At 43.4% G+C, this 119,615-nt stretch overlaps 6 protein-coding genes across 9 annotated transcripts; 1 reads left to right on the top strand and 5 right to left on the bottom strand.

Moving 5' to 3' along the window:
• Positions 1–4,473: 4,473 nt before the first annotated feature.
• Positions 4,474–37,721, bottom strand: ppfia3 (PTPRF interacting protein alpha 3). The gene is made up of 30 exons (XM_055223402.1): positions 37,297–37,721; positions 36,073–36,174; positions 33,853–34,092; positions 33,095–33,154; positions 32,771–32,899; positions 31,784–31,876; positions 31,053–31,105; positions 30,822–30,915; positions 30,339–30,473; positions 28,289–28,372; positions 27,615–27,746; positions 27,295–27,357; positions 26,767–26,846; positions 25,885–26,047; positions 23,710–23,900; positions 22,608–22,845; positions 21,951–22,078; positions 21,038–21,186; positions 20,814–20,913; positions 20,374–20,455; positions 19,994–20,194; positions 18,781–18,846; positions 17,062–17,088; positions 16,603–16,778; positions 16,290–16,387; positions 11,086–11,261; positions 8,400–8,468; positions 7,828–7,999; positions 5,219–5,272; positions 4,474–4,610 (listed from the first exon to the last, which is right to left on the bottom strand). The coding sequence occupies exons 1-29, from the start codon at positions 37,657–37,659 to the stop codon at positions 5,220–5,222; spliced, it is 3,717 nt and encodes a 1,238-aa protein (XP_055079377.1). The 5' UTR covers positions 37,660–37,721; the 3' UTR covers positions 4,474–4,610; position 5,219.
• Positions 37,722–42,201: 4,480 nt separating this feature from the next.
• Positions 42,202–54,177, bottom strand: nucb1 (nucleobindin 1). The gene is made up of 14 exons (XM_033970675.2): positions 54,096–54,177; positions 53,260–53,383; positions 52,687–52,794; positions 50,605–50,737; positions 49,425–49,528; positions 48,743–48,811; positions 48,543–48,659; positions 47,991–48,081; positions 47,197–47,255; positions 47,000–47,092; positions 45,747–45,836; positions 44,830–45,000; positions 44,378–44,492; positions 42,202–43,061 (listed from the first exon to the last, which is right to left on the bottom strand). The coding sequence occupies exons 2-14, from the start codon at positions 53,377–53,379 to the stop codon at positions 43,003–43,005; spliced, it is 1,329 nt and encodes a 442-aa protein (XP_033826566.1). The 5' UTR covers positions 53,380–53,383; positions 54,096–54,177; the 3' UTR covers positions 42,202–43,002.
• Positions 54,178–56,057: 1,880 nt separating this feature from the next.
• ccndx (cyclin Dx) lies at positions 56,058–59,874 on the bottom strand. The gene is made up of 4 exons (XM_033970901.1): positions 59,563–59,874; positions 58,336–58,551; positions 57,005–57,313; positions 56,058–56,210 (listed from the first exon to the last, which is right to left on the bottom strand). Exons 1-4 carry the CDS (start codon positions 59,872–59,874, stop codon positions 56,058–56,060), a joined length of 990 nt encoding a protein of 329 aa, XP_033826792.1.
• A 10,173-nt stretch (positions 59,875–70,047) lies between these two features.
• Positions 70,048–85,666, bottom strand: tbc1d17 (TBC1 domain family, member 17). Its single transcript, XM_033971717.2, has 17 exons — positions 85,543–85,666; positions 83,476–83,571; positions 82,632–82,709; positions 81,474–81,585; positions 80,909–81,092; positions 80,126–80,234; positions 79,702–79,869; positions 78,773–78,898; positions 78,246–78,349; positions 77,751–77,845; positions 77,347–77,463; positions 76,489–76,589; positions 76,270–76,369; positions 75,870–75,967; positions 73,444–73,560; positions 73,038–73,124; positions 70,048–72,537 (listed from the first exon to the last, which is right to left on the bottom strand). Exons 1-17 carry the CDS (start codon positions 85,567–85,569, stop codon positions 72,427–72,429), a joined length of 1,830 nt encoding a protein of 609 aa, XP_033827608.1. The 5' UTR covers positions 85,570–85,666; the 3' UTR covers positions 70,048–72,426.
• Positions 85,667–87,279: 1,613 nt separating this feature from the next.
• Positions 87,280–97,893, top strand: akt1s1 (AKT1 substrate 1 (proline-rich)). 4 transcript variants are annotated; one of them, XR_008648761.1, is made up of 8 exons: positions 87,280–87,430; positions 91,091–91,486; positions 92,380–92,500; positions 93,213–93,453; positions 93,848–93,931; positions 94,451–94,623; positions 95,130–96,328; positions 96,537–97,893. XR_008648761.1 is itself a non-coding variant. In XM_033971819.2 (7 exons), the coding sequence occupies exons 2-7, from the start codon at positions 91,242–91,244 to the stop codon at positions 95,265–95,267; spliced, it is 1,002 nt and encodes a 333-aa protein (XP_033827710.1). In that variant the 5' UTR covers positions 87,280–87,430; positions 91,091–91,241; the 3' UTR covers positions 95,268–97,893. The 4 variants fall into 4 exon arrangements, 1 of the variants encoding a protein (XP_033827710.1); XR_008648759.1 differs by having other exon boundaries at positions 87,310–87,430; positions 95,130–96,224; XR_008648760.1 differs by having other exon boundaries at positions 87,310–87,430; positions 95,130–96,458.
• A 3,993-nt stretch (positions 97,894–101,886) lies between these two features.
• Positions 101,887–116,333, bottom strand: zgc:195001 (uncharacterized protein LOC567531 homolog). Its single transcript, XM_033970894.1, has 7 exons — positions 116,273–116,333; positions 114,609–114,724; positions 113,126–113,201; positions 103,892–103,981; positions 103,376–103,515; positions 102,662–102,838; positions 101,887–102,120 (listed from the first exon to the last, which is right to left on the bottom strand). Exons 1-7 carry the CDS (start codon positions 116,331–116,333, stop codon positions 101,887–101,889), a joined length of 894 nt encoding a protein of 297 aa, XP_033826785.1.
• Between the last annotated feature and the right edge of the window lie 3,282 nt (positions 116,334–119,615).

The raw sequence follows: 119,615 nt of genomic DNA, 5'->3' as shown, positions 1-119,615 counted from the left end.
AACCCTCCATGGAGACAGTGCTTTGCCTATAATGTTCCACAGTATGACGTTAAATGTATATCCCCATGGAGAATTTTCTTATTTATAGATTGATACTTTGCAGTAACGTCACCCTGGGGGAGTTCCACATGTATCTCTACAGTTACCATGGTGACGCAATGCAAACAATACAAAATGGATTTAAACAGCACATTTTCAGGAGCCTGTGATCAATCCGAGCGTTCATGGTCCTGGTTAGGAGTTTGATTTTTAACAAAAATGTGTGAAAGACAAACTGGAAAAACTGTCAGCTAATGCTAGCTAGCTTGTGACTGTAATGTTATGTGAGAGGGACTTGTTTAACAGCACAAATCAGCTCACCTGTCAGTTCTTTCTGTCAGATTGTCTTAAAACAAAGCTCAGATTAAAGTATAATTTGTGTAACAGAGCTTCAGACAGAGCAGTGCCTCCAGTTAGCTTCACACTCCCAGGAAATGTGGATAACATCAGCTGCAAAGTATCAACTGGTGGCTTTCAGATTGTAAAATGTGATGATGTCGGACTCTCAGATGGGGTCAGGGGTCAGGCACAGTTATTATATTGATTACATTGTAGTTTGCCATGAAATATCCAAAAGGTGAATTCACAAATGTTGAACGTGATCATTTCTATCAGTGACTAGACCCAAGAACTCACTGTATTTCAACACAAAACTGCATTTGAACGATACTCATTTTAGCTGCCTCCATCTGTCTGAGGTTCATTAGGTTTTATACATAAGACTTTTGTTTATTTCATACCTTGACACTTTGGGCTACGCTCTTGTTCCTCTTCAGTGTCTCATGATGTTGCTGTGTCTAGTAAGCTGATTTAACCAGATTTTGGTGCTGTCTTGGACCAGTAAGACGACACCACCACCTGCATCCCAACTGCTTCAAGGCAAGGCAAGTTTATTTATATAGCACAAAATTAATACACAAAGTAATTCAAAGTGTTTTACAGAATAAGAAGGACATTAAACTGTATCCCAGAACTGTGTCCCAGGTGCGAGAGAGTTGGCACGCCCCCTCATCCCGATTTACAATCTGGTGGGTGCCTTTCTGGATCCCGATAGCCACTCCTGATCCAACGATAGGACTTGTTGGCCTCTATGACCTATGACCTCGGTGCGGTCCTATTCTGTGAGATGGTTTGCCTTCTCGTAGTGGCCTAATATCGTGCATTTAAGCTGTTCTTGGTGGTCTCGTCGCTTAGGGCCTCAGGTGCAAGTTTTGGTTGTTTAATTTTCAGATTTTTTTGACAAGCCCCTGACTAGATGCATCACGGAAACATCACGTGACACTTCTGTACATAAGGATCTAAAGAATAATGCCTGCATCTGTATTAAACATTATTGGCCTATAGATATGCGGGCGACCTCCAACAACTTGGAGGACGCAGAACAGCTGGCCCTAGACCGCCAGCGTTGGAAAAAACTGGTTCACCTGGTCGGCTCAACGCGTGGGGACGGGATGCCCCCCTCCCCTTTGCTGGAGCCTTAGATAGATAGAGATAGAGATGGCCTATAGAATGTTTTGATTTTATCCAAAACCCAGCAACAGACCCCGGGGAGGCATCAGACATGTTTTGTAGGAGGAGCTAAGGGGAGGGGCTTCAATGTAGGTGCTCAGTGAACATGTTAATATAGAGCAGGGCTGTCCAAACTACGGCCCAAGGGCCAAATGCGCCCCACAGACCAATTTTTGTTGGCCCTCATGCCTCCTCCTAAACTGGTTCAATTGATTCCGAAGTATTTTTTTTACTCCAAACTGAAGATATTCTACCACTCTAATCTGAATAACATTGCATTGTATAGTGACACAGACCTAAAAATAATCTTCCAAGTCTTATTAATGGTACAATGGTTCTGTCAAACCGGTGTTAAATGTACCATTTGACTCCCTGTATCAGCACTGGTTTGTAGCCCTCCGCTTCAAATATCTTTCAGTATGTGGCACTCAGTTTGGACACCCCTGATATAGAGCCTTTTAACAATACAAGGTTTGATTTGGTGTTTTAAATCAGTTTAATGCTAACTGCTAATGCTAACTGAAACTAAAATTAAGATAATACTGAAATTAAAATGAATCAGTGATGTTAAAATAGCACTACAATCTGAATGATTTTGCACAGAAAAACAATAGACTTGTCATTAGATGTATTTTCATAAAGTTGTTTTGTTCAGTTTTGAGATTTAGATTAGTTTAGCATTAGCACTGATACACAAACACCTACTTTTATACACACCAACGTTTCCTCCGATTAAGCACTTACATCATCGTAAAGGTCATAACCGTCTGTGATCCATCCGTAACTTGCTGTCTGCTATTTAAATATTAATTTATTTTAGCGAGAGATCCTCATAGAGAATGAATAAAGCAGGAAGAACGGCTCCGCTCCGTGAAAAGGGCAAATAGCTGAAATAAAATGAGAGGGGCGGAGTCATGATCCAGGAGGAACTCTTTAATTGGACATAACCACTGAGCGTTAGGTTTCCATGACGATGAAATCATGAGATCCGCGCAGACGTACAGCCGCAGCGTCATTAACATGTTTTTTTTTTTTTTTTACCTTTAAAACCAGTCCAACGAAAGAGCCAACTCAACGGTTACAGACAGTTATCCAACACACAACCTAAAGAAACGTTATCGTAAAAAATCAACAATACAACTGAAAAAAGTACACGTTTTACAAAGTGTCCCCGCCCCCTCCCGTTTACCGACGCCACCAACGATTTGCCAATGCAGTTTGTCACATGCAGCGTAAACACAGAGAAGACCCTTCAAATCTTCAACTTTTTTTTTTTTTTTTTTTACATATTTATATCTTTTGCCACGAAAATCCACAAAGTCCGGCTTCACTTATGGCTTGTGTGCAATTTAAGCGACCACCGAGACAAGAGGAGCATGTTTGTCTCACTGCAAAGTCTGTCTCCCTCTCACCAGGAGGTTGTGGGTTAGACTCCTGATCTCTGAGTGGAGTTTGCATATCAATCCTGTATTAATGTCCTGTCTCCTCCCTCTCACCATGAGGTTGTAGGTTAGACTCCCGATCTCTCTGAGTGGAGTTTGCATATCAAGCCTGTGTTAATGTCCTGTCTCCTCCCTCTCACCATGAGGTTGTGGGTTAGACTCCTAATCTCTCTTAACCAAAGAATCCCATGCATTTCAGAACATGTTTGTAGAGGTGTAAACTACAGGTATAACAACATTCATTTATAAAAAGATAGGATATTTAGTTCCTTTACGATTTAATAACTGTGCCAACTCAAATTGCTATTTCGATATACTGTAGTGCAACCTTAACCCAGACACAGGCAGAACATGCAAACTCCACACAGATGTCATTGTGTTCCTGTATTATGTTCAAACCTAACTGTCCTCACTTCCAGGTTTATTACTTGTACTACACAGCTGTGGTCTATCGGACAATAAACCGGCACACCCGTCCGCCGCACCCGCCCGCCTTGCCCGCCGCACCCTTTCATCCGCACAGAAACCGGACCCTTTTAAAACCAGATCTGGAGTCGGCTTTCGTATCTAAACTGGACAAAAGCCGGTCTCCCTGTGATGTGGGCCAGGCAAGATCCATTCAAAAAGAAATTTACGACTTTACTTCAACCAATTTGTGCCGAAGTTTCAAACAAAAGAGACACAGGCTTTTGTCGTCCAAAGCGGCGGGTTCGGTTTCCACTGGCAGGTTTTATTCACGAGTCCACCATAAAACTTTGAGGTGAGATCGTATTGTGTACAAGACACAAATGTGGACTAAAAAGCGGGGAACTCCTGTGCTCTGATAAACTGGCTTTGTTACAGGTCTAACTCTGTTCTAATGTGAGGAAATGTCCCGCAATGGGGCTTTAACCTGCTCTAGTGTAGTGTTCTCTTCAGAGACTGCCCTGGAAATGTGTTTTGTTTCATTCACACATTGCAGTAATCCTGAATATTTAGTCTATCTCCCTCTGTACAGCTCACAGGACTCTGTTTCACCTTGCGATGTCACCGGGTGGTCACTCAGTAGATCCACGTGACTCTATCCTCTACATCCTCTGTACCATATATTCACTATCCCTCCTCTGTAACATATGTTCAATGTCCTCCTTTGTACCATATATTCCTCCTCCCTCCTCTGTACCATATATTCACTGTCCTTTATTTTTTTTTTACATATTTTAACAGTATTGTGATGATTTTGCAGTGAGACAGACCTTTTACACAGAATTTCTCCATTATTTAAAATGACTTGAATTCAGAATTTGAACTTAATTTAGACTAGTTTAGGTTTATTTAGCTTGTAGGACCAGATTTGTACTAGTTTTAAGATATTTTTTCAATATTTTGTTCCTTTTGTAAACATTTTTGTGAATAACACATTTCTTCATCAATGGAAGAAACTTTGAAGTAACATTAAAACCAGTCAGACAGATCAATGAGAATTCGTGTCCTTTTAACCGTTTAAATCACTCCTCGAACAGTCCCGGTTGGTCCCGGTGGTGGTCTCCTCAGTGCTGCCCCCTGTGGTCTGTCCTGTTATTGCAGAATGGTCATTGCTTTTCGTTTTGATCCGTGGACGAGTAAGAGGGTCCTAGTGCCCTGAGAGAGAGAGGGAGTTTACACAAGTTAAGATAAACCAGCATTCAAACACAAGAACATGGATGACTTTTTAACTGGTAGCTTGTTAAATCAGCCATATTGTGCTTGTGTCTGCTTTTTTTAAATTATAATCCACACCAGTGGATCATTATGTTAAAATTTGCACATTTTAAATGACAATATTCATCTAAAACAACTTAATAAAAAAAGTCAGCTGACTTCCGTATTAGAAAACTGTGGTGTCCAAAAGGAGCTCATTATCATACTAGCGAGCAGCCATTTCTTTTCATTTGTGCAAAACTAACTACGCAACGCTGCCAAATTCTGTTTCTATTCTATGGCTGTTCTTGAACTGTGCGCTGCAACACAGTGGAATTTCCCCATTTTGGGGGATCAATATTAATGTGTAAAATGTAAACAAATAACTGATGAGTAAACTAATATGTTACAATTAAATTATGATCTGAAAATAGGCGCTATATGGGAAAAATGCTTTCTGGGCAGGGGGGATTTTTTCGTTGCAGTACCAATGAGTGGCCACTAGTCTGACTCGAGACAGCTCTAAGCAGAAATACTCTCCAGTTATTTTAATAGATCCATGGTCTCACCTCAGCAGGAGTAGGTCCTCACAGACGCTGCCTCCACACGAGATCCAGAGGTTGCTAAAAACACAGAAAAACACAACAATGTCATAAGGCCTAGAAACTGGAGGTGAAGAAGAGGAGGTGGAGAGACTGAGGAAGCCCATGTCTATGCTGCTGCAGTGGAGTTAGGAAAAGTAGTCATCAATTGAATTTTAATCAAGATTGAGATTCAGTCATTTCTATTAGTCAGAAATCAGCTTTGGTCTTATGCTATGCAAAATTGACTCTTGTGAGCTTTAATCCATGTTATAATGTTGTCATTTCCTCAAAAACATACCTGGAGTTGTGTTTTGTTTCATTCACACATGGGAGGATGTATCTCAGGGTCTTGTTCACGAGGAAAGGCTGGAGCATGAGATTGACAGGTGGACCGATGCAGTATCTGCATTGATGCAGTCACTGTATCGGACTGTTGTGGTGAAGAAGAAGCTGAACTATTTTTCAGTCAATCTATGTTCCTACCCTCACCCATGGTCATGAGCTTTGAATAATGACCAAAAGGACAAGATAGCAAATATAAACCACCGAAATTTGTTTCCACCACAGCGTGGCCCTTAGAGATAAGGTGAGGAGCTCAGTCACACGGGAGGAGCTTGGAGTAGAGCCACTGAAGTGGCTCGGGCATCTGTTCAGGATGCTTCCTGGGCGCTTCCCTAGGGAGGTGCTCCGGGCATGTCCCACTGGTAGGAGGCCCCAGGGAAGACCCAGGACACGCTAGAGAGACTATGTCTCTCGGCTGGCCTGGGAACGCCTCAGGATCCTCCCGGAAAAGCTGGACGAAGTGTGTGTGCAGAGGTCTAGGCCTCCTTGTTGAAACTGCTGCCTCCGCAACCGGGCTCCGGATAAAGTGGAAGAAATGTTTGAGTAACCCTATTAGTTTGACTAGATCTCCAAAGCTCAAAATGTTCTGTTGTACCTTGTGATGTCATGAATTGTTTTTTTTTGTTAACAGCTACCTTTTACCTTTAGTTCAGTAGAGACAGGAAATTTCAGGGCTGAATGGATACAAGTGATTCTAGTGAAGGTGTATGAAGTTTAAAAACACAGTGGAGCACTTCCTGTATTATTACATGAAATCACAAGGAGGAACAGAGTGTTGAGAGAAGAACTCAGCCTAAATATGCAGGGTTTGTGTGTTAAACATGAGTGAATGAAACAAAACACAACTCCAGGTCTTTTTGTAATGAGGAAACAACATTAGAACATAGATCAGATAATAGAGTAATATGGGCCCTTCAATGGTTTGGAGCAGATGTAAAACTTTAAATGTGATTGGTTGAGAGGCAGATGTAGCTGACTGTGACTGGTTGACAAACAGGTGACATTGGGAAGAGCAAAGAGGAAATACAGACTTCCTGGAGGGCGTTTAACAGAACTACACAGAAAAACAAAATCTCCAACTCCAAATCTCCAACTCTCCTCTGGTTGCACGAGAGGTATTTAGATAATGGTCTTTCTCAGCTTTGAAGCACCTGGTGGCCCTCGTTAAACAGACCAAAGAGGAAGCAACAAATTCCTCCAGCTAAACTGACAAAGGAATATACACAAACAAGATGGGAGCAGACAGGGACAGAGAGGGGCAGGCAGGAGCAGAACCAGAGAAGCAGACAGGGCCAGAGCCAGGAGCAGAGCTGGGGGAGCAGGCAGGAGCAGACAGAAGCAGACATGAGCAAAGCCAGCGGACAAGACAGGAGCAGACAGGAGCAGACATGAGCAAAGCCAGGGGAGAAAACAGGAGCAGACCCAGGGGAGAAGACAGGAGCAGATATGAGCAGAGCCAAAGGAGCAGACAGAAGCAGAGCTGGAGGAATAGGGCTCTGTTCCTCTAGTCCTGCTCCTGTATGGAGCAGACAGGAGAAGAGCCATGGTAGAGCTTCTGAGAGGGTCACAGGAGCAGAGGATGCAGAGGAGAAGGTCAGATGGAGCAGAGGAGAGGGTCAGATGGAGCAGAGGATGCAGAGCAGAGGCTCAAATGTTCTCCTCATTCCTCAGATTCCGAGGCTAGTTCTCAGGAGTCTTGTCTGAACAGAAACTGCCTGGAGGCTGAACCTGACTCAGCTGAGCCTGAGTTACCTGAGCCTGAGTCAGTGTCTGAGGAGCAAAGCTATTTAAGAGTTTACAAGAGGTCACGTTTACGGAGGATTCTATGATTATTTTCAGATGTGACACTTTGCAGAGATGCAGATAGAGGTTATAAATAAGAGCAGATATTCTCCTGTTTTACTGGACTGTTGGTCAACCATTCAGTTTTACATCTACAACAAATAAACATGACTTTACAGTGACAGTGTGATGAGTGTTTTGCCTTTAAAAGCCCCAGATTCCCTACCTGCCGCACATGTGAACTAACTGGATATAAATATTGGCTATTGGATAAAAATTGCTTCTGACACATTTTTAGAGTCCTGTCCATCACAATGATGGACTGGAATTATCTCTAAAATTTCCACCTACTCTGTGAAAAACAACTTTATATATTGTTAAAAAGCATACCAGGTTCAGCATTCAAGTAAAACTACACATCTGGGTCCTTCTCCACATCCGGTTCTAGTCAGGGGGATCTAAGCACTCACCGTCGCTGACCTTCCTCAGGGTCACTGAGGGCGTGGCAAGGGGCGTGGCCAAGGCAGAGGCTCTGAAGTTCGCCGGCAGCGTCTCGGCTGAATCAGACGTGACACCACGAAGGTCCTTCTCCCTGAACATCTTCCTCCAGGACGGAGAGCGTGTGAAGGTTTTTGCCCCATCCTGGGAGAGGCAGAGAGGAGAGGGTCAGAGTATGGACAAGGGGTTAACAAGAGGCTAAACCCAGGACTGAACCAGGGCTACACTAGGACTGAACCAGGACTGAACCAGGACTGAACCAGGACTGAACCAGGACTGAACCAGGACTGAACCAGGACTGAACCAGGACTGAACCAGGACTAAACCAGGACTGAACCAGGACTGAACCAGGACTGAACAAGGACTAAACCAGGGCTACACTACGATTAAACCAAGACTAACCCAGGACTGAACCAGAACTAAACCAGGACTGAACCAGGACTAAACCAGGACTAAACCAGGGCTACACCAGGACTAAACCAGGGCTACACCAGGGATAAACCAGAGGTAAACCAGATCTGCTCTGCATGCAGAGAGCTGTTACCTCATCGGGCCGCCTCTCTGTTCCCATAGAGATGAGAGAGTTATACTCCTGCTCCAGAACCTGGCGAGCCTGAGGAGAGAGAAAGAGAGAGAAAGAGATGGAAGAAAGACAGAGAGAAAGAGAGAGCACAAAGTTCAACATCTTCTCTGTAAGCATCATAGACTGTGCGTGCGTGTGTGTGTGTGTGCGCGCGTGTATATATATATCTCCAAATAGGAAATGAGCATGGGTGTGAAATGGTTTCTTCGAGCTCTGGTTGCAATTCACTTTCTTCTTAAAAACCGTGGCCCCTCTCTCTGTAACTGCTGTTGTGAGCCTTGTCATTTTGTACCTAAATCAAGATATGAACATACCAATCCGGAGCCTGCTTTCCCTGAGGGTGCTACTGCTAACCAGCGTTGTAAGCAGGAGGCAGTGTGTACCTTCAACAACCTCGCTCCTGATTAGCTCTTTAGTTTTATGCTCAGATTTCAAAATATGGTCCCTGGTTGCTGATTATCCGCTATAAGCTTCATTTGGCTGCACAAATAAATCAAGGTGAAATGAATCTTTAGCAGTAGCTTCACAAACAGGTGAGTGTTATCAAAGGACCTTAAGCCATAATATTAATATGACAAGTTTGTGGAGCTGATCCCAAAAAAATAATAATCCTCTGGTTCAGCTACCTGACTATTTTGTTTGGCCATTTCTGTGACATTGATCCTTTGCAGCTGATGTCATCAGCATTCCCTGGGGCTGTGATGCTAACTGCAGGCACTGCTGTCAAATGTTCTGTTAGACTTTAATCTGAGCTTTGACTGAAAACAATTAGACCAGAAAGACCTGACTGAGCTGGAGCTACAACGGGTGAGCTCATTTTCCCTCTCAAATAACATTACAGATCACAGGCTCCTGAAAATATGGTGTTTAAATCCATTTTGTATTTTTTCTTGAGTTTTCAGACAATCTTAAAACTTTTTGGCAGTGTTTGCTAATTTGTGCAATGTGTAACTATTGAATATTTCACCACAGAAATACATGTAGAGCACCCCCAGCGTGATGTCACTGTAGTCAAGTATCAACAGACCCCTGTCCTCAATCTGAAATGAAGACATCAGCTTGTAGAAAGTGAAAGAGACTCATACTCCTCCAGCCCCTCCTCTCTCTGATCAGGGGGCTGTGGTGTTTCAGGACTTTGCACAGTGTTCCACATGTGGCTCTGGTCAGAGGAGATACTTTGATGGTCAGGACTCAGGAGGAGGTCAGAGAGAGCTGTGAAACGACAGGTCAGAAAGCTGCGACTGCTTCAACCATCAATGCACAGCTCATAGGCTTCACAGTCAACCATGAGATGAAGATGATCTTAAAGAGGATGTATTATGCAAAATCAACTTTTTGTAGCTTTCTACCATGTTATATTCTCTCATCAAAAACATGTCTGAAGAGGTTTTAGATGCCATCCATGCATGTTTGAGTAATCTAGCAATCTCTAACAGGTCCTATTCAAACCCTCCTTATGATTATTCTGCCCAAGTCTCTGCCCACAAGTCTACGTCACCCATGCTTCCACATGACAATTCTCCATAAATATACAAAAACATGACACAAAACTGTACACAGCAACTTGACAAACTTGATGTGATGTGCAGTAGTTTCATTAGTGAGATGCACGTTGACTGAGTTGTGATAGAGTGCGTGTCAAAAGTGTGTCAAAAATGGAAAATCTAAATATATTATGTGTTAACATTTAATACCCCATAGAAGTAAAATAGCCCCTCTTTAAAACAAGATGTATCTGTGTTATGTAATTGACAAAAGTGAATAACTCAGTATTTTTATCCTGATGATGATATTTCAGTTCAGTTATTTTTGGACAATCACAGACTTTGGGAAATGAACCCCAGACCCGGTGGCCTAGTTTTTGTTGTCTGTCTCAGATGATTCACACCAGGTCAAGTGACAGAAACATGAGTTAACTTTAGCCCGAGGAGCTAACACCTCTCTAATCCATTGGTGTGTTTTGGTTGTTCATAGTTGGCCTCAGTTGGGTAGCCTGAGGAACTAACCCTTTACTCTGCGTGCAACTAATGGAAGTATCTGTGAAACCAAGATGGGTTTATTTGGGTTATTTTCAATGGCCTGTGCTCATTGGCATCAGAACTAACTTTTAGGCACTTTGAGGATTTAAAAATTCTAAAATGTATATGTTGTAAAAATAGAGAAGAATCCAACAAACCTTGACCTTCGTAAACCTGTGGATGGCCTGTCAGAACACAGCCAGTTTGAATGCTTAAAAAAATGCATTGTGCTGTATGGGAGAATCTTTTCTGGACCCAAGCTCCTGGGAGCTGCAGAGGGGACAAAGGGGAGGTGTCTTATCCAGTTCTCAGTAAAGATCCATGATGTAGCTCAATAATTCCACCAAGTTTTGGTGACAATGACAGCAGCTACTACGCTTTCACGTTCTAGAAATTGATTATGTCATCAGATGTCATTTCAGATGGATGGTCTATATAACTCTGTGGGAGATTAGCACTAGCCTTACCTGTATGTTCTAGTTTTGTTTTTAGTTTTAGCCTGTAGCATTAGCACTAGCCTTACCTGTGTGTTCTAGTTTTGTTTTTAGTTTTAGCCTGTAGCATTAGCACTAGCCTTACCTGTGTGTTCTGGTTGTGTTTGTAGCCTGTAGCATTAGCACTAGCCTTACCTGTGTGTTCTGGTTGGGGATCTGTAGCAGCAGGGCCAGGTCGGTGTAGTCAAACGTATCGTCCAGAGCAAGCAGCGCGCCGTGAACTCCACTCTCTCGCAGGTTGTCGGCGTACTCTTTTAATCCGATGGAGGTGACCCACAGCATCACGCGCTCGTTGGACCAAACCATCACATCTGAGGGGCATAACATCTGCGTTCAAATATTACATTTCTCTGGGGTATTAACTGTAACAGATAACATATTTAGATCACCATGTTACCTTTTATATTCTCCCAAGACAACGTATTAACATGTTTAATCGTTTCTGTTTAGTTTTTTTTTGCTCTCCACACTAAGTCACTCCCCCTTCAGAGCACTATCACAACAAAATCAGCGTGCATCCTGTTAATAAAACTACTGCACATCGCATCAGGTATGGATTTCTTTCTGAAAACATTGCAATTGGGACTAAATTTGATGATACTTCTTTGAGATTTACTAAGTCTGTCCATTCAAATTTTGCTTGAATTATGATTAAGACCAGACCAAGACTGAACTAAGACTAAACCAGGATGGAACCAATGCAAAACCAGTATTAAACCAAGACTAAACCAAGCCTAAACCAGGACTAAACAAGGACGGAATCAAGACTAAACTGGGACTAAACCAGGATTAAACCGGGACTGAACCAGGACTAAACAAGGACTAACCAAGGACTAAACCAGGTCTAAACATAGATTAAACTAGGACTGAACAGGACTAAAGCAGGGCTAAACCAGGATTTTGCTTGAATTACGATTAATCTTGCAGCTCTATCTCCAAAAGGATCCAGAGCTGCCATCTTTGTTTCATACACACCCCTAATCCTTCTCTTCCTCCTCACATTCCCTGTTTTGATAGTCACACAGACGTGAGTGTTGTTAGCCGTTAGCCTGTGTCACTAACAAATGTTGGACACTGCAGCTGCTGTGTTTTTTTTGTTTTTTTTTGGGGGGGGGGTCGTAAATCAGAAGTCTGATATCTACAGAAATGTACCAGAATTATGCAACACTGAATCCCATATCAGCTTTGATTAAACTGTTTTCATTGGAATGCTACGCTCACATGGAGATAATCACAACTGTGGTTAAATTTAAAATCTACAGACATGACAGAAGCTTCTTAGCAACTAATATCTAGCTATTAAAGCTGCACTATGAAACTTTTCTGTTGAAGGTTATGCTGCCTCTGTCTCCTTGGAGATGTGACTGCCTGGAATGTTTTTCAGTATGGCATTAAAGGGCCTGAACCCGATTTTTCCCATGTATTTGAGCAAAATGTGTCTCAACTCAGTACAGGTATACGGTATAAGCAGCTCTGGAGGTCAAAATGAGCCCACTGTGTACTGTCTGCATCTGATTATAAACTAAAGCTTTATTATCTGATAATCAGGAAGTGTACAGTTAGCATGCTAGTTGTTGTTGGCTTTACCTTGACAGCCAAACTCTGTTCTGGTCTCTGAGAGTTGTGAAAAGTGATTACAAACTGAATAATTAGGATGCTCTGAATGCATAACGTAAGTGAGGAGTAACTTTGGATATGTTTTTTCATGTTTTTTAAGAGTAAAACTAGTCAGGTTTAAAAATCAAGTTCAGCACCTTTTGACATATCTATCTCCATGGAGACAAGCGGATGACGTCACCAGACCAAGTCACATTAAGTAAGAATGCATGTTTTTTCAAGGAATTCTTTTAGCAGTTAAAAAAAGAAAAGAAACTAGCTGAATAAATGCAAAATACAGAAGCTTAATGCTATACTGCGGAACATTCCAGCCAAACAAATAGATCTGTCTTTTCAAAAATATACAGCTGGAGTTGTGTTCAATTTCACTCACACATTTCCGTAATCTAACAAATTTCCCTTCAGCAGCTGTTTTTAGCCCGATTTAAACTGCTCCACTCAAACAAACAGTACCATACTTTTACATCATTTTTAAAGATGAAAATACTGGTTAGTAATTACATCAGACTTAAAAATGTTCTCTCTCTTCAGTCTGGAGATGACACCAAAGTCCCCTTTCCAAATCCACAAATCTGAAAATTCCTGAAATTCCCGAAATTCCTGCATCTTTTATCCAAAGGATTTGATTTAGTGATTAGTGCAAACAGTTTAATTATACAGGAGAGGGATTTGTAACGCGAAACCAGGACTGAACCAGGACTGAACCAGGACTGAACCAGGACTGAACCAGGACCAAACCAGGACTAAACCGGGACTAAACCAAGACTTCAACCATACTGAACTAGGACTAAACCTGGACTAAATCCAGACTGAATCAGGACTAAACCAAGGCTAAACCAGGACTGAACCAGGACTTAGCAATGGCTAAACCAAGATTACACCAGGACTACACCAAGCATAAACCAGGACTAAAACCAGAACTAATCCAGGTTTGAACCAGGACTAAACAATGACTAAACCAGGATTAAGCTAGAACTGAACCAGGACTAAACCAGGACTAAACCAGGACTGAACCAGGACTGAACCAGGACTGAACCAGGACTGAACCAGGACTAAACGAGGACTACACCAAAACTACACCAGGACTACACCAAGACTAAACCTGGTCTAAACCAGGACTAATTCAGGACTGAACCGGGACAAAACTATAGGGCTAAACAAGGACTAAACCAAAAACAAAATCCCCTTTTTCGAATCCAGAGACTTGAAAATTCCCCAAATTCCCTTCAATTCAAAGGTTAATTGGTTTAATTAGACAGCAGAAGGATTTGTAACATGAACAAATGAATAATGATCAGCCTCGCAATGACAAGAACTCGCCTGGAGGTGTTACCCTGACGACTGTCTCCCTGAACCCAAATCTGCTACTCAAACACGCACGAACCAAACCAAACACAACTCCAGGGGGGTTTTGAACAAGGAGCTACATTAGGACAGGGTTAAAGCTCCACTGCGGGACATTTCATCACATTAAAACAGGGTTAAAGCCTCAATGTGTAAAACTTCCTCGCATTAGAACAGGATTACAGCCCCATAATCTGTTCTTCAAACTGTGTTTGAACAAAATGTTTCCAAATAGCAACACGTCTGGTGAAGTGGGTTGGGGTCAGGGTCAGGTTTACTGAAGTAGTAAAGATTCGCTGATTGTTACAAGTCGTTAGGTCGGTCAAGTAGATGCTGAAGTATCGTCTCATCCAGCACAGGACAGTTTGATCGTTCCACAGTGAGCCTTAGATCTTGAGAGAGGCCCACCTCTATCAAACAGGGCTCAGAGGTCAGGATTTTGAAGGAGGACATACCGTAAATTTCGGATTATAAGCCGCTACTTTTTTTCCACGCTTTGAACCCTGCGGCTTTTACAGCAGTGCGGCTTATATATGGAATTTTACTGGATAACGGCCCCTGGGGGGCGCTCTCTAGCTGTAAACGTAAAAGTGAGACAGACGTGGGGAAAGATTCTGCTCTGAAGAATTCACTAGTTTTGATTTTGAACGATCATTTTGCGCATCATGAAATGGATATGATGCAGTTTTTAAGATAAAGAAACAGAAAGGAAACAGAGCAGGGGTCGGCCTTTAACACGCAAAGAGCCATTTGGACCCACTTTCCACATAAAATAAAACACTGGGAGCCGCAAATACTTTTTGACATCTAAAATGAAGATAACACTGTATAATAACAATAATGTAACGGAATAATGTAGGTTTTACTTTCACGGACAAGCCTTCTACACGTGGCAGATAAATATGGCAAAAACAACTTAAGTGCATTAAAAAAATACAACTCACCAAACCGCTGCATCATGCATCGCGCTGATTATGTGATTATGTCTACTCCGCAGTTTCTTTAAAAAAACAACAACAAAAAAACTCGTAGCGTATCGTTTAATCCCAGGTGCTTATTCTCCATGTGCCAAAGCAGTTTTGAAGGTTTCATTGCCTTATTTGCTTTTCCCGTATGTTACGCAGAGCGGACTCTGTGCGTGAGAGTCACCTGCAGCGACAAACCCAGATTTTAAGTAGGCATTGTCTGTTAAATTTATCTTTCTTTTTCTTGGAGGTCGTAGTCTCCTCTTCTGGCTCCTCAGTTGTCCTTTTCCCCTTTGTTAAAAAGATCTCCAAAGACTTTTGTTTTGGCTCATTTTCACTCGCTTGTGGCTCTACTTTTGTGCGTCGTGTCTGATGTGTTATACGTGATACGTCACCGCGGAGACAAGAGCAGATAATATACTTGCTACTACATCAAATAGATTTCTGTGGCGATTTCCAGCAGGATTTTCATGATACATCTACGGACGAGCTTATTAGTGTGTCATTAGGGACGGGCCAAAGTTTCTCCTGACCCCTGTGCGCACAGCGTCTGAAAATCAGGGCTCTTTACGCAGGACTGTGAGCTGTGTCTGTGTCAGTTCCCAAGCCACGCAGAGCCGCAGTATAAGGCTGAAAGAGGCGCATACGGCTCCGGAGCCGCGAGTTGCCGACCCCTGAAATAGAGCCACTGCACGTGAGCTCGACATCAATGAATCCAACTTGGTCAATGTAAAAAGACGACAAAAGTTTTCAGAGGAAATAAAAGCAGATTTTCCGTGTTGGTGCAGCTTTATTTTCTAAACCTGCAGATGTGTTCATCCCGTGTTGTTGTCGTGTTGGTTCCAATTTTCAGGCACAGTTTAAAAAAAGCGTGTCGATGCACCGTCTTTCTGTGTAAATATCTCATGTTACAATATGAAAACCTGCGGCTTTTATTCAGGTGCGGCTTATATATGTACAAAATTGATTTTCTCTTCAAATTTAGCTGGTGCGGCTTATATCAAGGTGCGCTCTGTAGTCCGAAATTTACGGTAATGAATATTCGGAAATACTTGTATGTAATAATGACTTAGTATCATATAGTAGCATTTATAATTTTACATTTTTATATAAACAACAATCCATATTTCACATTTAGGAGCAGAAGAGAACATGGAACAGAGGAGCAGACACAGAAAAGGCTGGAGATGGGCCTCCTCCTGCTTGTTTCCATGAAGAATGTTCCAAAGTATGGTTTTAACTTTCGATCAATCAAACAGCTGATGTGCCACTCCCAGAAAGTTCCACAGTGTTGCTTTAACCACAACCCAGGATCAACATGTGCAGACTGACAGTTAAAGCTCCTGTTCTCCTGGTCAAACACTGATGTCCTGTCTCATGGTTATTGTTATGGTGGTTTCTGTGGTTACTCACCGTTGTTGACAGTGGCGCTCTCCTCCCTCCTTCGCTCCAGCTCTTTTCTGTCGTAGTTTAGGCGCTTCAGGCACATGATGCCGTAATGCATGCTGACCCTGCAGAGGTTAGAGATCACACAGGGGTCACATGGGGGTTAAATAGGGTCACAAATCGGAGACAGAGTTTTGATCTGAGCCCAAAGAGGATCTCAAGTGTTCACTAAGCTCCTACTTTCATTAAGCAGGTCTAAACCAGGACTAAACTAGGACTAAACCAGGTCTAAATCAGGACTATACCAGGACTATACCAGGTCTAAACCGGGTCTACACACCTGTGGAAGCTGTCGACCATCTTGAGCTGGCCCCTGAGCTCCTTCTTGGTCAGATGGTCCAACATTCGGGCGTCCACTAGAGACTCCATGAAGTAGGACCTGTACTGAGGCAGACCAAGACTCGGGAGCCACTCGTTTCCCACCCACTCGTGGTTCATGTCCCCGTACGCAAGGATCTACAAAGGATCAGACAAGAACATAGAACAGAGGAGAAACGAGAACATAGAACAGAGGAGAAACGAGAACATAGAACAGAGGAGAAGACAAGAACATGGAACAGAGGAGCAGACAAAAATGTAGAACAGAGGAGAGACAAGAACATAGAACAGAGGAGAAGACAAGAACATGAAACAGAGTAGGGCAGACGAGAACACAGAACAGAGGAGCAGATGAGAACATAGAACAGAAGAGACAAAACCTTCTCAAATCTGTGATAAATACTTTAAGTAAATATCTCACCTGGTCCCAGCTGAACTCCTTAAGCTCCTGCAGAGAGAGACAGAAGAGGAAGAGAAGAGGAAGAGGAGGGGTGTTGGTGAGGAGGGAGTAGGAGGAGGGGGGAGAGGAGAGGAGAGGAGGGGAGGAGGAGGAGGAAGAAGAAGAGTAGGAGAAGAAAATGGTGGAGGAGGAGGTGAGGAGCAGAGTGTGAGGGACACAGGAGTTAGTGACGGGATTTTAGTTTGAAACAACAACAAGAGACGCACTGCAAAAACACCTCTTAAACCAGGACTAAGCAAAAACTGAACCAACTGAACTACACGTGCAAAACTAGGTCCATACTAGGACTAAACCAAGTCTAAACAAGGACATAAAAGGAACTAAACTACAAATGCAAAACCACACCTTCAAAGCTAGGACTAAACCAGGACTGAACCAGAGCTAAACTAGGTATTAATTATGACTAAATCAGGTCTAAACAGAGTCAGGGCTCAACATGGACTACAGCAGGACTACAGCAGGACTACAGCAGGACTACAGCAGGACTACAGCAGGACTACAGCAGGACTATACCAGCCCTAAATATGGGGAATCAGCATTTCAGTTTTATGCTGCTAAAACCTGGAACAGTCTTCTTGAAGAGATAAGACAGGCCTCTACTTAAAGAATTTGTTTAAATCCGGGCTCAGACGGTTCCGTTTAGCTGTGCATATGACTGAAAAGTTTTTATTCTGCCTTTTCTCTTTTAATTTTCATTTTATTATGATTATTTATGTTTTTATTTGTCGTATTGTGATTTTAATGTCTTTCTTATTCTGTAAAGCACTTTGAATTACTTTGTGTACCAATTGTGCTATACAAATACCCTTGCCGCGCTTTAACCAGAACTAAACTAGATCTAAACCACGTCTAAACCAGGATTAAGGGTCCTATATTACACAGAATTGACTCTTGTGAGCTTTAATCCATATTATAATGCTGTTACCTCCTCAAAAACATACCTGGAGTTGTGTTTTGTTTTATTCACACATGTTTGAGTAACTCTTTATTATTAGACTGTCTACATTTCCCAAACTCAAAACACTCTGTCCTACTTTGTGATGTCATGAAGTTAACGGCTCCTTTTACCTTTATTTTAGTACATATTGATCCAAATGATTCTAGTGAAGGTGTATAGAATTTTAAAAAACACAATGAGCACATCCTGTATTACCACATGACATCACAAGTGTTTTCCGTTTTCAGCCTAAATATGCAGGGTTTGTGTGTTTAAACATGTGTGAATGAAACAAAACACAACTCCAGGTCTGTTTGTGATGAGGAAACATTAGAACAGAGATCAGAAAATAGCGGAATATGGAACCTTTGAACTATACTAAAAACTACACCTTCAGGTTTACTTTTGAACACTTTTCTACCATGACGACTGAGGGACTACATCGATTATGGATTCATACATTCATAAATAAACTGGACCTCCTAAAATCAAAATACATGTTCAGACTTTATGAAACTGCAGCAAATGGTGGTTTTTGCAGTGTAGGGACAGAAGCCTAAGACCACCACAGACACAGAAACACATGGAACCAGACAGAATCATGAGAATTCAAACCAGAGGAGCAGAAAGTAAAACAGGAGAGGAGGAGAGGGAGAAACAACACAAATGAGACCCAAACCAAATCATTCAAAACGATAAACAACAGAAAAATACATGTTTTCAATGAGAGGGGCGGGGCTTACGGGGGGCTTGGTGGCCGCGTTCAACGACTCCATCTCCGCGTGGGTCATCCAAACGTTACTGGTCGACTGGAGGAGAAAAAGAGAGAGAGAGAGAGGAGGGGGATAAGAGGGGAGAGAGATACATTAAAGCGGCCATATTGTGCAAAATCAACTTTTTACCATGTTATAGTTGTTTGTTTTGTCCCTTCACGAACATACCACAAGATTAGCAGGGAGTGGGTGCTTTGTAATGCTGTCAATTAAAACTGTTGCTACGCTGACTGATTGGTCTGTTATTAAATAAAAAAGCTAAATAAAAACACCAGGATCATGTAGAGTGGGTTAATATGAACATTTTAAGAGTAATGTGATGACAGCAGCAGAATCGCCCCCATGCTCACTTCCTCTTTGTAACAGGGCAACTAGCAGGTCATGGACTTATATGTAGAGTCTATGGGCAGTATGCTGTGGTTTGTGGTGCCCAGGAGGAGCTGACATAGCCGTAAACGTCCTCACAACAGTTTTTTAACGTGGATGTCAGCAGATTTGTTTCTTTTATTACATCGTTTTAGTTGAATATTGTGATTTAAAATGTGCAAATTATAATATAATGATCCACAGGTGTCAGAAATTATAACTACAGAGCACACACAAGCAGAATAGGGCTGATTTAATACAAAAACAAAACATTACGGAGTCTTTCTCTGTGGAGTTTGCATGTTCTCCCTGTGTCCCTGTGTAATCCTCCATCTTGGTACTTGGTAGGGGTTAATGGGGCAGACCCTGATCTCTTTATGAAGGGGTTTTCCACCGTCTGTATTATATTATCATTATTATGAATCTGGAGCTTATTAAAAGACTTTTGGATGAAACATTTGGGTCACGGTGACAGATGTTGAGTTAAAGAAAAGCAGACGCCTCTCTACAGTCTCAGAACATTTAAAGATCGATTTATCTTCATCCAAACAGATCCAGGTCAGAGTGGGATTAGAGAGGGTTTAGAATGGGTTTAGACCAGGTTTGGACCTAATCAAATCTTGGTTGCGATCTGGTTTCGTCACCTTCAGAACCAGTCCAGACCCTGACTCAGTCCTGGTTCAGTCCTGGTTTAGTTCTGGTTCATTCCTGGTTCGGTTCTGGTTTTGTCCTCTTTCGTTCTGTTTTTGTTCTGGTTCAGTCCTGGTCTAGTCCTATTTCAGTCCTGGTTTAGTCCTGGTTCAGTCCTGGTACTCACAGAGCCGGTGCTGGCTGGGGCAGAGGGGCTGGTCAGGGACACCATCTCTTGAATGGCGAGCCGCAGTTTAAGTCGGTGAAGTGGGTTACTGATGCCAATCTCCCTCTGAATCTCTGTGTCTGACAGGTTCGCCATGATCGCGCCGCTCTTTACGTTTGAGCGGCACGCTGCCACGTACCAGGCCGGCATGCCCACCCACAGCTGGCACAGAGGGGGCAGAAAGTGTAAGGGGACACAGAAGGGGCAGAGGGTACAGAGGAAAAACAGAGGAAACAGAGACAGAGATGTGAAGTTTAAACTAGCCCAAGAGTCTGGCAGGTCTGAGCTCTGTTAAATGACAGTTTGAATGTGACTTTAGAACAGGCCTCAGAGCTTCTCACCTCGAGCCACGACACCACGGTGGGCCCGTCCCATGAGGCGAAGGGCAGGCCCTGACGACACGCCTCCTCCAGCAGCTCATGTCTGTGTGAGAGAGGGAGAGAGGGAGAGGGGGATGTTAAGGAAAGAATATAGAGTGAGAGAGAGAGAGGAGGAGAGAGGGTGATTTGGAAAGAACACAGAGAGAGAGAGGGAGAGAGACGGAGAGAGAGGGGATGTTTAATAAAGAATACAGAGAAAGGGAGAGAGTGAGGAGAGAGGAGAGAGGGGGGGGTTACTAAAAATACAGAGAGAGTGAGAGAGGAGGGAGAGGTGATGTTTACTAAAGAATACAGAGAGAGTGAGAGTGAGAGAGCGAGAGAGAAAGAGAGAGAGAGAGAGAGAGCGCTTCTCCACTGTGGCATCTGGCTTCTGGCATATTTATTTATTATAAACAACTCACTTCTTCTTGTTGCGTCGGTCTTTATCGGCCGGCCCTAAAGTCCCAGTTTTACTCAGAGTCATGGAGTCTCCAGGGCCCAGGTCCTCAGAGGGCGTGGAGGCTGAGGGGAGAGAGAGAAAGCATATGAGAGGAGTGAGAGGAAGGGTTAATGTGAGAGAGAGTGAGAGTGTGTGTTAGCCTGCTGTATGTCTGCTTCTGTGTGTGTATATATATCTATATAAAACCTAAAGAGGCAGGCCCGTCTCGCCCCGGTTGCCCGAGTCGTCCTTTCTCTTTCTTTCCAAACAGTCGCCCGATGGAGGACTTGATGCTCTTCTTTTTCTTGTGCAGAGAGTCCTGACTGCTGTTAGTGCCACTGCCATCGGCCGAGAGACTGAGAGAGAGAAAGGAAGGAGAGAGAAAGGAAGGAGAGAAAGAGAGGGAGAGAGAGTGAATGAACTGGAGAAGATTCATATGTTTAAAGTCCTGTACCCATTGCAACCTTGCGCTGCTGTTGTGATTGGGCCCGGCGACCAGTGCTACAGACGAATCACTGCGCAGCGTTGTGGTTTGGGCGGAGTCAGAGTTGAAGCACCCAAACAAACCATAACAAAAATAGCAATGGATTTAACCAAAGTTTGATTTATCAACTTGTTCAGTCGTGACACTTCCACCAATCAGATTGAAATATTCATTATAATGGTTCCACCTCTTTGTTTCGACCAATCAGAATCAAGTCTTCATCATGACGTTACACTTTTCCCCGATCACTTTCAGCTAGAGCCGTTCCAGACTGAAAATATGTAGAGCTCAGAGTGCTTCAAATATCAGTCTGGGGTGAGCCAGGTTAGGACCAAACTATCATAAAATCATTCCTGTATAAAAAACACTGTAAAAACTGTGCACTAAATGCATTAATATTATGATCAATCTCAAACCCAAATGAATGCACAAGGATTTGAAGGTGTTTCTAAGGTTACAGGTATACTACGGAACTTTTCAGATAGAGGGTACCATTTGTTGTTGAGTTTGTTTGTGATCTGCGGAAGTCCCTAGGGTTGTCCAGCAGGGCAAAGTGAGAGTCATTCTGTGACAGTATTAGTAGTGGGTACAGAAGAGCTGAGCCTCTCCTTATAGGGTTTGTTTGTGATCTTTTACCTGCGGAAGTCCCGGGGGTCATCCAGCAGGGCCCCAGGGTGAGTGAGGGTCATTCGGTCCAAGCGCAGAGCTCGAGGAGTGGGAGGAGGAGTGGAGTCAAGCAGGGCCAGAGAGCGATCATCCTCCTTCTGAAGAAATATCACATTTTAATTATTTTTATTATTACAACATTCTTCACAGACAGGAGAGAATCAGACCAAATACTTTTACTATAACTACAGCTGCCAGTACCACTTCACTGTGTATGCAAATGTGCTGCTAGTACCAGTAGTATATCAAAGTATGAGGACAAAAAAAACAGAAACACTAACATTAGAGAAGAAATGTAGCATTACTCAATATAAGTACTTTAAAATGAAATTTAAATCTATAATAACTATAACAGCAGCTACTACTATCATTACAACTACCACTACTACTACTAATACTATTATTACCACTACTACTACCCCTACAACTACCAGCACCACTACCACTACTACTTCTACTATTTCTATTTGAAAACTGTGCCAGAATGAATTGCACTTTCAGTTTGTTTGAGATATATTGTGTATATTGTGTATTTTGTATATTCTGTGTATTTTGTGTATACATCTTCTCCAGACATATTTCCCATGAGTGCTCCAGAGCTCCAGAGAAAGAGGGGAGAATCTGTACCTGTCTGTCCGACTCACGCGCAGGTGAGTGGGGCAGCCGCGGCGTGGAGTGCCCTGAGCTGGGTGGAGAGGGCGATGCCAGGGTGGAGGAGGTGATGGAGGACGACATGTAGGCCCGCCCGGCCGCGTCTCTGCCCAGTGACGAGGGCCCGAGAGGGGGACTGTCCAGAGACACGCTCACCCTGCTCTGGATCTCCTCTGCACGGAGCTCCGTGTTCTCCTTCTCCTCCTGGATCAGTCTGAGGAGAGGGGGAGGAGAGAGGAGAGGAGAGAGGGAGGAGGAGAGAGGGAGGAGGAGAGAGGGATAGAGGGTGGTGGGAAAGGAGAGAGGGAGGAAGGGAGAGAGAGAGAGAGAGCAGAGGGGGAGTGAAGAGAGAAAAGAGAATGGGGAGGGAGAAAAGAAGAAAGAGGAGAAAGCAGGAGAGAAAGAGATGGAGGAAGGAATGTGGTGGAGTGGTGAGGAGGCAGTAGAGAGAGGGATGAAGGGTAAGTTAAGTGGAGAAAGAGAGAAAATAAGATGGAAGGAGAAAGAAAGGATGTGAGTGAGAGAAAGAGGGGGAGGAGGGGAGGGGAGTGAAAAAACGATAGAGGAGGGGGACTGGTTTAGTTACATGGCTTGACCTGCAGGTCCTGCTCTGGTCCTAGTCCTGGTTTAGAGAGATTCTGGTCCTGGTTCCAAATACAGCTTTGTTTTTAGTTCTGGACTGGTTCTGGTTCACATTTTGGCCATAATCCAGGTTCTGTATTCTCATTCTAGCCCCACTGTTTCAGTCTTGGTCTAGACCTGGTCTAGACCTATGTCCTATCCTGGTCTAGTCCCTCGTCCAGTCACGGTCTAGTAAGGCTCTAATCCTGGTCCAGTCCCAGTCTAGACCCTGTTCTAGTCCTGGTGTAGTCCTGGTCTAGTCCTGGTCTAGTCCTAGTCCTGGTCTAACCCTGGTCCAACCCTGGTCCAGTCCCAGTCTAGTAGTAGTTCTGATCTAGTCCTAGTCCTGGTCTAGTCCTGCTCTAATCCTGGTCTAACCCTGGTTCAGTCCCGGTCTAGTCCTAGTCCCAGTCCATTCTCGATCCAGTCCTCATCCCGGTCCAGTCCTGGTCCTCACTTGATCTCCTTGTTAATAGCTTCCAGTTGTTCTTGCAGCATTATAGCGAGTGTCTGGACGTCTGTCTGTCCACTCGGCGACAGAAGCTCAGAGCCAAAGAGCCCGTCTCCATCCTCTTCCTCATCGGAACAGCCCACCTCCACCCCGCGATCAAAGCCTGAGACCAGCAAGGCGCTGTCCCAGTCTGGGTACTGCACACAGAGAGAGCTGGAGTTATGGGGTGAACAAGAGACTCTGAATTAAAAGTGGATAGTTTTGTCACGATACTAAAATTTTAGATTCCATAGTGGTCCATGGGCATATACTTGCACTGATAAAGCTCAAGATCATTCTAAAGCTATTCAGGAAAGGTCCTGTCAGTGGGATTTTTTAGTATCGATACCACCTCAAATGAGGATCTAGTTTTGATACTAGTTTTAGTATCAATTAGTATCTGATTTTTGATACTTTGGACAGCCCTGATATCCAAAGAGGAGAATTTAAGATTAAATGTTTGAGAGGAGGAAAATTGCACTTGAAAAAAGATAAGAATTCTTGTCCAGTTCACAGTCATGAAAATATATTTTAATCAAATGTGAGTCAGATTTTGTTTTTAGATAAACACAGCATGTATTTTTGTTTATCATATTTTTTCCAGTTTGACCTTTTGGAGCTGTGCAACTGTCAAACTCAAAGTCAACTCATCTTAAAGAGAGGGTATTATTAAGATAGATTTTTTTAGCTTTCTCCTGCGTTGTTTCCTCATCAGAAGCATGCCTGAAAAGGTTTTACACGTCATCCGTGCACGTTTGAGTAATTTAGCGATCTCTCCCCAGCCCTATTCGAACCCTTCTTACAGTTAGCAGTAAGATTCTGTGCAAAGCTCCACCCACAGGTTTGTCACTCATGCTCCCACACGACAGTTCTCCATAAAAATATAAAATGAAACAAATGATACTGTCATGATGCGTATATTTCTGTGCCTGAACCTGGAGCTGGGCGGAACACTCGGCTCCTCCCGCGCGCACCTGTGTCCCATCAGGGTAATCATCACCTCCTGCCGTGGATAAGAGGAGCTGGGAGAAGACAGATCGTCTGCTTGTCTTCACCCTGTTCCCAGGGCCGTCTAGGGAAGGCACTCGGTGCCAGGTCATCCGCGTGTCCACATCCTGTCTCCTGCCCTGCTCCAGCTCCCGCACTCACAGCTCTGCTCCCGCCTGGCTTCCCCCACCTGGTATGGTACTGTTTCACCTTGTCTCCTGCACACTACGCCCCTGGACCTCACCCTGCACCCTGCTCCTTTCCCTGGCTTTGGTCTACTGGTCTTTTGCCTCTGAGGCCCACGTTCCCGGATCCCGGCTCGTCCTCTGCACCTCGCTCCGGCGCCGTACCGTGCGCTCCGCTCCTGGATCCTGCCCTGGACTCTGGCTCCTGTCCCCCGCTGGATTAATTATTGTTTGAACTGAATTTCACCATTTTGTAAATAAACAGTGTAAATCTGCCCCGAGTCTGCATGTCTTTGGTTCACCCAACCCCACCGGTTACGACAGATACAAAACTGTACACAGCCCAAAAGCAACGCATTAATATACTACAACATTCAGTTTGACAAGTCTCCCCTCCCTTTGCTCTCCGTGCTAAGTCACTCCCCCTTCAGAGCACTATCACCACACAATCAGCGTGCATCCCACTAAAGAAACATCAGGTTTGTCAAGTTGCTGTGTACAGTTTTAGTATATTTATGGAGCTTTGAACAGAATCTTACAGCTAACCATAAGAAGGGTTTTAATAGGGTCAAGGAGAGATCGATAGATTATTCTAAAACCAATATTTTACCATATTTTTGATGAGGGAACAATGTTATAACACGGCAGAAAGCTAAAAAAGGTTTCGAATAAAATCCCATTCTTAACGGACTAAATGGAGAGAGCAGGTAGGAAGCAGACAGCTGTAGATGTATGTGTTTATATACATCCAAGTCTCCATGGTAAAAGTATTGTTACTTTTTCTTTACTGGTAAAATCTTGTATTGTGTTCTGTTATTGTGTTATGTTATGGAGTTTTTTTCACTTTTTTTCTTTGATAATTCCATACATCTTGCGTCGTATATTTGAAGTCTTCTGTTTGTAGTAAAAATAAAGATAAAAATCAATGAATGAGAGGATGTGTCCAAACTTCTGGTTCCCAAACTCTGACCTTGGTGGCGTCATCGCGCGCTGAGCTCCATCTGGCCCGGTGACTGCGGCGCACAACCGGCCCGACCGTGGCGTGTCCAAACATGTCCAGATGAGAACCAGAGGGAAGAGAGCCTCCTCCGTGAGAGTACCTCAGCTCCAGAGCGCTACCGGGGAGGGAGCGACTAAAGAGAGGAGAGGAAGGGTTAATACTACTACAGCTAGAGGGAAGAAAGCCTCCTCCGTGAGACTACCTCAGCTCCAGAGTACTACAGGAGAGAGAGCGACTACAGGGAGAGGCAGGGAGGATCAGTACTACAGATACTACTACTACTACTACTACTACTACTACTACTACTACTACTACTACTACTACTACTACTACTACTACTACTACTACTACTACTACTACTACTACTACTACTACTACTACTACTACTACTACTACTACTACTACTACTACCAAAGCCTCCTCCGTGAGTCTACCTCAGCACCAGAGCACTATCGGGGAGGGAACGACTAAAGAGAAGAGAGAAGGGTTAATACTACAACTAGTTCTACTACTACTACATCCAGAGGGTGGAGTGCCTCCTCTGTGAGACTACCTCAGCTCCAACGTGCTACTGGGGACGGAGTGACTAAAGAGAGGAGAGATATCACAGATACTACTCTTTGTCGTTTGTCCCCTAATACTACTAAGACTACTACTATCAGAGAGAAAACAGCCTTCTCCATGAGAGCACCAGAGCTCCAGGGCACTACCAGGAAAGGACCAACTATAGGGAGGAGAGGGTCAATACTACAGATACTACCACTAGTACTACTCCTACACCAACCAGGGAAGGCTGAGGGAAGAGAGGCTCAATACTTCTACTTACAACTACTGCTACTACTTCTACAGTACCTGGAGTAGTTTCCTCCGGGCCGCGCTCTGAGTTGGTCCAGTTCGAGCTGGATTCGCTCCAGCTCCGCGATCAGCTGATCCTGAACAAACAACAAAACGTAAACATTTAACAAACAGCAGCAGAACAGTAGCTGTGTGTTAGGAGCTGCACAAACTAAGCTTTCAGGTGCCATGTTTCTAAACAACCATCAAACAAAAGAATACTCTAACTTGGACCACAGTGCTGTCTGTGCTGTGTGAATTTATATATTATACAACCGATAAAACAGTATAAGCTAAAGAGAGAGATCTTAATTTGAGAAATTAAATAGTAATACATTTGTTTTCTTATTTCATGCAAAAGAGTGAGAACGAAGAGCGTAGGAGGAGGAGAGGAGGAGCAGAGTCTGAGGAGGAGCAGAGGAGGAGGGGAGGATGAGCAGAGTCTAAGCACAGGAGGAGCAGAGTGTGAGGGGGAGCAGAGGAGGAGGGGAGGACTAGAGGAGGAGGAGAAGAGGATGAGAAGAGGAGGAGCAGAGGAGGACTTACCTTATTGGCTAACAGGTCGTCCTGTAGCTTCTTCATGTTGGACAGTTCCTCAGACAGAGCGTTCTGAAGAGGACATAAGGACAGATGAGTATCTGAACAGGTGTGAAACAGGTGAGTATTTGATCTGGTGTGAGGTGGGAGAGATTTAAAATTACACATCATCTTCATTCTGACCTGACACTTTAGCCCTGCCTTAACCCTAAAGCGTTTCATCAAACTCTAGAATGTGAACACAAATTATGAACAGGAGGGCTTCTTTGTCCCCTGGGATTTGACTTGAATCCATCTGGAGCAAAGTGTTTTAGAGTTGCAGTTCTGACCTTCTCCTCCAGGGCGGCCATCCTCTCCTTCAGGTGCAGCTGCAGACGCTCGTTTGACTCTGAGAGGAGTTTATCCACCGTGTCACTCAGACGTTTGTTATGTTCATCGTTCATTCTCTCCCTTTGCCGGGCCTGTGAGAAGAAAGGATGAGTGAGAACAGAGAGGAGGAGAGAAAGAAAAAGAAGAGGAGGAGTCAAAGGTTTGTTATGTTCATCGTTCATTCTTTCCCTCTGCTGGGCCTGTGAGAAGAAAGTATGAGTGAGAACAGAAAAGAGGGGAGAAGAGAGAGGAGGAGGAGGAGGAGGAAAAGAGGATGAGAGGAGGAGGCAGAGAGAGAGACAGGAAAAGAGGAAGGACAGAGAAAGGAGGAGGAGGAGGGAGGAGGTGTCAAAGGTTTTTATGTGTCCTCTGCATTTGACCCATCCTTCAGTGTCTCTGGGTTAAACCTGTCAGAAGCAGTGGGACCCATCTCCAGACCTTGAGCTAGTCTGGGTCAGGATGACTTGAAGCTGGAAGATCTGGGTTGATGGGAGAAACTGGAGGAAACCTACTCAACACACAGGGAGAACATGCAAACTCCACACAAACAAACCCAGGAGTCGAACCAGAGACCTCCTCGTTGTGACCTGTGAGTGCTACTTTATCACAGTGAACGTAGAGACATGGGACGTACCCTCTGAAGCTCCTGGTTCTTCTCCTCCAGTTGAGCCTCCATCTGACGCAGGCGCTCCTCAAAGTTCCCGTGTCTCTCCTCCGCCTAGAACACACGGATACAAGGAAACAAAGAGAGAGGAGATAAGGATGCAAGGACAGAAGGGGCGAGGAGAGAGGAGACAAGGGAACAAGGAGATAAGGAAACGAGGACAGAAGGAGAGAGGAGGCAAGGACAGAGGAGAGGATAGTGGAGACAAGGAGACAGGAAGAGTGGGGACAAAGAAAGAGAGGAGAGGAGACAAGGAGAGAGGGGGAGATGAGAAAGGAAACAAGGAGAGAAGAGAGGATGAGAGAGGAGAGAGGAGGGAGAAAACAACAAGAAAAAGAAAACATGTCATCCATATATTTTAGAACTTTTCTGTTCTACTTCCTTCCTGGTGTAAAACTATAACTTTTGTAACTACACATTTTATTCCTTAAAAAAAACACACACAAAAAAAATTCTAGAAAGATAAAAACCTGTCACTAGCACTTTAGGCTACAACTTAAAAGAAGGAAGTTTGTGGAGTTAATCCCCAAGAAATCATGAAAAGTTTCAACTAGGGATGGCGATTTCGATACTAAGGCTTAAAGTGCACATATCTTTTCTTAAAACAAAAATAACATAAGGCAAAACTGATCCAAATGTGTTAAATAGCTGCTGTTTAGCTCTCAAGTAACAACAGAACAGACACTTTCTTTGCAGACCATGACTTGTAAACAGTCTTATAACATCAGTGTATCTGTCCAACCAGGATATCGACTGTACACATGTTTGAAAGCCGATATCTGATCCAGGAAAATGTTCAGTATTGGCGTCGAGAGCTGATATCAGTATCAGATCTGGTAGAGTGTTGTGGTCTCGTATTTCTATGAATCGTGTAGTAAGCGTGTGTGTATATACGTGTGGCAGGTGTGGTGTGTATGTATGTGTAGAGTATGCATGTGTGTGTGTTTATGTGTATGTATGTATGGCGTGTGTGGACATGTCTTTCCTTCATTTTTTTAATCATTTGGCTCTGGATTTACACGAGTTTGATCCGGAGCCGAGCCTTTGAATCGAGACATTTCCTTTGGCTCAGGCTCAAACATGTGTGACTTTCTCTTTCCTCGTTCTGTTCTGAGCCCAGGTTCATTTATTCAGGTTTAACTGAGCCTGAAGTTCCCCAGACTCCACCTGTGTGCAGCCAGGCAGAACACTGTAACATGGAGGTGACCTGAGGGAGCGTGGAGGAGATGTAAAGGGTGAAGGAGCGGGGCAGAGAGTGGAGGACGTGATACAGAGCATGGAAGTTGTACAGAGGGCAGAGGAGGTGAAGGAGGTGGTGCAGCGAAAGGAGGAGGTGAAGGAGATGGTACGAAGGATAGAGGAAGTGGTACAGAGGGTGGAGGAGGTGTTACAGAGGGTGGAGAAGGAGGAGGAGGAGGTGCACTATGCAACTTTTTTGATGGGTGGTACACCACAGGCTTGTCTCCATGGGGATGTTACTGCTTAGACTAGAATGTTCCACAGTAAAGCATTAAACTCATGTATAAGACCAGCGGTTACAGATGATGGAGTGGATTTTGTTTTGGGTTTTGCAGTGTCGTTTTTCTGTTGTGAAAATGTGAAAACAGTGTGCAGATCTTGGCCTCCATTTTGTTGCCGTCTGGAGCTGGTTCATGTCATAGTACAGTTTATCACCTCAGCTCACACACGGTGCGTTCAGGGCCCACTCTCCAGGGATGTTTTTCAGTTCAGCGCAATATGGAACCTTTAATATCACACTTCCTATGTGTTTTTTTAATTACAGGTCAGACTGTGATTAATCTGTATATTTATGTTATTCTTATGTAATAACATGTTTTGGTGCGGGCTTTGTTGAGACCTGCTTTTGCTCAGTGCTGCCACCCTCTGAGCGAGCTGAGCCTCCACCTTGAGCAAAGTCTCTGCTCTCTGGACCCTTTGTGTTAGTATAATATGACATTAGTATAAAGTGATGGGGTGATGGTGTTAGTACTACACTAGTGTGCAAGTATAGAGTTCAGACCTTGCTCAGTGCTGCCACCCTCTGAGCGAGCTGTGCCTCCACCTCGGGCAGAGTCTCTGCTCTCTGGAGTGTTTGCTGAAGCTTCTGTTTGGCATCGTCCAGTCGCTCCTGCAGCTGACGGTTCTTCTCCTCGCTCTGAAGAACACAACAAAAACATAACTGCACAACTGGAGCTATGTCACATGTGAAGTCAGACCAGTGCTGTGAGGGTGCTGGCACCTGGAGGTCAGTCTCTCTCCAAACTAGAGCAGAGAGTGAAGGAGATCACAGATAAAATGTTTTCACTTTTTCTTCACTGATGCTTTAAGACAGGTTAAACTCTGTAGGCTGATATACATCTAATCAAGTTATATTCAAAGCATTATGCAGATGCTGCTTTTTACAGTGCTCTCCGTCTTATGAGGGTAAACTCACTGAAACATGTCAATTTTGTTTCTTTTAATAAACATCAATTATTTCTTAGTGTAGCTGCAGTTTCAATACCTGTCTGTAGAGGGAGTCCTTGCTAGCCAGCTCGTTCTCCAGCTTGTCTTTGATGTCGTGGAGAGATGTCGCCTCCCGCTGGGCGGCCAGGTACCTGCACCCGACACACAGGAGATCTCAGACAAGTGAAGGAAACTAAGACACTAAGAAAACGTTAGAAATACTGTGACGATTTGATAAATGTTTAAAATCAGTTTATGGAGTTAGTTTTTTTAAATTAGAATCCCAAACCTGCGCTCCAGAGTGGTGATACGCTCCTCCATGTCCTCCCTCTGACACAACGCCTGGAACAGAGAACACACTGAGACACGAACACACTATTCAAAACAATGTATTTGTTCTGTGAAATAAATTTCCATTTTTATTCCCTTACACATTTGTCATTTTAGTGAGATTTTCCATACTTCATTTGCACACAATACACTTATCTCTGACAGGACTATTAACCAATCAAAGACACATATCTTCTTTCAAAACAAAGATGGCAGCATTGATGCATAGACCCATATACTGCAGTTTAAATCCACAAAACACCAAAATATGCTGTTTTAGCAATGATGTCAATCAAAGCTGTTGCTAGTGCTAGTGGGATCGACCTCGGGAAAAGAAGGAAGCTGATTTGTCTATTATTAATGTTCATATGTTGATTTACGGGCACAATAGCAAAATAAAAATACAAGAATCATGTAGAGTGGGTTAATATGAACATGTTAGGACCAAAATGAGCCTGACAGCAGCAGTTACAGAGATTTGTTGTGATGACGTTTACAGTGATGTCAGCTCCCATTGGGCACGGCACAAGTCAGCAGACATGTTTATTTTATTAGGTTGTTTTAGATTAATATTGTGATTTAAAATGTGCAAATTATAACATAATGATCCGTACGTATCATAGAATAAAACTATAGAGCACACAAACACAATATGCTTGAAGTCCAGTAAACCCCCTGAATGTCTCTCACCTCTTTGACGTCTCGTTGCAGTTTCTGGTTGGCTTCTTCAGATCGAGCCAGTTCTCTGCGCGCCGATGTCAGCTGCTCCTCGATCTCTCCCACCTCAAAAACACACAATATTTTATAATTAAGAAATGTCATTTGGTTATATTTGGTTCTATTCTATCAGTCTAAACTAGAGTTGTCAAAAGTATCGAAAATTAGACATTAACTGATACTATCGAAACCTGATACTCATTTAAGCAGGTGTCAGTACAATAAAAGTCACATTCACAGGACAGAAATGAACCTTTCCTGAAAAGCTTTAGAATGATCTTAAAAAACACTCTTTCTTTAGACAATAGAATGTGATTTTCAATATTAAATGGTAGTACTTTCTTTAATATATTATATTATATATATATATATTAATATCTGTGTAATCCCTCAGTGGTCCAGGTAGGTTCCATAGTGGTCCATGGGCGTGTACTAGTCTATGTGTCTTATACTTGTTCCGATAAAGCTCAAGATCATTCTAAAGATATTCTGGAAAGGTTCACTTCTGTCCTCTGAATGGGACTTTTTTTAGTATCGATACTTGCGAACATTGAGGATCTAGTTTTGATGCTAGTTTTAGTATTGATTAGTATTAGAGTTTCGATACTTTCTACAACTTTTTCTTAGTTGAGTATGTTTTTAAATGTGATGTGTTATTGTGTTCATAGTGTGTTGTGTGTGTTTAGCATGTTGCAAGCATGTTGTGTGTTCTTAGCCTGTTGTGTATTGTAAGTGCGTTCATACTGTGTTGTGTGTTGTAAGCGTGTTCTTAGCGTGTTTATAGCATGTTGTAAGTGTGTTCTTAGCATGCTGTAACCATAATGGAAGCCTGTTGGCAGCGTGTTCTTGACATGTGCTTAGCATGTTTTAAGCATGTTCTAAATGTGTCCATAGCCTGTTCTAAGCATATTCTAAGCGTGTTGTAACCATGTTGTAAACGTGTTCTTAGCGTGTTGTTACCTGTCGACACATGAGGGCCAGTCGCTCCTTCAGCTGCCCGAGCTCTGACCTCTGCCTCTCTATCTCTCCCTCTCTCTGTCGCTCCATCTCTCCATCGTCCAGGAGGGAGGAGGGGCCATTTGGGAGGCGCTGGGACAACCACAGAGACAAATAAATAAATAAATAAACCGAAGTAAAACCTGGATCTGGGGGCAAAAACAGCTGCAGTCACATTGAACCGATGAACAAAGCTGAGTCCAGGCATGTACTAAGACTAGTGACTTTGACCCTTAACCTCTACTGTATTGGTAGCCCTAGTATTAAGGCCGAGTCTCATGGTCTCACCTCTTTCCCATTGTCCAGACCCTGCTGTCTGCGTTTGATCTGCTCCCGAAGAGTCACCACCTGAAAAAAAACACAAAAACCTCACTCAAAAATATGAACTTTTCTAAACTAAATTACTATATTTTTTATACATTTTTGACCAGAAAGCTGCAAATTTACCTAGTTTGCACTAAAATAGTCAAAGAAAAATGATTAGAAACAGATATTAAAACATCATATACACAGTTCAGTAAAAAGGATTTAGTGTTTAATTCACCTCAAAGAGGGGGTATTTTACTTCTGTGGGGTATTAACTGTACCCCATAACATCACAGATCACCATGTTTCCTTTTATTGTTTTGAAAATGCTATATTTGCCCAAAACAACGTACTAACATGTTTCATAAGTTTCACAATCAGCGTGCATCCTACTAATGAAACTACTACACATCACGTCACGTTTGTTAAGTTTCTATGTACTGTTTTGTATCATGTTTTTGTATATTTTTGGAGAACTGTCGTGTGGGAGCATAGGTGATGCCGGCTTGTAGGCAAAGCCTCGTACAGGCTGGTACTACCAACCATCAGGAGGGTGCGAATAGGGAAAGATTGCTAGATTACTCTTGCATGGATGAAATCCAAAACCTGTTCAGGAAGGTTTTAAATGAGGGAACAATGTTATAACAAGGGAGAAAGCTCCAAAAAAATCGATTTGGCATAATATCCCCTCTTTAAGTCAATTTTATGATAAAATCGAAGTATCTGAGATGAGCTCTTACCTCCTGAGATGAAGACTGCAGCTCCTCCTCCAGCGAGGCCACCCTCTCTAGCGCCACCCGCAGTCTCTCACGCACCTTCTCATCCAGAGCTTTGTGGTGCTCGAACAGGGACTTGAGTGCCTTCAGCACCTCCACCTCGCTGGACACCCCGGCTGGACTCTGGGCCTGTCTCTTTACCACCGTCATCCTCAGACTGCGCTCATGGCGAGAGACCAGGCACTCCAAGTGTTCTAAGAGAAGCTGAAGAGAGACAGAAACAGTACTGAGCCAGGACCGAGCCAGGACCGAGCCAGGACCAAGCCAGGACCAAGCCAGGACCGAGCCAGGACCGAGCCAGGACCGAGCCAGGACTGACCCAGGACTGACCCAGGACTGACCCAGGACTGAACCGGGACTGAACAAGGACTGACCAGGACTGATCCAGAACCGAGCCAGGATTGAACCAGGACCGAACCAGGACTGACCCAGGACTAAACCAAGACTGAACCAGGACCGAGCCAGGAATGAGCCAAGACCGGGCCAGGACTGAGCAAGGTCTGAACCAGTTCCAGGTGCTTCAGAACGATCTAGAGAGATTATATAGTGTTGGGCCCTGTAACCCTGTATTTGCTATATTTATATGGTGATGCGTTCACTTGTTCCCAGTGCACACCGCCTGTAGGAGTCCGTCAGAAGACATCGCTGTCTGCTGTGTGTGTCATCGCCCCCTGGAGGACACAGTACTGTCTCAGGAGTGTCTGATGTGTAAGTCTTGGTGAAAGGAGTGCTCTCATTGGTCAGGAGTTTATGTCCGAGGAACAGAGCATCATGGTCAATGAGAAACACAGTTTTCTCCCTCTTTTAATCTATTTCTGGACCATTCTGTGGATTTAAGCACAACTCACTCGATCGAGTCTCGTTTGGTACCAAATCAAATCCATGTTTGTGTTTGGACAGTGGGAACAGAGCTGAAGCTCATCGACGTTAGCAGTTATAGGAGCAAATTTGGAGCCATATCTGCATTTGGGATTCCAACTGCAAGTATCATAGAAACCAAAGAGCCAATCCAGAGGGAAGCTGTGGAGGGTAACACCCCTTCCTGTCCTGGTTTAGCAGAAGGCAGGTGCTTAGCAACGCTGTCAATCACACCTGTTGCTAATGCTAGTGGGAGCAACCTCTGGGAACGAAGGCGCCTAATTTGTCTAACTGAAGAACCAGCTCGGAAGAGCACCTAAAACATCTTCACTTCTATAACTTTATGTTCAATTAACAGATTTGACTTTTTCTTTTACTATGCCTGATGTCTTATTAATGTTCATATCTTGATTTACGGACAAAATGATTCAATTAAAACACCAGGATCATGTAGAGTGGGTTAATACAAGCATTTTAAGACCAACATGACGAGCCTGACAACAGTTACAGAAAGAGGGGCCACAGTTTTTCAATAGAAACTGAATTGAAGTCGATGGAGACGAAAGTGTGCCCATGCTCCCTTCCTAACACGGCAGCTAGCAAGTTAGCTATGTGCATTTATATATACAGTCTATGGTCATGAGCTAAAATCACTCTCGGCTGTTGATCGCATTCAGGCGTGTTTGGATTTTGGTTCAACTAAGACAAGACGCAGGGTGAAAGTGGGACGCTTAATTTGCAGATAGTGGACGGGTGCATACTGAGCTTTACCCTGGAGTTGTTCATATGGTGCTGCGTTTACTTACCCATGTGTTGATGTGTTCATATGTTGGTGTGTTCTCTTACTCATGCGTCGTTGTGTTCATATGGTGGTGTGTTCACTTACCCATGTGTCGATGTGTTCATACAGTGGTGCTTTCACTTACTCGTGCGTTGTTGTGTTCATATGTTGGTGCGTTCACTTACCCATGTGTTGATGTGTTCATATGGTGGTGTGTTCTCTTAATCGTGCATTGTTGTGTTCATACGGTGGTGCGTTCACTTACTCGTGCGTTGTTGTGTTCATACGGTGGTGGGTTCACTTACCCATGTGTTGATGTGTTCATATGGTGGTGTGTTCTCTTAATCGTGCATTGTTGTGTTCATACAGTGGTGCTTTCACTTACTCGTGCGTTGTTGTGTTCATACGGTGGTGGGTTCACTTACCCATGTGTTGATGTGTTCATACGGTGGTGTGTTCTCTTAATCGTGCGTTGTTGTGTTCATACGGTGGTGTGTTCTCTTAATCGTGCGTTGTTGTGTTCATACAGTGGTGCGTTCACTTACCCGTGTATTATTGCGCTCCGCCTTGAGCTCGGCGATCTCCTCCTCTCTTTCCAGAAGCTGCTCTCGACACAGGTTCAACTCTTTGGTCAGAACTGCAAACTCCTGCGCCGCCACAAGGGGGAGATAAAAACATCAGTGTTCAAATTCAACTCATTTTAGACTCTTTCTTCTGTTTGTTTCCATGGAAACGTTGTTCGGCCATAATATTCCACAGTATATCACAAAATGTATCTGTCTCCATAGAATGGCTTTAACTTTCTATTTTTATGGAATAATGCGGGCGATGTGCCACCTGCAGAAAATTACACAATGTCTTTTCTGTTTGTTTGAAAGATGCATGAGTTTAATGCCGCACTGTGGAACATTTCAGGTAAAGCAATAACATCTCCATGAGACAAGCAGGTGATTGTTACATAGTTTGTTGTCTCAGGTTGTCTCAGTTGGTGCAGTCTGTCGCCCACTAACCATATGGTTGTTTACATTTGACTCTGTGTCATAAACAGAAACATGAAAAAACTGTATCACCATCAGCCTGTTTTGGAGCTCCATGCTGTTTCGTTCTCTCTTCCTCTCTCACTCCCTCTCTCTCCCTCCCTCTTGTCTCTCTCTCTCACGCTCCCACACTCCCTCTTTACCCCCTCCTTCTCTGCTTCTCTTCCCTCTTTTTTCTCACCCTCTCTCATTCTGACCCTCTCTTCTTTCCTGCTCCTTCTCTTCTCTTTTCGCTCCCTCCATGTCTCTCGCTGTTCTTTTTTCCACCTTTCTCTATTTTGTCTCTCTCTCTCAACAGCTGAACTCAGTGAACCCATCATGTGAATTTAACTAGAACCAAATTTTATGACATTAACAGCCTCTCTCCTCCCTCTCTCCTCTCCCCTCCTATCCCCCCTCCTCCTCGTATTGACCTGGGGCACAGCGATGGACATCTGCCTCTGGAACCTCTCCTTCTCTCCCTCTCCTCCCCTCTCTCTACTCCTCTTCCTCCCCTTCTCTCCCTTTCCCTCCTCCCCTCCCATCCCTCTTTCCCCCTCCTCACCTGGGGCAGAGTGATGGACAGTTGCCTCTGCACGTTCTCCTCCTTGCTCCCTGGCCCCCCTCTCTTCCCTCCTCTCTTTTCCTCTCTCCATTCTTTCACCTTCTCTCCCCTCCCCTCTCCTCCTTCTCTCCCGCTCCCTCCTTCTCCTCCTCTCTTGCTCTTTCGTCTCCCCCCTTACCCTCCCTCACCTGGGGCAGAGCGATGGACAGTTGCCTCTGCAGACTCTCCTTTTCGTGGCCCAGCTCCCGTAGCCTGAGGTGGGCTGTGGACAGGCTCTCCTGCGTGTCCCTTAGACTCTCCAGGAGGCGCTCTCTCTCCGTCAGCATGTTGACCATCAGAGACTCCAGGTTCCCCGTGCTGCTTCCCTCTTCTCCTCCTCCCCCTCCTCCTCCTCCACCTCCACCACGCGGGTCCCGGCTGCCGTACCCGCCCGTCCCACCCAGCCCTCCTCCTCCACCCAGCCCGCCTGACCCTCCTCCCGCTGGGGAAGACTGGCCGCCCGCTCCCCCTCTACCGTCCTCCGAGATCGTGGGCATCACTTCACACATCATCTTTGCAGCATTTACTATCAGACAATCAACTTTAATAATAAAAAAAAATAGCAAAATATCTAAAAAGCAAGTGATTAAATTTGCTTTTAGATATTTATTCTTAAAAATCACGATTTAAATCTCTGTGCGCATGTTAAACTCGCCCAGGATCGCTAACATCTGAGAGAGACATTTGAAATCTGAACTGCTAAACTAATCCAAGAATCTCATGCATTTCAGAAGATGTTTGTAGAGGTCTAAACTACACGGTTAGCAGCTTTTACACAGAATAAGACCCCATGGAGACACAGGGAGGGCATCTGACACACGGGGAGGGCATCCGACACACAGGTACATTAGATTTGAGCGGTGTGTTACGTAGTAGTTAGTTCCGAGGGGGGAGAGAGGAGATATGGGTGAGTCCACAGTCTTTGACGGGGAGAGGGGGGAGTCGCGGGTGAGGGGGGAGGAGGGGCAGACGAGAGGGTGAGGAGGGGGAAGTCTGATCTCCAGTTTGAGTTTTCACTGCGATAAAACCTACAAGAGACGACAAGGACAAAATTATAATAGTTAGAAGTAGGGTGGTCAAAAGTATCAAAAATCTGATCCTTTTTTTTTGCATTTTTTGCAGGCATCAATACTAAAAAAGTCACATTCGCCGGACGGAAATTAAACTTTCTTGAACAGCTTTAGAATGATCTTGAGCTGTATCAGAACAAGTATAAGACACATAGACTAGTATATGCCCATGGACCACTATGGAACCAACCTGGACGACTGAGGGATTACACAGATATAAGGACACATGGGAATATAAAAGAACGTACTACCCTTTAATGTGGAAAATCACATTCTATTGTCTAAAGAATATCGGAAAAAGTATCAAGTATTGAGTTTAATCGAGTTTGAAATTTTTCTATCAGGGCAACACTAATGCTAACCACTCTACTACCACTCAACCCAACAACTTGGAACAGAACATCCCTCTACAACATGATATTATGATATGAAAATATAGCAAATGAATGGGATCAGATGTAACATTTTAAAGCGGGGGTATTTTACTTCTATGGGGCATTAACTGTGAACACTTAACATATTTAGATAGCAATACATTTTATTGTTTTGAAAATTCTAACTTTGCCAAAACACTCCCCTCCCTTTGCTCTCTGCACAACACAATCAGCTGCATCCCACTAATGAAACTATTGCACATCACGTCAGGTTTGTCAAGTTGCTGTGTACAGTTTTATATCATGTTTTTGTATATTTAAGGAGAATTGTCGTGTGGGAGGATGGGTGATGTAGGCTTGTGGGTGGAGCTTTGGACAGAACCTTATAGTTAACCAAAAGGAGGGTTCAAATAGGGCCTGGGAGAGATCGCTAGATTGCTCAAACATGCCTGGGTGACATCTAAAACCTCTTCAGGCATGTGTTTCATGACGGAACAGTGTTATAATATGTGGGGGGAAAAAACAACTTTGCATCATACCCCTCTTTAATATTTGGACCTTTTTCTAACACTAGCCTACTTCATATTTGCTGCTGTTGTATATATTTTCTACCTTTAAGTATTTTATTTGATTTTTAAGCATATCTTTTTTTTTTACTTCGTGCATGCCCTTATTTGTATTTGTATTTATTCAGTGTGTTTTATGTTTTATGTTGCACTTTATCACCAAAATAAGTTCCTAGTGAACTGTGTTCACAAACGATGGCAATAAAAGGATTCTGATTCTGATTTAGAGTTGCAGGCTATTGATTAAGGCTCTCCTCCTGACCCCCGCCCCTGATCCGCTGCCTGACACCACGTGCACACCGTTATTACCCTGATATTACACGTTTAAACTCGTGCCTTATCTGTACGTGTCTCCGTTTCTCCGTTTCACACCTCGTTGCACATGTGATGCATCTGCACACTCTCGCGTCTCTTCTCCCATCGCGAGACTTCAGCGGCTCCCTGACAAATCATCCATCAGTCATCGCGCGTGTCCGGCTTCGTAAACCCGCTAATAATCACCCAAAACCCGTACAGACCCACGCACAGACGCTGGTGTGGCAGTGCGGTCGGCGGTGCGATTCCTCGGTCTCTCCCCGCAGATGTTTCACACACTGATGTTGGGGGAATAGGGTGTCATCATGAATTGTAATTACGAGACCAATTTGGCCTTTGGTGCGTCTCTAAACCAAACACACACGTAACATTTCAGTCTTATAACGCGGGCTGTGGCGGATGAGGCCGAGAGAGCCAAGACCATCCGCTGTCGTGAACAAACCTACGGTAAAACGTGAGAAAAACAGGCGGAACCGGAGCCTCGAGCCCCGCTGCACGGAGGGAGGGAGGTGCCAATCATCTGGAGCTGATGAGGCCCAATTAACGTCTGTCCGCGCGGTGCCAGTCTGTCTCGCGGCCCGGGACATAAGGCAGATATAATGTCCGTTATTATCTATAAACTGTTTATTTCTCCGCTCCCCCCGCTCCACACACCCTGCTCCTCCAGCCCCCCCGCCCAGAAAAAACAGCTGTACCGCTTCACGTCCACCGCCGCTTACGTCGCGGGGAGCGGTGCGCGTGGAGATGTGGAGCTCGCGCGCTTACCGTGGCCATGGTTCACGAGTAGAGGAAGAGGCCGAGACCCGGGTCAGTCCACCGGGGAAAGGAGCGGCTCGGCGCGGCAGGTTCTCCGCGGACAGCCCGGTACAGCCCGGTTACATCCCCTCCCTCTGCGCTCTGGAGCGACGCTGCGTAAAGACGCACGCAGGACGCACAGCTCACTTCCGGTTTCAGACTTTCACTATAAGAGACTTAAAGATTTATGAACATCTGCTTAGAATTATGATTCGAAGAGAAGGCTTTTCATGTAAAGTAACGCTAAATAAACTGTTCCTCTCCATCTTTCATACATATATTTTTCTTTCTAGAAAAAAAATAATAACAGAGCAAATAAAGCAAACGGATGTAGCCTTTGCCGCTAGCACGCTAAGGCAAAGGCTAGTTTACCATAAATGGTGCCAAATGCATTAACGTGGCCTGTTTTATTCAAATCTCCTCTCACACAGTCTGTTTGGCTAATCACAACAGCACCTTGACTATATCTGGGTGAAAAGTCTAAGCTGAAATATGAAGTGTTGTCCCGGATCTGAGTGTGTGTGCACCCGCAGCTTCACCCCGCTCCACCGCCTCTTCCTCCGGTCCTCTCCTCCGGTCCTCTCCTCCGGTCCTCTCCTCCGGTCCTTCGTCTCTCTCCTCCGGTCCTTCGTCTCTCTTCCAGCTCCGGCTCAGGCTACGGCTCCCAGTTCTTTCCTCCTCAGTCCTTCAGACACGAAACCAACCTATTTTTACTCATTCTAATTCTTTGTGTCATCTTGTGAAACCATTTGCTAACTACCACAGATATATTAACACATCGAGGAAAAAAAAAGTAAACAGCTAAAGGCTTCATTATAACCAATTGGACACTGTTAATGGAGTTAAAATAATTACATTCAGCTTATTAATATTGAGTAGTGGAATGTGGATTCTGTAGGCTAAAGACGAGAGCTCTTCTTTTATCCAAGAGACAAGAGACATTTTGGTGGCAAAGTTGGCCATATTGTAAGAAAAATGTTCCTATAATTTTGAAACAAACGGCTAAATATGTTTTAAAAGTCACATAATCCAAGTTTGGTTGCAAAATATATTTACAAAACTTGTCAGAACCAGACCAACATAGTGAAAAGAAGTCATTTAAACTCCTGCAGGTACAGTTTGGATGCAGAGTCGAGAGATGGAGAGTGAAAACGGCTCGACCAATCAGAGCGCAGAGAGGACTGTGGGGGGCGGGGCTTAGAGCTGAGGAGCAGGAAAGGTGACGTAATGTGAGAGACGAGGCCATAAAGTTCTATGGAAAACGACACTGTAAAAATAAACGTCTGCGCGAGGAACAGTGATGCAGATCAGAGTCATCATCTGGATTTATCTGTTTAGAATTTAGAACTAATTAGGTCTAGAATATTTTACTTTTTAGAGACTTACTTTAAAAAAAATCCCATGTATGAATGTTTGTAGAGGTCTAAACTACAGGGTTACACAGAATAAGACCGCGGGAGGGCATCTGACACACAGGAGGGACATTTCAGAACATGCTTGTCGAGGTCTAAACTATAGGGTTAGCAGCTTTTACACAGAATAAGACTCCATAGAGACTGAGGGAGGGCTTCTGACACACAAGGGACGGCATATGACACACAGGAACACTAAAGAACTGTAGAATTTGTGCAATTTATGATGATTCCAAAGGTGATTTTGATGCAGTTTTGATAAATATCTCTTGGACAATTTGAGGAGGAGAGAGGAACTATGAAGAGGTCAGAGTTTAGAAGGAAAAAGGGAGGCAAATAATTAAAGAACAAACAAACAAATTATTTAAGAGAGAAAGAGAGAGGGGAGTAGGTGAGGGTCAAAGCATCTGCAATCTGACAGTTACAGAGAGAACTCCACCGGATTCTGGCCCGTCTCTGCTCAGGTTAAACTGGAGTGTGTTACAGTACGCTGATCTATGGACAAAACTGTCAACAGAAACATTTCACTTTAAAAACATTTGTTATAATCTTTAATGAAGCTTTTACCACAGAAATGAACACGAAAGAACACAATGCAGCAATAAACCCTTAAAGAGGAGGTATTTTACTTCTGTGGGGTATTAACTGCTAACACATAACATATTTAAATGACCATCTTACCTTTTATTGTTTTATAAATGCTATATTTGCATATCGACATGTTTTATAAGTTTCACTTTCGTTTTTGATGTTATTAGTCTCCTCTCCCTTTGCTCTTTGCGCTATGTAACCCCCCCTTCGGAGCGCTGTTAACACAATCAGCTGCATCCCACTAATGAAACTACTCACATCAGGTTTGTCAAGTTGCTGTGTACAGTTTTGTATCATGTTTTTGTATATTTATGAAGAATTATCGTGTGGGAGCATGGTGACGTAGCCTTGTGGGCGGAGCCTTGTACAGGCTTGTACTGCTAACCGTAAGAAGGGTTTGAACAGGGCCTAGGAGACATCACCAAATTACTCGAAACATGCATGGATGACATTTAAACCCTCTTCAGGCATGTTTTTGATGAGGGAACACTGTTATAACATAGTAGAAATCTACAAAAAAAAAAAAAAAAAAATTAAAATCAATTTTGCATAATACCCCCTCTTTAAAATATGTTGAGTTTGAATCAGTGATACCAGTGAGACTAGACTCTGAGGGATTTTAAAAACGACTTAAACTGAGAATAGAAATTATTGCACAAAAGAATATGTTTCATGAGTCATTTTAAAATAAAGTGTCCAGAGTTTAGTTTCAGGTGTGGGTGGAGTTCAGCCTCAGGTGTGGACCGGCAGGTTCTGAGGAGGCTCCACCAAAATGTCTGTGCCATTTTCCACTGAAAGAAGAGAAGAAGAGAGAAGGAGAGAGAAAGTTAATGAGGTGATGTAACAAGATACAGAAACAAACATTTCAACTGATATTGTTTAAATTAAAGGGCCCGTATTGCACTGTTTTCTGATCTGTTATAATATTGTTTCCTCATCACAAACAGACCTGGAGTTGTGTTTTGTTTCATTCACAGATGTTTAACAAACAAACCCTGCACATTTAGTTCTTCTCTCAAACAGAAAACAATCTTTTCACCTTGTGATGTCATGTGGTAATACAGAAAGAGCCCCACTGTGTTTTTAAATGCCATACACCTTCACTAGAATCACTTGGATGATTTCAGCCCTGAAACTGCCAATCTCTATTGAAATAAAAGTAAAACTACCACTTCATGACATCACAAGGTGGAACAGAGTATTTTCAGCACTGGAGATGTAAATAATGGGTTACTCAAACATGTATGAATGAAACAAAACACAACTCCAGGTAGTAACTCCAGGAGGTAACGGCATTATAACATGGCTTAAAGTTCACAAGGGTCAGTTTTGTGAAATATAATACCTTTACTGTAAAGCCCTATTGGGTAACTTTTTGGGAAAAAAGAAAAGACTAAAATAAGAGCATTTTTTTTTCATTCTGGGCATTGCGTCGTTACTGTGTCCTTACACCTCACTCACACTTCACCCGGTCCATCTTCGACTCCTGTGTCAGACCGGTTTACTCGCGATGTGACATTCACATGAGAACTGGAGGCTTTGCTGTTGCGGTCAGCGCCTTTGAAGCTGCGCGGGACCACGTGTTCACTGCTGGTGGACACTGCCTTATATCTATCAGCTCCTCTCTTCAGATAGACATAAGGCAGTGTCCACCAGCAATCTGACCAGAACTAATGAAGCGGCTTGAATAAATGTCTTCACTCCTGCAACTTTTTCATCCAGTTCACAGATTTTACTTTTGGCTTTTACTTAAGCAAAATTATTATAATATACTGATAACATATTTATCTTATTTTTTTTTTACTTTAAAAAACTTAAAAGTGCCCAAGAAAACACAGAGTCCATCATGGCATTAGACGTATTTATCTTATATTTCATTAGGGAGTTTAACTTGCAAAAAATATATATTGAACTCAATCATCCTGCATTCTCACTGTGAGCTGCCCATCTCCATGGAGATAGACAAGTTTATTGCTATACTGTGAAACATACAGGCAAAGACATCTCCATGGAGACGAGAAAATGGCGAGATCGAGTCCTGATTAATATTTACGATCTCATCTGGTTTAAACCCATGTTATGGTTCTGTTTCAGGCAAGTCTCGTACCTTTATCCTGTTTCTGGGACTCTGGCTCAAAGTGCAGTTCTCCATTGGGTCCAGCAGGCGGCGCTGCATCCTCAGGCTGCTGCCCCTTCTGTCTGTTGGACATCTCCAACACAGCCTTATGGGAAAAATACAGTTTTTAGATTGTGCTTCATATAATTAGTCCCATGTTCTGAAAAATCAGTTTGAGACAAATGCTGCTCTATGTTTTACACTCCGGATTTAGAAACATTATGGTAAAGGTATTTTTTTCTTATTTCTCCAAAATTGCTCTGTCTCACGTCCAGTGCTGGTTCACCAGCTGGTACTCCCCTCCAAAGCCTTCCCTCTCTCGTTCCCTCCGTACAGGTAATCCATCTAACGTGTCCTCCCTCCTTCCTCCCCTCTCCTCCTTCCTCCCCTCTCCTCTCCTCTCTCCTCCTCCCTCCATCCCCTCTCCTCCATCCCCTCCTCACCTGTTGGTACTCCCTCCGCTGGGCCTCCAGAGCCTTTCCTCGCTCCTTGAGGACTTCCTGTTCCTGGTTCAGAGCCACCGCCCTCCTCTTTAGCTCCTCCTCTTTGTCTCGTAGCTCCGCCTCAAAGCGCTGTAGCTCCTCCTCCGTGTACACCTGCTTCATGTCCAGAGTCTGAAACACAAATCAAACTTCTTAATATCTCCCCATTTTAAATGTTAAAATGACTTTTGAAGATGTGTTTTAATTTGAGTTGTTTTGAGCAAATGGTTATTGCATTACAAGAAATACTTAAGGAACTGTGTGGTGCGATTATGACGACACAGTCTGAGCATGAGAACGCAGACTATAAACGACTGCCTTTGAATTTGAGGCTTGAAATTCATTGTCATATGGCAAATTTCGGCCAATTAAAAAAAAAAAAAGTATCTCTGGTGTCGAAGCTCAAATGTGAGCTTCAAGGCCAGCCTAAACTCGCCTCCCTCATAGACTATGCATGTAAACCCAACACCCCAGACGCTGCGGTCTGAACGCAGCATTACAGGTTTAAAAAGTTACGACAGTCCCATCTGAGCCTGTGTGTCCAGAGCCTTGACCTGCAGATAGAGAAACATACAGGTATGTCTCACTGTCAGTATATGGACAGGCCTCATGTGAAAGAACCTCCAGAATTCACTCACTGAGCTGCAGAGGCTGCACTGGCACTGATTCATGATTGGCTGCAGTTGCTAGCGTTTAGGGCCTTTTAGGTTTAAACCAACTGGATTTCAGCTTTGAAACTGGCCAAAAATGAGAGCCATGTGAGGCTCATTCCGCTTTCTGATGGGATAATCGTCTAAACATATAATATAACATAGAATAAATCGAGGGACACGGGTGTAATATAAATCTTACATACAGCCCCTTTAATAACGTCTCACCTCCCACTCTTTGTGGCTGTTGAACTCTTTCTTCTCAGTGGATTTGAGGAACTCATCCAGACTCACCACACGATCTCTGTTTAGGTCCACCTTCAGAAGACACAAGAGATGGGTAAGATCAGGATAGAAACAGGAGACAGAGAGAACAGAGGAAGAGGGACGAACAGAGACAGAGGAGGTTAAACAGACACACAGGAGTTTCACAGGTCCATGTTTAGGTCCACCTTCAGACATAGGAGGCAGAGGACCAGTCAGAATACACAGGGTTAAACAGAGACTGAGGAGGGGTCAGCGCAGATGAGAGGCAAGAGGAGGCAGAAGGTCTAATCTAAACTTACACTTTCACACCCACCCACAGATTGTGTAAAGAAGTGGACTAAGGGAGTGTGACGTCACCCACAGTGTTCAACTCCTGTCAAATGAAGCTCGAGGCTAGCAGTTATAAGGGAGAATTTGGAGCAGAGTTCCATACTTGGAATTCCAACCACAAGTATCATAGCAATTAAAGAGCCAATCAGGGGCGAGGCTGTTGAAGGTAACATCCTTTCCCGCCCGCATGGCTGGTTTAGCAGGGAGCCGGCATTTATCAACACTGCCAATCAAACCTGTTGCTAACAGGAATGACCTCGGGGAAAGAAGAAGCCAGATTTGACTGTTATTATTGTTCATATCTTGAATCACGAACAAAATAGCTAAATTAAAACAGCAGGATCATGTAGAGCGGGTTAATACGAACATGTTAAGACTAAAATGACGAGTCTGACAGCAGCGGAGAGGGGACACGGTTTTTCAATGTAAAGTGAAGTCGAGCCAGAGTTGATGGAGCCGGAAGCGCGCCCATGCTCACTTCCTATTTGGAACGCGGCGGCTAGCAGGTTAGCTATGTCCATTTATATATACAGTGTATGTACCCACCACATCCAAACCAGGACTACACCTCAACAGTCGGGCTGTAGTCGACTAAAGAAAGTCTTGGTCATCAAAAGACACAGTGTGGTGCGGACAAAAATCTCACACACAAAAACCATATGGACAAGTACTGGTAAACAGCATCTTGAATAGTCAGATTAAACTTTCTCTCTCTCCATCTCTCCTCCTCCTCTTAAAATCAGATGCAAAAACAGCCATAGTACTGATAAACACCATCTTGAACAGTCAGATTAAACTGTCCCAAAACTCCAAATAACTCCATGTTTTCTCTTCCTCGATCGATTATGACACCAATGACAACCCTGGGCCTAGCCTAAACTCACATTGTTCATGACGTGTTCTCTCATCCTCAGCCGCTCCTCCTCCATCTCCATCATGTCGTCCTCTTCGTTCTTAGGATTGTACACCTTCTCCAGCTGAAACACATTTCCATTATAAGTCTTATATAAAAACACATGCCTCCACTACACATGTGCCAAGTCAGGATAAACTTATCATAACTCATATAGGAGAGACCTACCTCTTTAATGAACAGAGCCTCCAGTTCCTGCTCATCCAGAACTCCGTCTTCATTTGTGTCTGTGGGGAAAAAAGTGCATTTATTCATTTATGTTAGGGTTTTTGTGGGATGACACTGCCCTCAACACCTTATGTCAGGAGTAAAGTACTGTTTGGCAACTGTTTATTTTAAACCAGCTCTATTGTGCTTGTGTCAGCTCTATAGTTATAATCTCTGACAACTGTGGATCATTCTGTTATAATTTGTGCATTTTAAGTCACAATATTAATTTAAAAAGGATTAATAAAAGAAACAAGTCCGCTGACCTCTGTAGTAGAAAACTGCGGTGTGATGAGCTCAAAATAAGTCTGCTATGTAACGTCTGCATCCGATTATAAAGCACTTTATTGTCTGAGAATCAGGAAGCGCACTGTTAGCATGCTAGGTGTTGTTAGCATAGTAATCTATAAGGTAAGTGAGGAATAACTTGACCACAGTAAACCAATTAAAATGGACTAGTTACATTTTCCACATTTTTAAAAATCAGGTAGAGCGTTGTTAGGTGGAATACTTTCGGACAGCGTCGTATTATGTATTAGAACTTAAGATATACAATTATTAAAACAGGGTCATTTAGCGCTTTGTTCTGTGAAAACAAAGTGACACAGCTTAAATGGGGCTAAAAACAATAGCTGCTAGTTGAATTTTAAGTGATTGTCCAAGGGATTCTTCATAGCGAGAATGTGAGGATAAAACTCAAGCTAATAGTAATAATAAAATGTGTAAAATATATTTAAAAAACAACAGATTGAGACCGTGGAGTTTGAAGAAGGTTTTGGGGTTGAATTCTTTAGGGTCGAGTCCGTCGGTCTCCTCCCAAACCTCCCTCAGCTGATCCACGCTGCCCTGGACACAGAGGAGAGTAAAACACCATATCAGTTAAATACAACACAGAAAAACATGGACACATACATAAACTAAATTCTAACATTTCAACTTCTGTCGTTACACAGAGCAGCACCATGTTCAGTCTGAGCAAAGGGTCAACCATAGACTGTATATATAAATGGACCTGGCTAACCTGCTAGCCGTTGCTTTCCAAACAGGAAGTGATCATGTGTGCGCATCCGGCTCCTTCAACTCTGGCTCTAATTCACTTTACACTGGAAAACTGTCGCCGCTCTCTCTGTAAATGCTGCTGTCAGGCTCGTCATTTTGGTCTTAAAATGTTCGTATTAACCCGCTCGACACGAGATTCAAGATATGAATATAGCTAGCATTAGCAACAGGTTTGACTGACAGCGTTGCCTGACACATTACTTTGTTTGTTCAAGTTGTTTTAATCTTATATCGACATATTTTCGTACCGGAGCGTTGACTTTGGGATGCTGTCTGTGTTTGTCCTTCAGCTCATCCAGTCTCCTCTGCTCCTGCTCCCTCTTCTCCTGGTCCAGACCTTTGAGATACTCTCGTCTCTCGTGCTCCTTTAAAAATGTCACACACAAACACACATGTTTATTTAAGATTACATAAACCCCATCTGTCCATCTGCACATTTGAATATCACCTTTAGCATCTCATAGCGTTTAAACTCCTCGTGTCTCTCAGCGTCGTAGTTCTCCAGGTCTTTGGTCGCCTGCACAAACAAACAAAGATGTGTCAGATGCCCTCCCTGTGTGTGTGTGTGTGTGTGTGTGTGTGTCAGATGCCCTCCCTGTGGGGGTGTGTGTGTGTGTGTGTGTCAGATGCCCTCCCGGGGTGTGTGTGTGTGTCAAATGCCCTCCCGGTGTGTGCGTGTGTGTGTGTGTCAGATGCCCTCCCTGGATGTGTGTGTGTGTGTGTGTGTGTGTGTCGGATGCCCTCCCTGTGTGTGTGTCAGATGCCCTTCCTATGTGTGTGTGTGTGTGTCAGATGCCCTTCCTCTGTGTGTGTGTGTGTGTGTGTCAGATGCCCTTCCTCTGAGTGCGTGTGTGTGTGTGTCAGATGCCCTTCCTCTGAGTGTGCGTTGCCCTCCCTGCAGCTCATCTTTGGTCGTACGACAAGTCTAAGTTTGATCTTTGTCCCAGTCTCACTCTGACACCAAATACCTGCTATTTTTACATTTCACTCTTAAAATGTGACCTGTGTGAAACATTTTTTGTTTTTGGGCATTACCGTGAACATGATGTGTTACCGTGAACATGATGTGTTACCGTGAACATGATGTGTTACCGTGAACATGATGTGTTACCGTGAACATGATGTGTTACCGTGGAGATGAGCAGTTCCAAGTCTTTGGCCTCAAACGTGTTCTGGTTGTGTGGGTCCAAGTGTTCAAACTGTTTAAGCAGTGACGCATGGTCCATCTGAAGACCTGCAATGAACACACAGACACACAAACACACACAGACACACGCACACAAGAATCAGAATGTGAAAAGAGTTTGTGTTCTTATATGTATGCGTGTATGTGTGTGTGCACCGAGCCCGCACCGAGCCCGGACTAGACCTAAGCCAAAATCAAACTGGGACCAAATCTGTAATATTGGACAATAGAGATGTTTGAAAACTGGTGACAGTAAAACAAAACCTCCTGTTGTGAGGAGAGGTCACATTCTTCAGACAGAACAGAGGAGGAGGAGGAGGAAAGAGGAGGGAGGAGGGAAAGAGGAAGGAGGGCTGTAGAGGTATTGATCATGTGACATGTGATTGACAGATGAACTACGACCCCAAACTCTCATCAGTGCTAAAGTCTAAAGACACATCACTCTCCTGAATGTGTCTCCATCTGCGAAGAAGTCTCACATTTTTGCATCTGTCCAAAAGTCCAACATGGAGCTGCTCTAAGGAACAACGCCTAACAATTTCAACTGAGTGTGCGTCTTGCCAGAGACACAACAACTTTACACTAACCATCGAAAAGGAGTTAAAATGACCAGAATTCCCAATATTTCTTTCTTTGAGATGTTTGGACTGGTTTAGATTTATTTAGACTTTACTTTAAAATATTTCAACATTTTGTTCTCATGAGAAGAAAAATGCATTTTTATCATCCAATTCCAGTTAGAGATAATCTTTTAAAAACTAAAATTAATGCAAAATGCTGAAAAAAGTTTTTAAAAAAATAGGTGGGAGGGAAAGGGAAGAGAGGAGGGGAGAGGGGGAGATATGGGGGGATAAACAGGAAGAGGACTGTTAGCATGCTACTTGTTGTTAGCATTACTAACTTAAATTATTCTGAATTCAAGTATCTTTAACCACTGGAAAGCAAAAGACGAAATTAAATCTGTCAACTGGATATTACTTTTTGAAGTGTATGTGTTGGAGAAGAATTAGAACCGGTCACCCTGTCGTGCTTACCCCACTGCACCACTGCCATGACAAACACAGCTCTAGAGTGATGGCTTTAGAGTAGTAGATATAGTAAATATAATATAAGACTATTGTTACTCTGTGTGTTGGTGCTGTCCAGTTTGGCCCTCAGCAGCATCCGTAGTCGGGACACTTCCTGTCTCTTGAGCTCATCCAGTCGCGTGCGAACATGATGCCCGACCAGATCCAGCTCTTTACTCAAACGACCACTCTGAAGAGGAACAAACAAATGAACAAAAGAAGAGGGTGAGGGAGAAGTCAAATATATCGAAAATCAGGTACTAATCGAAAGTAGTATTGAAACTAGATAATCATTTGAACAAGTATCAATACTAAAAAAGTCCCATTCACAGGACAGAAATGAACCTTTCCTGAATATCTTTAAAATGATCTTGAGCTGAATCAGAACAAGTATAAGACACATAGAATAGTATACACCCATGGACCACTGAAGGATTACACAGATATAAGGCCACATGGGAATATAAAAGAATGTGCTGCTATTTAATATTGAAAATAACATTCTATTGTGAGTTTTTATTATCATCGTGGTATCAAGTATATTCCTTTGTATCAAAATAGAGTTTGTATCGTGACAACACTACACTGAAAAGAAGGGCCCATATTACACTATTCTCTGATCTGTTATAATGTTGTTTCCTCATCACAATCATATTTGGTCTTACCAGGTGTGCCCGGGTGTGCCTATTTAAGGGCTAATTAAGGATGAGTCAGTGCTACAGAGTAGAGGCACACAATTTTTGATCGTGGTTGGGCTAGTGCAGAAAATAAATGTCAATAAAAGGATTCTTCACTAAACACGAGTATTGGGCTCTTCAATCACACATACTAACACCAATAAACTCTGTTAGTCTAGTAGCTGGCAGCACAGGGATGCTGGCCGCTACATAAGTCAAAAACTGCCTCAGGATTGGAGCTTGGAGTGCCTGGCTTCAAGTAAATAAACCTGATATAAAACTGGACATTTTGGAATTGGACCAACCATATCAGCCCGTGCTTTAAGGCGGGCTGATATGGCACTTTTGGTGAAAGCATCTTATCTTGAGAAGATTCATGGACTGGATGAACAATTTGACACCATTAGGACAAAGAAGGAGATGGAGATGCAGCTGGAAACACACGTAGCATCTGAGGAGAAGCTTACAACGCTCAAGTTCAATGAGCTGAAGCAGGTCTCCTTGTGTAAAGCTGCCCATGTAAAGTGGATCTAACAACCACAGGAGCAGCCACCACCTTTACCTTCTCAAGCTGTGGACATTTTGGATGTTGACACTTTGTGCAGAACATAGTGATTATAAATTTATCATTGATGGATTTGGCAGACTATTGATTGAAATTAGTGACCGCACAGGGGCCGGTGTGTGCAACTCTGACTCTGGTATCACTATAGCTCAGTTGGAACCAGCAGATTCTGCATATATAAACTCTAGTTCTGACCTGTCAGAGAACAATCAACAGCATAAAAATGTCAATAAAAGGATTCTTCGCTAAACACATAAGTATTGGCTCTTCAACCACATATTCTAACACCTTTAAACTCTGTCAGTCTAGTACAGGAGTTGGCAACCTTTAACACACAAAGAGCCATTTGTACCCAGTTTCCACAGAAAAAAAAACTCTGGAAGCTGCAAATACTTTTTGGCATCTAAAATGAAGATGACACTGTATATATGTTGTTGTTTTTTACCTCTTTGATTTGTATAAACAACTACAGTTTGTTGCTTATGAAATCCAGGAAGTGCTACAGAGACTACAGAGATAGGAATCTTTACGTAGGACTGTAAGCTGTCGTCTGTGAGGCACGAGCAGTGTTTGTTTTTAACATAGATCCACGAGTGTGACGCTTATTTTGAGTAACGAAAAATAAAAAATATAATGTTCACATTTCAAGATCACAGTAATCTTCCAATTTTAACTACAATAAAAAAATTACACAAAAAAATACACTTCAATTAAATACAATTTTTCCAAGCCACACGGAGCCGCAGTATAAGGACGAAAGAGCCGCAGGTTGCCAACCCCTGGTCTAGTAGCTGGTGGCACAGGGCACAACATTTACAACCATAGTTCTGTTTAACAGTTCTATAAATGCAGATACTGTGTTTGTCCTGCGTGGGACAGTAGTGTGATATTAAACACCTTTATGTCCTCTGTATTGGCCGTTTGCAGTTTCTCTCTGAAGTGAGAGTCCGTCTCCAGGACCTCGATCACCTCTCGCAGGTACCGGTCGTAGTACAGACCTGTGTCCTGAAATACACAGAAATAAACATTATAAAAGTGAAGTGCAAACCATTTCAGAACAAAAAGGAGAAAAATAAGAAGTCTTAGACTCTTTAAAGAAGAGGTGTTTTGCTCCTATGGGGTATCAAAGAGACAATCTGAGTCTCCCCTCCCTTTGCTCTCTGTGCTAAGTCACTATCCCTTCAGAGCGCTGTCACAACACATTCAACCTGCATCCCACTAAATGAACCTACTGCACATCATGTCAGGTTTGTAAAGTTGTAAATCATGGGTGATGCAGGCTTGTGAATGGAGCTTTGGACAGGAGCTTACAGCCAACTGTAAATGGGGGTTAAAATAGAGCCCAGGAGAGATTGCTAAAATATTCAAACATGCGTGGATGACATCTAAAACCTTTTCCATATTTTTGATGAGGGAATAACATTATAACATTAATTTAAAAAAAAAAGAAAAAAAGAGAGACGTTCTCACCATGTTCTCCTCCTGAGGCTCCTCCTTGGTTTCCTGAGGAACTTCATTGCGGTCGATGGGGACAGAGGAAACTGCAACACACAGAGACAGAAGCAGCAGATGCACACTTCTACACCCCATCCTCCTGCAAGAAAGAGGGAAAGAAGGGGAGAGGAGGAGAGGAAGAGAGGTGAAAAGGAAGAAAGGTGAAGAGAAAGAGGGGGGAAAGAGGAAGAGAGGTGAGGAGACAAAAGAGGAGGAGAGAGGGAAGGGAGGGAGAGGAGTGGGAGAGGAAGGAAAGAGAGGAGGGGAGGTAAAAGGGTGAGAGGGAAGGTGAGAGGGGAGGAGAGAGGGTGAGAAATGAGGAGGGGAGAGGTGAGACATGAGGGGAGAGGAGGGACATGAGGGGACATGAGGGGACATGAGGGGACATGAGGGGAGAGGAGGGACATGAGGGGAGAGGAGGGACATGAGGGGAGAGGAGGGACATGAGGGGAGAGGAGGGGATGCAGAGGAGAGGGTTAGACGGAGCAAAGCATCAAAACAGTTACCCTAACCCATAAAATTACAAAATTAAAATGTACATCGGTATTCAGTTATTAAAAACAGCGATCTGAAACATACAAGCAGCAGCAGAGTCATTGGAATAACACACGTACATCCGCGACACTGCGCCAGGATCCTCCTCTCAGGTTTATCGTTCTGTCATCGCGCCACAAAAACATCTCAATTTCTCAAGATTTAAACTCTATCGTTTAACTCACGCATCCACACACGACACTGCTCATAGCACCGCGGTGCCGAGGTAAATAACAACAGAATCCCGCTGTAAATCTGTTTTAAGGCCGTTCTCGTACCTGTTTGCGCTGCTGCCTGATCCGCTGCGTATGAGCTCTGTCCGCGTCGCTTTAATATGACGTCACGAGCAGGACCGGTTTAGATTTTTAAATTTTTTTATATTATTTACACTTTTATTTTACAATTTCCTTTTTATTCTGAGGTTTTATATATATATATATATATATATATATATATATATATATATATATATATATATATATATATATATATATATATATATATATATATATATATATATATATATATATATATATATATATATATATATATATATATATATATATATATATATATATATATATATATATATATATATATATATATATATATATATATATATATATATATATATATATATATATATATATTTGCTAAAATTATCTGTCACCAGGGTCAGAATGGGTGTACAATTTTGTAAAGTAAAATTCGAAACTAAAGCGTAATTTACAAAGAAAATTAAATAAATAATGAACAAAAAACAGACAAATCAGTTATTAATATATTAAAACAATAATATTATAATCTAAGCCTAATTATGAAAAAAAAAAAAAATCTACTCTGCTATTACTCAAGTACTCAGTACACAATTACATTTACTTGAGTAACTTTTTAAAGAAATTGTACTTTTCTAGCAGCATACTTTAACTCTTACTTGAGTAATATTTTTATTGAAGTAACAGTACTCTTACTTGAGTAAAAAATAGTGGTGACTTGAGCTTTATGTTGACAATATGAACTGCACTATAGCTGGAGCTCATATTGATTGCATTGATTAGCTTCTGTTTTCATAAAATTAAACCATTGAAAATCTCTTTATCTTATTTACAAAACCTTTTATTTCTTTTGAAAAATATATGTGCAGTATAAAGTATTTCAAACAGGGCACAGACACAAAGCAAAGTGGATTTCACAGGCAGAAGAATAAATTAACATCAAACCAGACGAAGTGCACGTGGAAATAAATAAAAGACATAAATAAACATTATGTAAAACTCCATTCAATAATAATAATAATAATAATATAAAAGATATGGCACATTTCAAAACAACTCAATGAATAAGTTAAAATAAATTAAAATCACACTTTAAATCATTTGCAGAGGTTTGGATCAGTCGGGCTGATCTCTGATTGGTCACATGATGCTACACTCAGGCTGCGGGTTCAGAGTTTGGGTTGATCATGTCGTCGGTTCAGCAGGAGGCCTTTGTAACTCTGTGGGAGATTCACTGTTTTTAATGAAATCTCCAAACTTCTGATCAATAAATGTTGAACTTTCTCATTGTTATTAGTTTGGGATTGGCTCCACAAACTTGTCATATTCATCTTATGGCTTAAAGTCCTTTGAACTGATAACACTCACGTCTTTGGGGTTGAAAAATGGCTCCACTTTCTGAAGGTATGTGACTTTTTTTTATTTAAACTGACAGAGAAGATGCAGTATTTTGTGTCAGTTTTTGTTTCATGTAGATAGGCAGAGGAATTACACAGATATTAGCCATAAACCAGGTCAACACATCTGTATCTGGCAGTTTCCAGCTCTGTTTAAACTGGAGGGATTCTACATTGAGCTGACGTCACGTGAACACAACCTTTTTCTGACTGGTTTCAAAATATATATATATGTTTGTTCAAGAAATATCAAATGAAAAGGCTCAATAAATACATCTATAAGAGTCAAAAAATGTTAAATTTCAAGTCATTTAAAGTTAAAACTCAAACATGAAATAGAAATAAATAAATTATGACGTAACTGGTTTGGTTGCAGGTTGTGCCTTGGTGGAGGTCTGTGCTCTGCAGTGCTTCAGTTCTGACATCATAAAGAGTTTCAAAGGTGTTTCCATAAACTGTATAAAGAAGTGGCAGAAGGTTCAAATCACACGAATTTGATATTTTTCGACCCAAACTTTTCAAATCAAGATTAAAATTCAGATTTCAGTTGTTTTTTTTCTGTGTTTTGTTAAAAGTCGATCTCTGTCATGTCCGCCGGGGTCCCAGGGCGCGGCGGCTCGGTCAGTTCCTCCTCTTTCTGTGAGGGGGCACTCTGGAGTCCACCGCTCAAACGCTCACGAAGAACCAACTCAATCATCTCAGAGAAGTACTGCAACACGGCCTGAAAAAGAGCAGGAGGAGATGAGGAGGAGGAGAGGAGGAGGAAGAGGAGGAGAGGAGGAGAATGAGAAAGAGAGTAGGAAGTGGAGGAGAGGAGGAAGTAGAAGAGAGGAGAAAGCAAATGGGAAGAGGAGGAGGAGGAGGAAGAGGAGATGATGAAGAGGAGATGATGAAGAGAAGAAGAGGGGGAGAGAAGGAGGAGCACATGAGGAGAAGAGAGAGGAGGAAGAGGGGAGGAGGAGGAGAGGAGGAGGCTGAGAAAGAGAGAGGAGGAAGCAAATGAGAGGAGGAGGAAAAGGAGATGATGAAGAGAAGAAGAGGGAGAGAGAAGGAGGAGCAGATGAGGAGAAGAGAGAGAGGAGGAAGAGGGGAGGAGGAGGAGAGGAGGAGACTGAGAAAGAGAGAGGAGGAGAGGAGGAAGCGAAGGAGAGGAGGAGGGGGAGGAAGAGGAGAAGGAAGAGGAGATGATGAAGAGAAGGAGAGGGGGAGAAAAGGAGGACCAGATGAGGAGAAGAGAGAGAGGAGAAAGAGGAGAAGGGGAGAATGAGAAATAGGGAGGAGGAAGCGAAGAAGAGGGGGAGGAGGAAGAAGAGGAGGTGATGAAGAGAAGGAGGAGCAGATGAGGCGAAGAGAGAGAGGAAGAAGAGGAGAGGAGGAGGAGAGGAAGCGCAGAGGAAAAGAGAAGGAGAAGGTGAGGAAAAGAAGGAAGGAGAAGGAGGAGAGGATGAAGAGGAGGAGGACAGGTGTAAGAGGGTCATAGGAGCAGAGGATGCACTGATGCAGAGGAGGACTCACGGGGTCAGTCTGACACAGGTGAGCGATCCTCTCTGTGGTCAGCTCCAGGTGCTGGTTGGTTCCCAGTCCCTTTAAAGCGCAGCACAAAGCTCCGGCCGCAAGCAGCGATGGAGGGGCCCCGAGGAAGCGCGGGTCGCACACACACAGAGCGGAGAGAGTGTCACTGTGTCTGCGCACCGTGGACGCCAGATCTGAGCCATCACGTGATGATGATGTCACCGCCGCAGACAGGAAGTGAGGGAGGAAGTCCTGTGGCGTGACGGAGGCCAGGTCCCAGCTCAGAGTCCCCACCAGCACACGCTCCATCTCCTGAAGAAGGTTAAGGGTTAGGTTAAAGTTAGGGTTCACTTTATTGTCCCCATAAAGAAACCTGCATTTGACCCATCCTTCAGTGTCCCTGGGTTAGACCCGTCAGGAGCAGTGAGACCCATCTCCAGACCCACCTCATGAGCTAGTCTTGGTCAGTACACAGGGAGAACATGCAAACTCCACACAGAAAGACCCAGGGTTTGGACCAGAGATCTTCTTCCTGGAGGCCAGAGCGCTAACCACTCTGCCAACATGGTCTGGTCTCAAAGACTTAAAATACAGGGACTAAACCAGGACTGAACCAGAACTAAACCAGGACTAAACCGGGACTAAACCAGGACTGAACCAGGTCTAAACCAGGACTAAACCAGGACTGAACCAGGTCTAAACCAGGACTAAACCAGGACTAAACCAGGACTAAACCAGGACTAAGCCAGGACAAAACCAGGACTAAACCAGTTCTGCACTAAAACTAAACCAGGACTAAACCAAGACTAAACCAAGTCTAAACCAGGACTGAACAGGACTAAACCAGGACTAAACCAGGACTAAACCAGGACTAAACCAGGACTAAACCAGGACTAAACCAGGATTAAACCAGAACTAATCCAGTTTTGAACTAAAACTAAACCACTGAACCAGGTCTAAACCAGAACTGAACAGGACTAAACCAGGACTAACCAGGACTAAACCAGGACTAAACCAGAATTAAACCAGGACTGAACCAGGACTATACTAGGACTAAACCAGGATTAAACCAGGACTAAACCAGGACTAAACCAGTTCTGAACTAAAACTAAACCAGAACTAAACCAGGATTAAAAACAGCCAGGACTGAACCAGGATAAAAGCAAGACTAACGTTGGACTAAATCAGGTCTATGGAAGAACTAAACTTGGACTAATTTGGGGTCTTGAGTTAGCACAGTAAATGTACCATATGTTCTGAACAGTTTTCCATCATAAATTATGTAAATAGAAATAAAATAAAAGTTCAGTGTTGTAAAGTAAAATAGAGCTGACCCTGAGGCTGTGGGAGCTGAAGCTGTACTCTGCGGCGGCACACAGCGTGTCCACAGGGAGCGTCTCACACTCAGTCAATTTAGACGCCACGAGGACACAGGACGCCACCAGACAAAACGGAGACGCCGGGACAGACAAAGATGAACTCAAGAACCTGTCCAAGAGAGAGACCGAGAGGGGGAAGACCTGCTCCTCACACCCCGCGTCCGAGCACACCTGAGAGGGGAGACACAGAGAGAGAGAGGGGGTCAGCATGGAGGTCAGAGAGAGAGGAGAGAGGGGGAAGACCTGCTCCTCACACCCCGTGTCCGAGCTCACCTGAGGGGGGAGACACAGAGAGAGAGAGGGCGTCAGCATGGAGGTCAGAGAGAGAGGAGAGAGGGGGAAGACCTGCTCCTCACAGTCTTTGTCCGAGCACACCTGAGGGGGGAGAGGGGAGAGAGGAGAGAGGAGAGAGGAAAGGGAAGAGAGAAGAAACGAGAGAGGGGAGGGGGTCTATTAAAAGCCTGCAGGGGAGATAAACAGAGCCATTGTGACAGTGTTTTGAAACAGGACCAGGCCAAAAACATGTGTGATGTACAGAACTGTAGACATCAAGTAAATGATTGACAGAATGGACTTTTTCCATAGTCACGATTCCACTACAGTCCAGTCTATATTACTACTACTACTACTACTACTACTACTGCTACTACTACTACTACTACTGCTGCTGCTGCTGCTGCTGCTGCTGCTGCCACAAAACTTTAGTAGTAGCTTCAAATGTCTTCTTCCCAGACATGCTAATTAAAATCACTACTACTACTTTTACTAATCCAGCTACTTCAATCCAAGTTTAAAATCAGTTTTCCTGCCAAATGAAATTTAATTTATACTTTATGAGTAAATAAATTTAAAAAAATCACAATATTCAAAGCCATAGCATGGACCTGTAACTTTTTTGGGCAAAAACAGACTCAAAATAAAAACATGCTTTTTCATCATGGTTGTGTTTATTGCACCTAAAAACATGCGTCCTTACTGTGCATGGGCTTGCGTCTCCACAAACCTGACTCTTATTTGGCCTGTTTTTGAAATAGCAGTACAGCATAAAACCGATCTATCTCTGTGTCACACGTCACACGGTGGAACAGAGCATTTCGAGCTTTGGAGATGTAAACATATACTTAAGCACAGTACATACATTAAGTGTGGATATATTTCTTGCAGCATCAGAGTCAGCCTCACCTCCATGGCCCATTTGACCAGCTCGTCTCTGCTCTCTGGCGCCCCCTGGATCAGACTGACATACAGCGCCGAGGGCAGGTACCTCCTCTCCAGCTGAAGGAGCCTCGTGACCGCCCTCTGCCCCAAAACGGAAGGGTCCCAAGCGGCCGGGACATCGCACCGCTCCTGGTTCTGCTCCTGAATCTCAACCGGACTATCCCGGGTCTGCACTGGGATCTCAACCAGGACTCGGGACTCTGTGTGGTCCTCCTCCAGACTGTGAGCATCACCTGCTTCTTCACACCAGAGCGACACTGCCAGCTCCTGGGACATTTTTACTACTACTGCCACTGCTGCTACTACTGTTACCACCACTACTACTACTACTACAACTACTACTAATACTAATACTACTACTTATGGCCTCTTAGGAAACCGCCACCACTTCCAATAACTTTTCCAACCTTACTTGCCAAGTAAACTTACAACTACAACTACAACTCCTGCTACTGCTACTACTTCTACTACTACTACTACTACAATTACCACCACTACTACTATTACTCCTACTACTACTACTACTTGTGACCTTTTAGGAAGCAACCACCACTTCCAATAACTTTTCCAACCTAACTTGCAAAGTAAACTTACTACTACCACTACTACTACTACTACTACTGCTACTACAAAAGTTTAAATTTGTCTCCTTCAAATGTCTTCTTCCCAAATGTGCAAATTAAAAAAACTACTTCTACTTTTGTAACTCCAACTACTTAACCCCAAGTCTGAAATCAGTGTTCCTGCCAAACGTAACCTCCGTTTCTCTCCCTGTCTTTCTCTCCGTCTCTCTGTCTGTCTCTCTCTTCTCTCTTCTGGTTGTGAATGCTTGAACACGTTTTTTCTTTGACTTTTATACGGACAGGAGGAGTGGCCAAAACTCTGAAAAGGTTGAAAAAAAAGGGAGGACACTTAGAGGAGTAAAACAATAAAAAAAAAAGACAGCTACAATGTGCAACTATTGTCCAACAGGTGGAGGCAGCGCGGAGGGCGTGGTGGTGGTGGTGGGAGGGGGGCGCAGTGACAGATTGTGCCCGAGGAGGAGAAAGGGGAGCTGGGATGAAGAGGGCCGAGCGAGGGGGGGTGAGACGGGAGACTGAGGGGTCGATCCCAAATCAGAACAAGAATATCAGGAAACACTTTTAAAGACAGAACGAAACTCAGTATTTTGATTAAAGTTCTTAAAGAGGAGGTATTCTGCAAAACAACTTTTTACTTTTTACCTTTCTCCCATGTTATAACGTTGTTCCCTCATCAAAAACATGCCTGAAGAGGTTTTAAATGTCATCCATGCATGTTTGAGTAATTTAGCGATCTCTCCCGGGTCCTATTCAAACCCTCCTTATGGTTAAGATTCTGTACGAAGCTCCGCCCACAAGCCTACATCGCCCATGCTCCCACACGGTGATAAAAAAACACGATACAAAACTGTACACAGCAACTTGACAAACCTGATGTGATGTGCAGTAGTTTTATTAGTGGGATGAAGCTGATTGTGTTGTGATAGCGCTCTGAAGGAGGAGTAATTTAGCACGGAGAGGAATGAGAGGGGAGATTCAGAGTGTCAAAAATGAAAGTGAAACTTATAACCCATAGACGTAAAATACCCCCTCTTTAAAGAAGACGCATGTGATAAAACTAGTACACTGTAAAAACTAAGTGTACCCAGTTTCTTCTTGATCTGACAAAACCCACTGATTTAAAGTCACAGTCTGTAATTTTCTAGTCCAGGACAAGTAAGAGTCATGTTTATGGAGATGCAAGCCAGCTCTGAGTAAGGACACATGTTTTTCCAAGTTTTTCAATGCAATAAATACAACCAAAATGTCTATAGCTTATTCTTTGGCTGAAAAATTACACACTGTGGCTTTAAATAGATAAATGTACCTGGTTTTTGACATAACTTTTACAGCTCAAGCTCAGAGTAAACAGGTAAAAATCCAAACATTTTATAAGACTGAGTTTACTACCTTCAAAAATCATTTCTTTAGTGTTTGTTTTGTAAACGTGGCCCTCTGGTGGTGGCACAGTGCAATGACAAACAGAGTGATGAGACACAGCTAACTTTATGAGCCTTATTTGATCGTCCTGTTTCTGTTTTCCGCATTTACTTTTCCAAAAGGCAGTGTGAGTCTGGATTAGGGTCACACTTTAACGTGACGCGCTCTGAAATCCTTACCTCATTACAGTTGTGTTACAGTGTTTCCTGGTTGACCGTCGTGACCCCTCGTGACCCCTTGTGACCCTCGCGTGACCCCTGCTGACCCCTGGGGCTGTAAACAAACTCTCTTTGTATGTCACCGTCTGAGAGTGGAGATGACCTTCTGCCCCACCCATCAGCACCCATCACCTCTGCTCACCCCCCCACCCTCTCTCACAGCACCCACCTCCACCCCTCCACCCCTCCTCTGCCTTCTCATTCTCACCCTCCAGTGCTGCACCGGCCACGCCCCCCTAGCCCCCCACCCTTACCTCACCCCCCACAGTCTCTTCTGAAGGAGGACCGCGGGAAGTCCCAAGTCCTGGTTGAGATTTTGGTCCAAATCTGGGATAGTTCGGTTGGGATCCAGGACCAGACTCAAAATATATTAAAGTGGAGGTATTTTACTTCTATGGGGTATTAAAGATGAGGGTTTTTTTTGTTATAGGGTATTAACTGCTAACACGTAACATATTTAGATCGCCGTTTTACCATGTTTTGAAAATTCCTTGCGATGCTAATGCTATTCATCAAAAACATGTTAAGATGTTTTATGAGTTTCGCTTTTATTTTTGACGCTCCCTTTGCTCTCCGGACTAAGTCGCTACCCCTTCAGAACTCTATCGCAACACAATCAGCTGCACCCCACTAATGAAACTACTGCACATCACATCAAGTTTGTCAAGTTGCTGTGTACAGTTTTGTATCATGTTTTTGTATATTTAAGGAGAATTGTCGTGTGGGAGCATGGGTGATGTAGGCTTGTGGGCGGAGCCTTGGACAGAACCTGTTTTGTGAACATTAAATATTTATCTTTTGGAGCAGTGACCCAGAAAACCATTTGTGACTGATGAGTCTCCAGGGACAGACCCAGGACCAGGCCTAGACCAACCTTGAGACCTCGGCCTACGCCAAAAAACAAAACAAAAACACACAAAAGAAATCTCTGTTTGAGTTAAAGGTCCATATGACTCTGTTCTCTGTTCAATGTGCTAATGCTGTTTCCTCACCACAAACAGACCTGGAGTTGTGTTTTGTTTCATTCACATGTTTAACACACAAACCCTGCATGTTTAGGCTGAGTTCTTCTCTCAAACAGAAAACACTCTGTTCCACCTTGTGATGTCATGTGGTAATACAGGAAGTGCTCCACTGGGCTGAAATATCCCATCTCTACTGAACTAAAGGCAAAAGGAGCTGTTAACTTAAAAACTACAACTTCATGACATCACAAGGTGGAACAGAGTATTTTGAACTTTGTAGATGTAGACAGACTAATACTAAAAAGTTACTCAAACATGTGTGAATGAAACAAAACACAACTCCAGGTCTGTTTTTGAGGAGTAAACATTATAACTTGGCTTAAAGCTCAGAAGAGTCCATTTCTTAACTACTGAAATCAGGCTAATTCTGTTCGTGTTTGCAGAGCCCTTGAGACTCTTCAGGCCAACAAAACATTTATCTATTTGCCCCATTGTGTCAAGGGGCGGGTCATAGGGGTGGGGGGTGGGATGGGGTCTCCCATGGGGCGAGCGTGAAGTGTGAGCAACAGGCATGTGGCCAGGAACATCGCCAGACCTGAGGTATCAATGTCAAAGTAGAGGACCAGACCTGAACCAGAACTGAACCAGGGCTGAACCAGGACTGAACCAGAACTGAACCAGGACTGAACCAGGACTAAACCAGTTCTACACGAGGACTGAACAAGAACTGAACCAGGTCTAAAGCAGGACTGAACCAGGACTAAAACAGGACTGAACCAGGGCTAATACAGGACTGGACCAGAAATGAACCAGGACTGAACCAGGACTGAGCCAGGACTAAATCAGGACTAGAATATGACTTCATTGCTGAATCTGGTCGAAGCCATGTCAAAACTAAGACCAAAACTGGTTTTAACTGGAACTAAACCAGAACTAAACCAGGACTAAACCAGGACTAAACCAGGACTAAACCAGGAATGAACCAGGACTGAACCAGGACTAAACCAGGACTAAACCAGGACTAAAGCAGGAATGAACCAGGACTGAACCAGGACTAAAGCAGAACTAAACCAGGATTAAACCAGAACTAGAACAGGGCTAAACCAGGACTGAACCAGGACTAAAATATGACTCCATGACTTAATCTGATCCAGACTAAGACTAAAACTGGACTAAAACTTTAACTGAAACTAAACTAGGACTAAACCAGGACCAAACCAGGACTAAACCAAGACTAAAATAGGACTCCAGGTCTTAATCTGACCCAAAGGAGATCGAAAACAGTTTTTTAACTGGAACTAAAGTAGGTCTAAACTAGTAGAACTAAACCAGGTTCAAACCAGGATTAAAACAGGACAGGACTTAATTATGATTTATCTAATTAAAATAGGCAGCACTAACCCAGGACAAACCAGGACTAAACCAGGACTAAACAGGACTAACCCAGGATTAAAAACCAGGACTAAACCAAGACTAAACCAGGACTAAAGTAGGATTATACCAAGAATTCTGAGAATTATCATCAAAAAATCCCAAAACAGATCATTTAGCTTGAGAAAAAATTCTAAAAGCTTTAAAACTGTCCAAAACTCCAGACTAAATAAATACGCCTATTAAAAACATATAGATTTGTATTTCATTTGAACCACATTTTGTATCTGCAGTGCCACGAAACTTAACTAAACTCTCCATTGTGGTGAGGGGCGGGTGTTGGGGCAAGGGGGTGTTGGGGGTCTCCCTGGGGACCCTCAGACTGTGAGTGTGAGCACCCGGCATGGGGCTGGTGTCATATTGAGGCTTGTTTAAGGAGACAATGCGCCCGCTGCTCCCTGTCTACTCTGTGTGACAGCAAAGAGCAGAGGGGGAATGATAAACATGTGACACTGAACAGCAGAGGGGGAATGATAAATATGTGACACAAAGGAGAGAGTTAAAGCAATTAGATAACGCCGCTTGAGTCTAAGGTGTTTGTGGAATTGTATTGATCAACTCACAACAGGAAACAACCTGGAATCAAAATCTCCTATATTACACAAAACTGACTCCTGTGAGCTTTAAACCATGTTATAATGTTGTTATCTCCTCAAAAACATACCTGGAGTTGTGCTTTGTTTCATTCACACATGTTTCAGTAACCCTTTATTATTAGTCTGTCTATATTTCCTAAACTCAAAATGCGTTGTTCTACCTTATGATGTCATGAAGTGGTAGTTTCCAAGACAACAGCTCCTTTTACCTTTAGTTCGGTAGAGACTGGACTGAAGTGATCTAAATGATTCTAGTGAAGGTGTGTGGAGTTTAAAAACACAGTGGGGCACTTCCTGTATCACCACATGACATCACAAGGTGGAAACGAGTGTTTTCTTTTTGACAGAAGAACTCATCCTAAATCTGCAGGGTTTGTGTGTTAAACATGTGTGAATGAAACAAAACACAGCTCCAGGTCTGTTTGTGATGAGGAAAAAACATAACAGAGATCAGACCTTTAATGTGTGTTTTGTTTGTCGATCTATTAAAAAAAATGCTTTTTATATTTGTCATTCCTGTTTATTGTACTTATTAAGTACATTTTGATCTACTTTGAGATTTTTAGCCCTGGTTTAGTCCTATACTTTCAGTCCTATACTTTGGACCCAAAGTAGTCCTATTTTTGACCTGGTTTAATCTTAATTTAATCTTAAAACCTGGTTAATCCTCTTTAAGATTGTGTCTTGGTTAAGTCCTAGTTTAGTCCTGGTTTAGTCCAGTTTAAGATCGAGACCTGGTTCAGTCCTGGTCTAGTCCTGGTTTAGTCCTGATTTAGTCCTGCACTACTTTGACTCTGAAACCTCAGCTCTGACACAAGTCCTGGCCTGGCGCCTGTTGCTCACACGTCAGGCTCGCCCCATGGGAGATCACCTCCCCCCCTCACAAAGACACCCTCCCCGTCACAAAGACCCCGCCCTGGTCACAAAGAGCCTGAGATGTGATTGTTCGGAGCGGAGAGCACAGGTGACAGACACACTCAGCTCTGGACTCAGGTTTCACACAAAAGTTAAAGGGCCGGTACCTGATTTCAGACCATGATCGTTTAGCTCCCCCCGGCCCCCACTTCGTCCTCTCTACCGCTGTGATGTCGCACCGTGACTCACAAACTACCATCTGGGATTGTGTCATGTGGTTGTTTCCTTATGGTTCTCACATATACATGCTACTTGAAAATAGTAAAACTAGTTTGCTCCTCCCTTGAGACAGATATAAGGCAGTGTCCAGCAGTAATCTGACCGGAACTGAAGAAGCGGCTTGGATGAGCGGCCGAACATCTTCGCTCTAAAACTTTTTGTCCAGTGACGGATTTTAATTTTTGAATTTTGAACCTGTACGACGGAGATCACACAGACGCCATGACAGAGAATCAGGTGTGTGGGCCTGTGTATGTCATCAAAAACATGCCTGAAGAGGTTTTAGATGTCATCCATGCATGTTTGAGTAATCTAGTGATCTCTCCTTGGCCCTATTCAAACCCTCCTTATGGTTAGCTATAATATTCTGTACAAAGCTCCGCCCACAAGCCTATGTCACCCACGCTCCCACACAGAAACTCTCCATAAATATACAAAACTACACAGCAACTTGACAAACCTGATGTGACGTGCAGTAGTTTCATTAGTGGGATGCAGCTGATTGTGCTGTGATAGTGCTCTGAAGGGGGAGTCACTTAGCATAGAGAGCAATGGGAGGGGAGACTCAGAGCGTGAAAAACAAAAAGATCAGTTTAACCAGATTTAGTCCCCGGTTTAGTCCTTGGTTTAGCCCTGGTTTTTGTCCAAGTTTAGTCTTTAGTCCCTGGTTTAGTCCGTAGTTTAGTCCCTGGTTTAGTCCCTGGTTTAGTCCCTGGTTTAGCCCTGGTTTTTGTCCAAGTTTAGTCTTTAGTCCCTGGTTTAGTCCTTTCCACTACTACAGACTTAACCCCAAAAAGTTACTACTGCAGATAAAACACTTCACACTGACTGAAGGTTTGTGGTTTGATCTCTGTTTCCTGCCACTGTGCCCTTGGGCCTCACACTCCCTCACAGGCCTCATGTCCAGGATCATCACACACTGCCACTGTGCCCTTGGGCCTGACACTCCCTCCGGTGCTCAGTGGCAGGTTCAGATTTCAGGTAAAAGGATTTAAAAAGCACGACACGTTTACAGACAAAAACATGAATAATTAAAAGGAAAGAAAGAAAGACAGCTGCTCCCCATTTAAACTCACACACGAGTCATCGGGACACACAGGTGAGGCACGGGCGACAGGTGCAGGGTGGGGCGACAGCAGCAACAGGTGAGGCAGGGGCGACAGGTACACAGTGGGGTGACAGGGGTGACAGGTGAGGCGGGGCGACAGGAGAGGCAGGAGCAACAGGTGCAGGGTAGGGCAACAAGAGAGGCGGGGCAACAGGTGAGGTAGGCATGACAGGTGCAGGGTGGGGTGACAGGTGCAAGATGGGGTGACAGGTGCAAGATGGGGTGACAGGTGCAAGGTGGGGCGAAAGGTACAGAGTGGGGCGACAGGTGCAGGGTGGGAGGACAGGTGCTAGATGGGGTGACAGTTGCACGGTGGGGCAAAAGCTACAGGGTGGGGCGACAGGTGAGGCAGGGGTAACAGGTGCAGAGTGGGGTGACAGGTGGGACAACAGGTGCAGAGTGGGGTGACAGGTGCAGGGTGGAGCCACAGGTGCAAGGTGGAGCGCTCAAAATGGGCTTTAGTTCTAAGATTTGATTCTGAAGATTTGATTTAACTTTAGCTTTAAGATGCACTATGTAACTTTTCTGGTGGCGACTCTTACCTGCTTGTTTCCATGGTGATGCTACTACTTTAACAATGTTGCATCTATCTCCATAGCAACACGCATCAAACTTTAAATACTTTTTCTCTTTTTTTTTGGAAAGTCTATGGGAAAAAATGAACGGGGAATTTCTGTGACTGCTTTATGTTATGTTTATCTCCATGGTTACAAGACAACACAAGTTACAGGTCAGATCTATGGAGAGACAGGAAGAATTTATGTTTTGTTTTTTTTGGTAACTTTAAACAGCTTTAAATGAATACATGCAAAAATTAAAAAAAAGTTTGATGCCATAGTGTAGAAGAGTCTGGAGAAAGCAATGACATCTCCATGGAAAAAAACAGAAAAGTTACACAGTGCTTCTTTAAAAATATTCTCACTTAAGAATGATCCAACTGTTGATTCAATCTGTCCGTTTACATCTAAGACTCAATGATGAACTCCAAATCACATCATCAGAGTGATCACAACAAAAGTCCATAATCCCGGGTTACACCAGGATTAAGACTTAATCTGGATCAAAACCAGATTAAAGGGGACCACCAGGATAACCACTCTGCCACTCTCCAGTCAGACAGATCAGGAGTCTAACCCACAACCTCCTGGTGAGAGGGAGGAGAAGGATAACCACTCTGCTAGTCGAAAGTGAAATTCTACGTGTCAGTTTTTCTTTCAGATTTAATTTATTTTATTGGTTTAATAATTGTTTAAATGAGTTTAGTTTTGGGCCATAAAAAGTTCCAAGTCATTTTAAGTTTTGATTTCAGAACTTTTTAGACCAATAGTGTTCGTTGTCATTTTAAGGCCAGGTTTTTGTCTTTGGGGGAAGAGAGTTTTAAAGTGAAGGTTAAATTGTGTTTTACTGCCCCATAAACAGCACCGCGGCAGATTGGGTTTGAATGAGAGGGTCCGGGGACGGGGGTTAAAGCGCTCATCAGATTCATATGACACCAGCTGTATTCAAGACACAAGAGCAGTCAGAGGAGTGGCCCCACACGCCCCCCATTTTACCCATCATTTACCAAACAGACAGAGGGGGGAGGGCAGGGGGCTAATGGGGCATTTAAAAAACATGTCCTTCACTGGAGCAGACACAGACACCTGCTACACAGATAGAGAAGAGGAGGGAGGGGGAGAAGAGGGAAGAAGAGAGAGGGAGAGAGGGAGAGGGCGAGGGAAGGACGGAGGGAAGGAGGGAAGGAAGGAGGAAGGAGGAAGAAGAGGGGGAGAGAGGGATGGAGAGAGGGGAGAAGAGGGAGAGAGAACGAGGGAGGGGGAGAAATGGGGAGCAAAGGAGGGAGGGAGAGGGGTAGAAGAGAGGGGGGAGAAGGAGAGAGGAAGGGGGAGAAGAGGGGGAGGGAGAGGGGAGAAGAGGGAAGAAGAGAGAGGGAGAGAAGGAAATAGGGAGGGAGGGAGGGAGGGGGAGAAGAGGGGGAGAGCGGGAGGGAGAAGAGAGAGAGAGGGAAATAGTGAGGGAGAGAAGAGGGAAGGAGGGAGGAAGGGGAAGAACAGGGGGAGAGAGGGATGGAGAGAGAGGAGAAGAGGGAGGGGGAGAAATGGGGGAGAGAGGGAGAGAAGAAGGGGGAGAAGTGGGGGGGAAGAGGGGAGGAGGGAGAGAGCAAAGGAGAAAGGGAGAAGAGAGGAGCGAAGGAGGGAGGGGGGAGAGAAGGAGAGAGGAAGGGGAGAAGAGTGGGGAAGAGGGAGAAGAGAGAGGGAGGGAGATAGGGAGGGAAGAAGGGGGAGAGAGGGAGAAGAAGAGGGAGGGTGAGAGGGGGAGAGAAGCAGGGAGAGAAGGAGATGGAGAAGAGGGGAGAGAGGCAGGTGGAGAGGGAGAGAAGGAGGGGGATAGAGGGAGGGAGAGAGTGACAAGAGGGGAGAGAGAAAGTGACAGAGTGAGAGGGAGAAGAGCGGAGGGGGAGAGAGAGAGAGGGAGACAGAGAGAGGGGTTAAGAAGAGGGGAAGAGAGAGAGAGGGAAGGGAAGAAGAGACTGGAAGAGGGGGAAAGGGAGGGAGAGAAGGAGGGAAGGGAGAGAGTTGTTGAGAAGAGGGAGAGAGAGTTAATAAAACATCCAACATCATTGGTACTTTCTTTTATAGTGGTCCATGGGTGTATAGTCTATGTGTCTTAAACTTGTTTTGATACAACTCAAGATCATTCTAAAGATATTCAGGAAAGGTTCATTTCTGTCCTGTGAATGGGACTTTTTTGTATCGATACCTGCTCAAATGAGTATCTAGTTTCGATACTAGTTTTACTATCAATTAATATCTGAATTTCAGTACTTTTGACAACACTAGTTCTCAGTGGGACATTCTTGGTCAAATTAAGGTAAAACAAATACTTACATGGGTTACTTTGACTAAAATTTCTGAATACTTACCTTGTTTTAAAGGTCCTATATATTAAATGTGACAAATGTGACACATTTATAAAGAGACGGAAAAATCTGTTTTTGAGTAACAGTTTATTCAGTGTGACCTGTCTTTTTGAGATTATCACAAAGGTTAAAATCAAACACCTTTAGCTTTGGAGTAATATAAGAAAAGCATGCACATGTTTGCATAGGAATGACCGCACACACGTCTTAAATCCCTTTTTTCAAACCAAAACTGAAACTAAAATACACAAACAGATAACCTTTACATAACAAGGAGGAGAGGGACAGTAGCAGCTTCAAAAGGGTCCCATACAAAGTTTATAAGGAAAGACACTTAAACAGGACAGAGAAACAGCGCCCCCTGGCTGTGTCTGCAGGAACAACAGTCTTCATTCGTCTTCATTGAGTCCTTTAGTTACACAGTGAGTTTGGAATCATCAGCAAACATTTCATTTCAAATTTCACAACAGAATAGTGCAATTTACAAGTGTTAAAATGACTCGCATTAAGAAAATATATCGAGGCTTGAGCAGTTTTGAAATTAATTCTGCAAACTGTTCTTTTCACTGCTCTTTTAACCATGTTCTAGTCGTTTCTTCTCATTGAACATCTGAAGTTGTATTTGGAGTGATTCATGTTTGAGTAATATTTAATCTCTTATTTTCAAGACGCCATGTCAGCGATTTTTACAGCGATGTCAGCAGCCATTAAGAACCACAGTTTTGTAAAAAAGAAGTCAGCGGGCTTGTTTCGTTTATTAAGTTGTTTTAGATGATTATTGTGATTTAAAATGTACACATTATAACATAATGATCCACGGGGGTCAGAGATTAGAACTATAGAGCGACAAAAGCCCAACAGGGCTGGTTTAAGATTTTGTTTTTTGATTTAAAATATATTTTCTTTATTTGAATGTAAAGCCACAGTAGAGAAATTTTTACCAAAAAAATAAACAAAAATAAATAATGTTTTTTTCATTACAGATGTTTGTATTTAACCGAAAAACAAATAAAAACATGCATCCTTAGTCCGAGAGGGCTTGCATCTCCACAAACCTGACTTTTTTTGTCCTGGACAAGGGACTTGTTTCTTGTTTCCACGGAATTGTTGTTCCTATGGCTATAATATTCCACAGTATGCCATAAAACATATCTATCTCCATGTAGAATGTTTCGCAGTATGATTTTAACTTTGTATTTCCATGGAATCACACAGTTCACTTTTCACCTTCAGAAAGTTACACACTATAGTTTTAAATAAAGGATAAAGCTGTAAAATTTCTCATATCAAATTGTTAACAAGAAAGTAAATATTCATGGGTATCTGCTTCCTGTCGATAGGCGCCATTTTGAGGACTTTTCACCATTCAATAGATATAATATTTTGTTTTGAGTTGATAATTGCTATGGTGACGGTGCAGTCTTTTTATCACTATGTAACCGATGGATATCTAAAAGTTAAATTAAGGTATATTTTGTTACTGCAGTCGTATTAAACTTGTTTGAACAGTTTTTTTCATATGGCTTTGGACTTTAATAGGTTGCGTTCACGACCATCTAGAATGCGGCATTATAGCGACATTAATGACATTACAGGGACATTAATTCTACAGTGAGCCGATGTCACGTGAACACAACCTATTTGAATATTTCCACCATGTTGAATCCGTTTATTTTTTTTAGTGTTTGCACTTTAGGTCTCAGGACTGGGAGTTTTTTTTTTTTGTAAGGGAGTTATAGTCAGAGGACTTATTGATACTTTGCACTGATATCGCACTGGTGGTGTTCTGCATGTATGTCTATGGCAGAACGTTCGGCAGTAACCACGGTGACACGATGCACACATTAGCAAACACTGCCAGCAACAAAAGTCTGAAAACTCAATAAAATACAAACTGGATTTAAACATTTCAATTTTCAACAAAACTGTGAGAGTGGCTAACTGAAAAAGTGTTGGCTAATGCTAGCTAGCTTGTGATTGTAGTGTTATGTGAGAGGGACTTGTTTAACAGCACAAATAAGATCACCTGTTGTAGTTCAGTTCAGCTAAATCAGATTATGTTAAAACAAAGCTCAGATTAGAAGTAACAGAGGTTCAGACAGAGCAGTGCCTACAGTTAGCATCACACCCCAAAGGAATGTTGATGACATCAGCCGCAAAGTATCAATAGCTGAAGGAGGAGTTGTCAGGGGAGTTGTTGTTGGGGAGTTATTTTTGGGGGCGTGGTTGTTGGTGGAATTAATATAGGAGGGGTTATTTTCGGGGAGTTATTGTTGGAGTTATTTTTGAGGAGTTGTCGTTGGGGTAGTTAATTTTGGGCATTTATTTTTGGGGAGTTGACGTTGGGGGAGTTATTTTTGGGGAGTATTCGTCGTTGGGGGAGTTGTCGTTGGGGTAGTTAATTTTGGGCATTTATTTTTGTGGAGTTGACGTTGGGGGAGTTGTCGTCGTGGTAGTTACTGTTGGAGGAGGCGGTCGCTCTCACTGCTCTGGGACTCAGGGCTACTGTCAGAACTTGGAGCGGGGACACATAAACCAAGGACCTCCTGAACCCTCACCGGTAACTCCTGAAAGAGAAGAGAGGGAGGAGAGAGAAGGGTGTGGGGGAGGAAGAGATAAAGAAAGAGGGGAGGGAGGAGGAGAGAGGGAGGTAGAGAGGAAGAGAGAGAGAGAAGGAGAGGGAAGTGGAGGTGAGAGAGGGAAGGGAGTATGTGAAAGAGAGAGAGGCGAGAAAGAGAGCAGATGAAAATGGAGAATAGAGGAAGAAGAAAAAGAGAGGGAGGGGTGAAGAGGGAGCGTGGGAGAAGTGGGGGGGAGAGATGACGAGAGAGATGAGGAGGAGAGGAGAGGAGGGGAAGGGAGGAAGATCACAATAAATATACTGTATTTCTTACGATTCAGTTTTGACTTGAATAACGACAATGATTGATTAGCCAAATCACATCAAGATTCAAACTAAAACAGAGATTTAAACAACAGAACGACTCGAGGAAAAACACAAGAGTAAAAGTAACAAGAAAAGGTTGTGATTATGTGGAGTTTATGTTTGTGAAGACTGAAGAGAGACCTTGCATGACAATAGCTGCAGGTAAATGGCCTCAGCTCCACGCAGAACAGACTGCAGATCCAGCTTCATGGTCAGCTCGTTTATGTGCTGAAAGAAAGAAGAAATACAAGAGAGATGCGTTTAATGCCATATACTGGAACATTCCAGGCAAGTTTCTAGTGTTTTGGTTTTGCACATGTATTTACCATGTTTTAGCATGTTTTATGATGTTACTTTGAAGAGGTTGTTAAAGTCCATCTTTTCATTTGTACATGTTTCATGGGTGTTGTAGTGTTTGAAGTGTAGTTTGTTAGCATGTTTTAAACATGTTGTTAGCATGTTATTACTTTCAGGATGATGAAGACCATGTTTTCACTGAGGTTTGAGCATGTTTTAGCTTGTGTTTTAGCGTGTTTTCTGACGTTACTTTGAGGATGGTGTTGAAGTCGTGGTCCGACCCGATCAACTCTCCTCTCTGAGACTCCAGGATGGAACAGGCCACGAGGAGGTGGAAGTTCTCACAGGGCAGACGGGTCCACAGCACCTGGACAAAAGAACAAGGAGGTCACTACTACTTCTACTTCTACTACTATTGCTACTACTATTTTACAATAATCTTATTTCATTCAACAGTTACTAGAGACCAGTTGCTGAAACAATTCCTGAAAACAGGTCTAAACACAGACAGACAGAAATTTACTCATATGAGAAATAAAGTAACTACAAGTCTAAGACAGGCCAAAGCTAACTTCTTTATAAATGTAATAGAAAATGCAAAAGGCAATGGTAAATTAATTTGGCAATACTTAAACAAACTGCTTGGCCGTCAGTCAAACAAAAATAACAAGACAATGGAGCTACATGTAAATAACTCCATTGTTAAAGAACCTATTTACTTAGCTACTCATTTAAACAACTTTTTCATAACCTCTGTAAAGGAGATCACCCAACCCTTCGCTCCACCCACTTACACTGATAATATCAGTGACCCTGATCAGGCTCTGTTCAGGATCACTGATATTTCAGACAATAACGTGGCCAAAGTAAGTACAGATTTAAAAAACTCAAAGGCGCTTGATGCAGCTGGTCTAAATACACATTTTTTGAAAGAATTTAAGGATCCTCTTGTACGACCAATCACCCATCTTCTCAATATGTCCTTCCAACATTCTTTTGTCCCAGCTGATTGGAAAGTAGCTGCACTAACACAAATTTTCAAATCAGGTGCTAAAACAGCCATGGCCAATTATCGACCTATAAGCATACTTCCTGTCATATTGAAAATAGCTGAGAAGTGGGTGGTCAAACTTCTCACTGCTCACCTAGAAAACACCAAACCCTCATTACATCCACTACAGTTTGGCTTTCATGCCCATCACTCCACAGACACTGCCTTGTGTGTGTTAACAGAAAACATAAAGAGCTTGCTGGACAAGAGTCCCTGTTTTGGGGCTGTCTTCTTAGACTTGAAGAAAGCCTTCAACTCTGTAAACCACCAGATCTTGCTGTCCAGGTTGACTCAGTTTAACATCTCCAGCCAAGCTCTTCAAAGGTTTACATCGTATCTGTCCCACAGGAAACAGTATGTGGTAGTTGGTGTAAAATCTTCATGTTTAGACAGTGATGTCGGTGCCCCAGAATTCAAATACCTTGGAGTAATCCTAGACCCAACATTGTCCTTTAAAAGTCGCGTAAAAAAAGTCTCCCAGGTAATTCAATTCAATAATCACAATTTTCGCCACATCCGGAATAACTTAAACATGACTGCTGCTAAAACCTACTTCTACTCTATGATCATCTCCCACATAGACTACTGTTTAACTACTTGGTCTCTTGCCTGTCCCACAACACTTAAAACCATTGAAAACCTCTATAAAAGAGGTCTAAAAACACTTGATAAAAAACCCATTTCCCACCATCACTGTCACGTTCTGAAAAAGCATAGACTATTGGACTTTAATAATATGGTCAACCTCAAAAGAGTTTGTCTAATTTACAAGGTCCTACATTCCCTCGCACCACCACCTTTAAAGGAGTACATTAAATATAAAGACAATCTAGCAAGGACCACGCGAGCTACCACCAGAGGTGACCTGCTGATTCCCCACAGACGGACAACCTTTGGTCAGAATGTATTATCTGTCCAACCTGTGGAATAGTATCCCGGTAACCCTGAGAGAATGTCCCACATACAGTTCTTTTAAAGCTCAGATGAAAATCTGGTTATGGTCAAACCAAACATACACTCACCTATAGTAGCAATGTGGTTTTAACTGTTACATAGAGAAATATTTGCATGTATGGACAAAATATGAAGGGGGTGGGTGCAGAATATAATTGTCCTGAATGAGTGGCCAAACTGACTGAAATAATGGGGACTGTGTAATGACTGGAATATTCAATATGTGTAATGTGCAATGAGTGTAATGTGCAATGAATGGAATATGCAATTGTGTGGAATGTGCTACCATGGGAACTGTGCAGTGAATGTAATGTGGTGTGCAATTTTTAACTTGACCCTTTTGTGACCCCAGCCCCTGGGACAACAGATAAAAATAAGCCCTTGGCTATAATCTGGCATATTTACATCCATGTTGAATCATGTCTGTTCATCAATATGCATTGTCCCAGTCAAAAAACAAAACAAAAAAACTTCAAATCTTTTGGGTATTTCTTTCTACATTAAACATAAAAGATTTAACTATGGCTGGTTTCTTCCTGAGGTGTCAGGTCCCTTAAATTTTGGGTCTTAGATGGGTTTGATTCTCTGTGGGACATTCACTCTGTATCCCACACTTAAATGCACTTAAAAGATTCATTATTGTTATTATAAATGTTAAGTCTGTGCCTCACCTCCCACAGGGTCAGGATGTCCTCAAAAGAGAACTCTCTCTTAAACCAGATGAGCAGCCACCGGAAACAAAAGCAGAGAGAGCCGCTGTCCTGAGAGTCTAAAAGATTACACACATAACACATACAACATTTAAACACATATGTTTAGACACAGAGGTGACACAGCTTTAAACAGAAGCAGAGAGCCACTGTCCTGACACAGATAAAAACATATATGTGATGTCAGAGGTTTTATTATCTTCATATTCTACGGGCGAGTTCCGTCAGTCTGCCCCAGGACAGCTATGGCTACAAAAAGGCTTTCTACCATTAAGTGTGGCATGTAAGGCATCATCGTTATTATTGTGTTAGTGGGTATTTAAACTGCACAAACACTCCTCCGTCCACTTCGATCACTGACCGAGGAAGTCACAGAGCTCTGGGTCGAGCGCTCGTAGCAGTAGACTCAGCTGTAGAAGCTGTTTCTTCATGGCCTCCTGAGACTCCTCAAAGTTCAGGTGCTGAAAAAAATGCAACAAGACCAAGAGCAATGAGTAACTAACAAACAAACCCTAACCCTACAGAGGAGGGAGCGAGGACCTCTGGACAAAATGTTCTGTTCAACTGAATCCAAACCCACCACGAGGTCCATGAAGCCGGTCAGACACCAGAAAGACTCCACCTCGTTCTGAGTCACAAACAGCAGCGGAGCCAACAGGTCACTCATGCCCTGGACATAACCTGGACAAACATGAAAAAACACTTTGAACATAACTATAACCATAACTTAAACCATACCCTTAACTCAAAGCTCCCTCAGAAAAATGACTTAGTGCACCTTTAAACTTAAAATTAATTAAAATAAAAAAGTATGAAGTATGAATGTGATGTGTGTGTGGGGGGGGGGGGCTTTCTTCTGTCAGTCTGTCCCAGTGCAGCTGTGGCTACAACAGTGTCTTACCATCACAGAGTATGGAGTGAGTGAATGAATAATGCACTGTAAAGAGCTCTGAGTGTTTTGAAAGGTGCTACATAAATGAATGGATACATCTAAACAGGCCAAAATTTGTATTCTCTGTTCACCATAGACTGTATTTATAAATGGACATAGCTAACCTGCTAGCCGCCGCTTTCCAAACAGGAAGTGAGCAGGGGCGCATTTCTGGCTCCAATTTACTTTACATTGAAAAAATGTTACCTCTCTCCCTGTAACTGCTGCTGTCAGGCTTATTATTTTGGCCTTAAAATGTTCGTATTAACTCGCTCTACATGATCCTGGAATTTTTTATTTCGCTGCTTTGTACGTAAGTCAAGATATGAACATTAATAACAGACAAATCAGCCTCGATGAGCTTTATCTGACTGGGGCTGAACGCTATGGGTGACGTCACACTCACTTAGTCTACTTTTTCATACAGTCTATGGTGTTCACCAATAATTTCACCTATTTAAACATTCCTTAATTTCAGTTAGCGTTAAGAGTTAGTATTTTTGGTACCGAGGTCGAAGTTGTACATGCAGTAGGTCATGAGGACGTCGTGGAGCAGGGTGAGTCCTGGATTATCGTTGCCTGAGAAAAACGTGTTGTTTCTGTCTGTCCGGTTCACGTCACGCTCTGAAAAAATATACAGACAAATCAACTTTAGATGAGTACTCAACAATACAACCACATATTTGAAAATACACCAGAGTATTTAAGTCTGTATGGGAGGTTTTCAGTGATGTGATGAACTCAAGAAAAACTCAAGAAAAAATACAAAATGGATTTAAACAGCACATTTTCAGGAGCCTGTGACCAATCCAAGCGTTCATGGTCCTGATTAGGAGTTTGATTTTACACAAAAAGGTGAGAAAGAACTAAAAAACTGTTGAAGAGGCATTTTGACGGACAGCTGTACTGACCAATCAGGTTCCTGTATCCGCGCAGCAGGGAGTTCCTCATCTCCTGCTCCTCGCTCACTGACTTCCACTGAACCTTCATCCGGAAATACTCGTCTCTGAAAAACAAGAAAGTAAAAAAAATCATAAAGTAAACAAAATGAAGGCGCGGAGATGTGGGTGTGGGTAGGGGGTAGGTGAAGACTGATATTTTCTGAGCACTCTAGCCCAAAAGGCCTGTTGAGAACACAAGCTTTAATGGGAATGTCTCCTGCCAAGTCAATCTTTAAAGGGTATTATTTTTACTTCTATGGGGTATTTTACTTCTATTGAGTATTTAGATCACCATGTTAACTTTAATTATTTGGCAAAAAACGTTATAACATCACAGAAAGCTTTTTGCATAATACCCCCTCTTGAATGTCATACTAAGGAACATTCCAGGCAAAGCTATAACATCTGCATGCAGAGACTAAGTGAAAGTTACATAGTAGGATCAGAAGTAAATGGCGTCCTCACGTTTTGACTCTGAGGATCTCTTCTCTCTCTGAATGTGTGCTGCTCCAAGGGTAAAAACCCAACATGAACTTCCACAGCTCCTTCCTCAGCGGTGGAGAGATGCCCTGCGGTAACAGAGAGGGGAGATACTGACACACAGACACTCATTTGAACAGATATGGAAACTGAAGAAACATACATTGAACACAATTGGACCTTCCATGAACAGTTACCAATATCAATAATCTTGATACATACATTTAAGATGTACATTATGAATCCCTTATGAAGGAACGCTATTCTCTGCATTTGGCCCATTTGTTAACTAGTGCTGTGCCAGGGACCCATCTCCAGATCTAGAGCTAGTCTTGGTCAGGACTACCTTAGCTGGAGGATTTGACATTTTGTACGTGGAGTTTTACCCCTCTAACTGTCGGGCTGTGTGAGACCCTGGCAGTGGAGTGGTTGGTTAGACTCTTAGACTCTCTTACCCCTCTAAACATCATCTGTCTGACTCTCTCTCTCTGGCAGTGGTAGGTTAGTCTTACCCCTCTAAACACCATCTCTTTGATCCTCTCGGGCTGCATCACTCGACCCTCAGAGTCTAGCAGGTCGTCCCATCGGTCCAGAGGTTGGCCCCGGGTCACCTGAGGCTGCGGCCCCAGCTCCACGCCCTGAACGCACAGACAACATCAGTCTGAAGTCCAACTACATGCCCACACAACTATATACTCAAACAACAACAAAACAACATCTGAATATCTAATAAGGTGGTCGAATGTATCGAAAATCAGATACGAATCGATGTTAAAACTAGCATTGTATACTTATTCTTCACAGGAATGGATACTATAAAAGTCCCATTGACAGGACAGAAATTAACCTTTCCTGAGGATCTTTAGGATGATCTTGAGCTGTGTCAGTAGTACAAGACACATTGACTAGTATACACCCATGGACCACTACCTGGACCACAGAGCACTGTTCTCTTTCTTCTCTTCCCCTCTTCTCTCTCCTTTTCTCTCCCAACATTACTTTACCCTCTTTCTTTCCTCTCCCCTTCCTCCCTCCTCTCTCTTTCTCCCCATTCTTTTACCTCCTTCCACTATCCCTCGCCTTTCTCGCTCCTCTCTCCCTCTTTCTCCCATTGTTCCTCTCTCTCCATGCCTTTAACCTCTCTCCTACCTCCCTCCCCCTCCTTCCTCTCCTCCTCCTCTTCTTCTGAGAGCAAGTATAAGACACATTGACTAGTATACACCCATGGACCACTATGGAACCTGCCTGGGCGACTGAGGGATTACACAGATATAAGGCCACATGAGAATATAAATTAAAGTACTACCATTTAATGTTGAAAATCACATTCTATTGTCTTTATTATCATTGTGGTATCGGAATCGGTTTTAAGTATCAGGTATAATCCTTAGTATCGAAATGGGCTTCGACGTTTTAGTTTCTTGACAACACTACTCCTTACACATGTGATGAGCTCAAACTCAGGCTCCTCCTCCTGACCACCAGGGTGCGCTGGATCATGGGCTCCTCTGTGGTGAAGCATCTGCGGAGGTTTGATCGCTGCGCGGAAAAAGTTTGTGACTTTGGAAAATCCTCCAAACGTCGTTGCGTATGGATCATGGATGAACCTCTGCAGAGACGATAACAAGATTGTTTATTTATTTTGAATCTGTTTACTTTGACTTAAAGTATTCAGTAAAAGTTTAAAAAGGGGAGATTACACTTCTTAATTTCCCCATGTATTAAACTGTTAAAACAATTTGTGTGCTTCACGCTAACAAAACTACTGCACGTCAAATCACGTTTGTCAAGTTGCTATGTACAGTTTTGTATCATGTTTTGTATATTTAAAATGTTTCCAGGCAGCGTGAGCAGGTGTTGCTCACCTGGACAAGATCGGAACCGTCGTCGAGGAGCTGAAGTCGGTCGAACGAAGGAGAGGTGTCGCCTGAATCATTTGGAAAAGCCAAAAACAGCCGTGCGTCCACCGGAGACCTGGGGGGCAGACAGAGAGCAGACATGTGGGACTATACGCTGCAGAGCATGTACATGCGGGGCTATACGCTGCAGAGCATGTACATGTGGGACTATACGCTGCAGAGCATGTACATGCGGGACTATACGCTGCAGAGCATGTACATGTGGGACTATACGCTGCAGAGCATGTACATGCGGGACTATACGCTGCAGAGCATGTACATGTGGGGCTATACGCTGCAGAGCATGTACATGTGGGACTATACGCTGCAGAGCATGTACATGTGGGGCTATACGCTGCAGAGCATGTACATGTGGGACTATACGCTGCAGAGCATGTACATGTGGGACTATGGGGCAGTTACGTGATGATGTCATAACTGTACTTCATCTACTTCCAGGCCCAGGACTGTAACGGCAGAAACCTACTCCAGCAATTTGTAAATGGTCACACTCACCCATTCACACACATTCATACACCAATGTACACAGACACTTGGGGGTGAGATGGGTTAAGTGTCTTGCCTAAGAACACAGTTTTCACTAGAGACACTGCTGCCCCCTTGTGGCACTTGCTGTTCCCTGCAGTCTCATATCCAAGTACTAACCAGGTCCGTCCCTGCTTAGCTGCAGCAATAAGACAAGAGTTATCTTTTTAAATACATGTAAATTTGTGAGACTGTGTGACTCACGGGTCCAGGATGACGTAGCGGTGCATAGCCCTCAGCAGCTCTCTGGTGCCCCCTCTGTGGAAGTGCAACGGAGGCAGAGGATGGCCCCCCCTACTAGTCAGAACAAGGAAGTTTCTGCCCAATGAGAAGCGAGCACGGCGTAGAGAGTAGAGCTCTGAGAGGGGGAGGGAGAAGGCCCACTCGCCTGAAACACACAGAGATGAAAACTACTCAAGAGGAGAGTCATACACCTTCACTAGAATCATTTGGATGATTTCAGCCCTGAAATTGCCAATATCTACCGAAGTAAAGGTAAAAGGAGCTGTTAACATGAAAATTACCACTATGTGACATCATAAGGTGGAACAGAGCATTTTGAGCTTTGGAGATGTAGACAGACATAATAAAGGGTTACTCAAACATGTGTGAATGAAACAAAACACAACTCCAGGTATGTTTTTGAGGAAGTACCAACATTATAGCATAGCTTAAAGCTCACAAGAGACTATTTTGCATAATACAGGACTTTTAAGGCTTAAACCTATATAACACCTGCTCAGTGCTGGTGTACAGATTGCGCACTCACCCGATGCCTTGGTGGGGGTCGGTTCTCTGTTCTTCTTCACGGTGCTGATCACGGCCCAGTCTGGCTCATATCCGGGCTCAAAGTGCGTGTCCTCCAGGCCCCCCTCTCCATCCTGAAAACACACAAAAACAAAACCAGGAACAGGGCGTTTAAAATACACGAGGGCCATTTCAACAAAAAAGAACAATGACCATACAGTAATCACACATTTTAAAGAGGGGGTATTGTGGGGCATTACCTGCTAACACATAACATATTTAGATCACCAAGTGTCAAGTTTTAGAAATTTCACTTTCGTTTTTGACATTCTGAGCCTCCCTTTGTTCTCTGTGCTTAATCACTCCCCCTTCAGAGCTCTATCACAACACAATCAGCTGCATCCCACTAATGAAACTACTACACATCATATCAGGTTTGTCAAGTTGCTGTGTAACAGTTTTGTATCATGTGTTTGTATATTTATGAACAATTGTTATGGGGAGCATGGATGACATAGGCCTGTGGGCGGAGCCTCGTAGAATTTACTGCTAACTGTAAGGAGGACTAAATCTTCTTCAGCCATGTTTTTGATGAGGGAACAAAATTATAACATGGAAAAAAGGTAAGCGTAAAGGTAGAATAAAATTTGCAGAATACCCCCTCTTTATCAATCAGAAATGTGCTAAAATGTGCATGGAAGTGTTTTGGTTGAGTTTCAAAAAATGAACTGCAAAAGTGCAGAAATGAGACTTTATATCATTATGAGGTTTAGAATTAATGTTTTTTTTTTCTTTCTTATTTTTGTATTTGTTCATTTTGTAGATTTTTTTTTAGACAGGATCTATATATTATTCTTATAGCCTCACTTGAGAAGATATTGATATCATTTCTTTGATTACCACTTGATGACATCACAAGATGTCACACAAGTGTTGTGAATTGGGCAGATGAAGACAGGCTAAATCTGCAGGATCTGAAACATGTGTAAATGAAACAAAACACAACTCTAGGGCTGTTTTCTGAGGAGGACACTGCACTAGAATCACACGGGACAGTTCATCAGTTTAAAACAAGGTTAAAGCTCCACTGTAGAACATTTTACGACATTAGAAAAGAGTTACAGAGAGAAATAAACAAACGAGCAGAAGATAAAAGCTGAACTAAAGTAAAATATCTGACCTTCTTGCTGAAGAGCACGGCAGGAGCGTTGCATGCCTCGTCTTCCACTGGACTCCACTCTAATGCAGGGATCCCAGCCTGAGGAAGAACAGGTGCATCACCACATCACTGATTATGCTAAATATGACAGGGACACACTTCAGTGCAGGTCAACTGATACTTTGCAGTGACATCACACTGGAGGTGTTCTACATGTATGTCTATGGCACAATGTTCAGCAGTTACCATAAAGACACAATTGACATTTTAGTAAACACTGCCAAACTAAGGTCTGAAAACCAAACTAAACTGGAATACAACATGGATTTAAACAGCACATTTTCATTTTCCTGTGATCAATCTGAGCGTTCATGGTCCTGTTTAGGAGTTTGATTTTCAAAAAAAAGGTGAGAGTGACTAACTGAAAAACTGTTGGCTAATACTACCTAGCTTGTGATCGCAATGTTATGAGAGAGGGACTTGTTTAACAGCACTAACCAGCTCACCTGTTGTAGTTTCAGCTTAGTCAGCTCTTTATGGTCATTTGGTTAAACAAAGCACAGATTCAAATCTATCTTGAGTAACAGCACTTCAAACAGCAGTGCCTCTAGTCAGCGTCACACCCCCAGGGAATGTTGGTCATGTGTTTGCGTGTGTTAGTTTTAGTGTCGTTAGCTCCTCCCTTCACACAGATATAAGGCAGTGCCCAGTAGTAATCTGACTAGAACTGAAGAAGTGGCTTGGATGAGCAGCCAAACGTCTTCACTCTAAAACTTTTATCTAATTGACAGGTTTGAATTTTCTTTTGCCATCACCACATCACTCAACATCAGCTCCAGTGTCTTTTCAAAGTGTAGAGACTCACACGCTCCACAATCCGGATGAACCCTGGGATGCTCGTGTCCAGGTTGCTCTTTTTGGCGTTTGTGTGAAGATAAACTCCCTCCTTCTCAAATATGAGCTGAGGAAAAAGCACAACAATATGTAACATTATTATAGTGCATTTACATTGAAGAGGCCCCTTGTTCAGCAGAAGTGGGACTAAACTAGGACTAGACCAGGAACTAAACCTGGGCTAAGCCTGGACTAAACCAGGACCATACCAAAACTAAGTGTGAGTAAACGCTAGTATAAAGTCTTCCACTTTAGCACAAAGTAGATTGTTATTACCAAAAATGGGAAACTGAATACTTTTACTCCTACTTAAGTAATATTTTTATTGAAGTAACAGTACTCTTACACAATTAACATATAGTACAGTGTAAAAGTACTCTTACTTGAGTAAAACGTGTGTTCCTCTTCCAACAGTGAGTAAGTCTAAAGTGACTTGAGGTTTATGTAACAATGTGAAATGTTTTGAACCTTTGTGTTTCTTGCTCCTTCAGATATGATTTAGTTTGGACCACTTTTGTATCTCTTTGAAAATACCACATTTTGTGACTTATTTCATGTTTTGTCACATTCACCATAATTATAAATCAGATGTTACGTCCCGACAGTTACTCTTTAAGTTAGTTTTACCTGAGTAGTACTTTTGCCTTTTTCTACTTTTTTACTCTTACTCAGTGTTGGGAAAAATATTTTGAAAATGTATTTAGTCACAGAATACTGAATAAAAATGTATTTTGTAGCTTATTCTGTTACATGGACCAGTCAGAGTACTGTGTTCTGAATACCTGGAATACTTTTATACCGAGTTATTATATTATAGTAAAAAAAACCCAAAAGAATAGTATCACAAACAGCTTTATTTCTGTTGCCCTCTTTGTTCTGTGGTAACTTATATCTAGTTAGAGAAAAATGCAGGCACACCCCGACTGACCTCATTAATACAAAACCAAAACGACACAACAACGTAAAGTATCACCATGTATTCACTTTAATTTAGAAAAGTAAATGTGTTCTGAATACCACCACATGACAAATTTACTGCACCAGAATACAGTTACTCAAAATAAGTATTCAGAATGTGTATTCTCAGCACATGTATTCAGTTACTTCCCAACATTACTCTTACTTGAGTAATTTCTTGCTCCACTACTTCTACATGAGTAATATTATTTATATTACAGTAATCTTACTCTTACTTGAAATGTTCTTGATTGTGTTTAAATGTGTGCACTCTATGGGTCTTCTTTATTTGAGGGTGTTAAAGCAGCTCTATACTGCACCCAGAGCCCTGAGTTCAGCTGACCAGCTCCAGACTATGGAACAGCGTCCTCTGCCTGTCAGATCCTCTCAGTCTTTAACACAGTTTAAGACTACACTGAAAAATGAAAACCCACCTCTTCTCCCTGGCATTTAATACTAGACAGGATATACTGGTGTTTTATTGTCCTTTTCCTGTGTATCGTGTTGTCTGTATATTTGTTTTTTGCTGACTTTTATGTGAAACACTGTGGTCAGCTGAATTAGTTTTAAATGTGCTAGAGAAATACACTTGAATAGATTTTTTGTCTGCTTCTGGTTATTAAATTGTGGTCCATGGGAATAAATGTAGTTGTTGTCGCTGTTTAGTATATTGTTCTTTTGTTTATTTTTGTGATTAAATCTTCACAAATCCCCCTTTCAAGTGAATTCTTTGCACTTGTCTACTGTCCAGTCACATGATCAATCTCAAATGTCTCGAGTTAAATCAGGGAAGTGCAACAGTGAAAGTTCATATTTTTTACAGCAAAGACAAAATAATAAAAGCCAAAAAACAGACCAACTCTGGATTTTAACGATATATAGAAAATTGAAACGTCATGTGCGGGAGGGCTTTAAATCCCAGCTGTTTTCAGACGTTACGAGGGAGCTAGCTTCTCCTGTTAACATCCCCCATGTACCGCTTATTATCTCACTCCACAGACATAATATTAGCGTCCAAATGTCATGGGCGCGTTAAACTTTCTCTCCGTGATTCATCTGTAGTGGAAATAACCGTATTTACCTTGAAATCAGGCGCTTTTTCGGCCATTTTCGTCGCTTCTGTCTCTGCTTTTCCAAAACAAATGTTACGTCATACTTCCTACTCCGAGGAACGCCCCCTCTACGTCACGACCCCGCAGCCAATCAGAGCCCGCGAAGAAAAACGTACATTTATTACATTTCATAACAAATAAGATACTTATCTAATAGAGGCATAATGTAACGAACTAATTACGTGTAGAAATTATAAGAGTACAGATTCTTAATATTATTCGAACAGAAAGACAAAGTAGTAGTAGTAGTAGTGGTCCAAGTATTTGGTAAAAACACTACTTAAGTAAGAGTAACTTAACGGTCAGAACATAACATCTGATTTATAATTTTCGTGAATGTGAAAAATTAAATAAAACATGAAATAATGCACAAAATATGTTTCTGTTACACTGTAAAAGTAAAAGTTCGGAGTCTGAAAAGTACTGTGCGAAATACTAATTTTATTAAAAAGTTAATGTGACTGTGTACTACCCCCGACCTCACCGGTTTTCAGTGAGAAAAAGGAGGACGGTTTTCACTGTCCTCCTCTGTATCATACATTCACTGTCCTCCTCTGTACCATATATTCACTGTCCTCCTCTGTACCATATATTCACTGTCCTCCTCTGTACCATACATTCACTGTCCTCCTCTGTACCATATATTCACTGTCCTCCTTTGTACCATATATTCACTGTCCTCCTCTGTACCATATATTCACTGTCCTCCTCTGTACCATACATTCACTGTCCTCCTCTGTACCATACATTCACTGTCCTCCTCTGTACCATACATTCACTGGCCTCCTCTGTACCATATATTCACTGTCCTCCTCTGTACCATATATTCACTGTCCTCCTCTGTACCATATATTCACTGTCCTCCTCTGTACCATATATTCACTGTCCTCCTCTGTACCATATATTCACTGTCCTCCTTTGTACCATATAATTTTCCTCTGCACATCTGTTGCTTTGCACGATGCGCGTGGAAAAGCGAGTGGGAGTCCACGCTAAACCCAGGTCACGTGCACAGTGCGCGTTCTATTGGTGCGGAAACATGTGACGTCAGAGCCCACCCGCCGGAAATATGTTTAAAAAATAAAATATAATGTTTTTTTTATTTATTTATCATTTTGTAAAACCTAAAGACATGTAGTTTCAGCTTCCTGTTATATGCAACATTTTAAGGACTTTTTTCCCATCCAAAAGATATAATATTTTGTTTTTAGCAGCGAAATGTCTTCAGTCCTGCTACTTTTTGTCCAAATGACAGATTTTATCTTTTTCTTTTACGGTTTTGTTTTTGATTAAATTAAATTGTTCATCGCTATGGCAACGGTCTACGGTGTTTCATATGCACAGTTTCCACTGTCCTTAATAAAGATTGAATTGAATTGATGAAATGAGAAATGAGACACATTAATAGGCCTATGCAGAACTAGAAGACACATGAGACCATACCATAGGGCTGGATCTCCCACAGTCTGTGAGCAGGTCTATGTGATTGATTCTAGAGTGATAAAATATTCAGTGATTATTTACATTTTCATAATCAGTCGTGTGTTAGAATTGATTCGCTTTGACTGCTTTGTAGCAGTAAAAACAAGGTCTAAAAAGCAATGCAAATATATTTAGAGTTGGATACCTGAAATAAAACGTAGATTATTACCTATTTTAAATGTTTTGCGAATGACATAAAGGCTAGATTTGGTTGTTTACGACTCGTGCTTTTATTGTGAAGGGGCGGGCCGGACGCGTGGTGCAGCAGACGAGCCTCGGGGAGAGAAACGAGGGCAGAGAGATTGCGTTTGGTCCAAAAAAGTGATGTTTTAGAGCGAACACCACCGCGCTACAGTCACCACAGAAGGTTTAAGGGTGAGTGCACGGTCTGCTGTTGCTGTTAAGTTTACCTTTGAGTTTTTGGACCTGTTTAAGTGTGACAGCGGCGGACATGACCAGAGGCTGCGTGCAGATTGGTTGCAACACATGCGAGCTCTAAATAAACAAGATCATTAACGGTGCAGAGAGTGGTACGACATGATTTTGCGTTGGTAAATCATTTAAGAACCAGACAGAAAGCGCTGGTGACATGACAATACGGGGATAAGCCCACAGCGGTGCGGCTACACCGGCTAATGCTAACGAGGCTATGGCAGCGGGTTGTGTCAGAGCAGAGACTGTTTATGTGCATCCTGCAAAGAAAAACAACGCACGGGTTTGAAAAAGACGGAGCATGCCCTAAATGACCATTCAGAACGTGCTTAATGCGTTTGGAGAGTTTTATAAGGCTAATATTAAAACAGTATCATGAAGCGTAGGTCTACTGTGCAACCAAGTACAGTAGAATCTATTGTTTCCCAAATATGAACGAACAGGCGAGTTCAAGGCGTGCTGTTATTGGGCAGATGCACATGCGACGCACATTAAAGGTCTTATGTTACACAAAATGGACCCTTGAGAGCTTTAAACCACGTTTTAATGTTGTTACCTCCTCAAAAACATCCCTAGAGTTTTGTTTTGTTTCATTCACACATGTTTCAGTAACACTTTATTATTAGTCCGTTTACGCTCTGTTCCACCTTGTGAGGTCATGTTGTGGTAGTTTCCAAGTTAGCATCTACCTCTTACCTTTAGTTCAGGACTGAAATTATCTAAATGCTTCTAGTGAAGTTCAAAAACACAGTGGAGCACTTCCTGTATTACCACATGACATCACAAGGTGGATTGGAGTGTTTTCAGTTTGAGGGAAGAATGCAGCTACTTTACTTTCAGTAAATTAAAGGTAAAGGTGCACTATGTAACTTTCCTGGTGGAGAATGTGCATCAACCTGCTTGTTTCCATGGAAATGTTATTGCTTTTCCTGGAATTTTCCACTGTATGACATTAAATGTATCAGTCTTGTTTTTATTACTCTAAAATACATTGAAAAACATGCATTCTTACAGAGAGCAGAGCTGCCTTTCCATAGATCTGACCCGTAACAGCCTGGTGGTTAAACCTGCTTATCTCCATCTAAGCAGGTTTAGTGTTTTGTTTAAACTGTGCAACATTCCAGGCAAAGCAATAACATCTCCTTGGAGATAAGCAGCTGGTGGATCCTTCACTGAAAAAGTTACACAGTGCAGTGCAAGGCTTGGCCAAAATGTAAAATCTGTATGTATGTATTTTATTATTATCGTTATTTATGTATTTTCACACGTTGGATAATAATATTTGAGTTGAGCCAGAGCTTGTCTTTCAAATAGGAAAAGCTCTTTACATTTTCATGTTTTTCATGTGACAGTCTTCAGTTACATTTGTATTACTTATTTTAGGGCTCAACAGTCCCTGACACATAAAAGCACAATAAAATAAATGAGCTGTTTTTATTCTACGTTCAGTGGCTCAAATCTTTTGTCAACTCGTCTTCCATTTTGGATGCAATAATCGCAATTTTTCTATATGACAAAAATACAAAAAATACAAAAAGCCTGAAGTTAGTCATTATTAGGCCATGACATATGTCAGTAGATTTTTGTACCATTGGCACTTACCATGGTTTAGAGCCACATGCTCATGTATACACATGTATACATATAGGGCATTTACTGTAGGAATATACAGTAAAATTTAACTTTTGCTTTTATTTTAATAATAAACTCATTAAAATGTGAATTTAATGGATTTCGTAATTAATCAGTTCCACTTTGAACAGGGCATAAGACACACAGTGTTTGAACAGGTCCTGGAGAACAAACCTGAGAACTACAATGTGTTATGTTTTGAAACCAAGATTCAGTTGTTTGCAGTTGAAAATTTTAACTTGTCCAGGTTTAAGAATTGAGAATAGACTGAAATGAGGAACAATGCAATATATACTATAAAAGATATTCTTCTCATATCTCATGTTTAGTCAAACTAATGTTTAGAAATGAATGTTTTGCCATCTACAGAGCATCTGTGGTTTACCTACAGAATGTGATGTTATTGTGATCTGTCTGGAGGAAGTGACCCCGGGTCCCACCAGCAGCTCACAGCTGAGCCCCTCCTCTACAGAGGCGTGTTTCTGAGTCGTTTCAGATGTTCTGGAGCTCACATGACCCACAGTTTGTGACAGTGACCAGAACAGAAACTGTAAAAGTGCCACTGAAATCTAGACCCATGTGCACAATGACACTCCCACCTCCACTAAAGGTTTAGACCACACACATGAAACACAACCAATGAAATATGAGGGTTTGAGTGGAAGAAACTATAAACAAAAAGAGTAGACTTGAAGACTGGCTGCATTTAAACTTATGAGATGACAGGAGCAGAGTTTTGTTAGTACGAACAACTGTGGACCATCACGCCTTAAAAATAATAGTGCAGTAAAAGGCCTGAACGGCCAAAAAATACAATGTCTTTCTCCACACATGGCCCTAGTTCACCTCTGATCTTCAGTGTTCTGTTTAGCTCAAGACCTAAAAAAGTGAAAGTTGTACCAGTTCTGTGGCTCTTATAACTCACTTTTCAAACATCGTGGCTAAAGCTGTATTTTTTAATTTCAAGTCAAAACTTTGACTATTTTTTCAACATCATTTTCACACTTAGACTCACAAATATGTTTCACACATTCACCCCACTCCCCTGATGCCTCATCAACACATCCAGACCATTTAAGTCACAATCATGGATTTCACTGTTACCTGGGGAAAATGCTACGATAATATCACATCATATTATGTCTTACAGCAGACTGAAAAAGTGAGTTTATAATGGAACACAATGGGGCATGTTTAGTTCTGAAGGGTAACAACGGAGGCCAAAATTCTAGCACAGAGATGAGAGGGTGAGAGCTGGAGGTGCCATTTTAAAATTTGAAGTATTCAAAAAGCACATGATCTGGAAAGTTTCCATGTTCATCCTTTAATTACAGAAAAACCTGCTCTGAGTGAGACGGTAAACCTTTCATCATCATAATAATAGTCCTCGATTTCACAATTTTGTAATTTTTCAAAGTCTTATAAACTGGCCAGACCTAGTGCAGCTTTAAAATGAAGATGAGTTCAAACTGGACGATTTGTCTAAACCATAGACTCACTTACTCCACTTAGAAGAGGAGTGGGCACTTAGCAACGCTGTCTATCAGACCTGTTGCTAATGCTAGCGGGAGCAACCTCGGGGAAAGAAGGCACCCGATTTGTCTATTATTAATGTTCATATCTTGGTTAATGCAAACATTTTAAGACCAAAATGAAGAGACTCCCTGCAGCAGTTACAGAGCGAGGTGACGTTTTTTCAATGTAAAGTGAATTGGAGCCAGAGCCGATGGAGCCAGAAGCACGCCCATGATCACTTCCTGTTTGGCGGCAAGAAGGTTAGCGATGTTCATTTATATACACCGTCTATGGGCTTAATAACAAAAGTCTGTGGTTTGGAGCAGAATTGTGAACGATGATCTTGAACCATGATGTCGTAAGAAATATATATAATTTTTTTTTTATATACAAGAAAAACTTGAGGTGAGATTAGTAAAGTTAAATGTTTAATTTTCTGTTCTGTGTTTGTTGCAGGTTTCACCAGCATCAGTGTCGTCTCTCCCCGGCTCCACGTCTCAACATTTCAATAAATCCACTGTGCCTATTTCATATTTATTTCTTTTTTTATTTGAGTTATCGTCCGCTTCACCAGCAGAACTCGTATCATTTGCCATATCATACCAAAATGGCCTCCCAGCAATCTGACCTGGACATCCCCGACAACCACAGAGAAAGCTGGCTGGCTCTGCTTTCTGCGGCGGAGGCATACAGTCAGAAGTCCGGCTGTGATGTGGCCATCCTCACAGCCTGTAAGAAGTTCAGGTCGGGCGAGCAGACGGAGAAGAAGCGAGAGAGTGCCCCCTATCCTCGAGACTGTGACTTCTCCTACGGCGTGTGGGGCCCGGGCTTCCTGGCCGAGTCCGCGCGCAGGTCAGTCGATGTCTGTGGATCCATGCGCAGTTTATATCAGATTTTTCAGTTACTGATACTATAAAGTGACATCACGCTGAGGGTGTTGTGGTTGAACGTTTATGATGGAATGTTCAGCAGTCGTTATGGTGGCACAAAGCACACAAAACATAAGATGGTCTGAAAACTCATGAAAAAATCCAAACTGCATTTAAACTGTATCTGAGCGTTCATTGTTCTATTTAGGAGTTTGATTTTCAACAAAAAGGTGTGACTGACTAACTGAAAAACTATTGGCTAATGCTAGCTAGCTTGTGACTGTAATGTTATTTGAGAGGGACTTGTTCAACACCACAAATCAGCTCACCTCATGTAACTCGGAACTGAAAAACCTGGATTGGTGCATCACTAACCAGAATAATTGTTCATTGCACTTATGCGTTAGGTGGGAAATGAACCAGCCAATAACGTAATTAGATATTTGAATAAAACTAAAAACATTTATGGCTGAATAAATGTGGGGGGTTCCTTCATCAAAAACATGCCTGAAGAAGTTTTCGGTGTCATCCATGCTTGTTTGAGTAATCTAGTGATCTGCCCAGAAGCCTATGTCACCCACGCTCCCACATGATAATTCTTCATAAATATACAAAAACTGTACAGAGCAACTCGGCAAACCTGATGTGATGTGCAGTAGTTTCATTAGTGGGACGCACGCCGATTGTGTTGTGATAGTGCTCTGAAGGGGGAGAGACTTAGCACAGAGAGCAAAGGAAGCAAGACAAAGAATGGTAAATGGTGATCTAAATATGTTATGTGTTAGCAGTAAATACCCTGTAGAAGTAAAATACCAAGAATTATTTCCATCGACTCTTCATGATTTTAATGTGACTCAAGCTAAACTTTCGTCTCAGGTACATGGAGGACATCGGCGTGCTGCACTCCACCACCATGCTCACGGCGCAGAGACACACACGACAGAGCGCAGGAGGCGGGGCCAAGATCGACCTGACGTCTGACCCCGCGAACAGGGGGGTGAGTCATTTCATTTGTGATGTAAATATTACTCAAGTTTGTTAAATCCAGTTGAGAGAAGACGCAATGTTTTGAACCAGTGATATAATCAGATATTTGAATAAAACTTAAAAACATTTTTGACTGCATAAATCTGTTATTCAAATTCTTTATAACTGGATCAAATTTAAAGAGGAAGTATTATGCAAAATAAACATTTTATTTTATAAAGTTCTTCTCGGATCAAAAACGTACCTGAAGAGGTTTTAGATGTCATCCATGCATGTTTGAGTAATCTAGCGATCTCTCCAGGCCCTATTCAAACCCTCCTTATTCTGTGCACGGTGAACCTCCAGATGGATGTGATTTGACAGGTGCCTTAGCCAATCAGGGACAGTCATTGTCCTCCCGTGTCAAAAGAAATATAGCTGCTTATGAGGTTTTGGCATTTTGAAAATCAGATACTAATCCATAATAAAACTAGTATTGAAACTAGATACTCATTTTTCATAGATATTGATACTGAAAAAGGGATGGGAATATAAAAGAAAGTACTACCATTTAATGTGGAAAATTGCAGTATATTGTCTAAAGAAATAGTGTTTTTATTATCATCGTGGTATCAAAGCACTGAGTATATTCCTTAGTATCGAAATCGAGTTTTTTTTTAGATGTCAAATTGCCTTTTTGAACTTTTCCTTTTGTTTATTTTTGTTTCTTACTTTTGTTTCAGTCTGTGGGCGTGAGCGAGAGCCCGAACAGCAGACTCTACTCTCAGAGTTACCCCTCCATCTACAGTGGCTCGACAGGTGCGGTGCAAAACGGTAACACGGGCGACAGGGACCGGAGCGGCACAGAGGCGAAGGAGCGCGGCCGCCACCGGTCCGGCATCACGGATCTGGAAGAGGAATGTGAAGAAGAGGAGGAAGAGGAGGAGATGGACGAGAGGAGGCCGTTTGGGAGTGAGAGCGCAGGTCAGAGATGGACTGGGCTGTATTTAGCACATTAAAGACGCTACACCTGATTTTTACCGTTTAAATTGAAGTAGTTCTGGTTCTCATGATTTTTTTTTTTTTTTTTTTTTAACGGTTCACAGTGGCCCAAAGTTATTCCTCACGCATTCGAAGCATCCTAACTATTCACCACCATGAGTTTTCAGAGACCAGAGCAGTAAAGCTAGCAACAACTAGCATGCTAAAATGTGCTTCCTGATTCTCTGACAGTTAAAAGGTTTATAATAAGATGCATAGACAGAAGTTTTGAAGCCTTGTTTCTTGTTTAAGTCACTGTTGTTGGATCCATAAACTCACAGAGGAGCGCATCAGTATTATATTTGTTTGTGTTTCATCATAAGATCTTGTTTTTCAGGTGTATTTTCGATGGACGAGGACTCTCTCTCTCGGGACTGTGAACCTTTCTTTGAGTCTGACGGGGAGGAGGAGAGCACGGACGGTACGGCACGACCAAACGCCACAATATAACACATAAACGACAAGATCATCACCACTTACTCTCTCTCTCCGTCCCTCTCACTCTACACCCTCACTTGTTCCATCCCCTTATATCTCTCTCTCTCTCTATCTCCCTCTATCTCTCTCTCTCTGTCCTCCCCCTCTCATTCCTCCTCTTCTCTCTCTCCTGCTCTCCGTCCCTCCTCACTTCTCTCTCCCTCTCTCTCATTCCTGTCTTCTCCCTTTCTCTTTCCCTCTTGTACTCTCCCTTTCTCTCTTCTCTCTCTCCCTCCTGTCTTCCATCTCCCCCATTCCTCCCTCTCATTCTCTCACTTTCTCTCACTCTGTCCTTCCTGTCTTCCTTCCTGTCCCCCCCCCATCCTCTTATCTTCTCTCTCACTCTCTATCCCTCTCTCCCTCCTGTCCTCCCTTTCCCCCTCCCCTCTCTCCTCCCATCTCTCCTCTTCTCCCTCTAACCCTCTATTCCTCCTGTCCTCCCTCTCTATTCCCCCTCCTCCAGGCTCCCTGAGTGAAGAGGCGCCTCCCCCTGTGCGGTTCATGCCCGTGGGGCAGGTGGCATCGTCGCGGCAGCAGAACTCCATGGCGCTCGCCCGCTCTCTGCCCGTGTCTGTGCCCGTGTGGAGTTGCCGTGGGAACCGAGGCGGACAGGGGGAGGGCAACAGCGGAGAGAGGGTGAGTCAGTGCCCTACCTAATCTGCGTCGGTTAGGGGGAGCTGTTTGTCTCCAGCCTCTTACTGTTTAAAAAAGTTACTACAGCCTGTGTGTCCAGAGCGTTCACCTGCAGATAGAGACACAGGTGTGTCTCAGTCTCAGTTTATGGACAGGCCTCGTGAAAGAACCTCCAGAATTCACTCACTGAGCTGCAGAGGCTGCACTAGCACTGATTCATGATTGGCTGCAGGTGCTGGGCTTTAGATAGTGACGACTCATTTGGTCCATCACTTCTCTTTAATTAGCACAGACCTGATTGAGCTTTCAAACTTTTAATATAATTTTTTTCAAAAAAATCAATGGTGATAAATTAATGAGAAATTTACTTCTGAAAGCTGGTTGTGGGCGGTTACTGTTGAGCTCCATTTGGCTTGCACATGTTTACCTCGTGTCTTGTGTCAGACGTAATTTTTGTGGATCTGGGGGTCATAGGTCATGTTTGTATCTGACCTTCTCCTCTGGCACAGGTGGGCTGTGCTGATCTGGACCACATCGCAGCCAGTATGAAGGCTCTGCTGGTGCCTGGGGCCACCGACGGGACTGAAATGTTCGGAGCTCTGCCCCGGCCCAGGCTCAACACGGGAGACTTCTCTCTCAAACACTGAACTACCACCACAACCGGACCCTCCAGAAACCGCTGGACTCTCCAGAGACCGCTAGAGCCTGCAGGACCCCCCAGAGACCACCGGACCCACCAGAGACTGCCAGACCCTCTGACAAATGACCCCCATACCCAGGCTCAACACCACGGACCTCTCTCTGAAATACTAAACTTCCACCACCCAGAGACCGCCAGATCCCCCCCCCCCCCCCCCCCCCCAGAGAGCTCCCCCTAAAAAATAAACTCCACCAGACCAATGGCAAAATAACATTGGAACCAACCCAGGAACCCCATTTCAAAATCAAAACACCATCATTGATTATTTCAGGCAGCAAAAATGTTTAAAATTGTGTTTATATAAGGACAATGACCTGATTTCATAAACTCAACTTGGTCTTACAGCAGCTTCTGGTACTCTTAAACTATTGAGAAAAGTTTAATTTCCCCCATTTATAAATCAATACTTGCACTCATGAGTATCAACACTACAAACTCAAAACATGGGTTTTCTATTGGGTACTACCACTACTACTAGTACTACCACTACTACTAGTACTACTACTACTACTAGTAGTACTACTAGTACTAGTATGCCTAGTGCGTCCACTACTACTGCCAGGACTAGAACGGAGTACAAAAAACAGGTCCCAGAACCAGGTCTCAACCTGGACTAAATCGGAACTAAAACGGGGTCCAGAACCAGGTCTCAGAACATGGTTTTAGAACGAGAACTGAACCAGAACTATATTGGGCACTAAAATAAGGACTAAAACAAGGTCTAAAAAAAAAATCTGACTCGAACCAGGTCCTGGAACCAGGTCCTGGAACCAGGTCCTGGAACCAGGTCCTGGAACCAGGTCCTGGAACCAGGTCCTGGAACCAGGTCCTGGAACCAGGTCCTGGAACCAGGTCCTGGAACCAGGTCCTGGAACCAGGTCCTGGAACCAGGTCCTGGAACCAGGTCCTGGAACCAGGTCCTGGAACCAGGTCCTGGAACCAGGTCCTGGAACCAGGTCCTGGAACCAGGTCCTGGAACCAGGTCCTGGAACCAGGTCCTGGAACCAGGTCCTGGAACCAGGTCCTGGAACCAGGTCCTGGAACCAGGTCCTGGAACCAGGTCCTGGAACCAGGTCCTGGAACCAGGTCCTGGAACCAGGTCCTGGAACCAGGTCCTGGAACCAGGTCCTGGAACCAGGTCCTGGAACCAGGTCCTGGAACCAGGTCCTGGAACCAGGTCCTGGAACCAGGTCCTGGAACCAGGTCCTGGAACCAGGTCCTGGAACCCACTGTAATTTCCAACAATGACATGTCTCCCTCTATTTGACCAAATGTGCCCTCTACTGACTTATAAACAGCACTACAGCCAATTTAAAAAATAAAAATCCTCTCTTTCTGATTGGACAGCTGTCACCTCAAATACCCAAAATGAAAATTGACAACTACTACTACTACTACTACTATTACTTTTACTACTTCTACTACATCTATTAATACTACAATACAAGGCCAAATTAAAGACTAAACCAGGCCTAAATCAGGTCTAAAAATGTGACTAAACCAGGCCTAAGCTTATCCTAAACCATTTCATCTGCCCCCGATAAAGCTTCACCGTGTAACTTTTCTGGTGGGTGGAATTTTTACCATGGGTTTGTCTCCATGGAGATGTTATTACTCTGCCAAGAAAATTCACAGATTAAATTTAAATATCTCCATGGAGACAGGCAGGCCACATTACAGGTCAGATCAGTGGATATGTGAGCCCGCTGAGAGTGAGCTCAGCAGAACATCAGCTGAAAAGTTGCATAGTGCACCTTTAGCTGTTTAGGCACTAACTGTAGTGTGCGGCGCCCCCTGGTGGTTTGAAAAAGGACACTACAGGGTTTTTGGAAACTTGCTCTGCCTAAGCTGCTGCTACTAATACTACTACTACTACTACTATTACTAATGGTACTTCTCCTAAACAAGGACTGAAACAGGACTTAACCAGGACTAAAACAAGTCTAAACCATTTAGAAACAATTTAATCTACTACTACTACTATTACTATTAATGGTACTTTTACTAACTCAAGACTTAACCAGGACTAAGCAAAGTCTAAATAATTTTGAAACCATTTAATTTACTACTTCTACTACTTCTACTTCTACTAAGTTGTTCAAAACTTCATCTGCGTTCTAAGTTGAATGTGGTAGTTGTAAAACAGCATTTGCCCCTCTGTTGTTGTGTCCTTAGGCAAGACACTTCACACACACATGCCTACCCCAGTATCAGTAAACACTAAAGCTGCTCGTGACAGGGAGGGCATCCGGCTTATAAACTTGCCAAATGAAAGAGCAGAGAACTGCATTCTTCTTTATGATAACTGACTTCTATCTTTGAATAAAACTCTTCAATTGCACCAGAAGTTCGTCAGAACCAGAACTTTTGCCAACGAATGACTGACTTAAGAAAGATTGTAGTTTTCTTTTGATTTTTTTTTTGGCTCCCTGAATCTGGTTAAACTGTCTGAATGTTGGAATGAAAGAGAGAGGGAGAGAGAGCGAGAAAGAGAAAGGAGAAACATCACATTTTGAAACGTATAAAAGTTGTTTGAGAAATCTGTTTCAAATAAAGGAGCGACACCAAGAGAAGCTGGACTTTGTGTTGTTCATTTTAAATCTGCCCTATTGTGCTTGTGTCTTTCTGTATTTATAATCTATGACACCCGTGCATTATTATGTTATAATTTGTACATTTTAATTCACAATATATTTTTTGCATTTGTACCAAAATAACTGCGCCGCCGCCGAATTCTACGAGTATCGCCAAATAAGAAAATAAAACGACAAGGAAGGGTGTATGTCAAGATGGGCGTGTACCAGTGGAGGTGAAAAATGGCATCTTGGAAATAAGATTAAAGATTACTCAAACATAAATCACTCCAAATGCAACGCCTGCTTCAAAGTAACTATGTATGTAACTTTCAGGAGGTCACACATCACCAGCATCATTCCATGAGAAGTTAAAACCATACTTCAGAACATTCCACATAGATGAGTTTAATGACATACTGTGGAATATTATAGTCAAAGGAACAACATTTCCATGGAAAAAAAACTGGAGAAGGTTTGTGGAGATGCAAGCCCGCCCACAGTCGTCGAATTGTCTGAACGTGGGAGAGGGAGAGAAAGGGAGGGAGGAAATGTCACATTTTGAAATGAAATCTGCTTTTCAAATAAAAGTGTGACACCAAAAGTCGGACCGACTTTATCATTCATTTTAATTTTATATCTATCGGTGGAGGTCTGTCTGTATTGACTCCTCTTCAAATTAATCACATCTGTAATTTCTGTTCTAAAATCTGAAGCTCCTGACCCTTTGTCCTGCGCAGAATAAACCACTAGAGGGAGCTGTAAGGTCGTCCTCGGTCTGATGCACTTGATTAGTGAAATCATAGAGCTACAATAAGTCTACATGTCTAAGTCTTTATATCATGGATCTATTACAATAACGATGTATATTAGTTTATGATTCACAATAAAACTCTTTTCTCATTGTTTATGCGCTTAGCAATGAGAGAAGATACAAAACACTAGTACTCCATAACACTAGTACTTGTACACCTTTAGTTCAACCTCAATGAACTTTTAACTTGAATCTATGTAAAACATTGGTAACAAATAAAAAACTGAAACCTGATAGTTGTAAAACAAGTTAATATTCCTCTTCCTCTCTTCCTCCCTCCACAGAATCAGCGCCCACTCCCTCATAATCTTTCTCTAAAGCGGTCACGTCTCTGGCCTCAGCGAACTCTCCCTCCTCCTTCACTTCTCCCACACATCAGTGGACAAAGGCGCGCTTGGCGAACACAGGGTCAAACTTGTGCTCGAGCCACGCTCATCGTGCACGCGGCTCATCGTGCGCGGCTCATCGTGCACGCCTCATGGTGCACGCGGCTCATCGTGCACACGCCTCTCTGGCCACGTCTCCTCCAGGGGCCACAGTGGGGGTTTGGTAGTTGATGTCCACTATCCAGTTCAAACCCGTGGGGCATGAACTGGATAGTGCACTCGGTCAAGGCAAAGCTGCACCTGAAGAAATGTGAAAGTACAAGTTTGTTCAGAAGGATCTCATGGGACTAAAGGAAAACAAAATGAGAACCAAATGTCACCAGCTGAGTGCTTTGTTGTGATTTCAGGCTCCTGCACTTACCTGTACTGAGGCTAAAGTGCATATGACGGAAAGATTTTACTCATTTTCACTTCATTTAATGGATACACCTATTGTTGGGGCAGCAGTCTGAGCAGGGACTCCCAGATTTCCCTCACCCCAAACACATCCTCCAGCTCTTCCAGTGGGACCCCAAAGCGTTTCCAGGCCAACCAAGAGATATAGTCCCTCCAGCGTGTCCTGGGACTGCCCCCTGACCTCCTCCCAGTGAGACGTGCCCTGAACACCTTCCTAGGGAGGCGTCCAGGAGGCATCCTGAACAGATACCCAAGCCACTGCTCGATGTGGAGGAACAGCGGCTCTACTCTGTGGAGGAAGCTCATTTCGACCATTTGTAGCTTGCAGTCTCTCCCCATGGGCAAAGCCAGAGAAATGGAGAGTCCATCCCCTCTTAAAGAGTTGAGCTCCAGAGCCCAAGCTGTGCGTGGAGGTGAGGCCGACTATATCTATTTGGTAACGCTCAACCTCCCGCACAAGCTCAGGCTCCTTTCCCCAGCAAGGTGACATACCATGTCCCCAGAGCCACTTGAGGCCCCCACCTTTGACTGCTGCCCAGATCTCTGTGCACTGGCTTCTTACAGATCCTCCTGCAGGAGGTGGGTCCACAAGAGGACGGCACCATGTTGCTTCTTCGGGCTGTGCTTGGCCACAAGGTGCTCGCTGTCGAGCACCCACCCCAGGCCTGGCTCCAGGGTGGGGCCCCGGCAACGCCAAAGAAGTGGAGTGTCCAGCCCTTCTCAAAGAGTTGAGCTCTACAGCCCAAATTTCAAAAGCTTAAGTAACGTTCCAATCCTATGTTTGGATTCAGACATTATAAAAATAATAAAATAGGCTGATACTGAACCTTTTATATTATTTTATTTTTGTCTGGACATTTTCAAGTAACTTAGTCCCTGATAAAATAAAAGGCTTTTTAGGGCCAAAAATCTTATTATATTGTTGTTTTTTTGTTGTTTTTATACTTTTGGATGTAAAAGTTAAAAAACAAAACAAAACATCAAGCATGAGATTAATCACAACAAAAAATGGAATTGCTGCTCAGCTCAGGAGTAGAATGCAGTGTAATTTTTTTAAATACATTTTTTTATTAACACATAAAAAAATACAGAAAATACAGACCGCAGATTAAAAGTCCCACAGCAGCTCAGACACAGCCCACTGCACATTTCTATTATAATACAACATCCAAACACAATATACAGTAAATACACAGGACTGGTACACACAGAGGAGAGGCTTTTTCAGGCAAAATAAAACATCAGACCTGTTCCCACACAAACTCATGTACAGCTGTTATCTGCAGAGGGAGGAGTTACTGCAACAGCACTTATATAATACACAAAAATGAACCAAACTTAATAATATGTGAAGAAGCAAGAAACACAAATGTTCAAATCATTTAATATTGTCAACATAAAGCTCAAGTCACTTTAGATTTACTCACAGTAGGAAGAGGAACCACAGTTTTACTCAAGTAAGAGTACTGTTACTTCATTAAAACATTACTCATGTAGAAGTAAACGAAAAAGTCCTCTCTCCTTTTTTATTTCTTAATTTGTCTGAATTTTAAACATAGTTTTCTAAACTAAAAGTGCAATTTGTTAACCTTCCTGAACACCTTAAAATTATGTTTATGTTTGAAAACAAGTGAATATGAACAGAGTGAAAATAGCTTGAGTCGTTCCTGCGCTCTCTGCTGACAACAAGGTGAAGTGAAGTAGGTTAAATAAGGTAAAAAACAGTAGCTGATGATGTCAAAGTTTAAAAAGGGGGTATTTTACTTACATATAACATATTTAGGTCACCATGTTTCCTTTTATTGTTTTGAAAATGATATATTCACCCAAAACAGTGTATTAACATTTTAACACTATTAATAGTTTCATAAGTTTCACTTTAATTTTTGATGCTCTGAGTCTCCCTTCCTTTTGCTCTCTCTCCTTCTGTGCTAAGTCATTCCCCCTTCAGAGCGCTAGCACAACACAACCAGCTGCATGTCATTAATTAAACTACTACACATCACATCAGGTTTGTCAAGCTGCTGTGTACAGTTTTGTATCATCTTTTTGTATATTTATGGAGAATTGATATGTGTGAGCAAGGGTGATGTAGGCTTGTGGGCGGAGCCGTGTACAAGCTCGCACTGGTAACTATAAGGAGGGTCTCAAACTACTAATACTGAGAAGGTTTAACATTTGTGGAGCAGGAGTTTGGAGATTTCTTTTAAAGAAGTGAATCTCTCATAGAGCTATACAGACCCTTGCTACCCAACAGACATTATGATGCCATCAAATTCTAGCAACCTATTCATTAACCTATCTACCTACCTCCATATCTGTTTTGCAATGGACAATTTACCTCCCCCTCCTCCCTCTCCTCTGCCTCTCCTCCCCCTCTACTTCCCCCTCACCTCCTCATGCATCCCTTTTCTTTATCATGCACCACGAGTTTGTCCCCACCCAAAACCCCGGCAGCAGCTTCTCTTGGGACTCTGCCTTGAATTTGCTGATGACTCGCACCTCTCTAGCTCCCTCCTCCGAACCCTCGACCAACAGGAACTTGATGATGCCGGCGGGCTGGTCCACGTAGATGCCCATGGTCCCAGAGAGAGGCAGAGTAACATCTGTGTTCTCGGCGTTGTGCCAAACCTGGAGCCGAACAAGTCAAATCAGACTTTGGTCAAATCACTTGAGCTCCATTCACACATGCAGCCTGAACAGTATCATGTGTGAACGAAGCCAGAACTGATGCCCTGCATTTTAGATCTGGCAGTTTACCAGGTAAAATAATACAGGGAAGAAAATTGCCAGTACCACCACTTGGTTGCCTGGTTACGCCTGTGGCGTCGTAACTCTGAAAATCAGACCTCCAAGGATGACTGAACTGTAAGTGTGAACAAGCAGATCTTGGACTAGTGCGTGTGTGAATGCAGGTCACTGATGAGTGCTGGAATTTTGTACCCGGCAATTTCCTGTGTGTGAATGGGGCTGTATTCTGTTTGGATTCAGTCCCAATTCAGTCCTGGTTCATTCCTGGTTCCTGGTTCAGTGCTGGTTCCATGTTGGTCCAGTCCTGGTTCAGTCCTGGTCCAGTCCTGGTCCAGTCCTGGTCCAGTCCTGGTCCAGTCCTGGTTCAGTCCTGGTACAGTCCTGGTCTAGTCCTGGTTCAGTCCTGGTTCAGTCCATGTACCTGGTAACAGGATCCGGCCCAGCCCACGCCCCACGAGCTGTTGTTCTCCCCCAGACCGCAGGGCCCATCCTGGACTTTTCGTGGAGCGCTCTCCCCCACCACCCCCAACACCACCCAGCCGTCGAAGTCCACCTCCCAGTACGCCCGGAATCCAAAGACTCCCTCCTTACACAGCACCTGTAGCACAGACGAGACGGAGGTCACACCATAGACTGTATAAAGAAGTGGACGGAGGGAGTGTGATGTGACCCACAGCTCAACGAGGCTAGCAGTTATAGCGGTTCCATATTTGTAATTCCGACCGTGAGTATCATAGTAAGGGAAGAGCCAATCCGAAGCGAGGCTGTTGAAGGTAACACTCCATCCCGCCCGCACCACTGGTTTAGCAGGGGACTTAGCAGCACTGTCAATCAAACCCGTGAATGCTAGCAGGAATGACCTCCGGGAAAGAAGGCAGCTGTTGATCTATTATTAATGTTCATAACTTGATTTTAGGACAAAATAGAGAAATAAAAACCCCAGGATCATGTAGAGTGGGTTAATTTTAAGACCAAAACGACGAGTGTGACAGTTAAAGAGAGAGGGGTCACGTTTTTTCAATAGAAAGTGAATTGAAGCCAATGAAGGGCATCCATGCTCACTTCTTTGCTCACTTCCTATTGATACACAGTGGCAGCCAACATGGTGGCTGTCTGTAACCTGCCGACAACTTGCCTGAGGGGAGTGGTCATAGCGTTCAGGGCGGGTCGGGTAAGGACACACGGCCTCTGACGTCCTCGCCACTTTAGCTCCGCCCTCCGAGATCCAAAGCAACTTCTGAGCTGTGCGATCGTCCAGACTCACAGGGAGCCAGTCTGAAAAGGTGAGAAGGTGAGAGGGAGAGTGAGAGGGGAGAGAGGGAGGAGAAGAGAGTGAGATGGTAAGGGAGAGAGGTTCAAGGGGTGAAGATGAGATGGGGAGGGGACGAGGATGAATGTGATGGGGTGAGAAGATGAGAGGGTGAGGGGGTAAGGCAGAGGAGGTTATAGATAAATGTAGCTACAGCAGATGCCAGTAAAAGTTCATCTCAGTCCAGAAAAGTGCAGTACTGTATTAGAAACAACTGTGGTTGTGGGCGGAGTTAGGGGTGGGGTCACATACGATTGATGAAGTTTTCTCTGGAAGCAGGCTGTAGTGTATGGGAGAGTATAAGTGTGGTTGTGGGCGGGGTTAGGGGGCATGGTCACATACGTTTGATAAAATCATCTCTGGAGGTGGGCTCTGGCAGAGAGGCGTCGTATGGTGGCGGCTGGAACTCCGGCGCGCTGCTGTTCTTCCTCCCTGAAATACACACAGATCAGAGTGTGGCTCTGTGTGAACGCTCACACTGACCCTGTGGCCACAGCCGCCCCGGGGCAGACTGACCAGAGTTTGGCTTTTGATCTACATTCACAGTTACTGACCAATCACACTCCACCACTTATCATCATACTGTGGCGAGTGATGTCTTGCTAAAGGACACAAGAACAGTACTGCAGTTGATTCTCCTCTGCACTGGAGCAAACTGAACCTACAACCTCAGAGGCAGAGGTCAGGCTCAGAGGCACAGCAGCAGTGATCAAAACCTGTAGGTCAGTAAATGGTCAAATGGTCAACAGTCACATTTTTACACAGCACTTTTCCACCTTCAGAGCGCTTTACATCAGGGAACCACTCACCATTCACACACACATTCTGTACACAGACACTTGCGGCGAGATGGTTTAAGTGCCTTGCCCAAGGACACAACAACAGCATTCATCTGTGGGAGCTGGTTTATGTTGAGAGCTGGGATTCACCAACATTCAGATTTGTGGACACTGTAACAACTGAGCTACTGCCGTGAACTAAAGACGTGCTGCTCATCGCTTGGTCGACTAAAAAGGGGGCGTGGCAAAAGCTCTCGAGACTCTTATGTATCTCTGTGTGTCTGACCCAATCTGCACTCACAAGACTACACCTGCAGGGCGAGCTCATGCAAAAACTCCAGGTAAACAATATATTTATATAAAAACAGATTACATTTGTGAATGATGAGTTTAATGTGACTTAATGCCAAAAAATACTAAATCTATTGGTTTTACACACATTCTGTTCAACTACAACTCCAATGACCGAGACTGACTAAAGGCCCGCAGCTCTCAGGATCTGACTGACCGGGAATTGAACCCATGACCTGATGTGGCGCAGCCGGGACTCTTCCCAAAAGTGGCCTGTGTGCATGTCAGCTATAGGCTTCATCTTCGTGTGAGCAGCAGGAGTAATGTGAGACGACCAGGTCTGTGCACGCGGTACGCCTGTCCCCCTGTCCCCCTGTCCCCCTGTCCCCCCTGTCCCTGCACCTGTCACTCAGCACCTGTCTCCTGTAAGGTTGTCAAAAATACCGAAAATCTGACACTCATAGATACTAAAACTATATTTGAAACTAGATAGTCATTGTTCGCAGGCATCGATAAATAAAAAAGTCCCATGCACAGGACAGAAATGAGCCTTTCCTGAATATCTTTAGAATGATGTTGAGCTGTATCAGGACAAGTATAAGACACATAGACTAGTATACACCATGGATCACTATGGAACCTACTGGACACTGAGGGATTACACAGATATAAGGCCACATGGTAATATAAAAGAAAGTACTACTATTTGATTTTGAAAATCACATTGTATTGTTTTTATCGTCATGGTATCGGAATCGGTATCGAGTATAGAGTCTGTTCCTCACTAAACCACAAGATCATTATATCTGAGATCTTACTAAAAATGTCACACTTTTTGGCACGTTTTTTTGGTTTAAAATTTTACTTCCCGTTTGGAAATCATGACATCACACTTCACAAGTGTCATCCCACCGAATTAAATCAAAAACAGAGAATCATATAAACCTCTCATGCGCACTGTAGAGTCAGTTAAATATGTGTTATCTTTGACAGTGACAAAGCCGCGTGTCTCTCGGAGCCAATCAGATCTCACGTTTCCGCGCCTCAGGTGCGCTGCTCCATAAATCTTGTCCGCTCTCATCACCGTCCGTCAGCTCAGCAGCGGCATGCGAGCGACCCTGCCGCCTCCCCGCCGCGGCAGCTCATGTTTCCGCTCCAGGAATCCGCCGCGTTCCGTCACCGCGTTCCGTGAGCGCGCGGATAGCGCTAAAGACAGGAGCGGTTAATTATACTACGGTTACATCACGCGTCTCTGGAGCGTCCGTCATGTGCAGAGACCGGACCAGAGCGGACCGAAAACATGTGTGCTGCTTTCTCCTCGTCCTCTCCTCCTCTCCTCCTCTTCTCCTCCTCCTCCTCCTCCTCCTGTCCTCTTTCTATCCTCCTCCTCCTCCTCCTCCTCCTGTCCTCTTTCTATCCTCTTCTCCTCCTTCTCCTCCTCCTCTCACTCCATGTCTGTCTCTCATCCTGTCCTCTTTCTCCTCTTCTTTCCTTCTCTTCTCCTCTCTCTCCTTCTCCTCCTCCTCACTCCTCCTCTCCTCCATCACCCCCTGCTCCTCCTCCTCATTCCTCCTCTCCTCCATCACCTCCTCCTCCTCTCTCTATCTCTCTGTCTCTCACTATTCACATAAAACATAATTTGCTGAAGTTCTGAGGTTTGCTGCATCACTTTAGTGTCCTGCCCTAGAGCTGGTTCTGAACCTCCAACCTCACAGAACAACTGCTCATGGATCATTCTGTTAAAATTTGCACATTTTAAATCACAATATTCATTTAAAATGACTTAATGAAAAAAACAAGTCCACTGATTTCTTTATTAGAAAACTGCGGTGCCCAATGGGAGCTGATGTCGTCGTAAACATCACAACATCACACCAGCGAGCAGAACATTTTTTCTCATTTGTAACGAAATGACTACACAATGCTGCCCAATCCTACGAGTATCACAGAGCGAGCGTGTACCGGTGGAGGTGAAAACGGACATCGAACGGCAAAATGGCGTTTTGAAAATAAGCGATTAAATATTACTCAAACATGAATCACTCCAAATACAACTTCAGAGGTTCAATGAGAAGAAACTACTAGAACATGGTTAAACGTGACGCAGGAATAGTCCAGAGTGTTAAAGGTTTAGATGTGATCCGATGATGGAGTGGAGCTAAAGGAGGGATGACAGGAGAGAGGGGGAGAAAAGAGGGAAAGATGAAAGGAAGAATGAAGGGTGAGAGGACAGAGGGAGGAGGGGGAGGTGGAGAGGAAGGGAAGAGGAGAGTGACAGAGGGAGAGAGGGGCTTCAGAACAGAGGGAGTAAGGGAAAGAGGGAAAGAGGAGGAGGAGAGAGAGAAAGATGGAGAGGGGGAGAAGGAGAGAAGATGGGGAAAGGGTAGAGGGGCTGACAGAGGAAAAAGAGCCTGATTGATGAGAGTCCGGTCTTTGGTCTGTGACTAAATCTGCCCTGGACTGAAACTAGAGCCTGAAACCCCACAGCGCTAATGCTAAAACTTCAGCTAAAGCTAGAGCTAACACTAACGCTGCGGCTAAAGCTAATGCTGCGACTAAACTGTGAAATGCTAATGAAGCTCTAAAAATATCAGACAGTGACGAACAAGCTGAGAGACAAAAGGACTGAAACATGAGAGGGGTCGTGTTTTTACTCAAGTCAAAGTCGACGTGTTCAGAAAAATACTATATAATAAATACTTATTAGCTTTACTGTAACAGCCAAACTCTGCTCTAGTCTCAGGGAGTTGTGAAAAGTGCTTATAAACTCATCCTGGTGAATAATTAGGATGATTTTGTTTTACACGTTCTTATTAAAGCGGGGGTATTTTTATTTTACGGGGTATAAACGACTATAAACACATAACATTTAGTTAGATTTAGTTCATTTTTTTTTCATCAAGTTCACCATCGCCTTGTTCTCCAATACATATTTACATGTTTTATAAGTTTCATTTTTGTTTTTGTCACTCTGAATCTCCCCTCCATTTGCTCTCTGTGCTAAGTCACTCCCCTTCAGAGCACCATCACAACACAATCCGCGTGCATCCCACAAATGAAACTACTGCACATCACATCAGGTTTGTCAAGTTGCTGTGTACAGTTTTGTATCATGTTTTTGTATATTTATGGAGAATTGTCGTGTGAGAGCATGGGTGATGTCAGCTTGTGGGCGGAGCCTTGTACAGGATCGTACCGCTAACCGCAAGGAGGGTTCGAATAGGGCCCGGGAAGGATTGCTAGATTACTCAAACTTGCATGGATGACATCTAAAACCTTTTCAGGCGTGTTTTTGATGAGGAAAAAAGGTTAGAACATGGCAGAGAGATTAAAATTATAATAATAATCAATTTCTTCCTCTTCCTGATAGCCTTTTAGCCAATTATAGCTCTGTGAAGGAATGATGTCACCACTATAAGGCTGTAAAAAGTGTTTAAACTGACAGAGAAGATACTAAACTTTGGGCCAGTTTTAGTTTCATGTGGATAGGCCCAGTAATTATAGAGATATTAGTCAGAAACCAGAGCCTCTCCATCTCAATTTGACGTTTGGGCTCAGGATGTTCAAATGTCAGCGCGACCCACCACAGGAAAGCCAAAGACAAATGATCTCAAACTGGGCCTAAACTGGAGCTGTGCCACTTAGCAATGTAGCTTGGTGACTGCCTAATGTGACCAGATGTCCCTGTTTACCCCGAGACAGTCCCCGTTTTGAGCCCTGTGTCTCCTGTCCCAGTAGATTTACGGTACACAAAACCAGTGATTTGTCCCAGTTTTATACAAGAAATGTCCCAGTTGTCCCTACTTTTTACCAATCTTATCTCTGCCAACAATAAAGAACGGGATATATTGTCATTTGTTTAGCTAAAATACAGAAAAACGTACTTGAAAATGAGCATAAGGTAAAAATAAATAAATAAATAAATACTGTAAGTTTCTTTCTTTTTCACAATATTTATACATCCCAACCTGGCTGTGTTCCAATTTTGAAATCTGAAAATCTGTTCACCCTACGACTGTCAATGCGTCTGTCGATGGAGCCTTATTCGATTTGGCGAAGCGTTGAAGTTGCTATAGTAACTTTTGATCAAATTTACTCTTAGCTTATAAACTGTTTTACTGATAAATCTTCTCTCAAAGTCTGTATTTAAACTTACATTTAAAGATTAAAAAACAGAGCAGAGCTAAGTAAAGTTTGACTTAAGTAAAACAGAATTTTGAGGATTCTGGTCAAATATGTTTGTTTTTGTTTCTGTTTCTAAGAATAAACTCCGTGAAAGTGTCGATGGGATGTGAACATATTTAACCTGAGCAAAACTTGTGACTATAGCCACGAAAAACGTTCAAAAGAGTTACACGGGTTAAATTAAAAAGGTGTTACATCGGGCGATGGCTCTGTCTTAGCGATGCAGTGAGTCGCAATTAGCTTGGTGACAGACGGCATTAATGTGAGGGTCAGTTTTATTAGTGTTTAGCTAGCTGAGTTAGCGTGGTTGTTTGGTGACAGACGGCATTAATGTGAGGGTCAGTTTTATTAGTGTTTAGCTAGCTGAGTTAGCGTGGTTGTTTGGTGACAGACGGCATTAATGTGAGGGTCAGTTTCATTAGCTTGTTGAGTTAGCGTGGTTGTGTGATGACTGACAGCACGCATGTGAGGGTCAGTTTCATTAGCCTTTAGCTTGCTGAGTTAGCGTGGTTGCTTGATGATGGAGTCTTGGCTCAGGTTTGGACAGACTTTATCATCGAGATATTCAGATCCTCCTCCTCAGGGTTGGACCTATTACACTGAAGTGAAAAAGACCTCTGTGCCCTGGTCTTGGTCCTGATCCAGGCCCTGGTCTTGGTCCTGGTCCTGGTATCATCCTGACACACCTGACACATGCCACTGAAGGGTCGCACAGTTTACTAAACTGATGGAGAGGAGGGGCGGGTCCTGAAGACTAAAGAGGAGAGTGAGGGGGAGGAAGGGAGGGGTCTGGAGGTCTAAAGGGGAGAGTGAGGGGGAGGAGAGGGGGAGTAACAGGTATCCACAAACTCTGCTCATGCAGCCAGGTGTCCTATGTGAAGTCACATAGTACTTGAAAGGCCACTGGAGGCCCCACAAACTAGACTGAAAAGTGCACACGCATTTATTTTATTTATTCATTAGTTGGACAGAACCCAAAGATGCAAAAGCTGTAACGAAACCTTTTCCAGTAACTCAAGGTTGTGGGTTTCATTCCAGGTACCGTCTTGCGTGTACTGCTCTTGTGTCCTTGGGCAAGGCACTCGTGTTGCCTCACATATGTGACTCCCTTAGTCTGCCCCAGGGCAACAGACGAATGAACCTGAGACTCTTTCAATCCGAGATGATTGTTATGTAACGAGTGAATGTGTGGAGTGGGTGATAAATGACCACCCATCACTAAGAAGCAAAAGAGAGAGGGAGGAGGGGGAGGAGGAGGAGGAGGGAGGGGAGACGGAGGAGGAGAGAGGGAGGAGAGGGGGAGAGAAGAGAAGGCGAGAGGGAGGAAGTCTTCCCGGAGAGGGCGGAGGAAAGAGGGAGGAGAGGGAGGGAGAGAGAGAGGGAGGACGTCTGCGCTGAGAGGGAGGAGAGGGGGAGAGGAGGAGAGAGCGGGAGACAAGGGCAGAGGAGGATGTCTGCTCGGGTCAAACTCATCAGGGACAGAGGGAAAAAAAAACAAGTACAAGACTGGACCAAGGAGACTAGAGAGGGGGGAGGAAGGAGAGGAGGCACAGGTTCAGGGTTGGAAAACATTCACACACACACAGTTTTATGGTTCAATCCCAGCTGTTGCCACTGCGCTGCCATTGTGTGCTTGGGCAAGACATTTCACCCACCTTGCCTCTGTGTGAATGCGTCATGTGACCTTTACCAGTGTGGAGTGAGCGAAGGAACGCATCTGCCGTGAAGAGGCTGTTTAAGACTCTCACATCACTCAAATTTATTCTTAGTGAGTGTGAGAGGCAGAGGAGGTGTGCTGACAAGACGAAGACAGGAGTAGGAGGAGGAGGAGGAGGAGAGGGGGAGGAGGAAGAGAGAAAAAGGAGGATAAATGAAAAGAGGAGAGGGGAAGACAGGAGCGGACGAGACAGACACAAGTGCGATGAAACCAAATCTGCCCCAGAGATAAGGGCCTTGCTGTAGACATGATGAATGAGGCTCCAGTGGTGTGAGGGGAGAGAGGGGAGGAATGTAAAAGGGAGGAGGAGACGGGTAGAGAGGAGGAGAGGGGAGAGGAGTAGATGGGTAGAGAGGGAAGGGGTGTCAGAGGGTGTGAAGAGGTGAGGAGGGGGGGTGAATGAGAGGAGAGAGAGGCGGGAAGAAGAGGGGAGTGGTGAGAGGACAAGAGGAGGAGAGCGTGAGTGAATGAGAGGTGGATAAGAGGGGAGGGTTGAGGAGAGGAGAAGAGAAGGGGGAGTAAATGAGAGGAGAGAGAGAAGAGTCGAACAGGAGAGAGGTGAAAAGAGGAGAGGGGAGAGGTGTCAGGGGGCACGAAGAAGGGATAAGGGGGAGCGAATGAGAGGACAGGAGGAGAGGGAAGGAAAAGTGGAGGCGAGGAACGTAGGAGGGGAGGAGAACAGGGGAAGAGAGGAAAGTAGAAGGGAAGAGAGGGGAGGAGGAGGTGACAGGTGTGGAAGAGGGGAGGGGAGAGGGGGAGGACAGGAAGGTACAAGGGAACAGAGGACAGGGGAGGAGAGGAGAGGAGAAATGGGAGGAGGGGTGTCATTTTTGTTCCCTCAACAAAATATCGCAACAAATATCGAACCGTGAGACACACCGTGAAATCATATCAAGAGATTTGGGTGTCGTTACATCCCTAAACGACACAGAAAACAAACTGTAAAGTCCAGCTGAAGGTCCGGAGATCTGACTTGTGAGAGAGTTAAGGATTTGTTTGCTTTTTCTGGCATTTGTGTGTAAAAAGTCAGATTAAACTCACCATTCACAAGTTTAATCTGTCTTTATATAATACACTGTTTCCTTGTACTTTTTTAGTTTAAATAGGTGTTTTTGCATGAACTCCCTCTACAGGTGTAGTCTTGTGAGTGCAGTCTGGGTCAGATACGCAGAGATATGGAACGGTTTTGAGAGCTTTGAGCCACGCCCCATTTTCCACATGTCTTTAGTCGAGGCCAGCAACTTCAGGCCTAGAATCCAGTATTTCTCAAACCGTGGGACTTGGACTTCTGCATTATTTAGAGTTCACTTGACCCACTTTCTGTCCTCCTCTGGATCATTTCTATTTAGAACCACAGAAGAAATGATCTAGCCCACTTTTAAACCTGGTATATAGTCCTGTTATAGAACTGCTTTAGATCTGCTGGGACTCGGAAAGCCAACTTTTTTATTTGGTGTGAAAAGTTTGAGAGCTGCAGTAATAATTGCTACTAAAACTGGTATTGAAACTAGATACTCATTTGAGCAAGTATTGATACTGAAAACATAGTGACTTTAAATCAGATCTATTCCACAAACAGGACTTTTTAGATCTTTAACCATGTTCTAGTCGTTTCTTCTCACTGAGCCTCTGAAGTTGTATTTGGACTGATTCATGTTTGAGTAATATTTAATCTCTTATTTTCAGGACGCCATTTTGCCGATCTACCCCCGTTTTCACCTCCACCGGTACACGCCACATCCTTCTCCAGTTTTATTTTCTTCGATGATACTCGTAGGATTCAGCAGCGTCTTATAGTCATTTTGGTACAAATGAAAAAAAATGGGCTGCTCGCTAGAGTGATGTGCAGCTATGCATAGTGTGATGACGTTTACGGAGACATCGGCTCCCATTGTACACTGCACTTTTCTAACGTGGAAGTCAGTGGACTGTTTTTTTTTATTATGTCGTCTTAGATGAAAATTGGGATTTAAAACGTGGAAATTATAACATAATGATCCACGGGTGTCAGAGATTGTAACTATAAAGACACGAGCACAATAGAGCTGATTTAATTAAATGAAATATTTTATCTAATTGGCATCGCATATCAGGTTTTTTTTCTTGAAATTGAGCTAGTAATTTTAGTATCTAGACCAGGTCTATTCTCCCACTGTATTTACCCAAACACACAACACATTAACTATATGCTTTCAAAATAAGGAGAAATTTAAACCTTTGCCATAGCAATTAGTCCTTCAAAAATGTTGCATGTAACAGAAAGTTGAACCCTAAAATTGTCACAAACAAAACGTGAAAAATAATTTATTGAATCCCTCTTCACAGGAGCAGCTGATTTTTACTTTCACTCACTTTTTCTGTTTGTATTCTTAAAACAACACTCACTAAATGAACCAGTACAATAAAATTGTTTCCTTTAAAATGTTCGGCTCCCGTTGGGATGTCAGAGCTGTGACACGATCAGGACTTTTTGTGGGTTTGCACAAATATCAGTGTGATCTCATCTGACCCAAACTGTTTAAAATGTCCTGATGAGTGACTTTTCTTTGAAGCTAAATATAAAAATAATAAATAAAATTGTATAAATGTACTGTGCGTTCCTACCAGATTTCTTGGGCACAGGCATGGCTCCGTTGGCGTCGTCTGAGGCCGGAGAGGTCGGTTTGGAGCTGGTGCGTCTCTGAGGTGGGTCGGACGGGTGCACGTGCTTTTATCAACTCTACAGCACCCAAAGGAGGGAGAAAGGGGGTCTACAGCACCCAAAGGAGAAGGAAGGAGGGGGAAAGAGAGGAGAGAGGGGGTGGGGGGGGAGGTCCACATCACCCAAAGGGGAAGGCAGGAGGGGTGGGGGGTCTACAGCACCCGAAGGAGAGGGGAAGGGCGGAGGGGAAAGGGAGGAGAGAGACGATGGGATAGTGAGGGGGAGAGGGGCAAGGAGAGAGAGGGGAGTGTATCTGCTTTTATGAACTCCACAGCACCCAAAGGAGAAGGGAGAGGGCAGGGGGGGCGTCGAGGGGAGGGAGGGAGGGAGGGAGGAAAGAGAGGTGGCATCCAGGAATCGCACGGCAAACAGCATGGGGTGGAGTAGGGTGCGGGGTGGAGTGGGGTGGTGGTGGTGGGGAGCCACATGGACACAGCATGTGCACATCAACATAAACAACATTACAGCATTACATCATGTTTAAAACAAAACGCAGTCACTTCTCAGAGATTTTTTCTTCTCTTATAGACACTACAAATAAAAAAAAAACATTTCACATATTTCAGAAAGCCAGGTTTTCCAAAGAACTCTCTTTGGGGTGTCTGCCATGTTTTTAAGAGAGAACGAGGGTAAGAGAGAGAGCAGCAGAAAAAGGGAGAGTCAAAGAGCAGCAGCAGAGAGAGAAAGAGAGAGCAGCAGAGAAAGAGAGAGAATTTGACTTTTAACAATACATTTATGTCTCACTCGTCAATTAAAAGAAATGTGCAAAGCCACACAACACAATCACACATCCATCACATGTGTCTGCCCCTCCCTCACTGAACGCACACAAAATATTGTCCATAATAGTCCGTCCAGGGGATGCAGTATGTTTGTCTAGGTTAGATTATGCTGTCCAGGCACTCCTTCAGTCTGATGGAGAAGATTTTAGCAAGTATTTTATAGTCTGTACACAGCAGAGAGACTGGGCTCCAGTTTTTCAGCAAAGTCAGATCACCCTTCTTGGACAAGAGGGCCTGGAGAGAGAGAGAGCAGAGCGACGACAGGAGCTTCTATCACCCTGATGGAACCATCGCAGAGAAACAACCTGATTCTAAAGCCCTGCAATCCGCCATTATCCATTCCATGCTCTGTGATGCTTCTGCAGCAACAGCTGTCCTGAGGCAGACTGATAGAGATATGCCTGTCAATCTGTGCCATCAGCTGCTCCAAGCACCACCACTCACTGCACACTCTTCTACACGAGCGAGGAGGGTGAAGTGTCTTGCCTAAGGACACAACAGTCTACACTGGTCCGAGCTCGGATTGGTGGATGAGTGCTCCATTGACCCACTGCCCTGATGCACTGGAATCAAACCAGCAACCCGAGGGGTTCTAACAGAAGACCAGTGCTGCTGAGCGAGACACCTCCCCAGACACCTCCTCCAGGGTGGGAGAGAGCAGATCTCCCCCTCCCCAGACACTTCCTCTGCTCCTCAGATGAATCCTGAGGCGTCCCAGGCCTTATCAGAATCACAATAAGGAACTTACTTCAGCTGTATATGGTGCAAAGTAAAACATTTAAGCGAAAATTCAATATAAGTAAGTATAATAACTTCATTTAAGAGTAAATATAAACAGTAAAATAAGGACATGCATACAAACACATCTCTCCAGCATCAGCTCCTCTCTCAAACAGGAGCAGCAGCTCTAGCCCGAGCTCCTCCGTCTCCAGGGGAGCGGCTGTCACAATAACATGTGCGTGTCTTTCCCCATCACACATAATCCTCTGACTGCTTTTATCAGAGGCATTTTAATGAGTCATTTAGCGGCACAGATCTGACAGGCGCTGCACCTGCCCCGGGCCCCGCACTTGTCACGGCGGCTTAAACTATGAGCAGGTTGACCCCTGGTGCCACAGACCCACCACACGTATAACACACACGCTCCACACTCGCCTAATACACAGAGCGGCTAATGCACTCTAAAGGGAGCTAAAGAGCATTCTTTCACTTAACAGCGACGGAGACATGTGAGCTCGTCACGTGGAGGAGGAGGAGGAGGAGGAGGAGGAGGAGGAGGAGGAGGAGAAGAAGAAGAAAGTCTTTCTTTAGGGCAGATGTTGCCGTTTGATCCTCACTCAAAGCACTCAAGGTCTTTGCCTGGAAAGTTCCTTAGTATGGCATTAAATGAATATATCTATTCTCAGTGTTGGGAAGAATAGTTTGAAAATGATAAATATTGAGCCCAAAATATATAGTTCAATCTTCATATAGTGAACAACAAGGGGACATAGCGATGATTTTTTATTCATTGTCATATTGTAGGATATTTCAGTCAAAGCATCACATCACATCAAGCCGCTGGCCGACCCTCCAACAGAAAAGTTACATACTGCATCTTTAAAGTGGGACGAAACACACTAACGGACTAAAGGAGAGAAAGAGGGGAGGGGGGTGGGGTCTGGAGAACTAAAGAGGAGAGTGAGAGGGGACGAGGGGGAGAGTCTGGAGGACTAAAGGGGAGAGTGAGGGGGGACGAGGGGGAGAGTCTGGAGGATTAAAGTGGAGAGTGAGAAGGAAAGGTGTGTTCTGGAGGCATAAGGAACAGTGTAATTGTTCTAACAGGTAAACTCCGCCCCTGCAGCCATGTGTTTGTAATCAGTAACATTTGGCTGGAATCAGGGTAGTCTTGTGTGAAGATATCAACTACTTGAAATAGCGCACTACATATGTACATTTAGACGTTTTTGACCAGAAAGCTGCAAATTTACTTAGTTTAAGCACTGAACTTGCCACAAAAGGTCTGGGAGCAGGTGTCCGTGATGTGGCTCTGTTGCGTGCCTTTCAGTCACTGTTGTGCTTGTGGATTCTAAAATGTCGTCCGGGATAAAGGGGAATCATTGTTGAATTGGTTGGTTTGTTTTGACAGAGCTCTGAGGCTGAGTGGCACAGCAGCTGCAGCAGGTCCGTGGCGTGTGTCTCTCATGTGAAGTATGCCCATCTCAAAGTGTCAGGGGCCCAGGGACAACTGCTCCTCACCCTCACTCCTCCTCACTCCTCCAAACCCACCTCCCCACTCCTCATCCTTCCTCAGCGCTCCTTGTTTTATTGTCCCGTCATCAGGAAGCATGCTCGTTTTTTGGGTTGAAAATTGTGAAAAGCACTTATATACTCATCACGGTGAATAATTATGGGATACTCTGAATGCATACGGTAAATAAGGAATAAATTTGAACCACTGTAAACTGTTTAAAATGTTCAGGGCCCGTCCTTATTTAGACAAAAACACCCAAGGCACACATTCGAGTTTAGAAGCTTTGATAAAAGCTTAAGAATCTGTCATGGCCACTTTTCATGTAGGCCAACAAAAAGTAAAATTATGAGCAATGAGTAGCAAAGATAGCAAAAGCATTTGTAAAATAAATATATGTTTACATGAGGTAAGAAGACAGTGCACAAGACAAAAACAAGCTTTGACATTGACATGATTTGTACAGTTTTGTGGAGTATAAGGTTATGACATAAGGTTAAGGTGCGACCGACTGTGTAAACTAGTGGACTAAAGGAGCGTGACATCACCCACAGCGTTCGGCTCCGGTCAAATAAAGCTCATCAAGGCTAGAGCAGTTATAGCGGCCAATTTGGAGTCGAGTTCCATATTTGGAAATCTGAGAGTGTGTATCATAGCAACCAAAAAGCCTATCCGGAGAGAGGCATTTGAAGGTAATGCCCCTTCCTGCACTGCTAGTTTAACAGAAAGTGGGTCAGTCAAACCTTTGTTAACACTAGCACCTAGGCTCCTTATTTGTCTGTTATGAATGTGTATATCTTGATTGTGGGAAAAATCGGGTTAATAGATCAGGTTAATACACAGATATTAAGACCAAAATGACGAGTCTGACAGCAGCAGCAATAGAAAATTGGAGCCGATGGAGCTTAATCGTGCCCATGCTGACTTCCTATTTGGAACGCGGTGGCTAGAGGTCTAGCTATGTCCATTTATATATACAGTCTATGGTTGCTCTTCAGTTGTATGGCGTAAAGGTTATATATGACATAAGGGTGAGTTGTTGTACAGTATGTTATGTGGTATGCAAAGCTGTAGGAGCCTAAATACAGTGGGTGATTACGACAGTGTGCCTCTGGGTAAAGCTTCTCTTACCTTTTCAACTTCATTTGTTTTCCTTCAGCATAAATATTTTTTATTCGTTAATACTATGCCGACGTCCAGGCTTCAGGCCTTATGTGTATTATGTAACGTGGCTCGGTGGCACCTGTCGGCTGTGTTTACGACTGTTTTTAGTTCATAGTTCATGTGGCACAGTCAGGATTTACGGGCTGAGAACGAGAGGCTAAACCCTTCTAACCCTGGACCGCTTTAAGGAACATAAACCCCAGGCCCTAAATCAGGAAACAGCCACATTTCAGGGACAGAGCCAGAACAGGGCCAGATTGGTGGAAAATGATTTCTTTAACATGCAGCTATACCAAGTGACTGAAAGAGCATTAACTAGTGCACTCATTTTGTCTCACTGAACGCTAGTTTTCAAGGCGCTTCTCCTGATTTTTACTGTTTTAAAAATGTGAAAAACAGAACTAGTTAATGCCGTGATAAAGCTAACGACAACTAGCATGCTAATGTGCACTTCTTGATAACTGTACAATAAAATGTCCGGTAAAAGACACTTTATGCACGTCTGCCTCTTACTTTGACTGCATCGGGCCAGCTTCCCCACACACATTTTGCTCAAAGACATGGAAAAATGTGATACAGGCCCCTGCAGAGGTCACAAGTCTGGAGCTGTTCTCACAGACAGCGGTCAGGAAAAGGCGAAACATTCAGTCAAAGACTGAAACAATAATATTTAATAGTATATATAATAAATATAAAAGTATATATAACATATTTTAACATGGGCTCCTGGGCCTCACACAGTCACAGATGTGATGAACGACCACAGTTTTAGTGTGTTCATAGAAAGCTGCTGTTGTCGTGCTCTGTGGCGTAGAGTGGCATTTCCATATCTGACACAGGTGGTGAGATCTACATCTGTTAGCCTAAGTGCTAACGCATCAACTGCCGTGTCTCCAGGTTTTCTGGGTAAATGAACATTAGTCAGGCCCGGTGACAGCCCTCCCATGATGCATTGCTGTTTGCACATCTCACAGAGAGAATCCAAGGTATGCAGAAGGTTGGATGCTGCTTACATAACATTCTAAAAACTCATTTTTTTTATGTAGGTGTCCACAAGGGAAACAACAGATTTCCTTTATTATACAAGATCATTTAGATAAAAATATACAGTGCAGGCATTGAACCCGGAACCTCTCCACTGTGATGCAATGGCCACAACCACTATGCAACGATCAAGCAATTGGATGGATGGTTTCCTCACTGTCATGTCCCTGGGCAAACACTTCCCCCACCTTGCCTATATATGTATGGATGAGGAGTGTGAAAGCGTTATTGAAAGTGATGAAGAAGGAGGTTGGCTGCCACTTCACCTTCAGCCCCGGGGCAGCTGTGGCTCTAATCCAGCTTTAACCCTGTGCGTTTCACATGTCCGTCCCTGGCCCTCACTCAGCTGTCGTCACCTCTTTGCACCTCGCTCTGGTCAGACTCAGCGCTGCACGGGACAGACACACTTCAGAGCCCAGCCGCCCTGTGGGACCTCCCTGTGGGACCTCCCTGTGGGACCTCCCTGTGGGACCTCCCTGTGGGAACTCCCTGTGGGACCCACCTCTGAGACCCCCCGTGGGACCCTCCCCTGGGGCCGCTGGTGCATAGATGTCACATGAGCACCTTGTTTTTTAAATATGTGATTTTTCATTTCACTCTGCAGGACACCCTTTGGATTACAGCATTAAACTGTTTATGTCTTTTATAGATCTGGAGATAAGGTGTAGTTTTATTAATAAATATAAATACAACACCTTTATGAACTGTCTCTGACACAAGAGACTCAGTCTAGAATGTTTGAAATTAAATTGTCACAGTCACACTGCAGGACATTTCAGTGTTTTTGATAAAAAACAAAGAAATGAAACACAACCTCATTCTAAAACTATGTGTCATTTGTAGAACATATTTGTGCAAAACATTATTTAGAAAGTAATTTAAGGTGATAACGCTGAAAATGGCCATTATGTTAAGTTCCCAGGTACAGGCTCTTCACCTCAGTAACTGCATTTATGGTTAAGTTCTCCATGTGAGGCTGACCACCCTCTCCCCAGACACCTCCTTGTGTTATCTCAGCCTTTAGAGCCGTGTCACCCCAGCTCACACAGACCACTGTCAGACTTAAACTGCTGCATCAGAGGCTGTGGTCACCTCCTTCCTGCTACAGTACAAGTCTACAGTGGAAATAATGCAGCGTCACCCCCTGGTGGAGGAGCTGAAGATGGAAAAGGG

Source organism: Periophthalmus magnuspinnatus, chromosome 8, assembly GCF_009829125.3.
Source record: "Periophthalmus magnuspinnatus isolate fPerMag1 chromosome 8, fPerMag1.2.pri, whole genome shotgun sequence".
Classification (NCBI taxonomy): Eukaryota; Metazoa; Chordata; class Actinopteri; order Gobiiformes; family Gobiidae; genus Periophthalmus; species Periophthalmus magnuspinnatus.
Note: the sequence above shows the minus strand (reverse complement) of the source record. Positions and strands in the feature narration are given on the sequence as shown.

Bases quoted from the DNA above. Each gene is read 5' to 3' on its own strand.
- ppfia3 (XM_055223402.1), bottom strand. From the start codon at position 37,659: ATGATGTGTGAAGTGATGCCCACGATCTCGGAGGACGGTAGAGGGGGA. The intron at 22,079-22,607 runs GTACAGATTCTC...ATATTTCTTCAG, and splicing joins CGCGTGAGTCGGACAGACAG to AAGGAGGATGATCGCTCTCT. The intron at 8,000-8,399 runs GTAACAGCTCTC...TGCCTCTCCCAG, and splicing joins CAGAGAGGCGGCCCGATGAG to GATGGGGCAAAAACCTTCAC.
- nucb1 (XM_033970675.2), bottom strand. From the start codon at position 53,379: ATGGGGTGTAGAAGTGTGCATCTGCTGCTTCTGTCTCTGTGTGTTGCA. The intron at 48,660-48,742 runs GTGATATTCAAA...ACATTTTTAAAG, and splicing joins AACGCTATGAGATGCTAAAG to GAGCACGAGAGACGAGAGTA. The intron at 43,062-44,377 runs GTACGAGACTTG...CTCTTCTTTCAG, and splicing joins GTCCCAGAAACAGGATAAAG to TGGAAAATGGCACAGACATT.
- ccndx (XM_033970901.1), bottom strand. From the start codon at position 59,874: ATGTCCCAGGAGCTGGCAGTGTCGCTCTGGTGTGAAGAAGCAGGTGAT. The intron at 58,552-59,562 runs GTGAGGCTGACT...CTCCCCTCTCAG, and splicing joins TGGTCAAATGGGCCATGGAG to GTGTGCTCGGACGCGGGGTG. The intron at 56,211-57,004 runs GTGAGTCCTCCT...GCTCTTTTTCAG, and splicing joins ACCTGTGTCAGACTGACCCC to GCCGTGTTGCAGTACTTCTC.
- tbc1d17 (XM_033971717.2), bottom strand. From the start codon at position 85,569: ATGGCCGAAAAAGCGCCTGATTTCAAG. The intron at 83,572-85,542 runs GTAAATACGGTT...CTTTTTCCTCAG, and splicing joins AAAAAGCGCCTGATTTCAAG to CTCATATTTGAGAAGGAGGG. The intron at 78,899-79,701 runs GTAAGGAGTAGT...CTGTGCGTTCAG, and splicing joins AGTTTGAGCTCATCACATGT to GGCGTGGAGCTGGGGCCGCA.
- akt1s1 (XM_033971819.2), top strand. From the start codon at position 91,242: ATGGCCTCCCAGCAATCTGACCTGGACATCCCCGACAACCACAGAGAA. The intron at 93,454-93,847 runs GTCAGAGATGGA...CTTGTTTTTCAG, and splicing joins GTTTGGGAGTGAGAGCGCAG to GTGTATTTTCGATGGACGAG. The intron at 94,624-95,129 runs GTGAGTCAGTGC...CCTCTGGCACAG, and splicing joins AGGGCAACAGCGGAGAGAGG to GTGGGCTGTGCTGATCTGGA.
- zgc:195001 (XM_033970894.1), bottom strand. From the start codon at position 116,333: ATGCTTCCTGATGACGGGACAATAAAACAAGGAGCGCTGAGGAAGGAT. The intron at 103,516-103,891 runs GTATGTGACCAT...TCACCTTTTCAG, and splicing joins CAGAGATGATTTTATCAAAC to ACTGGCTCCCTGTGAGTCTG. The intron at 102,839-103,375 runs GCAAGTTGTCGG...TCTGTGCTACAG, and splicing joins GCTATGACCACTCCCCTCAG to GTGCTGTGTAAGGAGGGAGT.